We start from the raw sequence: 138,357 nt of genomic DNA, 5'->3' as shown, positions 1-138,357 counted from the left end.
CCATTTCTGAATTACCTGAGTGGGCCCAGTTTTCTATTGGTGTATTGATCTTTTACTTACTGGGTTCTAAGATTTCCTTGTATATCTTTGTTTTTCAGATATAATGTTTTCCTCTACTTGTTTTGCTTGTGGCATTTTTTGGCTGCATAGATTTTTTTTTTGTGGTCAAATATGTAATATATTCATCTCTATTTTTATAGACTGTTGATTATTTCATTTTGAGCAATTAAAAATTTAATCTTTAATTTTTGGCATTTATTTGAGAGTATAAAAGAAATCCAAGTGTGGTCAGTTTGGTCCATACCACTATTGGCTAAATATCTCTTTACCCCTTGATTTGAAATAGCACCTTTACTGAGTACTAAATTTCTGTTTTTGCTTAGGTGTGTTTCTGGGCTTTCTGATTGATTCTGGTGAGCTGTCTATTTATATTGACATTATGGAACCATGATCTTTAGTTTCTGTAGCTCTTTTTTATATTTAACTATACGGTTAGGAATGTCTGCCCACCTCTTATTACTTGCCAATTTCAGAAGTATCTTAGATAGTTTTAAACATTTGTAGGTCTGGATTGGCTTCAGAATCCTTTTGATAAGTTCATCCCCCAAAAAGATCCTTTTGGGATCTTCATTAGAATGGTGTTTAAATGAAATCGAATTTGAGAAAATTAGTATCTTTAAAAATTGACTCTCTCCATCCAGGATGATGCTGTATCTCTATGTATACAAGTGCTTTTTTCATACATAGTTTTATGCAGTTTCAGGTTTCCCTGTTTCTTCAATATTTATTGAAAACTTATTATATCCTGGGCATTGTTCTAGGTTCTTGGGATAAAGCAGTGAACAAAGCAAAATCCCTCATCTTGGGAAGCCTACATTCCAGAAAGCGGAGAAAGACAATAAACAAATATGTTGGTAATATGTCAGGTGATGATGAGTACCATACCAATCAAAAACAAGGGAGGAAACAGTGAGTGGCGGCAGATGGGAGCTATGGTCTTTAAGGTGGCCAGTGAAGGCCTCTCTGATATGGTGATTTGAGTAGAGGCCCATGAAAGAAAGTGAGTGAGTAGGGCAGATAAATTGAGGAAGAACATTTCAGGCAGAGGAAATAAAAAGTGCAAAAGCCCTGAGACTGGAGACTATATACCATGCAGGAGGAACAGCAAAGAGGCTAAAGGATGTTAGTTTTTCTATAGCAGAGTCGTTTAAAAAAAAAAAAAAAAAAAAGAGTGGAAATATCGAGGCCAAAGAGGGGACAAGCAGGCAAATCTTACAGAGCCTTACAGGCAGTGAGGAGGACTTAAAATTTTTGCTCATAGTAAGGCGGGAGTCATTGGAGAACTTTGAGGAGAGGATTAACATGATCTAACCTATATTTTAGAAGGATTACTCTGCCTGCTGCATGGAGAATAGCTGGGGCACAAGAGTGGGAGATTTGATCTGCCTTTACGGTTTTGAGACCAGTTGAGATGCTATTGAAACAATCTGTGTAAGAGCGGATGGTGGCTTGGACCAAGGCAGTATCCATAGTGGCGGTAGTAAGGAATCATCAGAATCTGGATGTATTTTTAAGGTAGAGCCAATAAATATGCTGAGGAGATGGATAACTGATGTGAGAGAATGACTGGAGTCTAAGATGACTCAAGGGCAACTGATAGAATGGGGTGGTCATCAATTGAGATAAGGGAGGCCTTAGGAGAAATGGGTGTTCAGGAGGGGTGAATTTTGTTTGGGACATGTTTAGTTTGAGATGTCTACTAATCATTCAGGGGACATGCTAAGTAGGCCATTGGATATAAGAGTGTAAATTAAAAAGAAGAGGTGAAGTGTTTTCTATTTTAATAGCTATTGTGTCCAGTTATACTTTCTAACTGGTTACTACTGATGTATGGGTACAATGATTAGCTTCTGCTGTGTAACCAACTAGCAACTCCTCAATGGTATGCAACAATAATCAATAATTATTACCAATACAGAGTTTCCTGGCCTTTTTGCACTACCCAGAGAGGGGTCCATATGGCATTGTTCTAGGTTCCCGACGTAACTTAAAGGGAAACTTTTACGATGTCCAGTGCGCTCGATGTCTAGTTGATGAAAGAGGAGGATGTCCTCAAATTCCTTGCACCAAAAACGTACTTAGGTAGCACCAACTTTGATTTCCAAATGAAGCAGTACACCTACAAAAAGAAAAGTGATGGCATCTACATCAGAAATCTGGACAGAACTGGGAGAAGCTTCAGGGAGCTCGCGCCATTACTGCTGCTGAAAAACCAGCTGGTGTCAGCGTCATACCCTCCAGGAATACCAGCCAGAGGGCTGTGCTGAAGTTTGCTGCTGCCACTGGAGCCACTGCTATTGCTGGCGGCTTCACTCCTGGAACCTTCACTAACCAGGTACAGGAAGCCTTCCGGGAGCTGCGAAGTCTGGTGTTTCCTGATCTCAGCTGACCACTGGCCTCGCACAGAGGCATCTTGTGTTAACATGCCTCCCATTGCTCTGTGTAACACACTCTCTGTGCCACGTGGACATTACCATCCTATGCAACGTGGGAGCTCAGTCCAATGTGTTGGATGCCGGCGCAGGCAGCTCCGCGCATGCGTGGCACTTTCTCTCGTGAGCACCTGTGGGAGATCAGGCCTGATCTCTGCTTCCACAGAGACCCTGAAGACATGGAAAAGGAAGAGCAGGCCGCTGCAGAAAAGGCATTGACCCACGAGGAATTTCAGAGTGGATGGACAGCTTCAAGCCCCCTCATTTTTTTTATTTTTTATCAATGACTATTTTAATTTTAATTTACTGCTACTCAGCCTGAGGTCGCCAGCCGGTCTGAAGGCATGAATGCCGCGTGCAGCTCTTCTGTGGTTTCCCCCACTGAAGACTCAATAACTCAGCCAACACTGAGGACTGGTCCACAGTTGAAGGGTAGGAACAACCACTGAGTGGTCTTAAGCTGTTCTTCCACAGACCCTTAAACAGAAAATGGAAATTGGGCTGAAGGAAAATAAGCAGTTTCTTTTAAAAAAAAAATATATATTTTTTTGCTGAGTGAACTAAGTTCTGATAGAACTTGTTCGTAGAATCTGGGTCTGATGACTATTGGAGGTTAATTCTTGGGCATTTTCTGTTTAAGAGAAACAGGCTTCATAAGAAGTCTTTGTAGCATAGTGGTTATGAGTGTAGACTCGGGGTAGAGTTGCTGCTACTTACAGCTCTGTGACCTTGTGCAAGTGACTTCTCTGTGCTTCCGTTTCCTTATCTGTAAAGCAGGATAATCACATAATCTATATTACAGGGCTGTTGTGGGGAATAAATAAATTAGTACATAGTAAGCCCCTAGAACAGTGTCTGGCAAAATGAGTACCATGGTAGTAGTTGATATTAATATTTAAAGATGAGAAACTGAAGCTTTAAAAGTTAAATAACTTGCCCAGGATCATACAGCCATTACATAAGGAGCTGTTTTCTTTTGAACACAGCCTCATAGATTTTGATATGTAGTTTGCTCATTTTTATGTCTGTAACTTCAGTCTTAGTTTCTTCTTTGATGAAGTTCCTGTTGTTTTTTCTCTGTAGAAAACCTTTTTGTTTCTTACTATCTGCATGACCTTCATCCTTGAAACTCAGGAATTTCATTAAAATTTGTCTAATTGTGGCCAGTTTTTTTATTCCTGACCAGCCGATAGCCCTTTTCATTTTAAGATTATAATCTTTCCCCAGTAAAAATCTTTGGTACTAGTTCTTTGATTCCAATATTCTTTATTCTCCTTCTATAATTCCTATTGTACATATTTTGAAATCTCTTGAACCTATTTTTTTTGCCTTTGCTTTTCCCTTAAATTTCTTGTTGTTTTTATTTCTGATTTCCAGGGGGACTTTTAATTTTCAATTCAATTATTTGCAAAATCCAATCTGTTGTTTAACTGCATCTACTAAAGTTTTTTTTTTTATCAAAAACTATTTTAATTTTGTTGTTTAAAGTTCAATATGTATTCCAAAATGTATTAACAAGCTCATAAAGCCCACCTTGCACCATTTTTATAAAAATGAGGGGGAAAGATGCTAAACAAATGACAAAGCCACATAAAATGCCTTTTAAATTTTCTACTTAAATTAAATTAATTAGAAATTCCACTAAAACTTTCATTTTCACAAAAGTTCTCCCCTAGATACAGCTATTCAGCTTTACTTTCTCCAAAATCTGACACCCATTGTTAGGCCCCAAAACCAGATTATGGTTTTGGCCTACTCTTCCCAAACTTTACCTCAGCATCTTTCCATTTTCTTTCTTTATCTTTAATAAAGTTTTATTTAGAACAGTTTAAGATTTATAAAATGATTGTGAGTAGTACAGAAACTTCTCATATACCTCACATCTAGCTTCCCCTATTATTAAGATCTTATGTTTGTTACAACATATATATAGTACATTTGTTACAATTAATAAACCAGTCTTGGTACCTTATTAATTAAAGTCCTGAGCTTATTCAGATTTCCTTAGTTTTTATTTATTGTCCTTATTCTGTCCCAAGATCCCATTCAGGACACTCTGTTACATTTAGTCATTATGTCTCTTTAGGCTCCTCTTGACTGTGATAATTTCCGAGACTTTCCTTGTTTTTGGTGACCTTGACACTTTTGAGGAGTACTGGTCAGGTATTTTGCAGAATGTTTCTCAACTGGGATTTGCCTGATGTTTTTCTCGTGATTAGATTGATATTATGTGTTATGGGAGAAAGATCACAGAAGTGAAGTACTGTTTTCATCATGAAATATCAAAGGTACATATAGCACCATGACTTATCCCTGTTGTTATTGACCTTGATCATCTGGCTGAGGTTGTATTTGTCAGGTGTCTCCATGTTAATGTTCCTCTTTCCACCCCCTTCCCATATTGTGCTCTTTGGCTGGAAGTCACCATGCCCACACATAAGGAGTGGAGAGTTGTGTTCCACTTCCTTGAGTGCTGAGTGTCTACGTAAATTATTTGAGATTCGTCTGCATGGGGATTTCTCTCCTCATTTATTTATTCAATTATTTATAACAATATAAACTCACGGATATTTATTTTACACTTCGAGTTACAATCCAATATGGCTTTATTTATTCTGTTGCTCAAATTGTTCCAGCTTTGGCTATTTGGGAGTTGTTTCAATCATCTCCTGTGTCCCTCTTAACCCCATCTTTGTGGCTTGTTTTTGTTTCTAGTTTTGTTTGTTTGTTCGTTTGTTTGTTTTTGAGCGTTGTATTACTTTCTGGCATTCTAAGATGCTACAGTCTCATCTTGTCTATTTCCTATGCCAGTCCTAAAATCAGCCTTTCTCCAAAGTGTGCAGATTCCTTTTAATGGAGAATGGCATTGGAAGGCAAGATGAAAGCTAGCCGTGCTTATTGCTACTGGAGTTCTTTCTTTCTTTTTTTTTTTTTTTTTCCAATTGTGCAATTATATTTTTTATCTTCGGGAATTGCTCCCTTCCATAACAGCCTGCTCTTACTTTATCAATGCAATGTAAGAATAAAAATTATAAAAATATATATACATGGGAAACAGGGGAGAGAGAAGCTCTTTTATTAAGTGCTTTTTCACTCAAGGTTATTAGCTCTGAATGTTCCGTTTAAACTGCTGAGTATTTTTATATACCTGGTAATTTTTTGCTCTGTTGATGCATATGAATAGTTGTTCAGAAAGATAATCAGGATGGTAGCTAAGATGGGTCCCAACGGGAACTGCATAAGTCAATCTAATTTCCTTCTGTTCTTAACCAAAGCAGAAGACAAATTTAGATGTAAACTTTTTCAGTAGTTTCTTCAGCACGGGGATGTTGAGAGCTACTTGGGTGAATTTCACCTTAGCTCGGTTGTAGTCTCCATCTTAAAGGGAACAGGGCCCTACAAATCAGTGATTTAGAATTGTAGTAGTATCTACTTCTTATGCACCCACTTAGATATGCTAACTCTATCTACTTGGTCTTAAATTCAACTATTGGCCTCTGCCTCAGTTTCCATCTCTCTATCCTAGCCCCTTGCATGGAATGCATCAAAATGACTCTCTCCATAGTTCCTGACTCAGGTTTTCTTCCTACAATCATGACAAACCCCACTCTTCCTCCATGGCTAGTGATAGGTCCTAGGAACCTAGCCCAGCTTAGAGGCCAGGTTTCTCACTGCCTCCTCTCCAGCACACTAGATTATTTAAACATCCAAAGTCACCCAGCTAGTGAGAGGCAGAGCCAGGATTCAAATTATTCTTTTTATTATTTTATTCTACCTCCCAGGTTGACCATTAAAGTAAACCGATAATTCAAACTCTGAACTCAAACACTGTTCACGGATTATTATTTTTATAGTCTAGATAATATGAATTGGATTAAATAGATAAAATGGAATAGAGATAATAATGTGCATAGTGTAAAGCTCAGGGTAGCAGGGTAGACACCAGGAACTCAGAGCGATTGTGGAGAGAGGCAGCGGGACACAGATACCTGGCACATCCCGAGGGATTAGTTCACTGTTTCTTTTGGTGGAAAAGGAGGCCCCACCACTGGTTAGAACACCTGGGACACGAAGCGTAGGACCCAGCAGAGGTCTCACCCACAAAACCATGTGCTTTCATTACTATCTGCCTAAAAGAATGAAAGACTAATGTGTTTTCCAAGTTGATTTTAGAAAAAGATAAGCAAAGAAAGCAACAGTCATGATGCTTCATAAGAGGCAGCCTGGAGGATCCTGTGGAGTACCTCTCACAGTTCTCAGTAACAGTGGGGATCTCCACATGGCCAGGGTTCATCACTGCCATCATCCCGGCAGGGTTTCAGTTTGGCTCAAAGAGCGCAGCATTTGCCGAGTAGAGCATCATCCTAATTAAAAATGGTGACGTGGTTTTATGAAGTTTTGTTACCAATGGTCCTTTTATGTAAGGTATTGTTTTATTCATTTCAGCGTGTCCTCACATCCTTCCAAGGAAGAACTCAGGGTCTGAGTCGGGGTCAGGGTCAGCATCAGAATCAGAATCAGAATGTGGGCGAGGATCCTTTCACAGGCTTGCCATCATGGGAACATTTGATTCCATCGAGCGTTCCCTTCCTCTGGAAAGTGTATTTAAATATTTGCTCCTCTTGTGGTCCCAGTGATACCACCTATGCCCTTAACTTTATTCCGATCACAGGCACTACCTCTCAGTGTGCCTTGCTGGCTCTGTCCACCCCGTCCAGCCTCTCCATTACTGGATTGCCCCAGTACCCATTCTGAGCACTCAGCTTTGTCTATCATGAATTAGATGTTCTTATTCAGTGCTGGCTTTTCCCCATCCACATGCTGATGACTCCCAAATCGTATCTCTAGAACTGACAACTTGACCGAGCTGTGAACTCATAAGTGTATTTAAATATTGAAATATGTCCGGATTTTGTTTCCCTTATGAATAATCATAATGAATAATAATCATTATAAATAATCACCATTTCCCACACTCCCTTGGCCATTAAGGTGTAGCAATGAGATTGGAAGGAATTTTATATCTTCAATATACTAAGATTCAATATATAAAGAGAAGATTGCCCCTTTGATGCTGTTGGCTGGGCTGTGATAGTTGCTGCCCCAGGCCAGGAGAAGAATAAACCAGAAAGAATGAAAGTTGGAAGCCCATCTCTTTTGGTACCAGGAGATTCTAGGGGAAAGAAGGTGGGGCAGAAGAACCAGAGGGAGACATGTGGTGCTCTCTATCTCCTCTGAACTTCTGCCCAGGCACGGGAAGTGTGGTATAGCTCTTGAGGGCAACGCTGAGAGATTTTGCCCAATTTACTTTGGAGCATCTGAGAGGAGATCATCACCCAGCTGGCTCTTATGCCAACCTAGGTGATGGAGGGTAGATGGTGGACATATCAGAGTGAAATTAGTGGTGAAGATGGGACTCAGAAATTCCCACATCTTCTCAAAGTGTCTGTGGACCAAGGCTGGTTAGAGAGCTAATAAACATCCACAGGACCAAGGTGGGTCTTTGGGCCAGGAGCTTGATGAAGAATATGGTAGATACCCCCAGGGGTACAAGGCCAGCTGAAATGAGGCTAAGTTTGCCAGGGAGTCCCAGAACCTGCACTGAACTCTCACGAAGCCACATTGGCTACTAGCTTTAGTGGTGAACACCAACAGGGAAAGCAGTGACCAGGGACATGTGATTGGGTGCATTGCTCTAGAGTGCCCAGGCATTAGCTGACACTAAAAGGTATGTGGACTCTCCCAGGCATTGCTGGGGGTACACCTTGGGCTCCCACCATTTTGGGGGAGAGATGAATAGTGAGTGGGATTTTCTGAGCAATTGAACATGTTTAAATTCTTCCTTTAGATGCAGAAAAGCAGACTGGACTGACTTTAGTTCCCTCCATCCACCTGCCCGCATAACCCAGTGGGTCAGGAATCACAAGGAAGATCCAAGAAGAGGCTATAATTTCTTTGCACTTATACTTAATGGCATTGTAAATTTCCTCAACATATAAATCTGACTGTTTGACATTTAACACATATCTTAGACTAAACCTAGACAAACTGAATTTTTGACTCTTCTTCTTAAAAAAAAAAAAACAAAACAAAACCTGGTCAGCTCCCAACTTTCTCTGCCTCAGTCAGCTACAGCACCATAACCCATGGGTTTAAGGGTCATCATTGATTTCTCTTTTCCCCTCATCCCTTATTCACATCTAATCCATCAGTAAGTCCTGTCAGCTCTACCTCCAGATATATCCTGAACCCACTTCTCTTTCTCTCCACCATAACTATTATCCTTGCAAAGGTTGTTGCAATATCCTCCCCATCTCTTCACACTCCTGAGACTGCTTCCTGCCCATATGATGCATTGTATATGATAGAAAAATATACCCCTTTTTAGGCAAATGCAGCCCCATGCTGGACAAAGGGCTCTGTGAATAGCGCAAAGGCTGAATTTCAACCCGCACTCACCCATTCCACCTGGCACCCGTGCATAGGATCCTACCCACAAAAACATAGCCTTCCTCACTCTATGCTTCTATGATTCATTGTCCACCAGTAGCCAGAGTGACATTTTTAAAACATGAATCACATCTCACTGCCCTGCCTGATGACCCTCGATGTCTTGCCCAAACCCTTGGAACAAAGATTCAGCTTCCCAGCAGGGCCTGTGGTGCCCTGTGTGCTAGGACCTCTGCTTCCTTTTCCAGCCTCAGCATGCTCCCGCACAGGCGCCTTCTTTTCCTCCCACACGCCAGTCCATTCTTTCTGCTCTTGCTATTCTCTGACACTGGAAAATGCAGGCTGGCTCCTTCTTGCCGTCCAGCCAGCTTTGGGCTCAAATGTCACCTCAGTAAGGATTTTCCTGAATGACCTTATTCATATTGCCTTCCTCCCACATCCTCTATCATATTACCTTTTTGTTTTCTTGATAGCATCTTTCAACCTTTAAAATCATCTTTTTTCATTTGTTTGTTCCTTGTCTCCTCTCTCTCACACAAGAATGACGGTTCCAAAAGCAGGGACCATTTCTGTCCTCCGTTTCCAGAGTCTCGAACAGTGAATGGCACATATTTGTTGAATGAACACTTGAATTAAAGAATCAATGGTGAAAATTGCATGTGGTGCTATTGTAGGCATTTCATAAAAAGATTGCAAATTGCCGACCGGAAAAGCCAAGACTTTATTATTCCTCCAAGAGATGGTGACGTGGTCCTAGAGCCATACAGATGAAAGAATAAACACACACACACACACACACACACACACACACACACACACACAAATTAACAATATTTTAGATGGTGAACCATGCACTCGTTATAAATTTTTCAGTAATAAGTGACATGGTGAGTTGATGGCAGTGCCATCAGTGAATCTTAACATTTTTTAAATGTTTCAAAAGTTCAAAAATAGTTACTATGATGTACACTGCTTGAAATATAAAACTGTTGATGGAAACCATCTATAACTAAAAGTATGAGTTAGGCTGAAGATTTCTTACCTAAAGAAAACTTTATTTAATAAGTAATTTGCATAGTATAGTCTGTTTTGCTAATTTGATAAGGGCGATTGTGAAACATCTCCCCCTTTTCTTTTAATAATGTCTAAATTTTAACTAAATGTCGCATGGTAAAAGATGCCCTTTGATTGTGTGATTATGATACTAAGGAATCTTATGGGGTGTTGCCTTTCGTTACTGAATTTAAAACTAGAAAAGAACAAGTTGTAAAGTGGTTGAGTACCTTTACATACCAAGGCAAAGCAAATTCTCTTGATGACCATCTTATTTTCTGACTCTGAAATTTTTTTTTACTCCGTTTGTGGTTTAAAGATTCTGATCACAAAGAATGATATAACATACACAAAACAATAATTCAAATAGAATAATCTTAACATCTATTCATCATCAAGTGTTCAGGTTTTCTAAAACATCATTCATTGTGTTACCAAATCCAGGAACTGCCCACTTTCACACAGTTTGCTCTAATAGTCAGCCCTTGTAAATGAATATTACTGATCATGACTGAGCCCTGTTGTAAACAGTTCACGGAACCAGAACAGTTATCAAGTGTCATTATCTTCGGTTACCTCATTTGCTCCTAATGTTCAGTCTTCCTAAGAGAGGCTTGTGGTCTGAGGCTCTGAGTTGAGGTTTCTGTTCTCATAGTTTCTTCTGTTCGATTTAAGGAAAGCGGTAGCATAGTAGACTAGGTTTCATGGACATATTTTCAGATCACTATAAAACACTAGTTATTAATAGAAACTCTATTGAACAGTAGAAAAACAATTAATTTTTACTTGAAACCTACTGTTCTTTCCTTCCTTCCTTCCTTCCTTCCTTCCTTCTTTCCTTCCTTCCTTTCTTCCTTCCTTCCATGTCTATTGAGTTTCAACTATTAATGAAGCAACTTCATATAAACACATTTCTGAAAGACCCCATTGCTGTACCTAGAACGCATTGCTGTACCTGGTAGATGCTCTGTTGGGAAAGAGAGGGAGAGAGAGAGACAGAGAGACAGACAGACAGACAGACAGAAAGAGAGAGAGACAGAAAGAGAGAGAGAAGGAGGAGGAGGAGGAGGATTAGATACACAGTTTCTACTTTTTATCATGACATGATTAAATCTTTTATTTGGACTTTCCTATACACATATCAATTAGTATAAACTTTCATTATAATGCAGAATCCTTAATAAATAGTCATCCTTATGCTTAAATGAATGAATTTTGCCATGATACAAGATGGTATGTAAAAAGCCCTGTACCAGCATTTAGAAAATGTTGAATAATTCACAAGGTAGGGTATATAAAGCTCGGTGTAGCAGAAAATGCATTGGAATGGAAATCAGTAGATCTAATTTGAAGTCCAAATTTTGTCCCCAAGTGTTACATAATCTTGAGTCAGTCATTCCTTCCATATGAGCCTCACTTTCTTCATTTGAAAAATTAAGGGATGTATTTTTCAAGATTGTTTTAATCAAAAATAATAAATCTAGCTAAAGCTAGTTTAGGCAAATAAGGAAAATTTTTGATTCAAACATCTTCAGTCATGCCTAGATCCAAGAGTCAGACAGCATCACAGGAACACTGTCTTTCTCTCAGCTCTGGTTATCTCCATGCCAGCCTTCCCTCTCCTAAAGATGAGCTTCCACTGTGGGCCCAAAGGAAGTAGCCTCTGTAACTTCAAGCTTGCATCATCTTAGCTTATTACCTCCAGAGCAAAGAACTTCTGTTTCCCAAAATCTGTATACCAATCCGAGGGAATAACTTAGATTGGGTCTGCTTTGGTCACATGGGTATCCCGCGGACCTATTTCTGTTGCTTGGGGAGTAGGTACTTATCATTGGTCAAGTACAGATCACATGTCTAACACTGAAACTGGTTTTGGGAAGAGATCATCTTGGTTCCTGCCCTGGTGTCCATTGTCTGGCTACAGAAAGGAGCTAGAAAGACTTGGGATAACACAAGTGTGCTCTCAGCCTTTCCTCGTGATCTGTTTCTCCCAGCCTCTGCTGGATAAGGGGACACTGAACCAGAGAGGCATTTTAACTTAAAGCAAAATGATTGCCTATTTGCTGTGCTCATCTATCTGCCCTGTCCAAGCGGATGATAGTAAGTTTGGTTTCTTACTAGGGGAGTTCCTCTGTCCCAAAGAGATGAAGTGTTTGCCCAAAGCGAAATGGCTAAATTGTGACAACAGCTGTCCCCAACCCGTGTCCTCTCCACACCGTTGTGCTTTTTCTTTGGTCAAGCTGATGATACTGATTTACCACTTGGTGCCTGTGGTCATAAGGCTACTCTAGTTTAGAGGCTGATAACAAGTCAGCTCCTCCTGGGCTCAACTTAAAAATCTCATTAGTTTATATGATTTGTATTCCTAGAACATGGGCAGTTTTAGAGCATCCTGGTTGACAAGCTCAGTCAGATATCACTGCTTCGGACTAAGAGGATGTGCAGAATGACTATGCTGAGTGACAGGACCTTTTGCAGGAGATGAGGCCCAGTCATTTCCAAGCACACACAAAGAAGGAAGACATGGAATGTGCACTGAGGAGCTCACAGGACAGCCTGTAACTTCTGAGAAACTCAATTTCCTCACCTATAAAATGAGAGAGTTAGACTAAATGACTTCTGAGGTACTCTAGAAGTCTGTGAATATACAATTGAAGACCTGTCACAGTTTCTTTTAGGCCCATGGGGCAGAGTTTATTTTAATGAGTGCAGCACTTACGTGCTAGAGATGCTTGAGATGTAGGGGTTGTGAGAGTCTGTCTTACTCAACTTTATCTCCAGAGTGCTAGCAGTCAGAGTCCTGCCCCCTAGAACACAGAGGCTGGACTGGCTTATTGATTCCTGAAACTTAACTACTTTTACTTCATTTGTTATGCTTCTGGCTTTGATCTCTTCTAAAGGACATGTAACAATCATGGAAGAGGCGGCTTGTTTAAGCTGTAATTAGAGGCTTTCCCATGTTGATGGGAAAAAGAAGGAGGGTTCTGGGCATTTGAAAAAGGAATTTAAGGTGCTAAGGCACATGCCATTTGGAGACGAGGGCACCAAAGCCACGCTCTACATATTTGATAACTTTGTAGGAGCTCAGTCTCAGAAGAAACACTTATCTTTACATTATAAGTGTGGTCAACACAGAGCACACATGTCACACTTTGACCTCAGGAAAACACTTTTGGTTAACCGCCAAAAGTGAGCCCCACTTGCTCAGAGCCTTCCCTGAGTAATCTATTCAACCATGACATGCCGAGCAGACAGGAAGAACCAAGTGAAGTTAACTGAGGTAACTGACTGGCCCAAGGTCACCAGGACACTCTGTTGACAGTCTTCAAGTCATTTCACTTTTTTATGCTAATAAGCCAGGCAATAATAACTTTCTAAGGTTTAAATGGCATATCGTAAATGTCAAACTGCTACTTGGGCTTGTCTTGCATTTTCTGTTTCAATACATAGGTGTCAAAAACCATTGAGATCTTGAATCCATTAAACCTTCTACTGCTAACTGATGTATAATAATGATGTATAACTACATATAATTATTGTACTCATTTTTTAAAACGTATTTTAAGATGTTCAAATGAAAGATATTATTTAACACTTAATTTCTGAGAAATATAAAATGTATAATGATTATATGCTGTCTTTAGCCTAAAACAAGAGAATTCTATCTGTAATTCTGTATTGGTACTTGTGCTGCTTTTCCTGGAGTAGGGGTGGGAGAGTGGTAGTGACAAGTTGTACCAACCTATCTATAGTCTTGTTCTAGCATTCTATGTCTGTCTGTCTGTCTGTCTGTCTGTCTATCTGTCTATCTATCTATCTATCTATCTATCTATCTATCTATCTATCATCTATCTGTTGTTCTATGTATCTTTTGTCTATTGGCACCATTTTATGACGTGACAAGATGTTCATTGACTCATTCCCTCTACAATTATGCATTGAGTATTCACTCTTTGCTGGGCACTAAGTAATGAGGATATAACTGAACAAAACAGACTAATATTCCTGTCTGTCTGGAGCTTAAGTTCTAGAGGGAGCAATAGATAAGCAAAACATATAGTATATTATATAGTGGTTAGTACTAAGGAGAAAATAAAGAAAGTAGTATTTGAGTAAAGCCCTGAGGGAGAATAGGGAGTAAGCCTTGTAGACAGCTATAGAAAATGCATTATAGGTAGAGGGGAAAGTGAATACAAAGGCTCTAAAGCAGAGGTGTACCCAGAGGGTTTGAGGAACAGGGAGGAGGATGTCCTTGTGATGAGAGTAGAGGGAGGGAGTAGGAAATGAAGTCAAAGAAATGATGTGGGGAAAAGAAAGATTCCGCGGCGGGGGTGGGAGGGGCAGTTTCATAGGTCCTTCTAAGGACTGGCTTTTACTCTGAGTGCAAGGACACCTTTGGAGGGTTTCAAGCAAAGGAATGACATAAACTGTACTTCTAACAGAACTATTTTGGCTACTGCATTAAGGACATATTGTAGCCATGGCAATAGGTGGTTAATGGACATCATAGTGATCACATCATAAGGTTTATAAATGTCGAGTCAATGTGTTATATACCTGGAACAAATACAATATTGTATGCCAACTATAATTTAAAAAATTAAAGCAAATATTGTAGGAACAAGAGTAGAGGCAGGGAGGCCACTTAGGAGGCCACTGTACACTCCAGGTAAGAGATAATGGTGGCTTGAACCAGGATGGTAGTAGTCACAGTACCAAGAAGTATTCAAATTCTGCACATATTTTGAAAGTAGAGCTGATAGGATTTGTTGACTGAGTATGCAGACTGTGATACAATATGGATGAGTCAAAGATGATTCCAACATTTTGGATCTGAACAACTGAAAATGTGGTATTGCTATCTACTGAGAGGTAAACAGCAAGAGAATCAGGTTTTAAGGGAAAAGATCTGGAAGGTACTTTGGCTATAAGTTTGAGATGACTGTTGGAAGTCCAAGGGAAGTCAAATAGAAAAATGGATATAAAAGTCTGGAGTTCAAGGGAGAGGTAAAGGTTGGAAATAAAGATTTGGGAGTCAATAACATACAGATTGAGCTTAAAGCCATTAGAAAGAATAACATCACCAAGAGAATCAGCATAGAGAGAAAGGAGAAGTGCTCCTAGAACTGAGCCCTGGACATTCTAATGTTGAGAGACTGAGTAGATGAGGGGGACCCAGCCACGGAGAGGAGTATCCAGAATAATTGTAGAAAAACTAGAGATTGCATTCATCATCTCTCACCATTAAGTAGGATATAATTAGTGCGTTCATAAAATCATTTTACATTATTGTCCTATGTCTAGAAAAATGTCTGTGAACTGGGCTGGGAGTCAGACAAACTAAAGCTAAAAAAACAGAATAACATGAGGTCATGCAGTCAGAGAAATCTAACTGGGGATGCCTTCTGTTCTTTTTTCCTACTTTACAAGAGGCTGCACACCAAAGTTTAAAATTTGAAGCATTTGATTTTAAAACTATTTGAGGATATTTTTCTGCATAATTTAGTATAGTCATTATAATTCTCAACATATTTCTACGAAATAATGGCAAAAATAAATCTAAATTAAATTAAGGCTATTTGAAAAATAGGTCTTACATAACTTTCAGAACATAGGGGAATCTTGAGTTTGTGAAAAGAAGTTTTTTGCTCAACTCCATTACCTTTTATGATTGGACAATGTTCAAATTCTATACTAAGAACAATTAGGAAAAGTGCTAGGGATGCTAGGGATGAATGTGGTATAAGATAAGCTGTGATTTATTAATTAATGTTTTTAGCATCATTTTCTATGTAGTTAATTCAAGGAAAGGCAGCTAAATTATACTCAGGAGGTTACGAAGCAGTTGCCCATGACCAACATCACTTGTTAAAGGCAACCTGCATATGTCATCCGACAAGTTTATTATTAGTGAATTTTTCTGGATTGAAAGTTAAAACTCTGTTCCACAGGGAAATATACCAATATAATAAGAGTTTGACTGGATTCTCTTCTGAAGCACCCGTATAATTATCTTGCTAAGAGTAACGACTCATTTTCAGGATATGACTCAACAGCACTTTCCTCTTAATGAAACACATTTCATTCAGTAGTGGATGGTGTCGTGATTTCCTTTCAAAGATCTGAAAAGTTCCCTAAAGGTAAGAAGGTGTCATCGATGTTGATAAAGGAAAGTGAGTAACAAAATTTTCTCTGAAGAGAAAACTTTTTTTTTTCCTTAAACATAAGGGGGAAATGCTGAGCACGGATTTGGGGATCTAAAACATACTCTTTTACTATGTTTAAACCCAAACTGAATTCCTATGCTGCAAATCATCATTGTGGGAAAGAAATAGCTCCAACTCTCATACGTGAGATCTGCTCCCTCCTTCTGTAGGAAAACCATTCCCGTGAAACCCAGAGCTTTGTGCATTCTCAAAAGACTGAACTTTTCTTCAAAGTCCATGTTAGAGTCCACACCAATCCCGGTGCTGGGTATGCACATGGTCAGGAAAGTGGTTTCACTTATATTTTTATTTGTGTATGTTCTGCATACCTCACCCCATTTTTTGGTAAGGCTCAATTAAGAATACTCATGGGAAAGATCCAAAGATATAATTCTCTCTGGAGTAAATGTTGAGCTTTATAATTTTATTCAATGCAGGGAGTCCATACAGAGGAATATAAAAACCAGACATGCTGTGTTCTATGTTAATTTCTGCTGTCGTCATAACTTTAATTAACACCACCATCTAGGAGCCTCATGGCAAGTGTATGTATGTTCAGCAGCAGTGTGAACAGTAGTGAATGTTATTGTTTTGAGCATCTAGCTGTGTTGCACAGATGACTGTGTGGCTCACAGTTTTCCCTTTTGCATTGTTCTCTGTCCTGTATTGGTTACCATTATTCTTGATTGGTAAGCCGTGCTAATATCTGTGAGCCTGCTTTTCCAGTGTCTCCTTAATAACTTGTGACAAAAAGGTGGCTTATTTCTGTTTGAATACTTGACTGGTGTGTTTGCTGACAGTCTATGCTATTCTGTGGTATTTTAAGTATTACTTCCATTAAGTATTCTAGCATTTTTCCTTTTTCCTCTGATAATTGTTCTACTTTATCATCTCAATGTAATTCACTGGTAATACAGTATATCCCTTATGTTGATGAATAATAATCATTAAAAAAAATCTATCTTGGATTTCTAAAACCAGTAAGTTAAGTTAAACTACTGTGTACTTAATTTTCAATCTTAAAATATGTCTTTTTCAAAGATTTGGAATTAACATCGGAAAACTTGCCATAAACAAGGAAATTTAAAATTTAGCACCTTGAAAGAGTTTACTATTCTTTATAAGAAAAATATTTTAGTGTTAAATTTTTCCTTTTTGTTCCAAAAAATAAGAATTTTTCATTTTGGCTAATGACTACTTTTAGAAATGCCCTTAAAATGGCCGATGACCAGGACAGCTTTAAAACATGACCTACTAAGCTGCTTTTATTAAATGATACAGAATGACTGACCCTGTTTCTCTCAATGATCCCAGATTTGTGCTGACAATCAAAGTAGTAAAACAGCGTTTTGCCTTTCATAAATAAAATGGCTGCAGAAAATTATCTCTAGATTAACAAAGTATTTCTATGAAATGTTTAGTTAAAATGGCAATAAATTCATTTGTTTCTTTTTAAAATAAAGTATATTTGCAGAATTACTTCATTTGAGTTAAAGCTTTTAAACCAGGGAATTTAGAAAGTTGGAAAACATAACTCGATGTTACATTTTATTTTAATGACTGCACTGTAAAGGCTTGACTAGAAAAGTATTAGTGGAAGGCAATAGATTAAAAATCATTTTTCTTCTCTCTTTTAAGAAATGATAGGTTCAGATCTATGAGGCTATGCTAGACGAGACTGACTACCTTACACCAGAAAGAACATGGTGTAAATGAAATCTTGAGCTCTACGCAATCCCCTTGACTTTATTCACTCTTCAAAACAGGGCAACGGCTTTGAATCAATGTTGTCAGTGATGACTAACCATGACCCATTTAGAAATGCTTATGTTATAATCCTCCTGTTTACTGGGGCTTCATACTGTGTTTGAATATGGTGCAAACAGCAGTAAGTTCTTCCACATTTAGAGATACATTAGTTGGCATTTGTGATTTAAAAATGAATAGGTTTAATTTTTCACTAAAGTTAAATAGTTCTTTTACTAATTTCTTTTGGGGAAAGCTTAATCTAAAGGAATACAGAGTGAAGGCTGAATCTCAAAAAGCTTGATGTTCTTTTTTTTTTTTCTTTTGAGCAGGCAAAAGGAAAAAATCTTTAACCTATTTAGGAAATAGATCATATACCTTTTTAAATATTAAAAACCAAACTTTTAAAAGGAAAACAGGATAGATCTTCAGAGCACAATTAAACTCATTTTAGGGTTCCCATGGAACAAAAACTATAACAAAGCAGTACTTAAGGGGAAACATGCAAGCTAATTAGAAATGACGTGGGGAAAGCAGATGGGAGAGGAGTAAAAGGAGGAGTTTCAAAAACGCATAAGGAAACTTATGGGACATATGAATATATTCATTATTCTGATTGCAGCGATGGTTTCAAGGGTGTCAAAACATTAAATTGCACCCTTTACGTATGCGCACTTTGGGAATTATACCTAAGTAAGCCTGAAAAAAAAAAAAAACAGTATGAGGGGGTATCTACATATGTCAATTTGGAGCCATGTACATAATGTAATAAGCAAAAGGGGAAGTTGGCGAACATAATGTATAATTTGATCTCAGATTGAAAGAAAAAAAAAACTAGTAAAAAAAAAAGTCATACATCGTTACCGCGCACTATACTTTTTTGTGTATGTATCGTAGGTCTCGTAGTTTACACAATGAACAGTGGTTAACAAAGGAAATGAGCTGTGGCCCAGGACAGAGAGGGTCTACACACACATTACTGTTATCACTTCTGATATTTTAAAAGTTTCAAGTATTTGTATTTAATAAAGTGGTGTACTTTCGGGAGAGGTTAAGTTCCAGAAACCGGACTGTTAATTCACGGCCATTTGGAGAATTTGGCTGGCTGTTTCACGCAGCAGTTTGTCACGGTGCATTAGAGGAAGACTGCGGGCAGAAAACCGTCCACTCACCACCTCCGGGGCGGCCCCCGGGACTCCTGAGCAGGTGTGAGTCGGCGCGCACAGGCCTCCCGCGAAAAGTGTAGCTACGCGCATGCGTGCGTCCTGGGGGCGGGGCTGATGAGGGCGGGTCTGGGGGCGGGGCCGGGGCGGGCCCGGGGCGGGGCCGGAGGGACTCGGGGGACGGTCGCGGACTCTGGGGTCTTTGCGATAGGCGCTGCACGACCTGCTGCAGGGCAGCTGCCCGCTTCACGGACCTGGCGGGCGGGTTCCCGCCGCTGCGAACGCTGGGGCACGAGCGAAAGTACAGACTGTTTTATGTTTAAAGGTAGCATTTCCTTCTGGGAGTCGCGGTGGTCTTCAAAGAGTGCGCTTCAGCTGCGCTCGAAGGAACGCGGTCCTGTCTTGGGCGGGTGATGATTTGGGGACGGGAGGTGCTTGCGGTAAGGCGAATTCTCTAGGACCGAGGAGGCGTGACCTGGCATCCTTAGCCGCGGTGTCGCCCGAGGCTGAGGTGTGGGGGACCCCTGAAGAGCGACCCCACCCCCAACTCGAGGCCAGGGCCGCCTTGCAACGCCACTCTTCCTCCCTCACACACACACCTTCGGCATTTGATTTGCTACAAGGTCGGGTGGTTCGTGAGATTTTACAGCAGCAATTAGTTTCTTGTTTCTTACGTGGCGGTTTTTCTGCAGGGCGAGCACAGGACCGGGGTCTGTGGATTCGGTCATCTTGCTCATCTTTGGAAGGTAAGCTCTGAAAGGATTGTCTGCTTCCGACCTTCTCTCTCAGAAGTGCGTTGGGGTAATGTTTGGAGTATGTGTAGTTGCTGGACGTGTTAAGTGATTACAGAGACTTGTGGTCGCCTTAGTTCGGCCCCCTTGAAGTGCTCTAGTTTACAGAGAATAGTGTAAGAAAGTCTAAGAAATGTGTAAGAGAAAAATAAACGCTGGCTTTGCTTGTTGGAACAATTTGCACTTTTTAAGGTGTGTTGGGTTTTTTTTTTTTTTTTGTCATGTGTGCCCAGAACCTTCCCCGCCCCCAAATATTAGGTGGAATAAATTATTATTTTCTTTCAGAAAAAATGTTGCAAAATGATTTCTTGAACCCTTCGTATTATTAGATCCCTTAGTCTACTCTTCACTAAGATGGGACTGTCCTCATTTCGTCAGGCTTCTCTGCAGAGGACCTGGCTTGGTGTCCTCACTCCTTTTTCTCTTCCAGAGTCCTGGAGGAAAGATGGGGAGGTGGAGGAGAGGGAAAGACAGCCATTCAGGGATTTCAAAACGTTTCCCAATTCTAATTCTATGGGACTCTCCCTTGCATCTCAAAAGGTGTTTTGAATCTACATGTATTTTGAAAACTTCAGTTTTTCATATGAGTCATTTAAAAGCAGACATACCTATTCTAAGATTAAAAGATTATTTTAAAAAGTATATCTTAATATCACAGAGAGTTGAGAGAGTATAAAAGATTACTGAATCACTGATTAAAATGTGAGAAAACCAAAAAGCTGGCAATCACTGCTTTGGGAAAGACTTAATATTTGACATAAATGACATAAGTATTTTATCTCTTGTTGAAACCTTGATGACATCATTTGACTTTCACATTTTTAAAAAAAATTGTAGATTTAGATTTAGAAGGAAACTTAGAGGTCATGTGGGCTGCAAAGAACATAAATATTTTTGACAGCGTTTCTAAAAAAAAGTGTTTTGTCCTCTGCTTGTATTAGTTATATTTAGTAGGAGGAGGTATATTAGAAAGCTGTGTGTTTAAAAGCTATGTTTTGGAACAGATCTTCAGCCTTCCTATCCAGGCCATGCCTCCCTTGTCATTTCACCAATGACTGGGATTTCAGACCTCATAACAGTGATCCCCAACTTTTTTGGCACCAGGGACTGGTGCTTCTGTGAGAATCTAATGCCTAATGATCTGAGGTGAAGCTGAGGCAGTGATGCTAGCGCTGGGGAGCGGCTGTAAATACAGATGAAGCTTCTCTCCCTCTCTTGCTGCTCACCTGTAACAGGCTACTTACTATACCAGTGGTCTGGGGGTTGAGGACCCCTGCCATAGCAGAAACCATCGACCTGTGGTGGCAGTAATCAGATTCTCAGTGTGCCGGTTCAGAAAGTAGCTTAAATAAAGGACATTTACAATTACTTCCTGTTCATATTCATCTTACTGCTTCCAACAAATTTGTCTAGCCTTTCGGGTAGTTTTGAATCTTTATTCTGTTATCTGTAGTATTTACACAATATTTTAGTGTGGCGACAATGGAAAACTTGAAAATTTTAAAAAGTACTTTTAAAAATACTTTCTGTGTATTTATTTAACCAATCCGTTATCTGTATTATTTACACAATATTTTAGTGTTGTGACAATTGAAAATTTGAAATTGTAAAAAGTACTTTCTGTATATGCATTTAACCAATCTGGAAGAACCTCGTGATGGTGCAAAAGATAGTTACTTCCATTGCTGCCATCAGGTTGGCTTTGGATGTTTTTAGTCTTTCATCTAATCTGTCTTTGATTACCTTTCCCTCAAGAATACCATGGCGGATTTCTTACTTTTAAAGGCTCAAAAAAGGAAATTCGGTTAGGGTGGTTAGTGAAGCCACTAAGTGAACTTCGAGTCGTCATTACAGTCTTTCGCAAATTTTAATAAACTTGTTTTGTACCCTAGAATTGTGCTAAAGATCACTGTCAAGCTTGCTCATCTCTCCCTCTTTGGAAATATGGCTTATTACTTGATGGAATCCTGTATTCTGGTTTTGTCTTCTACCAGCCCTTACAATTACAGATAGTGACTCTGAAATAGCAATCAAGTTCTTTCAGCAACCAGGTTAGTAATTCATTTGATCCTGAAGACTCTAGTGAACTGATCTGAGATAGGTACTTGCATACAATCTTCTTGTGGGTCTTAGGTAGTGAATCCCTATCTATATACCCTTACCAGATTACTTCATTGTTTTTTTAGCATAAAGAATGGCCTGTAAACATAAAATTAGCCAGCTTGATAACTCAGTAGAAAAGTTTCTGCAGTAAATAAAATTGTGTGCCATCTGATTAGGGGAATACAAGTCACTCAACTTGTCTTTCTCTTATTTGTTGTATTCCTCTAAAAGTATGCTGATAGCTCCTTTCTTCTGCCTACTTCTGGGGAAGAATGTAAAGGAGAGCCAACGTGGCTATCGTTTGGAAAATAGATGGCAGTACAGGAAATCAGTTTGTGGATACTGGTCTCTAATACCTTCTCCATGTCTATCCTCCAAAGCTCTATTTTAGGAGTAGGATTCGGAGAGAGGTTGAGAGCTGACAGTTGGCAGACAGTAGAAATTTAAGAGAAGTTTCTACTTGATTAATTGCTTGCCTCCTTCACCTCCTCTGTGTAGTTTAGTTTGGCTTACAAAGGTAGTAGAATGCATTTATTTATTTTTTACTTTATGACTTTATTTATGATTCCAAGGCAGTGAGTTTTATCCTGGTGTAGATCCGTTATTATTTTCTTTCACGTCCATAAACTGCTCCAAACTCTCACAAGTCGCTGTGCCTAAAATTGGCCAAACTTCAAAGAGAATATCAATGAATCAATTGAGTATGAATGAACCAGTTGTATCTATCAGTATAAGTGAAAAATTGAAAAGCCACAGAAACATATGTTCTGTTAACAGCAAACTAGTCAAACAAACTGTATTCATATGGTAACGATAAATAATAAAAGTTACGTTTGCTTATTTAATTTTTCCAACTGTAGTAGTGTGTGCTGCCAAAAACTGAAACTGAATGAGTTACATAGCCTGTAAACAAATAAATGCAATCATGGACTACCTTAAATTTTTTGTATATCTTTTCATACGTGTTCGCTAAAGTGTGAATTTTCAGAGCCCTTTGACTGATCTACTGTCATTTATTTTAGTAGAGCTTCAAGTATAATTCCTGGCAAGTGTTGCAATATTTCTACTAACCAGGCTAGTTTTTTTTTTTTTTTTTGGACAGATTTCCCTCTGAGTGGAGAAAAATAGTTTTTGGGCATTAATAATTTCCTAACAAAAACTTTCAACATATGCCAATATATATATAAATATTATAAGCATATTTACAAATACAATATATTTATATACAAATATAAATAAATATCCTAAGCATAAAAATTATTGGATTTCTACTTATACATTCTGATGAATGTGTTTTTGTGGTATTTTGCCAAGCTAGGAAGTGAAATCAAATGGATGTTGGTGAGTACCCCATGGCAGCAGTTACTTCATTTCGTTCATTCAGAGTGAACTGTAACTTGGAAGCCTTCGTTAGGTAAGAAAGTTGGTAGTTTGAAAAAGAAATGATCAGTTTTTAAGAGTGATCATATATGTTTAGGCTGTAATTTTTATATCATTATTTTCAAGCTAAGAAAGATCAGTTAGTCTTGCATTCTTAAATATAGTTTACCGATATGCTCACTGCTGTACAATTATTTTTACATAAATTTATGATTTGTAGATGAGTTTTATGCTCTGAAAACTAGTATACATATGGAAAAATTTAAATGTTAATTTTAATAGAATTATTGAGACATGATATCCTTCAGTTACTTGTGATTCTATTGGTGAATTAGAGATTTAATGATTTTACTAAATAAATGATTTTAACAATCCACATTATACAGTCAGATTTAATATACAGCACAATTGGTTTGTAGACTTATAAGGCAGTTTTCTAACTTAGCATTTGGATAAAGTCTGTTTTATTTTTGGTTTCACTGCTTTTCTTGAGAGATTATATTTGGGATAAGTTTTTTTTGTAATACCTTAGCGAAATTTTAACTATCCATTCTATAAGCTACCAGATAAGACAATTACAAGCAAAATGTCAATAAATGTGCTTTACATCAGAGTTTAGAATCCAGTGTCCATTCCTTTACCTTCCCCGAGCCATTATATTTCATTTTAGGGAATTCACATTGGAGAATCGATTAGCCCTTTCAAAATAGCATGTGCTTTGAATTATTCATGTCAGCAGCTTCATATATTCTACCTTGTATGGCTGGACTGGTTTTCAGCCATGCACGTAATTTTAGTCAGATTAAAAATGTATGTAGTAGCACTTTTGCCCGATTCTTGAGATAGAGCTTCGTAGCTATTTTTGCTTTCCGTTTCAGTTTTCCAAACCCTAAAGATGACCTTTCATTTTGTTCAGTGACTAGGTCAGTCTTACTTCTGGGATCCAACTCTGTGTTGTGGTTAAGAAATGTTTTACATCAGAAAGAGTGACTCACAAGACAGAGATATTTACATATTAAATAAATATTTCATTAGATTTAAAGGTGTGTTTCAATTATGACACTGAATCTTCCACATATACACTCCTCGTAAGGGTGAAAAGATTAAACAGTCAATTAAAGTTAAATAAAGTTCAGAACTATTCTTACCATTATTTTTTACCTCTCAAATAATTATATACTCATAATATTTTGGTTTCTTATGCAATACACACACACACACATATTTGTGTGTGTGTATATGTACATATACGTGTGTATATATGTATATGTATGTGTATATATATGTATGTATACACACACACACACATATACACACACACAAGATAATCCTATATACTTGGGTATATCTGGACCTGAAATTTTTTGGAACTTAGTTGTAGCTCAGGCTGACTAATACCTGGAGACTCATTATTTCTTTTTGTTGGGGAAGAATGCTCTTTCCTTTGCTATTGTACATTGGCTAGTGAGGGTCAAGTTTGCTGTTTAAATAGACTTTGTCCCTGCCATATCCAGTTTTTCTAGAGCTCCTGTGTCTTGGGTATCATCTGAAAATTGTAGCAGATCATTCGACTTTTTGTTAGAATTGTGACTCAACTTAATGAAGTTTGTTCAGAAAAATGCACTGGACAATTTAAAGTAAAACAACTGTAACATTTATTGAGCAGTTATTATATGCTGGTACTTAAGGTACTTTAACCGCCACACAACCTTACAAGAAGGTACTGCTGTTCTCCCTGCTTTTCAGATGAGGAAACCGAGACTTAAATTAATTTTCTCAGACAAGACCACATGGTTAGTAAATGGCAGAGCTGGGACTTATTCAGAATCCCCAGGAGTTCTGAGCATAATTGAAATGTGATGCTTCCTTCTGTGTAGAAGATAGTAAGAATACAGTTAATTGGCCAGGAGTAAAGCTGGGACATCCACAGTTTTCTTGGACACTTCCTCTTTGAAGCCTCCTCAACCACCCTCCCCCACATACAAACTCAATTAAATACCATTGCCTTATTTTTCCATTGCAGTTTGTCCCAATTTCAGTAATGGCATTTATCACTGTCTTTTACCATTTGACCACAGCTTTGTGGACAGATTTCCTCTTACTTATTTCTGTATACCCAGCACATAAGAGTACCTATCAATGCATAAAAGTGGTAGGTTACTTTTTAAATTGTCTTAAACTGTTTTTCATTTCCTGATGTTGTTATTTATGTAATTAGAGCACAAATATATGATGGAAATGTGGAAAAAATTGTCACTTAACATTTTTTAATGTTTGCAGAATGAAGAGGAATAATTTATCTGTTGTGAATAAAATTGGCCAGTCTTCACCAGCAGTGAAACAGCCAAAACTTGGGTTCTACTCTTCTCTCAATCAGACTCATATGTACCCTGTTCTTCTAGACTGGGGGAGTTTGCCTCACCATGTAGTATTACGCGTTTTTCAGTATCTTCCTTTAATAGATCGGGCCCGAGCATCTTCTGTATGTAGGAGATGGAATGAAGTTTTTCATATTCCTGACCTTTGGAGAAAGTTTGAATTTGAGCTGAACCAGCCAGCTACTTCATATTTTAAGTCCACTCATCCTGATCTCATTCAGCAGATCATTAAAAAGCATGCTGCCCATCTCCAGTATGTCAGCTTCAAGGTAAGGAAAATAAGCATTAAATAGAAACCATGACTTATATTTTAACAATATTGTTGTATATCTAGATCCCCATATTGACTCAGTCAATTAATTTCGCAGAATTTTTATCCTAGGCTATTTCTTGTTTTTCTGTAGTTATTTGCATAGATTGAGATGTAGAACTTGAGCTATATTGAATAACTTAAACTTTAATTTCCTTCACCTAGGTGCTATTTTTAAAATTCAGGTAATTGTAGAAGATTTGAAAGTGTAAAGTGCTTAGAAATTTAATTCGTCATCATCTCTATTTTTCATTTTTTTTTTATTTGAGACATTTTGTATAAAGAAAAAATGCTAATTTATTTTATTTATAACCTGAAGGGGTAAATACAGTTTTGCAATTGAAGCCTAATTAAATAATTATATCATCAGTAAATTTCTTCTAAGTTAACCTTCATGAAATTAAGATTTAGAATTGTCTTTCTAGGTTGATAGTAGTACCGAATCAGCAGAAGCTGCCTGTGATATACTTTCTCAGCTGGTAAATTGTTCTATCCAGACCTTGGGCTTAATTTCAACAGCCAAGCCAAGTTTTATGAATATGTCACAGGTAAAGATGCTGTACATTTTTTTTGTGAGGTATACTAAAAATTCTTAAGTATTGTCAAGCCAACAGAAAAGACCTCCTAAAAACAGAGCATATTCTACTTGTATTCAAATAATTATTTAAAGCAGTTGTCTGTTGACTAGTACTTATTTTTTGCAGAAATAGCTTATGCATGTTTTCTTTCTTTAGATATATTTTGTAATTTTAGTAATTATTTCCCAATTAAGTGTCATTAATATAAAATTTAAATGTTATACAATTTTCAAGTGCCAGTTTACTTACTTTGAGTGTAGGGTATGTAGGGTCACTGATAGATGTCTTTCCTGTAATTCTGTAGTCTCTCCAATTGGAGATGAAATAACATAATATTTAACTAAATGAACTCTATTAATTAGGATGATGCTTGACTCTGTGTAGTAGAAATTCCAAAACAATGGTGGCTTAAGAAAACATGGCCAAAGTTTATTTCTCTTACATTAAAAAAATCCCTAGATGAGACAGTCTATAGCTGGTATGAAGATGTTTGGAACTCAGGTTTTCTCCAGGCATTTCAGTCTCTCCAAGGTGTTTTCTTCATTTTCTGTGTCCAAATGGTGTTCTGAGCTCCAGCCATCATGTACTTATTCTAGGCAGCTGGATGGAAGAAATGGGGGAGGAAGGGTGTGCCCTTTCCTTTTCAAGGAGACTAACCATAAGTACCACATGATGCTTCCATTTTTTTCATTGGCCAGCACTTAACCCTATGGCCACACCAGATTTCTGGGAAACTAGGAGAGTCTTTTAGCCAGGTAGCAATGCACCCAGCTAAATATTGGGACTAGGTTACCAAAGAAGAAAAGATGAATGGTTTTAGGTAGCAACCAGCAGTCTCTGCCACAGAAACTAACTGTCCTCTTTTCAGTCAGGCTTCAGCTTGAATGCCATCTCCTCAGAGAGGCCTTCCTTGACCACTTTTGCTAAAATCGTACCCACTCCTCCAGATACTCTCTCCTATATTATAATATTTTAGTTTCTTTATATCGTTCATCAGTACTCAAAATTACTGTATTTATTTAACACGTTTATTCTCTTCTCCCCAGACCAAAACATAAACTCCTTGAAGACAGGGATTCTATTTAGTTTTTTTTTACCATTATAAAACCAGAATTAGAATTCTGATAAATTGTAATAAACTCTAAATTATGGTTATCAGTAAAACTGGCTAATGGAAACTTTCCTATAGGAGAGGATAGAGGAATAGTAGCATCTTTTTCTCATAGACTGGGTTATGGCTCTTTTAGCAAGCATTTCTGCTAGCCTTTTTATCTTTTTAAGAGATATGTTAAAAAGAAATGGATTATTTGGGGATTAGAGTAATATAAGTAATATCAGAAAACTTACTACTTCTGAATAGTTATATCTTTGTGAACTATGGGATCAGATTAGCCTGAAATGCTTAGATTCTAAGCTGCCGTTGATGTTGCACATCGGCATCCAGGGCCAGCTTCTGGGCTAGCTGATGCAGTCACCAGCGTGAGAGCAGCGATTGCCTGCAGGCTTCCTTTCAAGCTCTGTCTCCACAGTAAAATGATCTCTGTGGCTCCTGGCAAAGTTGTGGATCTCTCTGAACCTCAGGCTTTTCATTTGTAAACTGAGGAAACATCAGATAAAAGTACAGTATTTTACAAGGCATCAAAAGTGCTAGATGGATATATTGTTACTGTAAGAAAATAGGTACAGGTTTCCCTGCTATCTTGAAAGTAGAGAGATGCTTTGAAACTCTTTGTAAGCTGAGATGGTGTAAAGGGAAGAAGCAGTTATCTTAGTACACATCTTGCTAAAGGGTGCACAAAATGAATCAAGATGAAGCACAGATACTTACAGACAGAGTTCAAAGCTACGTCAGCTTGGCACTGGAGATGCTCAGTGTAGTTCCCTCAGAGGAGAATCTTGATGAGGCCACTCTGCTGCTCGGTTTGTGCACTGCCTCTGTAATGGCTCACTGCAAAACAAACCATGAATGTTAGTTTTCCTTTTTTGCCTTTTTCGCAAAAGTGAAAATCCTCTTCAGATTTTTTTTTGGTTAGCAAAAACAGGTACTAACAGGTAGATCTTTTGTAAAAGTGAAGTGGTGTGAAACGAACTTTCAAAAAGCAAGAAATCCTTATACTCTAATGCTTAACCATATTTTCAGGCCTAAAAGTCCATTGAGAGTTGATTAAAAAGAAAACAAACCTTATATTTTTTAAGAAAAAAGTGATGTATTTATATTACTCTAATAAGTTTTGGCACCGTAAAATTTAGTAAAAAGTCTAGCTATCCACCATTTAAAAATTTGTGTAAATAAGTTAACACTTAGTATAAAACAATAAGTTTTCTTGTAAATGAATTAAGATTTGTAATCAATTTGATCATTCTGATAGAGACAGTAGAACCTTTAGTAGAATTCAAATTGATTTTGAAAATGGAAAAATAATCGTGCATGGATTTGGTTTCCAGACTTTCTATTGTCCAAAAATACTGGATCTGAAAACCTGTGAAATTCCACCTATTTTGAGTTCAAACTATAACTAAGCTTTAGTTTGTCAATCTTCAAAACAGAAAGTTTTCAAGACATATCTTTAATTTGTTAACAAAAAACATGCCACTAAAGAATATGACATCATTTATTCATCAACATATTTATTGACTTACTATGCGCCAGATACTATTTTAGGTGCTGGGAAAACAGGAATGAATAATCAAGCGAAAAATTCTGTTTCTTCTAGGACAGCAGTTGGAAAGGTGCAGAGAGCGTTTTAGGCTTTGCATCTCAGACAGTTTCGCTGCAGCTCTGCTGCCGCCATGCTATTCACCTCCAGCACGACAGTGTGAAAGCAGACATAGACAGCTGCTAATCGAAGCAGCACGGCTGTGTTACATGCAGTCGCTTTAATTATGGACACTGAAAGAATTTCATGTAATTTTCACATGTCACAAAATATTCTTTAAAACATTCTTTTCAATTATTTAAAAATTTAAAAACCAGGATGGCTCCATAGTGTAGTGGTTAGCACATCTGCTTTGCATGCAGAAGGTCCTAGGTTTGCGCCCCAGGTAGAACCATGGACCAGGCCCCAGGTGCTGGGTGCGCCAGGCCCCAGGGTTGCCAGGCCTCACGTACACCCCGAGCATGTGGGAGGGGACGCCTTGACTTCAGGGATCCAGTTCTTAAGGGGAAACAGCAACATCCATGGGTCAGGGGTGGAAGTGGTGGTGGACGGGAATTAAAGAGGGGAAAAAAAATTTTTAAAACCATTCATAACTCATGAGCCATACAGTAAAAGACCATGGACTAGATTTGGCTGGCAGACTATAATATAGCTTGCCAACCCCTGTTCTAGGAGATAAATATAATTATATCTTTTAAATACTGAAAACTAAAGCCTTAAGATTCAAAATAATTGGAAGACATGTTTATGAAATCTTTGTAACTTTCTTACTATTCCATGTATGAGTTATGAAAGTATAAAAAATCTATTATAAAAATGTCCTCTAGCTAATGGTACTATGGGGAACAGTAACATGTTGATTGCTTTTCCTATGTTATTGTAAGCATATGTTGATATAGTTTTAATAAATTGCTTCATTGAAGCTGTAGATCTTTAAATAATGTTTCTATAATTTTTTTTCTTATTGCCGTGCAAGTCTCATTTTGTGTCAGCACTTACAGTTGTTTTTGTCAACTCAAAATCGTTGTCATCGATTAAAATTGAAGACACACCAGTGGATGATCCTTCACTGAAGATTCTTGTAGCCAATAATAGTGATACTTTAAGACTCCTAAAAATGAGTAGCTGTCCTCATGTTTCATCTGATGGTAGGTTATATATTTTTTAAGCTTGCATGATATTTATTGCACTCATACTAACGATGCAATTTCTTATTGAAAACTGCATGCTTAAGAAACATAATTCATTAATCTTTTTTCAAAAGAAGTCTCAATCTGCAAGCTAGATACAGTTTAAATTGGTTCTCCTAAAACTACTTTAGTTATATATACATATGCATATCTTGGTATCCATCTCTTCAGAACATTAGATGTCTGTTTTAGCAAAAAATAACTAATATCAAATTTAAATGTATAAAATGTTTTATTAGTATGATTCTTTGTTTTTAAGAATTTTCCTCAATTTCTCACAGGAATCCTTTGTGTAGCTGATCATTGTCAAGGCCTTAGAGAATTGGCATTGAATTATTACATGCTAAGTGATGAACTTCTCCTGGCACTTTCAAGTGAGACTCATGTTAACCTTGAACATCTCCGAATTGATGTTGTGAGTGAAAATCCTGGACAAATTGAATTTCATTCTATTAAGAAACAAAGTTGGGATGCACTTACTAAACACTCCCCTGGGGTTAATGTTGTTATGTACTTCTTTTTATATGAAGAGGAATTTGAGACATTCTTCAAAGAAGAAACCCCTGTTACTCACCTTTATTTTGGTCGTTCAGTAAGCAAAACAGTTCTAGGACGGATAGGTCTTAACTGTTCACGACTAATTGAGTTAGTGGTATGTGCCAATGGTCTTCAGACTCTTGATGATGAACTTATTTGTATTGCTAAACACTGTAAAAACTTAACAGCCTTGGGCCTCAGTGAATGTGAGGTTAGCTGTAGTGCATTCATTGAGTTCGTAAGACTATGTGGAAGAAGGCTAACCCAGCTCTCTATAATGGAGGAAGTTTTGATCCCTGACGATGATTATAGCCTGGATGAAATTCACATTGAAGTCTCCAAACACCTGGGAAGAATATGGTTCCCTGATGTCATGCCTATCTGGTAATCGCCTACCAAAGTTAGCCTTTTTTTTAAATCAATAAGATTAGCTTCTTTCAGTCTATGCAAATGTAAATATTAAGATGCATTGCTGAAATATTTTAGGTAAAATATTTTCTCCTTTGCAAACTGTCCTAATAGGTTACAGCAGAAACATAGGAAAAAAATACAAGAAATTCAAAAAGCCAGACATTTTTATGAATAGGAAAAGGGACTATGTCACAGTTTGATAGTTGATATGCTAAAACTACAGGTGGTTTCTAGATAAGTTTCTTAGGCTTTCCTGAAGGCATATTTTATCTTGCTAAATAAATTTATAATATTAAGCTTTGGATCTCTTAAATTATGCCATTTATAACTTTATACTGTTTTAATTGTTTTTGTTTCATCTTAGTATTAATATATTTTACAAAATACTTAGTATTAAAAACTAAGAATAAAGTCAAGATATAGATACGTAGGCTAACTTAATCGTACTTTATTTTAAGCACTACATAAAATCATATTATGATTTAATAAACAACTTTTATTTCTACTATACTTGGAATTCTGCTTTAATATATTGGGAGAAAATTGACATTAAATTAAAATTAAATAATGCCAATTAATTTTATGAAGATACTGTGATTGTTAATTGATTAAATACACTACTGAGTAAAGTAAATTTTGCAGAGTGTGTTTGAGAGGGAATCAGTGTTTACTGACCTACTACTATGTATCTGAAACCTGCCGAATCCTTTGCAGAAGTGATGTTATAACTTAATCAGAACAACTAAAATTCCTTAATGGCTCTTTATTGACTTTAGGGTGAAAATATATCTTTAAAATGACCCACAAAATCCTACAAGATCTGGCTCATCCCTACTTTGCCCTCATTTCCTTCCCACCGAGCTGCCCTTTGCTCTTCTGCTCCCATCTCTTTCAGGTCCTTAGTTAAGACTGCCGAGCACCATAGTCAGAAGGCATGTGTCCGTATTATCTTTCCACTTTGATTACTGTCTTTGCTCCCTCAGATCTTTCCTTTAGATGTTTTTAACTCAGCACTCTCTGACTTCTCCGTGTGGCGTTTATCACTACGGTAATTTGCCATTTACTTGTATGATTGATTATCTGCTTATTCCGTTGGACTGTAAGCTCCATCAGTGGAAGAGCATCATTAAGTTTTATTCGCTGTTGTATTCTCAGCATCTAGTATAATATTTAGCACCCTAGTAGGCACTAGATACATTTTACTTAAGTAATTTCTTTTTCAAACTTGTTACCCTAAATTTTTTCTGCAGTATCTTAAATTTCTTTCCAAAAAATCAATTAAACTTAAATTGGAAATATGTTTATTATTTTCTAGTTTTGAATAGTTTTAGATTAGGAATAAATTTTTAAATATTCTCACCTATTGGGAAATTAGAATACATTGTGATTTGTAAGTAGTGACTTTAAAAAATAGCACATTTTATATCCCTTTATTTAGAGACTGTATTTGTGCCTACATTCTCACCACTGTACCACATTCTTTGTCACTGTGAGCTCTGTAAGAGCGGACATCTCATTTCATTCACTTTAGAATTCAAAACTCAAAACAGTGTGTAGTACATTAGTACACACTAAATAAATGCTAATGGACCTGACGTTGCTAGTTAAAAAATAAAACCAATTTTTTTAAGACAGTTATTACTATTAAAGATTATATCATCTCTACCTTAAGATTGCAGGATAATGCAGAAGCAGCATACAATAGGGAACTTAAAGTCTGGTTAGGGTAACAGGACAAACAGGCATCTAGGAAATGGCATATCTGGTATGGAGGGGTCAGGCTGGCTGGAGATCAGAGTATTGGAAACACTGAAGAGATAAACCTTCAATCTCACCTGCTTTAAAGTATATAATACCTGAATGGTAAGGTGATGGAATGCCAGTAGTGTTTGCAGTAGAGGATAATGAAACAAAACAGAGAAGGACTGGAGAAGGGGAGGTCAAGGGGAAGTTTATTCCCACAGTCCACCAGCATAGAGAGATAATGAGTACCAGTGGCTTCTTATTCATCAAAGGAGAAGTTGCTGCTCTGCGTGGTGCTCTTAAGTGGCCCAGTAGACAGACCTAGTGAACTGAGCACTAAAATGACTCTTGAAGCGAAACTCAGAGTAAAACTGATCAGCTCAATTAAATGACCCTTGTTGAGCTCACATTTACTAGGTAGATAAAATGAAGACCACTTTTAGGACCGCCAAAAATGAGATGAGGAAATATATAGTATTTTTAATGCTTCATCTAATGAAAATGTCTTCATTTACTTTGGAAGTCCATGAAAAGTACTGCTTATCTAAAATTAGAGAATTCTAGATAAATGAGAGTTTGACGTTAGATGAATTTTGAGCTTCAGGCTTTTAGAAATATTTTAGTCCATAAACAAACTCGTTTATATTTAAAATGTGTCTTCGCATGTGTTAACAGGTTCTGGAAAAGTTAGGATAGCTTGGTGGGCAAAATGTAAATGGAGAGAAGGAGAGAAAAGGTTTTATTGTAGCCTGTACTAAAGGAGCACAGAAATAGGAACCCCAAATTTTTGCTTTTCCTTCTTTATAGCCTTGTTGACCTCATTTGTAGTGTACTAAATATTGGGGAGATGGGAAGATTTTAAAGTCATGCATGTTGTTGTCAATATGCCGCTAAGTGTGATAAATGTTGGCACAAGGACGTGAGAATTCTTCCCTCTCTGGGCCTGGCCACTTAAATTGGCCCTTATCTTGTGCTTCTATTAAATTACCTTCCTGCAATAAACTCAGAACATTTTGTGAAGAAGCACTGATTTTGTTCACATTATTTGCAGTCAGCGAACCCAATACCTGACACCCAAAATTATAAGTTTATATTTTAATCACTTTCACTAAGGAAAAGTTAATCAATACTATTACTTCTCTGTCATTTAAACCTTTATGATACTTTGAGTGGAACATTTTGATACTCAAACCTAAAAGAACAGGAAATAGAGGGAAAAAACAACCACCTCTCTGATATAATGCACCAGAGGGCGCTGTATTCTATTTCTTCCTAAGAAGGAAATCCTTTAGTCTAAAGTTTGCATTTCCATTCAACAGATACAAGAGTGCTTGTGGAAGGCTAGGCAGAAGGCAACATTCTTGCTCTACCTTGTGGAAGCTCTCCATTCCAGGTAATGAGTCTGGTGTTGAAACAATCGCGTCAGTAGGTTGATTATTTAGAAGGCTAAGCATATATTTCATTGTTCAAACATTGTAGAGCTCTTTAAAAATTGCCTTTAAAGTTTGCTATTTCCTTTTTTGTGTACTCAGTCAGAGTGCAGCCTTTATCCTTTGAAATCGAATGTAATTTCTGGAAGCAACCTAAAGTTATTTGATACTGAGATAAATAAGGTAGATGATCAAACCAGACAGTGCTTGTTATTGTTTTCTTTTTTTAACCAAAAATTAAATTCTTTATTTGCTAGCCTTGTATAAAATGTTATGACACAATAGAGGATAGTATCTAACTAGGTATAAGAAATTACTAATTGTGTCATATGGATGCTAAACTGTCTGAGAACCATCAACTCTTTTTCCTGGCCACCCACCTGCAAGTCCTGTTACCTCTATAACATATTCATAATAATAAGTACTCATAAAATCACCTCCCAACTGTAAAACTATAGCATTAGTAGTAACTTAAATTTGGCTGAATGGTCCTTCCCTATCCAATGCCAACTTAGGTAACCAGTGCTTATTGTTTGATTTCCTTTTTATTTTTTTTGTCATGTATTTGTGTGTTCCTAAAAATTATATTTTAGTTTTTATTGTTTTGACTTTGTAAAAATAGTGTCATACTGTACTTGATATTTTGGATTATTTTTTTTTTACTCAAAACTATGTTGCTATGATTCATACATTTTGTTATGTTTACTCAAAATTATATTGCTGTGATTCATCCAGTTTTGTTAGGTGAGGTCCATTTATTATGATTACTGTATAATATTCCATTCTATAATTAACCACAATTTATTTGTCCATTTCACTGTTGATGAACATTTGAGTTGTTCCAGGTTTTGCTATGACAAATAGTGATGTCAGGAACATTCTTATATATGTGTCCTATATATGTGAGAACTGTAGCCACTTCTCACCAGTAGTAAAGTTCAATTAATTACATTTTCCTCTGACATATCGACAGTGAGAGAACAGAGTCATTCTGCTGGAGTTTTCTGCATTCCAAAATGATTTAAGCAAAAATTTTGAAGGAAGTTTCCAGAATGATGGATTCAACTTGTTCATTTCTTACTGACTAACTGAAATCTAGGGAATTATTTCTGGTCCTTTGAACAGTAAAATGGTCTTATTTTCCCTTAGTACCTGTTGTCAGCATAACTAGAAAAGAATAATATAGGTATACAGTGATGTACAGAGAAGTAAGTAACTATGATATTCATATGGCCAGATGAGGCTGACTGACTTGGTTCAATGAGATACTTCAGGTTAGGATCAACCTCTTTCTCTTTATAGTACTCCCTGTAATGCAACTGTACTGAAATCTAGAATATTATGTATTTTCTTAGACCACCATCATTCATTACCTAGAAGTTCTACCACTTGTATAAGAGAGTAGGTAATGTGTGGCTATAGAGACCAGCAACTTCTCTCTTACCCATGCAAGCATCTCACAATCCAACTATTTTGACAAACCTAAGGATATTGCTGAAATCCCCCACAACCTTAACTCAAAAGAAACTTCCAACTTATTTAGTTAATATTTATTATGTGTGTATGTGTGTCTACCCATTGTATAATACACCATTCTTGTACTGTAAAAACAGCTGGAGGCTTTTTTTTTAAAGCAGAAATCTAGTTTTAGAAGCATTAAAAATACAGTCTGGACCAGATTAAATTTATGTTTATTTATCCTATGTATTTAGGACTAAGAAATGTTTAAAACAACAACAGAAAACACCACCCCAGATCTCACAGGTTACGGAAATATCAGAGAGCCCTGAGAAATTAGTTGACACGCAAAAATATCAAAGTGGCAATGAGTTGAAATCAAAATACCATTTTCTTCTTTGCATGCATCATGTTTCTAGTTGAACACAAATTTCTTGAAAAGCAGCATATGCATTCAGATTTTAAGAAGATGGCATTCTAGAAGATCTGTTCATTTGTCTTCCATTTATAGGTACACAGTGGGATCGCTCAGGTCACAGTTTTCAATATGTATGTGGGATTGTATGCCAGGATAAACTTTTTGCAAGGGCAGTAGAGTTCCCAGTTTTTCTCCCTTCTTGATAGAACCTTTATATTTAATTGGCTTGATGTAGAACATTTTAATACAGAAACCTAAAAGAAAAGAAGTAAAATTATTATCTGGATTTCAGTAACCTTGATTAAGAAATTCAAAAAAAAAAAAAAAAAAACAAGAACAAAAATGGAAATAAAGACAAAAAGAAGGGAGGGTTGATTGAACTCAGTGAAAGAATAGAAGAAAATGGCAAAATTGCATCAGAAACAAAACCTTGCAAGATGCCCAAGGAAGAATAGATTCTAATGAACATTTAATAAAGGCATTGAAGAATAACAGAAATATACTCAGTAGCTGAAGAAAATTGATCCAGAACAATAGCAACTCTAAGACTTATTCTAATTAAACTGTTAGACTTTAAAGACAAGGAAAATGGAAATAACTGGTACAAGAATACAAATCTTCCTAAATACCAAAAGAAAAATATTTTTTAAATAATGAAGACCCACCAGATGGAGAAATGGAGAGTTAATATAATACCATAATTATAACAAAATAAATACAACAATGTTGAGACTAAATATATGCTTATCTCTAAATGTTAACCTGTCTATTAAATAGATTGTCCTATTGGCTTTAAAAGGAAAACCCAGTTCTGTGCTACATACAGTAAAATACAGTAATTGAAAAAGGCTAAAAAGTTAAGAGCCAGACAAAAATTTGCCAAGAAATATGGATGCAAAAAGGAAAGCAGGTGTTATGATTCTGTTACCAGAGAGTGGCATTCAGGCCAAAAACCACTGAAAGAAGACAAAGAAGGATAATTTATAATGCTAAATCCAATGAGGATGCAACAGTTAGAACTATCCATGTGCTAAATAACACAGACCATCTGTATAAATCAGAGACTACAGGAAATAAAAGGAAAAACAGAAACCCATTAGTAATAGGAGACTTAAACATATATTAGTGAAAATAGGCCAAGTGGACAAAACATGAGAAAGTCGATAGAATCGTGCTGTTTAACATAGTAGCTGCTAGCCACATGTGGCTAGTTAGCACTTAAAGTGTAGCTAACCTGAATTCGATGTACTTAAGATACACATTGGATTTTGAAGACAATACAAAAAAAGGTAAAATAATTTTTATATTACATTTTGAAATGAAAATATTCTGGAGATATCGGGTTAAATAAAATATATTATTAAAATTAATTTCACCTGTTTTTACTTCATGCGACTACTAGAAAGTTTAAAATATACGTATGTGTCTTTTATTATATTCCTATTGGATAGTACTGGTATAGAAGATCTAAGCAAAATCACTAAAGTATGTTGTATGTACAAATATTAAACAGAATATGTACAAGACCTCTACACTAACAACTAATACAAGAATGTAACATGTTCATTGATTGGAAGACTTGTTGCTTTTAAGATATCAGTTCTCAATTTGATATATGTAATTAGTGCAAATCCAATCAAAGTCCCAGCAGGAATTTTGGTGGAAACTGACAAACTGATTCTATAATTTGGAAATGGCAAATGACCAAGAATTGCCAAGGCAGTCTGGAAGAACAAAGTTGGAAGATTTATACTACCAGATATCAAGATACATTTTAAAGCTATAGTAATTAAGATGGTGTGGTATTTGTGGATATCGACAAATGGCTGATGAAACACATTAGCAACACCAGAAACAGACCCATATGTATTCAGACTCTGATTTATGACAAAAGATACTCAAGTGCAGTAGGGGAAAAACGATCTCTTCAAGTTAATAATACTGAGTCACTGAGTCAATTAGATATCAATATGGGGAACAAATCTTGATCCTTATCTCATTCCTTACACAGTTCCAGATGGATTATAAATCTCAGTATAAAAGATGAAGCAATAAAGCTTTTCGATGGAAACAGAATATCTTTATGACTTCAGGGTGGGCCAATGTGTCTTAAACAGATAAAAAAAAATGTTAACAAAAGAAAATACCACTAAATTTGAGTGCATTAAAAACAAGAATTTTTGTTTATTAAAAGGAACACTAAGAAAGTGAAAAGACAACTCACAAAATAGAAGATATTTACAATACATATATCTGACAAAGGACCTGTATCTAGAATATGCAAAAAGCTCTTGTATACTAATAAGAAAAGGATAGGCAAAAAAAGACAAGGCAAAATACTTGAATAGGTACTTCACGAAAGGCAATATCCATGTTATCAGTAAATATGCAAAGGTGCTCAATTTTACTAGCCGTCAGGTAGATGCAAATTAAAGCCAAATGAGAGATCACTACAGACTCACCAGAATGGCTGTAATGAGAAAGGTAGATGGATAACACCAAGTATTGTGTCTGGAGCAGCTGGAACTCTCATACAGTCCTGGTAGGAGTGTAGGTTGGCACTATTACTTTGGGAAACTGGCAGTATCTGCTAAAGCTGAGGATACACATATACCATGTGATCCAGCACTTCCTGTCTCACAGCATTCTGCCAGTTGTTGAGTATATTGATTCCCATTATGCAACTGGGGAAATTACTTCAGAATGGATTTGTGGATACACTGGGCCTACTACAGATGGACTCGAGTGAAACACTTCATTGATTACCTGAACCTAGAAGCCCCTAGTGTGACAGGTGGACCCCAGTGGCCTTTTGAATCTCCAGGATTTGGTGTCCCTTTTGAGTGAGTGTTCAATAATCTCTGAAAAGCTCGATTATTTCTTCCTCAGTGTATAGTCATTTTGCTAAAAGGCTGCAGGTCCTTTTGAGGGTAGCTAGAAGAAAGGTTAACGATATAAATTTTTGGCTGTGTGTCAGAGCCCTTCCTCAAATAGACTCAGCATCCTTTTTATTCAGGGAGCTCTGGTACTATGAACTGGCTCAAGTATGGGAACTGGGATGGGATGGGGAGTGACCTACTATTGTGATGATTGAAGTCAGACGTTTGTTCATCAGACCTAGAGTGTTTCCATTTATACAGATCGGATAAGGCTTTAGTAGGCTGCCTATCTATTTGGTTTTAGGTCACCATGATTAACTAGACAATACAACAGATCTCTGTGCTTCAGATGAATCTGATTACTACTTAAGCTCCACTGCCTGTTAGGTAACCATGCCAACCTTGGCCTTGGTTACTAAGTGGACTTCATTCAATGGCAGCTGTTTCTCTTGTCATTTCAGGCCTAAGCCATTTTGTAGCTCCTCAAGGACATGGGCTCCCTCACAAGTGTTTCTTATAGTTTGATTAGGGGAGTGTCCGCTGGACCCACTCCCAAAAAGAATGCATATTTATGCCAACTAAAAGACATGTACAAGAAAATTTGTAGCAACATTTTCATAATCACCTGATAATGCTGGATCCTACCCAAATGTCTGTCTAGAGAAGAATGATGAAATAGATGAAGATACATGCGTATAATGGAATACTCTATAAAGTAATAAGAATGAAAGAACTAGAACTATATGCAAAAAACGTGGACGAATCTCGCAAACGTGATCTGGAGTGAAAAAAGCCTCATAAAAAAGACTGCATGCTGTTTAAGTCCAAATCATTTCCAAAAATAGGCAAAACTAATATGTGGTGGGAAAGTGATTACCCTTGCTGGGAATAATAAAAAGTAGCACATAGCATCTCTAGGTTACTGCCGATATTCTTTTTCTTAATCTGGGTGCTGGTTATATGAGTGTTTTCACTTTGTGAAAATCCATGGATCTGTACACTTATGCTTTGTGTACTTTTCTGTGTGTACCTTATACCTTAATAGAATTTAAACAAACAACAAACCTAATACCTGGAGTACCAGGAGGCCCAGCTTTACCTGGAATACAGAGGCCATTCTAAATATTTTACAGTCAACTCTTGCAGAAATGTCAACATTTTCAAATTGTGAGATTTTGGTAGATGAAAGTATCTATTCATGATAGTTAATATTGTTGAAAGTGATTTCATTTATAGATCGGTAAGCAAAACTACATAGGCCACAGAAAGAAAGTTGTCAGTCAGCTGCAGAGATAGGTGGAGTGTGTGCATAATGAAGATGATTTTAGGGAAATTTGAAAATGCATTAGCTGTTTTGATTTGGTACCCTATGTCCTTCATGTTCTAGGTTTATCATTTTGAAGGAAGCGTGACACGTCTATGTGTGGAATATGTGTTCAGTAAATAAACATCAAACATCTCCATATGTGTCCTAGGCATATACACCACCTCTTACCTCTTCCAGATATCCGAACACCATTGTTGATGGCATTTTTGTTTTTATAAGGCTTCTCCTGGCCCAAAATCATTCCAGTGAAAGGAGCATACACAGTAGATCCATCAGAGCACAAGACATCCACGCCCTGGTGAGGCCTCTGATTCCTAGGATGTAGATAAGAATGAACAGACTGAGGAACTGCCCTGGGAGCTTTATTGCCCAGGAATGTGACATTATTTTTGTGTTGCCAGACTAGGGTATCAAAACTCAAAGCTGCTGAAACATATAGAGATATCTCAGGTTTCCTCACTCTGTTTTGCCCAATTTTAACTTCCGTCCCTGAAGAAAGTAATAACTATGTTGTAAAGATTAAAGCATTTAAGATAGTAGTTGATACTTGGGAAGCCTTTAAAAAGCATTAGCCATTATTCTATAGCATTTTGGAGAAATGAGGCCAATTCGTATGTTAATTTTTTAGAGATCTGAATCTTGATCCCCTTCAAAGACCACTGAGGAAAGAGTTGTCTTTTTATGAGAACCTATCATGAAATAATCATATGGTACCCTAATCTTATTTTTCCCTCAGAGGTCCATCAATTTTATAAACATCTTATGTTGTATATGCTATTTTAATTCAGTGAATGATACCTCCTGGGTTTGTTAAGGTATATGGAGCACAAACACAAAATGGTCCCAGATTATGAGATTTCTTGAGATTGTCTCTAGCAATCCTCACTGCTGTCACTATGTCCTTTCTTACTAGCCTCTTCTCCTTCCTAACAGGCTGCTACCTGAAAAATCAGATTCACCAGGATTGTTAGAATTATCTATAAAGTAATGTCAAGCAGGTTCCAGTGAAGCGCCAATAATAACTTATTGTATAGGTCAAGTGCATAAACTTTAGGGTATGAACCAATTCAGTCTTAATTTTGGCAATTTTGAGGCCATTTTTTCATATTTCCTGTCTCTTAGGTGTATCTCCAGGTATTTGAGGTTGCTTTATAAGTAATATCTACATAAGTGAGCATTCCACTAAATTATTGATGATGATCAGTAATGCATTTGGCCAATGGCTATTTCATCAAAGAGTGGTACCCCCAAGGTGGTACTGTGCATTTTCGAAAATGCACAAGTGTGTCGTGTCCCTCATTGTCTGGAAGAAATTTCCGGCTTAGGGCCAGCCTCTGGTGGTCAGCTCCCACAGCTTAGGTCAGTAAAATATGGTTGGTTTAATGGGAAAAGTATCCAAAAGCCTGAATCCTAGTCCGGCCTTCACCATCTCCAACTGTGTTTGGTATGTCCCTTAACCCGTTGATACCTTAGTTCAAGTTCCTCATCTATAAAATGGGGGAGTAATGTTTGATTTTCACCTGGGGAAAAAACCAGGTGAGATAAGTCAATGTGTGAAAACATCGAGAGGGAAAACACAGTGTTTGCTCCACTTTCTCTTTTCCTAGTCTATACGTTGTTCCCAATTCAGAGCCCATACTTGAAGCAGAGTTGCTCCAAAGTCAGTAATGCTGCTGGTTCCTCTCTGAGTTTTTCTGCTGTCAGAGGGAGATGATTATGAGGAAGCGCAGGGCAAGTAGACAAAACAAAGAAGCTAAGAGCCCAACGGGTCTATGGTTATTTGTGAAGCCCCATACCTTTGAACAGTGTACTGGCCACAGCCGTGGCCGTCACACGTCCTGATCTCATTGGAAGACTTGCCAGCACATATACTAGCCCATGGTCCGGCCAGCACTGAAAAATAGAAACATGAGAAGCAGATTTCCTGACCTCATGTTTCCAATCTCCATTTGCTTTATAAGTCTCCCAGTGGATTCTGAAAATCCTATTTTTACTATAGTTTTTCCCGCTCTGCAGCTTATGGGAAGGTCTTCCTTTAACTCCTGATTCAGATGTAAAATTGACTTTTTCCTTGGCTACAGAGTCTGTTTTACGACTCATAGAGTATTTATAAATGTGTCTATTTATTAGGATTAACCTCCCTCTCTATAGTTTCATATTATCCACTAATAAATGGCATAAATTGTGCTTTTCAAATTTTCTTTGTTCATCGCTTAACATTGGGATCACTAAATTTAGGTTAAAGAAAATAATCAAACAGCATGGCTCAAAGAAAGAATCCTAGAAATTAGAAAGTAACTTTGAAATGTTCGCTTATTATTAGTCCCAATAATCAAATCCAAGAACATGTTTGAATTAAAGGAGAAACACATGCTGACTAGCAGAGTTTATTTAACACCAAATAAATCTCTCATGTTTGCAATCATGGAAGAGGGAGACTCTTAGAAATAAGAACATGGCAAATCAATTTAGTCTAGAATGGAGTGAGAAGAGAAGGTGGGGAACGGAGTAGAAACAATTATAAAATTATGAAGCAGTAAAACATGAAGGAGGGGGCAGTGCTCTCGTATTTTGTGCAAACTTTGTTTTAAGTGCAACTTCTCCTTTAATAGAATAAGTACTTGATGAAAGTTCAATTGAATTCAATTTCCCAGATTTCCAGTGTTAACATTCACAGAGAGGCACAGTCAACAAACTCATCCTTTCACTTCAAAACAAACTAACAAAAATGGAAGCAAAACCAAGTGCCTGCTAATTTGATTGTTGATTTTACTTAATAATCTTTTACTATTTGTTACTGTACGTGCCATGAAGAGAAGCATAAGGCATATGGCATGTGGCTATTAAGCATATTCTATACTGAACAATTTATTAATTCCATTTTCTCTCCCACTGTGACTTTTAAGGGAGTGTTCCTCTGTCCTAATTCACACGTCGGTCTCTGTATCAAGAATTTTCTAAATCAAATTCTTACAAACTTCTTACTTTCTAATTATGTTCCAAGTAAGTCCTAGACTGAGATTGAAAGACTTCATTCTTAAAGCGCACCCGTCCCATCTTTGTGTTTTCCTCGTTAAGGAACCACGACGTTCACACGGAAACTACTGAGCGCCTTCCTCGCCTCTTGTCTCCCTCCTATTCCATTTTTAGAAACCGAATGCACAAGTTTCTGTTGTGATTGTGTTAATAGCAACTTTGAAATATATCCTTGAAGTACGTTTTTAAAAGTTAGCCAAGATTCTAAAATTGTGTTTTTGACTTACCAGTCGAAGTCAAAACAGCCAAAAGGAGGACTCCTGTGGAAAACATCTGGCTTTTGTTTCCTTATGACGTGTCTTCCTCTGATAATTATAATTGCTCCGTGCTCTCTTTGAAGAATATTCAAGTTTGAATAAATATGTTCTAGCTATTTAGCCTTAGAATTCTGCATCTCTCATTTCTTTAATATGAGACAAAACAAAACAAAAAGAAGAGATGAGAACGGAGCAAGTCAAATTCTAATACTCCCTGGATAGCTGTTTGATTCACATGTAGGACCTAATTTTATTGGAAAGGCTGACTAAATATTAACAGAAAGTGATAAGGCTAAGAGAAGAGTGCGGCTTCATGAATAACTGCATAGATAGTAAAAATACAAAAATGTGCACAGATTAACTTGAGGATAATAGTTATCTCTGAGAATAGAGGGAAATAGAATTATAGAGGGGTATACAGAGGGCTTAAACTCTAATATACTTTATAAAAAAGAAAAAGATCTGAATATAAAAAATTATTAATCATTGAAGGTAGTAATAGGTACTTGTTATAGTACTCTATACTTTTCTGTATATGTCAAACATATACCAGCATCTCTTTTATGCTTAATAGCAGATGAGGCCCTGGGATTTTCTGTGGAAATATCCTCATTTAAGTAATTTGTCAGTAGTTGTAGGAGACTGAGATTATGCCCCAATTCTTCACCTCTCCCTGTACCCACACCCTTGCCATGTCTCAGGGGGCCTCCCCAGCTAAAGCCAGCCTTGTACATCCCTTAATTTATATAGAAAATCCCCAGCTCTCAGAATTAATAAACACAATAAACTCCATTATGTTTAAGGAAATATCAAAGGAATTAAAGCAAATATGAGCTAGTTAGCTGAACATTTGTTCTGAATGAGGCTGGCCTGTCCATTATGAAGTGGTATCCCAGGGCCGGGGGGGGCAGTGTCATTGTTCTTTGTGTACGATCAGCGATTGTGGGGACCGTTCATTCATATGATTGTGACATGTTAGAGACCTTTTGATCAGAAACACTGATCTGTTAATAGACGTCTTTGAAGGAGACCTTTATCCAATCTGAACTATACTTCTTCATAAATATATGTGGAAGTACAGTTAGTCATTAGGCTACAACTACTGAAGGGCATTTAATTGTGCAAGATGTTGTTAACTATCAGCATTATAAATTGACCTCTCATTTCTCCCCCATGCCTTGTGCCTTGACCCTTTCATTTTTCTTAGCACTTTCACCAACGGTAAGGAGGGCTGTGAGCAAGGGGAGAAATTCAAATGGGCTGTCATTCACGTTTGATGGTAGTGGTGATAAGCACTATTTTTCCTATATCAAGATTAACTAAAAGTTACTTGCCTCTTTCAGCATATCATTCTGATCTCTTTTTAGAAAAACTTGAGTTAAAATAGTATAGGAGAGCCCACTCAATTGCAAAGCTCATTTGTTTCCTTCTGTCTCATCTCTGCTTCTCTGTAACTCTGTCTTCTGCTTCTGACAAGGTAAGTAATGACCTTATGCTGAAATATCAAAGGGAGAAGGCTGGCCATGCTCCAGGAGTTCATAAACATTGTTTCTGATATGTTAATATTTTGTGTTTGTCTAGTCCATTTAGACTGCTATAACAAAATATCATTGACTGGGTGGCTTATAAACAAAATAAATTTATTTATCACAGTTCTAGAGGCTGGAAGTCCAAGATCAGGGTGCCAGCATGGTTAGGTTCTGGTGAGGGCCCTCTGCCAGGTTACAGACTGCCAACTTCTCACTATGTCCACATAGATGATGGAGCTCTGTGGGTCTCTTAAGGTCACTAATCCCATTCACAAGGGCTTCACCCTCATGATGTAAGTATCTCCCAAAGGCTCCTCCTCCTGATACCATCCTATTGAGCATTAGGATTTCAACATACGATTTTGAGGGAACACAGGCATTCAGATCATAGCAGTATTGCTTAATATTAAATCGTAACTAGAAAACAATGCAGAGAAACTATTTACTAGTGATGGAAAAATTATAAATTTGAAGGGGACCTCCCAGCATTGAGTCCTTCTCTCCTCCAGATTAAAAATATAAAATTCATGGGAAGAAAGTTTTAGAGATGTAACAAATTTTGAATAAATTAGAAGAAAAGTGTGGGAACCCTGCCCATGTACATGGCTATAATACATATTGTATGAAATGCAGTATATTGTTTTGAGGGTCAGTGAATTTGTATAGCTAACTAGTTTCAACTTTTATCAAGTCTAGAAACAGGACCATTACCACCTATATGCTAATTCAATGGATGTCTTCAGTGTAAGGAATGTAGAATAAAGAAAAATTAGGCTCACTACTAGGACGATGAGAAATCTGCTGCTGCCAAAGCCCAACACGAAGCCTCGATAAATATTCACAGAATTGATTTGAACCAAACTATATCCCCATCAATGCAGAAATAGCCACTCTGCTTTCTATTTTAAGAGAGATTGACAGGTTCTAAAAATTTAGTGTGTGTTAGAATGAGAAAAACTTGGGAATTCGTATAGACTTTTGGAGGCATTAGTTTCTCCTGTGTGTAAATACAACATGTCCTGAAAGTTAGTCATTGGCAGTGTTTTTTAGTTGAAATCAGAGCTGATGTTTGTTTTGTCTGACTGTCTCTTTCATTAGATGAGGACAGTGAGCTAATGAGGTCAGTGTCATAAAGGTGATGCCTGTGTGGGTCAGTTACCTCTTCCTCTCCTAGGACACCAGGCAGAGCCTCGAACCCTGGCCTGCTGTCTCACAGATGGGAGGTGCTTGTCCACTGAGGGGCTGAACTAGAGCACATAAAAGAATCAACAAATGTATTCTTACTCATGGACTGATAATTTACCTTCTCATCTACTAGAAAGTGGAATTAGTTATAAGCCTTCATCTGTTTCCTGTGTCCTGTGGCTGAAGCCCTGAGAAGCTCTCATGGAAATGACCTTATTTATGAGCAAATTCTGGCAGCCCATATATCATGTTTATGGAATGTGTACTTCAAAGAGACTCTGAGGGCCATGTTCTGATTCTGAGACCTTAGCTCTGTTGTAGATAAATGTAAAATGTTTATACCCCTAGTACGGGGTAGGCAGAAATCTTTTCTTGCCAATTGTCTGTCTTACTTTCTTCTCGCTGATAAGCTATAAGTGAAAGAAAACACTGATTTTCTTCTCCTAAGGCTAATTATGTTCTTTTTGTTGATAATTTCTTTATTGATTTTTAAGAAGTAGGTATGTTTTGTTCTGACTATGCAAATAATTCTTTTTTTTTTTTGCATTCTTACTGCAAAAATTGCCCCTCCCCCAAATTCAAAAAGTATAAAACATTAATTTCCCACAAACATTTGAATGTATGTCTTTCTCTTTTTTATTTAGTCTCTCTTGTCAGGAAAATATCAGTTTTCATTAAATAGGAACTTATCTTCAACTAAGCATAGCATTAAAAGTTAAATGCAAGAAAAGACTAAGGATTTTAATAGATGACTAAAAACAGAAGAGGTAAAGTGTAGGGTATGTCCGAGTATTTCCATTTGGGTAGAATCTACATGAAAACTTTTTGTTTTTCCTTAGCTATGGGAATAATGAATGAAAGGCCATAGAAATCATTTTTTCGATATCTTCGATCTTTGATTTGATCTACAGTTTGGAGACCTTTGTACAAGGGATGCGGCCAGTGTGCTTTGCAAAGGGTTGTTGGCCTGCGTGACCTGACTAACCACACCCAGCTCCCTCCCTCTCTCCTGTGTTTCACTGGAATGAACCTACCTAGAAACAGCAGGCTATCTTAAGCTACTGAGTTATTAAACAAATGCATTCAGAAACCTGAACTATATCCAGAACCACTCTACTGATGTCAGCAGTCATGATGAGAGTAATGAAGATGCTAAATATACATGCTTTGGCTGGTGGAAGCTATAGTTTTGCGATGAGTCTTCACTTGGTATCTTCCATGATTTGAAAATGCTAAGTAAACATTTTAATCGTACATTCTACCTGGTCTAACCCTCCCTCCCACTAAATCCTCTGTGCTGACAGAGAATGGAAATAACTACAAGTACGAGTCATTAGTCACCGCTGCTTTGGGAAATGAAATAAGCAAGGGAATGGGATTTGAACATAAAGATAATTTTAATTTGGAACGTTATGTCTAAGTTTTCTAATATATGAGATGATCAACTTATCCTAGAAGACAGGAACCTAAAGAAGCATTTTCTAATAAGCCATTTCCTTTGTCATTGATGGAATAATGGAGAGAACAGATTGTGATCCTTACAGTGGAGATTGGGTTGTGAACTACTGAAGGTGAAAGCTCTCTTTATAAAATGTGGACATACAGTACAACTTTGTATCATGTCTAATGCAGCACTTCAAGGCTAGAGGGATGTGGCCAGGAGGTTGTCTAGCTAGAGGCCCCTGAGAGTGCATTATCTGAGTCAGGGTGGTAAACACAGTACACACACGACTTTCCTGCCTAAGTTCAAGAGAGACATTATTCATCAAGCAGGCTGTTCTGTCAAACTGTACTCAAATACGTCCTCATGATCTTGCTCATCACAGAATCTTTCCCAATTGTTAATGTATTGAATTTAGCATATAGATTAAGATCTACTTGTCATTCTTAATTGAGGTGAATTCACCTTAATCCAGAGTCTTAGTTTTTTCAGTGTCCTGGACTCAGAACTCAGGGAGCATGATTCAAGTTTGTCAGGTTACTGAAAGCCAAATAAATGACCACAGAGATAGACAGATAGATGATGATGATGATGATGATGATGATGAGAGAGAGAGAGTGAGAGAGAAAGAGAGAGAGATATGATAGGTAGAGATAGGTAGATGATAGATAGGGATGGATGGATGGATAGATAGATAGATAGATAGATAGATAGATAGATAGATAGATGATGGATGGATGAGAGGTAGAGACATGATAGAGATAGATGATTTTCACTGGACATGACGGTTCCTCTACACTGGGAAGATGTACTCACTTCTTGTTAGAACCTTTGGAAAAGTGGTTTGATGAATGTGGAATGAGCAAAAAGAGATGAAGAATTTTAAGGGCATTTCCAGCCAACTATGCGATCCAGCCAAAAGTCTCTTCCCTTTTCCATGATGAAATAGAAAATGTTTCCCCCTTGGTGACACCAAATGGGCCCATGAACCTCTGACTCTTTGCTTTCCTTTTTAGCTCCCTAGCCCCATGTTTTTCAACTGGGAGTACCTGGAGGTAGGCCAGGTAACATAAAAGGCCATGGGGTAAACATGATGGCATAGGCATCAATAATTCTTTAGGACTTGGAAATGGGGGAAGAGGAATAACCATAATATGTATTAAATGTATGTGTTTTTTACATCTGCTAACATAATTAATCTTTTTTAAAAAATTAAGATTTAATTCACATATCATAAAATTCACCCTTTTAAAGTGTACAATTCAGTGGATTTTAGTATTTTAAAAATTCATGCAATTATTATCACTATCTAGTTCTAGAATTTTCATCACCCTAAAATGAAAAACCATACACATTAACAGTCACTCACCATTCCCTACTTTCCCCAGCTCCTGGCAACTGTTAATCTACTTTTTCTATGAATTTGCTTATTCTGGACATTTCATATAAATGAAATCACACAACATGTGGCCTTTTCTGTCTGGCTTCTTTCACTTTGCATAATGTTTTCGAGGTTCATCCGTGTGGTAACATACATGAGTGTTCCTTTTTATGACTGGATGATACTTCCTTGAGTGAATGTACTACATTTTGTTTATCCATTCCTCAATTGATGGACAGTTGGATTATTTCCACTTTTAGCTATTGTGAATAATGCTGTGAACATTCCTATACAATTTTTGTATGGATATATGTTTTCAGTTCTCTTGGGTATATACCTAGGGGTGGAATTGTTGGGTCACATGGTAACTCTGTGTTTTACTTTTTGAGGAACTGTTAAACTGTTTTCTAAAGTGGCTGCATCAGTTTACATCTCCACCAGCAATATATGTGATTTTCAATTTCTCCATGTTCTCACCAACACTTATTATCTGTCTTTTTAATTATAGCTATCCTCGTGGATGTAAAATGGTATCTCAGTGCGATTTTGATTTGAATTTCAATATCTTTTCCTGTGCCTATTGCCCATTTGTATATTTCTCTTGGACAAATGCCTATTTAAATCCTTTGCCCAGTTTTTAATTGGATTATCTGTTTATTGTTGAGTTGTAAGAGTTTATATATTTAGGATACAAGATCTTCGTCAGGTATATGATTTGCAGTATTTTGTCCCATTATGTGGGTTGCCTTTTCACTTCCTTGATAGTGTCCTTTGAAGCACAGAAGTTTTTAATTTTAATGAAGTTCAATTATAAATTATTTTTTCCTTTGGCTGCCTGTGTTAAGTGTCACGTGTATGAAACCATTGTCTAATCTAAAGTTATAAAGATGTAAACCTATGTTTTAGTCTAAGAGTGTTATAATTTCATCTCTTACATTTAGGTCTGATTCATTTTGAGTTAGTTTTAGCATCATTTGTTTATAAGAGTATTATTTCCCTATTTAATTTCTTGGCACCCTCGTTGAATTGAATTGGCCATTGTACTTCAATTCTAGACTCCAAGTTTCACTGATGTCTATTCTATGCCAATGGCATCCAGACTTGATTACTGTAACTTTGTAGTAAATTCTGAAATCAGGAAGTGTGACTTTTCCAATTTTTTCTTCTTTTTCAAAATTATTTCGGTTATTCTGGATCCCTTGCATTTCCATATGAATTTAAGAATCAGTCGCCATTTTCTGAAAAAAGTTGAAAGGCAGCTGAAATTTTTAAAGATAGTAGGTTGGATCTCTAAATCAATTTGAGGAGTATTGCCATCTTAACAATATTACGTCTTCCAATCTTTGAACATTGGATGTCTTTCCATTTATTTAGGTCCTCTTTAATTTCTTTCAATAAGTCTTGTAGTTTGGGAGATACAAATCTTACATTTTATTTATTAAGTGTATTACTAAGTAATTTATTCTTTTTGATGATATTATAAATAGATTGTTTTCTTAATTTTATTGTTGGCAGTGAAAAGTATTAGCTCTAATAGTTTTTATTTTTTGATCACTTAGAATTTTTCGTATACAAGGATGTGTCATCTGCAAATAGTTTTTTTAATTCCTCTCTTACTGCCTTCTTTTGTGTTCAAGAGATTATTCAAAAGTGTTTATTTCTAGTATACTTTTAATTTCCTTGTAATTTCTTTTACTTTATAGTTTGTATTTATTTTCTTAATGCTTGCCCTGGTATTTATAACTTATAACAATCTTATTCAGATTAATACTAACCTAATGGCAATAGTATACAAAAACTTTGCCCATTTGTAGCTCCATTTTCTCCTCCTCTTTTATGCTTTATCAGACAAATTATACCTTTATATATTGTGTGCTCATTAACACAGTGATTTATAATTATTTATTTACCTATGTAGTTACCTTTACTAGTACTCTTTATTTTTCATGTGTATTTAAGTTACTATCTAATGTCCTTTCATTTCAGCCTTAAGGACATCCTTGGCATTTCCTGTAGAGCAGATCTACTAGTAAAAAATTATCTCAGTTTTTGCTTCTCTGTGAATGTCTTAATTAATCTTTTATGTTTGAAAAATAATTTTTCCAGATATAGAATTCTTGATTGGTAGTTTTTTTTCTTTCCGTACTTCCAGTTCTTTCAATACTATGCGATCCCACTGCATTTGGTCTCCACAATTTCTGATAACTCAGTTGTTAACCTCACTGAGAATTCCACATATGTGAAAGGTTCCATCTCTCTTTTTACTTTCAAGATTCTATATTTTATCTTTTCTTTTTGATAGTTTGGTTATAATATGTCTCACCTTTGAGTTACTGAGTTCATCTTAATTGGATTTTTTTGAGCTTCTTAGTTGTGTAGTTTAATATTTCTCATTAAATTTGAGAAGTTTTCAACCATTATTTATTTAAATGTTTTTATGTTCATTTCTGTCTCTCTTGTCTTTCTGGGACTCTCATTATAAATATATTGCTATGTTTTAGGATACCCCACAGGTCTCTGGGCCTTTATTTTTCGTCGTTCTTTTTTTCTTTATGTTCCTTAGACTGGATGATCTCAATTGACATATTTTCAAATTTGTTGATTCTTTCCTCTGCCTGTGTAAATCTGTTTTTGAACCCATCTAGAGTTTTTTTTAAAATAAAATAATTTTTTTTTAATTTTTATTTTAAACATCTAGAGTGTTTTCCAACTCTAGAATCCTTATTTGGCTTCATATATAATTTCTGTCTCTTTATTAAAATTCTCTATTTGTTGAGATATTTTTCTCATACTTACCTGTGGTTCTTTATGCATCATTTCCTTTACTTCTTCGAACATATTTAAAGCAGCCGATTTAAGTCTTTAGTCTGTGCAATGTTTGTTTTTCTTGAGAGACGGTGTCTCTGGGCTGCTTGCTGTCTGTGCTCAGTCCTTACATGAAGCTGTGTGGCTGTAGCTGGCCATCAGAGCCATGATCCCATGGGGAATGCTTGTACTTACATAGAAAGTAATGTCCTTCTTCTTTCTATCCACTGTGTTCTAAGGGCAGAGCTGGTCAAAACTGAGAAGGCTGTTTCTCACAACTCATTAAATCACGATGACCACCTCCACAGTTTACAGCCACTGATGTTTTACCTAAGGTTGCTCTCAGAACTTGTGTGAACTGATTGACTCTCTGTCTGTGGCATACTTTTGTGGCTAAAAGACATTGGTGGCCACCTACACAAAATAAAATAAGATCGCTCTAGCCCATGGGGTTTAAATCAGACATAAACTTTCCCTTACAGGTTTTCTTCATTTTGTTAGGTACAAATATGCAGTCAAGGAAGTTGATATCTATTCTTTATTTAAATCTTTTTTTTTTCAAATGAGAGTTTTTTGGTTTTAAAACCCTGCCTGAGAATTTTTTTGTGAGAAATGACCGTTGGAGTCTTAAGATTCCAGAATGTACCAAGTCCCAGTCAAGACGCAACCCTCACTGTCGAATGCTTACAGACTCGCAGTGGGCATATTTTCTCACCCAGTTTCACCATCTGCTAGTACTTTGACCAACAGAAAGCAAACAGCTCAGGGCCACCTAGGGAAACACAGATTACCCCAAACCATGATAAACAGATGCGACTGGCCCACTGAGCTTTGAACCCTGAAGTTACACCACACACAGACATGATCAGAGCATTGCCAAAGGTTACAACACACACATTCTTGGCACCACTGTTCTGATTGACTCAGACCAGCTGAACGTCTTAAACCGAGTGATAAATGAACTATGAGCATGGAAGAAATGATGCTCTCCTGTTCAGGGATTAAAATGTCTCTCTAGCTATTGATATCTCCTAAAAAAGAAACTGTCAACATGAATGATTTTCAAAGTTACAACACTACTTTACTGCTCAACAACACATGCTATGACACATTCAGTGGGCAGTGTGTACATGCCACTTAACTAAGTGCTATGAGAAAGGGAAGATGAGGAAGGAGGCAAGCAAGCCAGGAAATACTGAGAACCTGGGAGGAGTCAACGCTGGGCATGAGAATGAGGGTGAATGTGGGCCCAACAGGAGTGAAACAGGTGGAGGGAAAGTCGGTTGCCCTGAAGCTGGCTGAGTCGAAGAAGCATTTCAGAGGCCTTGTAAATCAAGCCTAATCCTACCATTTGCTTCTTTCCAACCATGAAGATGGAATTTTTGAATTTCATTTGACTCTAGGGAGATCTGGAACTGCTCCAAGAATATTTGGGTTAGATGCTCTGAGAGAGGATAGGGGAGTCATTATTGGATGTTTAAATATGTTTTTTTGCAGGACTAGATACATTTGTGTTTTCATCTGTTTTCAAAGTTTACTTTAAAATTGTTTTATGAGAAAGTATATCAGAGATATAAAACAGTGTTTTCTGTTATTGTTACGTAAGAACTGTCAAGAAAAGGAACTTGGTTGGACCTGTTGGATGTAAAAAATAGAGAATGTGACCTTCAGAATAGATTACCTTATCCAAACTGTACCTTAACCAGACAACAGAGTAAACAGACATTTTCAGGGAAAATGTAATAGTCCTAACGTGGAAGTACCTTTCGCAATTCTAAATTCAGGTAAGTTCTTTATGCTGGAGATGTTTTCTCTCTGCAGTTAACAAGAGTATCCATTTGAATCAGGCAAGGTTCTCCAGAGAAACAGAACCAATTGTGTATGTGTCTTTATGTATACACAAAATAACAGTATGTATTTCATATATACAACATAAATACAAAATAACCCTCTATATACTACAAAGTATGATATATACATATATAAAGAAGATAATGAGGATATATTATTTTAAGGAACTTGCTCATGCAGTTGTGGAGGCTGACAAGTCCAAAATCTGCAGGGCAGGCGGGCAGGATGCAAGACCAGGGAAAAGCTGATGTTAGAGCTTGGAGTCTGCAGGCAGACTGGAGGCAGATTTCCCTCTTCCTTAGGAGACCTTCATCTTTTTTCTCTTAAGACCTTCAACTGATTGAATGAGTCCCAACCACATTATAGAGAGTAATGTGCTTTTCTTGAAGTCCACTGATTTAAATGTTAATTTAAAAAATACCTTCATGGAGACATTTAACTAGTGTTTGACCAAATACCTGGGTACATACCGTGGGACCTAATCAAATTGATACATAAAACTAACTACCTCATCATCCTAGCACCTTTGCTTCAGGAATAAGAATTTAACTATGTGTGTTTTGACTTTAAGAGTTGAACTAGAACAGAAATAAAGCTTGGCATCCTGTGGAGCCTGCGGCTGGGGAGCCTTCACAGGATTTCAGGAAATTTCATTTTGTTAGTTTAATTTATGGAAGCTTTATATACCTAATTACAGTCTCACTGAAAATGTTCCTCATGGTCTGTCCAATTTAAAACTTTTAATGAGGAGTTAGAAGAGAAATAAGATGTAATGAAAATGATTGAGCCAGAGAAATATTCCTGAATCTCTTGTTTCATTAGCATGTTTTGCATTTCGTGAGCTCTCTGCACATCTTTTTGTATTTACCACCAAAGCATACAGAAACAGAAGGACTGGCAGCAAAGAGCGAAGTGGCGTGTTGAGCAAACAGAGATTAAAGCAATGCTAGCTGGAAGAGGGCTTTCTGGCTCATGGTTTCTGAAACAAAAATCACTTATTAAATGACTTAGTGTTTTGTTGATTATCATCAAATAGTTTGAAATAACTTTCTTTATCAAAAGTTAGTTTGTCCCTTTGTTCCCAAAACCCGTTTTAAAAAAAAATAATGAAAATGTTGCTTTGCTGGAATTATAGAAGGATTACACATAAATCCCCTGTTTAACTATTTAGGGGACTTCGTTCTTTGAAGTGTTCCTTTTAAAGAGAACAAAGTTCCTTTTTGTTGTGCATTTACTACTTCAGTTGTTCCTGCTTCTTATTCTTGCCAAAACTGAAGCTCAGACACGTTAAGCGCTGTCTGTCTGACCTTGGCTCTCAGGGAGCTCTCTTCTACATCCATTGTCCTGTCTCCAAGGACAGTCTCCCTGGGACTACTATGAATTCCCAGTCTCTCAGAACCATGGGAGCTCAGGTCTGAATATGTAGGATAGAGATTTTCCCTCGTATGTCTCACATTCACCTAAGTACAGAATGCCCAAAGCAAATATAGTGCTCTCTTCTGGAAGAGACTGTAAATGTGAGAGTCAGGGGACCTAATTATAGCATCTTAACTGAGGAGTTGATGTGTGAAGGTGAGGGGTTGATCTAGAGAATAAGCGATGATGATGAAACATTTTCGAGTGGGGACAGGGTATATTGGGGAGCTCATGTAGCATAGTGTCAATCTTCTAGATGGGATAAGTAGAAGATATGAAGGTAGAGAGGAAATGACCATGAACCCAATGTTAAGCATTGTTTGGACCAGCCACTGCAGCTGAGAAACGGGAAATGGATAAAAGGATTGCCAAGCAGCTGGGGCCCAGGAAACCAGGCTCTGCGACTCTGCAGCAGTGTCTGGCTGCCCCCGGAGTGGTAGCAGAGGACATGGCCAGCAGAGGGAGACAGCAAGTAGCTAAACCCAGGGCTGACAAGCTCAATTGGAAGGGCTGACTGAGTTCTAAGCTAAGGGGAGAGGCAAGAAAGAATCCAGCTGAGAAAGTGGGAGGGGTATGAGAAGCTAAAGTCATGATGCAGTGAGCTATGGCAGGGCCACTCTGCCTATTCTCTCTCTCCGTGGAGCTCCTTCCTGCGTCAGCCACCACCATGCTTCCCTGTGAGTCGGCCTTTCCTGACCGCTGTTTCCTTCCTTTGCTTCTGCCTAAATGCCTTTCTCATCCCTAAGGTTCAGGTCAAGCCCTACCTGCTCCATGAAGTCCTAGCTGTTTCCAGATTTGTCAGTGCCTCTTCTTGAAACTCTCTCAGAACTTTTTTCTGGGACACTTAAATTATTTCAGAAGTATAGTCACACCGTACCGATCATATAGGTCTCATTTCTTTATGAAGATGTGAAGCCTCTTGAGGGATAAGAACTAGTAAATGGCATTACCACCATACACTTATTTCGAGACAATTTGGTGGGTTTTGTTAGATTTTTCTCTTTGAGAATTTGAAATATGCTGCCCTGGTCACTCATGAGAAGTTCAAAATACATGTCTAATAACCTATTTCCAATGTTATTTATCTCTATGAACTATTTGACTCCAATAAAATCTTCATGTGAGAGGGGATCCCAAGCATTTATTTGCAGTTATTCGATTATGAAAGAACCAAAGGAACTGACTGCAGACATTTATATTTCCCTGGATTAAGTATAGAGCAAATTTGCACTTTCTTTTGATATGATGACCAGCATCTAGCAACAAGTAAATAGTAAATAATAGGTTATGATAGAGAACAATTAGCATATTATACAGAAGATGACTTCTCTGCATGGAACAAAATGGCTGCCAGCAAGTCAACTCTGCCTCTAACAGCTGGTCGCCTTGGAAAAGGCACTTCCTCTTTCTCCTTCATTTTGCCCACGCACAAGATGCATGAGTGGACTTATGGCCTAAACAGTGTAGAGCTAGCTGTTGGAACTCATGTGACTAGCAAGTTTGCATGGCCACATAGTGGCATTCCACTAGTGGGCGCCCTTGAGCAGACTTTAGAGCCTCAGCTTTGCCCTCCTGCGCAGCCTGCCTGCATTTCCCACCCTGACTGACGCATTTGGGTCTGAAGTGGATTATGAAAGTTGTTGGCATAATTCGATTCCATCAGCTATTCTAAAGGTCTTTCCTGATTCTCTGGTCTTGAGTCATGCTCACATTGGAAGCTTGCAATTTTGCTACCACAGCCAGTTGCCATCGAAATAGAGTTCATCTTTTGCGGAAAATGCTGATCCTAAGAGTGTGTTGCTCTCTTTTTTAATAAGACAGTTAATCTCTTTCTACATACCGAAGGCAAGTATCAACCCCTCTAAACTCCTGGACTAATTTTCACAGGCTAAATCTTAGGAGATGACTTAAGTTGCAGAAGTTCAGAGCAGCAGGAAAGCTTAGGCATCGTCTTCTTGTTTTACAGAAGAAAGTTGGGTCCAAAGAAGAGTGGTAGGGCCAAAGCCACCCTGCCACTCAGGGAGTGAGTGAGGCAGGGCTGGAACCCAGGGCTAATTGTGAGGCAGAGGTAGAACCAAAAAGGGATCTTCAACCACACAGCTGCTATTACCTGTCATAACAGTCCTCCTCTCCGACACCTTTTGTGATGTGAATGGTATGTGAGTTGGAACTTGCATTAGCCTGTTTTGGGGTAAATGCCCTTCGTTTTGCATTTACTAGTAATTATGTGCCAAGCACTGGGCTAAACTCTGATAATGCGTTATGTCTCACTGCATTCCAGACTGTGCGGTCCAGGCTTACATGGACAGGCAATGGGACCAGCGACCTGGGCTTAAGTCCCAGCTCCACTTTTTAAGAGCCTTGTGGGTTGGGATAAGTGATATAATCCTCCCTGCACCTCACCTTCCTCTGATGAATCTGAGGATAATAGATCTTCATTCTTACCAATGAGATAAAGCATACAAGCCACTTAGCAGAGGACCAGGCCCATAGGAAGCACCCCAGAAATGTTAGTTATTGTTTTTATCGGTCTTAAGCATTAATTTTCTTCATATCGATATTCAACATAAGAACCATCTAAATATTCTACTTCACATTTATAATGTGAATGAACTATTAAAAGTGTAGATAACTATCAATGTGTTAGTGACTACTGTTTTTGCTTCATCATAAAAATGTTTTTATTGTGAAATGAATGCATAAAACCAAAATGATATCATTATCCTTAAAAAAATCTAAGCTATTACAGTTTATTTTCTCATGATGCCTCTTTATCCTGACACTCAAAAAAATCAAAACAAAAACAAGAATATACTCCAGATAAAAAGAATCATCATACTTCTTTCTGATAGTCTCTCTCTGTTTTTTTTTTTTTTTTTCTTTTAAGGATTGGCACTCCGTTTATGGCTCTGACTGAAAGAGTCACAATTTGAAATTATATATTTTTTTTAATTTGTAGGAGGTAATTAATTGCAGTTAACTTTTTGCTTCATGGAAGGGGACAGTGAACGCTTTGATTCCCCACATTTGCTAATGTGGAAGTGCTGTCTGAACCATGCGTTAGAGCCCTATAACAATATAGCCACATGTTAACAAATTACATAAATGCCTGCCTTGACAGCTATTGAAGTTAACACACTAAGGATTCTGCTTGAATTCTCTGTGACAGGCTCAGCATGCAAAGTAATAGCTTTTTGCAGTTCGGTGCATTTTAAACCTGAAAGCCAGGGTTCTAGATATAAATAGTATGTGCAGTTGGACAACGGCATTACCATCAGGGTGAGATCACTTCCAGGAAAACACTGAAATGGAGCAATGGGAATAACATCTGGCCTTTCGACAGTTGCATTTGATTTAGACTTGGACATCCTATGTGAAATAGAGGCTGTATTTATTAATAACTTCAGTTTCCATGCAATTCAGTCATTTGAACTTGAAAGGCAAGACCTTCATAGCCTATTCATTAAACCTACTCTGTTTAGGGTGTGGATGGATGCAAAGCTCACTTAATGATTGCTTTTTTGCCTGTTCCTCTCTGGCCTATCCATTCCTACATCATACTACACCACAGAAATATAGGCAAAGAGAACCCTAGGGAGCAAAATTTATTTGTTTTTTACTTTTTACTTTTTTTTTTTTTTTTGGTGGGGCTGGAGAAAAGGTCTATTAAATAAGATCAAAATATGAATATGAATCTTTTTCTTTCTCTCTATTTCAGTATCTAGCTATCATTTTAGTTTTCTCTATATAGCAACGAAACCTTCCATTTTTTTCTTTTTTTTTCTTTTCCCCGCCGGGTACATGGCCAACCAAAATAAAGACTCTATTCTCAGCCTTCCGTGGAGCTAGATGTGAAAGTAACTAATTTCTGGCAAATAGTATACAAGCAGAAATAGTACCTACAAATTCTAGAAAGAGTTTTTAAAGGAAGTTGTGAAGTCCCTCTTGTCTTCTCCTTCCTAGGTTTGAAATGCAGTTCTAATGACTGGCGTTTCAGCAGACATTTTGGAACAGGGCGGCCTTAAAAATGGAAGATATAAACAGTGAGGTAGAAGGAGCCTCACTCTCTGACATCATGATAATTTTAGAAGGAGAACTTCCAATTTACTGTGGAAATATAGTACAAAAACAGTAATGTAAATAAAATAAAAACATGCAGCTCAACAATTTGTCACAAAGGGAAGCTTTGTGTAACTACCCTTGGTCAATTTTTATAAATATTCCACGTACATTTGAGAAAAAGTACATCTTTTGCAGCTTGAAATGCAAAAGGTAAGTCCACTCTGTCACTTTGCTAATCGTGTTTATATTTTCTGTATTTCTACTGGCTTTTTGTCTGCTTGTTCTTTCAGTTATTGAAATGGGACCGAAACAGTCTATGAATGCACATTTCTGTTTCTCTTAGTGTTTGAAATTTGACTCATGCATTAATATCTTGAGGTTCTTTAAGTAGATACATATAATTTTAGAATAGTTACCTCATCCTCTGAGTTGAACTATTTATTTTTAAGAAGTGTTTATTTCCGGTAATGCACTTTACCTTAAAATCTACTTTATCTTTTCATATTAATATAGCAAAACGAAATATATGTAGTGATTTCCATATTATCTTTTTCAGTCCTTTACTTTCAACTTTTCTGTAACCTTGTATTTTAAATATATCTCTTATAAATGGTGTATGGTTAGGTTTTGCAGTTTTTAATCAGGTGTCATAACCTCAGTCTTCTAAATAGAACGTGTAAACGGTTTTAGTCTAAAGAAGCAAGACAGACCCCTACCCAAAATTTGATTTCGATGTTGAGACGGATGACATCGTATATGCACGCCAAGAGGATGTGAGTTTCTTACTTACATCATTGAGGCTGGCTAAACATGTCGGGCTGCCCACACGGACCTGAAATGGCTTGGGAGAGCAAGAACAGAGACTATGGTTAAGGGATTGGGTCGGGGTGAGGAGTCCCTCACACAAAAAAGGACACATGTAGTTTGAATCTCCTGCTAGAGCCACAGGAGGGAGCACCCAGCTTTCCCAGATGTGGGCACAGGGCCAGGGGGGAGAGGTGAGACTTAAGAACTATCAGTAGTCAAATATCTAAAAATGGAATCAGACTCTTTATTACCTAAATCAATTCATTAAATTGTAAAAACTAATACATTTCCATTTAAAATTTACTGTCTTACTCAGTGCTTCCTATTTTTCTTGATGTTCTATATTCCCTTTCCTACCCATTTTTGCCTTCCTTTTGACTAATTATTTTTATATTTACATTTATCCCTCTATTAACTTCAGAGTTTTATGTGTTTTTTAATTATTCTCTTGATATTTATTCTGGAGATTATATCATGCATTTTGACTTTTGAAAATCTAATATTAATTAGTGTTTCTTTCTGGACAATGCAAGGTTCTATTTAATATTTTAACTTCTTGCTATTATTTGTATTTTAATTTTTATATCTTTTAAACCCACAATACGTTATTGTTATTTTATGCAATTGAAAGTCATTTAGGTTTACCCACATATTTTCCATTTCCATTGTTCTTTGTTTCTTTCTGCATCTCCAAACTTCCATCTGGAATCATTTTCCTTCTAGCTGAAAGATACTTTTTAATTTTTTTTTTTTTTTTTAGTATAAGCCTGCTGGAGAATAATTCTTTCATTTTCTGTTTGTCCGAATTTCATCATGTCATTATCTCTGAAGAATATTTTTTTCGTGGGTCCAGAATTTTAGGTTAGCAGTTATGCATTTTCAGCACTGCAGAGGGATCATTCCAATATCTATTTGGCTCCCACTGTTTCTGTTTAGAAGTCAGCTGAGAGTCTAATAGTTACCCCTTCGAAGGTAATCTCTTTTTGTTTTGTGCTGCACTTACAGTTGTTTTTGTTCGTTTTTGCCTTTGGTTTTTAACAATTTTACTGTGACGTGCCTGGATGTGGATTTCCTTTTGTTCCTAATTAGGTTTCCTAGAGCTTCTAGAATATCTTTTATTGGTTTGGAAAGCTCACAGCCGTTGTCTCTTAAAATATTGCTTCTGATTCATTCTCTCCGTAATCTCCTTTGGAGACTGCAATGATACTTATGTAAGGCCTCTTCACCCCACCTCTTACATTCTCTTTTATATTTTTTATTGTTTTTTTTCTCCTCATGCTTCATGCCAAAAAATTTCCTTTTTCTAACACTTCTCAAACTTGCATATCTCTAGAGTCATTTGGAGATCTTATTAAAATATAGGTTCTGTTTCACTAGGTCTGTAGTAAGACCTAAGATTCTGCATTTCTAAAAAGCTCCCAGATGTAAAAAGGACATGAAGTAAAAACTAAGGAAGCATGAATAAACTGTGAGCTTTAGTTGATAATAATGTATCAATACTGGTTCATTAGTTGTGACAAATATACCATATTACTGTACGACATTAATAATAGGAGAAATTGGGTGTGAGTTGTAAGAGAGCTCTCTGTATTATTTTCGAAACTTTTCTGTGAATCTTAAACTATTTTAAAATAAAAAGAATTTATTTAAAAGACTACTCCCAGGTTATGTCAATGCATCTGGTCTACAAATCACAATAAAAGTACAATATTCTAATCTGTCTTACCAATTTTCTATTTAGTTATATCTAACCTACTGTTAAACCCATCCATTGATTTCTTAATTTCAGTTATTGTAGTTTTAATTTCCAAAACTTATGTTTTATTCTTTTTTTTATAACTGTTAGTTTCTCCGACAAAAATTCTCAAGCTTATCTTTTAGCTCTTTAAATACAAATAACATAGTTACTTTAAAGTCTATATGGTGACTCTGACATCCAAAGAAGCCCTCGTGTGCCTGTTTCTTCTTTCTGTTTTTCTTACCTTACTTTCATGTTGTCTTATCTTTGAGTGGTTCTGGTTACTTTTAATCTTTTGTTGGACATTGCATTAAAAAAATTTTTTTTATAGAGATAGAGAACTAAGATGATGTTATAATCCTAGAGAGGAATTGTGTTTGAGTTTGCCAGATCCCTACACATCCCAACAAGCCAGGATGAGCTCAGAGGAACTTCCAAAACTGAGATGAGCTATAGTCCCTGCAAAGACCGACCTACTACTGTTTTCCCCTAAACCTCCTTCCAGTCTCCAGTGTCGTGACTCAAAGCAAGGGGGATCACTTCTATCTTTCTGCAGGCCCTGGATTTCACTGTTTAACTCTCTGGACTGTAAAAAGCCCCATTCAGACTCTAAGTCTAAGCAGTGGGTTGAATCAGTTCCACCAGAGGCCACTGAAGAGGAATGCCCTCCCCTCATTCAAAATGATTTATCTAATTTTAACAATGCATTTCTTCTCTCCAAAGTTCTCATAATGCAGAAGGCCCTTTATTCAGCCCAAGTACCAGTGACTTCAAATGGGAGAGTCAAGAAGAGCATGGACTTTATTCTACATCCTTCTTTCTCTTTATCCTAAAAAAAGGTACAAATTTTGTTGAGAGAATAAAACTAGAAAATATGTGAGCTTTCAAGGCAGAAATTAAAATCCAGCTGTGCAGTTCTCAAATGTTAGCACACATCAGAATCCTTGGTAAAGTTGTGAATGTGCCTATGTCTAGGTCACCACAAGAGGTTTTTGCATCAGTGTTTCCCACAAAGTCTCTGGAGTGGTTTTGATGCCAGGGGTCCCTGGACCCCACCTTGTAAAACTCTTTTATAATTGTGGACTAAACAAAAGAACCCTGAGTTGGCTGTAATCAGAGCAAGTTCTTTGTCTTGGTTCTGCCACTGACTTGCTCTGGGAACTTGGGCAGTTAGTAGTTCACTGTGTGTCTCTGAGTTTCCAAATTAATTTAACCAAAAGATGGGTTCCTGACTCACCCCCACCTCCCCAAATGCTCTGTGAATGAACACATTAAGTCAACAGCACTCACTATAACCAGTCCTAGCACAGAAATGCCTGCTCTTTTCAGTGCGTTTATGTGCTAAGCTGTGATCCTCTGGGATTCTTTCTTGTGCATTATTGACTCACACAGTTTACAGTAATATTCTTTGTGGCCATGAATGGCTTTAATCCTTTTGGTCTGTCACCATGATTAAGAGGTTCTGAGTTGTCCCAGTGCCACAGCTCCTGAGAAGCGGCTTGCTAAGGAGCAGCCAGTGGGGCCCAGTTGCCCGTACTCATTTGGGGTCATGCGAACACTGCTGGCTGTCCAGGCAGAGAGGAGAGTCAGCTCTGGGTGGCTTTATCAGAAGAGAGAGCTCAGTTAACTAGGTTCCGGTTCCTGGACCCTCTTTGATTTTTCTGTGATGCAGTATAGCCAAGGAGTCTCAGCCTGTCAACCTAACAGTTCCAGGTTGCCCAGATAGTGTTAATTCAAGATGGCAAATAGAAATAAATAAAGAAAACAATGTTACTTCTTCCTATTCTATGTTCTAAGCATGATTTATCATTAAAGAGAGTCATCTCTTAAAAAAATAAAGCATTTATCTTGATTTTGACGAAGTCAGCTCTTCAGAGGTAAAGTATAAAAGGAAGAAGAAAAGGATAACAAAAGTAAACGTCATCTGCTCATCACAGTTGGTTGTGGGAGTTGGGAAGTTGGTGCATGACTAGGTTAGTGAGTGTAAGTGGTGAGAATACAAATATTCACCAATTACCTACTGAGTAGGCCCTGTCTTAGGAGCTAAGGATAAAGTGGTGACTCAGAAGCAGTTCCTGCATTCATGAAGTTTATATTCCAGAGGAAGCGCCCCTGGCAGCGTGATTATTTGCTTAATGTCTCAGTTCTAACTGTAGAAAGTACCATGAAGGAAAAGAACATGGGTCTGTGATGGTGAGTGACAAGGGAGTCTGGCCTAGGCTGAGGGTCAGGGAAGGCTTCTCTGAGGAACTAATGCCTGAGCCAAGATCTGAAAGAGGGGAGGGGGACGGGAGGGCCTGGCAGGGGCAGAGGAGAGGGGGCATCCGGGCGCAGGGCATAGCACATGCCGTGGCCCAGCGTGAAGATGACCATTATGTCCTGAAGGAGGAGAAGAGAAGGAAATGTGGTGTGAGAGGAGCCTGGAAGCAGGAGGGGTTGGGGAGAAGAGGAGAAGCCCACTACGTGGACTTCATAGGCCACATGAGGGACTTTGGATTCTGTCTTAGAATAAAATGGGAAACCACCAAAGGTGTTTAAGCAGAGGAAAGCCATGATTACATCTGTGTTTTGAGAGGAGGAGTTTGGCTGCATTGAGGAGAATTGATTGGAGATGGTGAGCAAGGCCAAGGAAGTGCAGTGAGGAGGACATTGCAGTGTTAGTGGCCGTAGAGGTGGAGAGAAGTGGACAGATTTCAGAGACCTTTAGGAGAGAACACAGGCAGCAAAATGACAGTGACACTTGTCTTTACTGTGCTGTGCTCACTTGCAATCTCTTTGTCACAGCCCACCAGAAAATAAGTAGATATCAATTATCCTGTTGTGCTCTCTGATTAGCCCAATACGTAATTCAGAATGGCCAGTTTCCAGACAGGCCTTCCAAAGTGATTTTAGGAAAGACATTTCCATTCGACACAGCTCAGATTCTGAAAGCTGAAAGCTGAGCACAGGTTCTCTGTGTGTGGCCCCTTGGGGTCACAGCGGGTTGGCTCTTAACTCCCAAGTTAGTGAGTGGGGAGAAAGCAGTCTGCTCCCTTCTCTGTGCGCCACAGCTCTCTTGCCTCTTCCCTCTGTCCCCTGCTGCCAGCTCTCTCAGTTGAATGTATCACTTTACCTGTTCCATCCCTTCACACAGGAAGCGATTTTGATTAGCTGAAGCATGAAGGCTCCGTGAGCTAGGAGAGGGTTAAGTCGCCCAAGTACATTTTCTCAGTCCAGTTGTGGGTCTCCACCCCTCTCATTTTCCTCTATTTTCTGTTTCCTCTCTTTTCATATTTTTATGCGGCTTTTTCTCTGAATTTCCCATCCATGCTAAGAACAAATGACACGCTAATGTGTTCAATTGGTATCATATGTGGTAGCTTTGAGAGAAAATGCCGGGATGTGTAAGGGAGGTTATAGGGCAGTGGGAAGTATCCATGGCAATGCTACCCTGTTTAGCAAACATGTGTAGAAAATTTATGCTGAGATAATCTAAGTATAATTTAGAGGTGCACATTGTCAGGTCCAAATACAAAACTGGTATTTTCCACTGGTGGAGTGCAAAGCAAAAATAATATTCAGACACTTTGTGCCTTGAATGTTATAACAATAGTAAGGCAGCATTCTCAGACTACAGATAATTATCAATGTCATGTCCCTTTGGCTGTATGCATGACTCACAACATCATCAAATTTCATTTAGGACAAGTCTACACACCTTTTCCCTGCAGGAAGACAACCTTTGGTCATCCCTAATTCACAAACTATTTCACTTATTGTTGCTTTTCTTGCAAATTCTGCAAACGTGTTAAGACAGAAACATTTACACAAAACCGCAAAATGCTTACTCGACGCAATCAGCATTTATAAGGTTAAGTCCATGGTCATCACTCACCAGAGAGGTGTCCCCATCGCTACTCACTGAAGTCCTCAGTGTTCCAGTAGCAGGTGTCTCTCCTTACCTCAGCACATTTGGAATTACCTAGAGTTTACATTTCTTGTCTAAACTTGACCCAAGACAAAAGATTAAAAGCAATAGTGTAATGAAGTTTTCTGGTGGAAAATGGAAGGTCTGCTTTTCGTGTTGGCTTTGAAAGTTCCAATGTAATTTTGACATAAATTCCATTTTCTTACACATAAAGTATGTGCAAACAAATAGGTGTTGACATATGGGTTCTCTGGGACTTGAACTAAACTTGTCCACCTATGAACTATGCATTGCAAAGCTACGAAGGAATCTAAGAGAATCTAAGTGCAGGGGCTTCCTAAGTAGAAATCTAGATCAACCAGCTTTCCATAGCAAATGTGGTAAGTGACTAGTGGGTAAAGATTTGTGTGGTTATGGCAACAAATAACATGCTGCCCTTGCTAATTGTAGATGATTCATTGCTGGGGGATATTGCCGGGTAGCCTGAGTTAGACATATCCTGCGTAGTGGTGTACATGTTTGTATGTATGTGTATATATGTGCATGTGTGTATGTATATATATTTATTAATATATATTTAAAATGCTATATAAATAAAAAAATTTCCCATTATTTAATTACCCAAAGAGCCATGCCTAATATTTTATTGTATGTTCTTACAGTCTGTTTGTTTTTGTGATTCAAACCACTTTTTTTTTTTATTTAATCTATTATGAATAATACATTGTGCTGATGAAAACAACATAGAAATCTGCTTGGTTGTGATGTCACGTGATCACTGGGCTTAGCATAGTGCTTAGTACATAATAAATATTTAATAAATAGTTGAAGCCATAAAATGTCAAGGGCAGCATAGTCCAGCTTTCGCACTGAATCTTAATAGGCATGCACAAGTCTCTAAACAGATTGATAACATCTACTCTCTTTTCAGTGATCCTTGTAATTACCTCGACCAGAAAAGTGATTTTTATACTCATGACATTCTTGTCATTCTTCTTTGTCTGTCATTCACTTTGCCAGACTGAACCCAGGCTATTCTGAGATAGCACAAGTCAGGTGCTCGGACTTTGGCTGCTTTTCCAACCCCAGGGATTTCCTGCAGGAAAACATGAATAGAGGGACCTTCTGCACCCAGGTGCTCAGTGCAGAGAAAGAAGCAAGCTCAGCATCCCCCATCCTCAAACTCCAGCATGCATTCAGGGGGCATTTGGTACAGTCCCCCTTCTTCTGCTCAGCTCTCCCCTGAAATCACAAATAGTTACCCAGCTGAGGGTGCTACATCAGTTATTCAGAACACCTAACCTAATTTGAGATCAGCAGAGTGAAACAACCTTATTCTATGTCAGAAAATCTAATTGAGTCATTGTTTGGATTAAGTCATTTTTAATCCATTTATCCACCAGACCTCCCACGTTGAACACTGTAGCTTTACTTTTTCATTTTCTAAATTACAAAGAAGAAAAAGGAAATCCAGACTCTGGCTCAGTGATTCTCCACTTGGTAACGTGAGCAGAAGGAGGGGAGCCAGAGGCCAAGTGAGCAGAACGTCACCTACTTTATCTCCAACACAGGCGTTTGCCTTCAGAGAGACACTCTGCTCCCTAGGAAATTGTGTCTGGAAAGTCATTCCAAACAAGGTTCGAAACAAAGACTTCAAATGAAACGGACTCAAAGGAGTAAACACACCAAAACAGAGGATTTCAAAAATCTTTGAAATGTACACAGCCAAAGATTTGTTTCCTATAATTGGTGAGGTTTAAAGTTTAGGTCACATTGACCACTTCCCTTTCCAATACACATTTCTGAGGCTGCAAACCCATGGTGGGCTACTGCGAAAGGCCCTGGGAGAGATCTCCATTAGCTGGCAAGAAGAGAGAGAGCACAAGACCACGCCGACAGACAAAGAAGGTACTGTAAAAGCCTTCTCCCTGGTGGTCCACCCACCTCTGCCCGGAAATGCCTACGCACTCCTCTTTCTGACTCACTGAAGACAAGACAATAAGCAAGCACATTTGTTGACTTAAAATCAGCCTTTCTAGAATAGAAATATTCCTTTCAAGTAGCTATATTACTCTATCTGTGAAGCATGTAGGAAGTCTGCTCAATGTCTTTTTTTTTTTTAGTAAAATATAATCCTCACAGAATTCCAGCTACCCAATAACATCTGCTCCAAATTTGCACATGATTTATCTGACCATGTGGCCAACTCCATGTATAAATATAGATAGATTCTGAGAAGGATCTTGTTCTAAATACAAGGAAAAGTGGAAAGATAGGTACTTAATTACATCGTCAAATTTGTTTTAGATCTTACAACATCATATCGTCGACCAGATGTACGTATATATATATGTCCACATTTATTATTCCATGTCAGCAAAACATAAGAATGCTTTAGATGTATATATTCCTTGTAATTCTGAATAGTTTACATAAGTTATTTTCATAACAACTGAGCGCAAGAAGAGAAGGAGCAGATTCTATTAACTTTGTTCTATGGCTGGTGAAACTTGGTGATCACTCAACAAATCAAGTAACCAGAACCCCATTCTTTTGATTCTCAGATTGCTTTTTGGTTGGTAGTCTCATCTCAAGGATAGAAAAGGTTTTTTTGTTTGTTCGTTTGTTTTAAATGAAAGCAGCGAGGAAATACATGGCCGTATTTGATTGAAGGCAGAGCGGAGTGACAGTGCCATTCAAAGGTCAGGAAGTTTCTCTGTCACAGTGGCTCCCTCCTTTGGTTGGGAACTTTGTGTTCGCTCACTCTGGCTACTGCGTGGAGAATGGCCTAAACTTTTGGCATGCAAGGTTGGATGTGGGGAGGCTGTGCTGTTATTCCTGGTTAAAAAAAAAAAAAAACTATAATAGATTCAGGTGCTTGGGTGTTGACAGTGCAGATGAATAGCATGAGACTAGTTCAAGAGAGATGTAGAAGGTAAATCAGATGGACTTTCTGATATATTTGTTGTGGAAGATGAGGGAGAAGGCAGTAAGGGTGACTCTCAGATTCCTGAAGGATGGTCCAACCATTCGTTAAGACAAAAATTCAGCCAGAGGCTTGGGGTCAGACCAAGATTCAGCCTCATACAAACCAACGTGATTTTGAAACATCAAGTAGAAATGTCAACTGCGAAAGCAGGCAGGAGCTGGGCCCCACCTCCACTCACACTGAGTCTCCTCTGCTGGTGTCTGTGTGGTGGGTTAGTGTCCTATGCAAATTCTGTGCAAATAGTTTTTGGAGAAAATAGGCCGTAACCACAAAAACAGACTATATATTGAAAAATACTGGTGTCAGCAATGGGGATTCACTGAAGGATTTTAATCATGGAAATAAGTTGAATGGATTTGTATTTAAGTCCACGTGGGAGCAGTAGAGAAGAGATGAAAGGATATTTGGATCCGGGCTGGCCCCTCACTGGCTGTTTGGATTGGACAAATAAACTAAACCCGGGTTCTTTATCAACAAAACGGAGATAGGACTACCTTCCTGGGGTTGTCACAAGAACTGTAATTAAAAAGCCAAGGATAATAAATGCCTAATACACGTTGGTTCCTTCTTCGTGACTGAGTGCCTGCCAATGTGTTTCAGCAAGTAGGAAGGCAGGCGGCTACTTAAGAGGTTCCAGCAATCTCCCCAAAGGGATGGGCAAGCCCTGACCTACAGGGAGAAGAGAGCGGAGTTGGACTGCTAGGCTCTGGGGCAGGTGGGTCGGGCGGTGCTGGGGGCTCCAATAGAAGATGGTGCTGTTGGGCATGTTCAGGAATTCAGAGGGACGGAGGAGCGCTTGGGTTCGGTCAGCTGGAGGGGCCGCCTGGCAGCCACTTGCCTCTCCTCTTTGGGACCCTTAAACCTCTACTGCTGCTGCTCGTGGCCACAGCTGAGCTCATGGCCTCTTCCTCCTCCTGCCTCATTGCTCACTAGCTCCCAAGACACTCAAGTTTTCGCACAGCACTGGCCTTTGGGCACACTCTTTTTCTTCCTACCTCAGAACTTGGTTTCTGCCTCTTTATTGTTAGTGGCACTAGCTGCTCAGTTATGATTTCTTTCCTACAAAAGAAGGGTAACGTTTTCCTTTTATCTGGCTCTCTTCAAGTCTGGAGCCCTGCTGGTTTCTCCTTGCGTTCCAGCTGCTGCCATTGCTGGGCCTCTTTTCGGGCAATGTTCTGAGTGACGGCAGGAAGAAGGGGTTGTGGCTGGCTACCCTAAAGCCACACAAAGCAGTGTGACCCAGGTAGTGGCCCTCTGACACTTAATCCAGATGAGGATACCTTTCACTAGTGGGAAGCCCCATTCCCCCTTCTAGGATCCAGCTCTCTTAGAAGCCAGACTGTAACCAGGTTTGTGGTTGGAACATGTGGGTTCAGAGCAAGGTGGGGTGGCTGGTCCCAAAAGCTTTTTCTTGGCCTCTGTAAGAGCTTTACCTCACCAGATGGCATGGAGAGAGCTCGTGGGTGGCCAGGCAGTCTTTGAACCTCCAAAAATAAGCCTCTCTTCCTGAATTCATCGTTCTTTTTGCCCCCTGTCCCTCCTTTTTCTGGGCTTCTGCTGCCTGGCAATCCTCTTTAAGTCAGTGAACTCACCTTTTAAGCCTTGTCTTTACTTCTGGCCTCGGAGCTCATCTGTCTGGGAGATTGGTTCCCCCACTTTCCTGGGGCTGGCTGCCCGAACACAAGTCTGTTGACACTTTCCTGTGCCTGCCCTTCACGCATCCTGCTCTGATCTCCATTTCAGAAAGGTGTGTCCTGTGGCATTTCCAACAAAGTCTTAGTTGAGACAGAATCTACAAAGGTTTCTTTTCTTCTTAAGTCCACTTTATTGAGGTATAATTTAGATATAATAGAATGCAAACATCTTAAGTATTTTGACAGATGTACTCATCCATGTAGCCACTACCACAATCAAGATAAGAACATTTTCGTCACCCCAAAAGGTTCCCTTGTGCCCCTTTTCAGACATACCCCTGACCCCCAGCCTCAGGCAACCACTTAACTGCTTTCTGTTGCTATAGATTAGTTTTGCTTTTTCCAGATTCTTATATAAATGAATCATATGGTATGTACACTTTTGTGGCTTATGCTCAGTGTAATGCTTTCAAGAGTCATCTGTGAGGAGCATGTTATTAATAACTGATTTTTTAGCTGAGCTAAGTATTTCATTGTATGGATATAACGCAATCTGTTGATCTCTTAACCCGATGATAGACATAATGGTATTGTGAACACATATGCCTTTACTGATTCTGGGTGTAGCACCTAGGGTAACAATGGTTGTTGCCCTTAGAGAGCTTGCAACCTTGTCAGGAAGTGAAGATTTAAATGATGTGATACTTGTGGACGTTTATTATTGGATATAATCAACTGCAGGGATGCTTCATACTTGTGCCAGGTACAGTGGAACAGAAAATGAGCGAGTACAGTGGGCAGGAGTCACTCACTGCAGGGGATTTAATGCCATTGGGGGATGGCATGTTAAAGCCCCTATCAGATAACCAGGGACCAGGGGATGGGAGGCAGTGCCCTTGGGAGCACTCTGGGGAAGGGCACAGAAAGGAACAATCCTGGCAGGTGAGAGGGGCCACGCAGATATCATCAGACCTGGATTAGTCTGTGTTCCATAGAAGGGAGAGAAAGGCTAGAAATCCTTGAACATGCAGGTCAGAAGCCCAGAATTGATATCCTAGGCTCTAGAGGGAATTGCAGGTTTCTGAGCAGGGAAAGGGCGTGGGTGAAAGCACAAATATACCTCATTTTATTGCATTTCGCTTTATTGAACTTAATAAGTGTTGCAAGACCCTCTACCAGCAAAAAGATTACGACTTGCTTTATTGTGATATTTGCTTTATGGCAGTGGTCCCGAACGGAAACCGCAATGTCTCCGAGGTGTGCCTTAGTGTTTTTGAAAGATGGTTGTACAAGATGGTTTAAATGGAGTGAAGAATGCAAGAGGAGAGAGCGTGGCAGGTGTTTCTTTGAGCTTGCTTTCCTGATAGCTTTGAGGGTGAAGTCTGGCTGGCTTCCCCAGCTGGAAAAGCATGCCCGGTGCTGGAGTTTAACTCGAAGTCCACTGTCATGGCATATTCATTTTCTATTGCTGTATAACAAATTACCACAACATTAGTAGCTAAAACATAATCCCTCTTTTTTTAAAAATCTTGGAGTTTCTGTAAGCCAGGAGTCAAGGCATAAATCAGTTGCGTTCTCAGCTCGGAGTCTCACCAGGCTGTGTTTTTATTTTGAGCTCAGGGTCCTCTTCCAAGCTTCAGAGTTTGGTAGAATTCAGGTCTGCAGTTGCAGGGCTGAGGGCCCTGCTCCTTGCTGACCTAGAGGCTGTCCTCCCATCCTAGCCATGTGGCCTGCCCCAGAGGCCATTCACGGCATGGCTGTTTGCTTTCATCCAGGCCCACGGGAGAGTGCCTGCTCCTGCTTCTCATCTCTTTTGAGGGCTCATCCGATTGCCAGGCCCACCCAGGATAATCTCCCTTTTGATTAACACAAGGGATTACATCTGTAGTTAATGCAAATAATTACATCAGCAAAATCCTTTTTGCCATAAAAAATAACATAATCATTGGAGTGGTGTTCCATCCTAGTTCGAGGTCCCAGTTGCACTCACAGGGAGGAGATTGTGCAGGAATTTCGGGGGCCTTCTTGCAATTCTGCCTACAGTTCTCCTTTGACCCCCTGTTTCTCTACCTGTAAGTGGGAGAGCAGGCAAGATCTTCTCAGAGGTTCTGCTCTGTGTCATCTTTTCCCTCGTATTATGATTATAGAGTCAGGTCGGAAGCACTGTTACCAATCATCTATCTCATCCACAATGTGACTTGAAGATAGTGGTGAGCACATGGGCAGAGATGGCTGAGAATCACTGAGAGGGGTGGGACAGCCAAGTGACAAGCAGGTGAGTAGGTTATGGAGTAGATGGTTGGTGTAGCCAGTAGAGCTGTTCACACATATCTGTTTCTTCTCCTGAGCAGCACATGGTAGGATTGAACTCAGCCCCTCTGTGATTCGGCACCGCCATGTGACTTACTTTGGTCAATGGAATTTGAGCAGGTGTGATACGTATCATTCTGAGCACAGGTTTTAAGAGCCAGTGGGTGTATTTTGCCTTACTCTTTCCCTCTGCCACAGTGATTAGCAAGATTTGAGATGGTGACCGAGTCCCTGAGTGAGGGGGATGCGGAGCAAAGCCTCAGCCACTCACTATGGACATGTGGTGTGCATGAGAAATAAACTTTTGTTGTTTAAAGCCCCAAGATTTGGGGTTGTTTGTTCTTGCAGCATGACCTAGCCTATCCTGCTGACACAAAGGACAGTGTCACTGTCAATCTTTCTCTGTGAACCGTCATCCTAGCCAGGCCCCTGATCCAGTTCCTTCTGTGAGATATAGCTGTAGGACCCAGTTCAAAAATCATGAAAAATGTGTTGCTACATAGTCACATATTTTCTGTCATTCAAACAGAAATGCTCACTGAAAGAATATGTTCTCTCACACCCTCGCACCTCAGCTATCATGATAAATAAGCTATTTTTGTTTGAGAACAAATAAGTGTAATTAGCACGCTCAGGAAAAACTGCCAGTAAAAACCTCACCCGATTGGGACACCTCTTGACGCAGTTTACCTGTCATCTCTTTCTGAAAGTCTCAATTACCATGCAATCTGCACAGAATCCTCTTTTCTTTCCCTACATCTGTAATCTGGCCACTATGTCGGCATCTTTATGATTCCTGTTTTTCTAGACTTTCATGTTGATGATATCTCTCTCTCAGGGGCTTTCTTTTCTGCCACTACCTCCATAAGGCCAGTGAGCATTTCTCCTTCCTGAGGATTTTGAAATTCCGTACCTTCTCTGATGCCTTTCCAAACTGCAGCCACCTCCATACCTGTTTGGATGCTCCCTGTCTGCTCCCCTTCCTCCGGGAACCATGCCACTCCTTTTACTTCATAGGCCTTACTTTGCTACCCTCTGCTCTGGGCTTTCTTCTCTTTCTACCCTCCCTTACCTTAAAGCTTCAGAGTGGCACTTCTCTACTGGGACTGTCTACAAGCCATTCTCTGGCACTCAAGACTATTGTCCCTGCCACACAACAGCCTGATGGGTGAAAATGCTGGGCTTTGTTGGGGTGTGACACAGTGACCACAAACGATGATCTGGACCCATCCCAAAGATAACGTAAATCATGTGTGACTGCAGATAGAGACCTATACGTGGTACACAGGCAGAGACAACCCATAAGCAAAGACTGGAAACAGTTCCTGCTATGAGAAGAAATTCCAAGTGCACGCCACTGGGCTAGTATAAAGATAAGGGACATGAGACCCAGAGAGAATCTGGCAATTACAGTAACGGTAAAGCCAACAGTTAATGAGCACTTATTTTGTGCCAAGCACTGTGTAGACTTCCTATGGATTATCTCCTGCAGTCGACACATTTCCTGTTAGGCAACACGAGTCTCATGCCCATCTGTCTATGAGACAGAAGCTCTGGGAGTTAAGGTAGCTCATCTGAGGTAAGCAGCAAAGAAGCAGAGACCTAGGGTAAGAATCCTGGACACAACAGCCACTGCAGAGCCCAACCTCCTACCCAGGAAAGGATAGTGCCTCCAGGCAAGGGGAGGGAGGGGCCCCACAGGCCAGATGGCTATCCGCAGGTTCCAGTGTTTATAGTGATTCCCTTGGCTGCGGGCCCTGAGGCCTGCGGCTCTGACCCCTCCGCTTTTCTCCTGGAGCTCCTCTTTACAATGCAAACTGAAGAAGCCCCTGTTTGAACTCTTTCCCTGCTGGTTCTAGGAGCCTGAAGCCTCAGGGTCCAGGCCTCACTTCCAGGGCTGGCTTGCATCCACCCGAGGTAGTTTGAGGTGAGTTTGAGTTTACAAGCCAGCATCCTGCAGGGTTGGACTGCCTTGCCTTTCAGAGTAGAGGAGAATTGAATTATTCTTGCATCAACTCCCCCGACACCCTGAAAACTATGGCTTCCCGCCCTCCTTCCTCTGTGGCTTTTCTCTGCCTATAAAATGAAAAACAGATTGCCTCGCTGGCAGCTCGAAGCAGGCCCTGCCTCTGAGGTGTGTGAGGGGAAGCGCAGTGTGCACGGGGTATCATGGCCATCTGCTTCTCATTGCATTGGGCCATGGACAGACAATGGGCCAGTGTGCAGTCTGCACCCACGGCAGTCACATTGGTGACGCTGAGCCTGCTGCCTGGCAGACTGGGGAGCAGCTCAGAGTCTGGGAGTTTGTTTGCTAGAGTGTGGGGGTGGTTCCCCCTCATTTGGCTGTTTCGTCTTTCTTTTCTTCCTAGAAAGATGGGTTTCATCTGGTTCTCTAAACCTCCTGGTGACCTCTTTGTAAAGCAATATTTTTATGTGTGTGTTTTAACATAGATGTAATCTAGATTCTATGCAAAAAAACCTAGACTAGTAAAAAGAAGCAAAAACTAGTGATGACCACCCCAGTGCCAAGGGTTTTAGTGTGTGTTCTGCTGCTCTTTTTTTCATGAATATTTCCAGCATTATTTTTAAAAACAATGACCTAATGTGCAGTTCTGAGTTAGGCAGTGTACTGAATACTTTGCCTGGATGATCTCAGGCTGCATATAGTACAACCCTATAAGGTAAGTACTTTTATTAACACCATTTTTACAAATAAAGACATTGCAGTTTATAAAAGGCAAGAAATCTGCCCAGAATTACCCAAGGAGGCGGGTGAGACCAGGATTCAGTTTCAGGCTTGTACTACAGAATCCACAGTTCAAAACTACCTTCCAAAACACATCTCTGTGGAATGCAAGCTAGATTGTTCCCCGTTTTTCATCAAACAATAGAGTAGGACTACTTTCTCATTCAGTCTCTAATCCTCCACACATGTTTACAGCTGCATATACTGCATTGTGTAGACTTATCTTAACCTATTTAGCCAATTCCCTGATTTTAGATTGTTCCAGATTTTGCCATTATAGTCCTGACCTGAGCACTCAGTACAGATATCTTTAAACCCAACTCCCATGGCTAGATAGTAGTAGAATTTCGGTGTAGACAGGCATTCATAGAAGAGTTTTGAAAGATGCGAGAAATTGTCTTTAAGAAAAGTTATGCTTGTAACACAGGGTGTTGTAGTCTCAAATTGGCAAGGATGTTTTTAAACTTTTAACTCATTTTTTAGTGTTCAATTAACTATCATTCATTCATTCATCAATTTTAATTTATTCTTTTGTAAATCTATTGCTCATTCTCTTTACCCAGTTGTCTAGTGTGTGATTTATTTTTAAATTGATTTGCAAAAGCTTGTTATATTAAGGATATTGATCCTTTGATGCCAGTATTATAAATATGTATCTCAGTCATTTGCCTTTTTGTCTGTGTTTTTGTATTTTTGTCAGAAAGGTTTAAAAATATTATGCAGCTGATCTATCATTTCTTCTCTCTGTACTTTCTTCCTTTACTGTTTTATTTTTCAGACTTCCCTCTATCCAACAATATTATATAAACGTTAGCATTGCAGGTAGAACTTGTCGTGATATGAACTGAAGAGCCAAGATGGTGAAATGGATATCTCCGTGGTTGAAGAGGATGAAATGAAGAAACCATATCAGCTGATTGCCCAGGAAAACAAAACTGAGAAACCCATCAACAGTGAAACCAAGATATAGACTAACATAATTATTTTACTTTATAACACAAGTGTAAGAGAAAGAAATTTATTTACATAATTTTTTGGTCAGATTTTTCAAGCATGTAAGGAAGATCTCCCCATTTCTTATCTAATTAATGGAATTTATCAATGTTTTCTTTAAATATCAGAAAATATTGCTTTATTTTCCTCATAATTATTACAAAGCTAACATTTTATCACTTTAAACATGTTTAGCATAGAACTGTATCCATTCTCCACATTTCCAAAGTTAAGATATAATCTATATTCTGCCACAGAATTCCAATTCCAGGGTACCATCCTGATCTCAGCCTCCAAGCCTCAGTCCAGACCCCTCTCTGCCTTCTCAATTTCTTCCTCAGGGAAAGGAATAGAAATCCTATAGGTGAACAAGTTTTGGGTAGCATATGATTTGTGTAACCTTTAGAGATGATGTAACTTACATACATGAGGAAGAATATCTAAAAGCAGGAAGGAGAGGAGCAACATGCGTACATGAGAAATAGCAGTATAAGATACTGCCAGTGTTATTCACGTTCTGTTTCTCTGGCCTTTCCTTCTTTCTTCTGATCTCTTCCAGATACCCCCATCGGCCAAACTCAACCAGAAGCCGGAGGGCAAGAGAGCTGGGCAATGTGGCCTATAGGAGTTACAGATCCTGGGTCATAGAGCAAGGTAGAGAAAACTGGAAAATGAATCTGACAGCCATGCAAACCAAGAATGGCCAGGATAAAGAACAGAAAGAAGTTAAATATCACTCAAAACTCCATCATCCAGAGGTAACCTTGATTAACACTTTTAGTAGAGTCTCTTGATGACTTTTTAATATACATTACTTTTATTATTTTTTAATTAAATTTATTGGGTTTACATTGGCTAATAACATAAATTTCAGGTGTACAACTTTATAATACAACATCTGTATACTCTGTTGTGTGCTCACCACCTGAAGCCTAGTCTCCTTCTGTCACCTTATACTCGACCCCCTTTACCCTCTTCGTCCTCACACCCCCCTTTCCCTTCTGGTAAACCACCGTTCTGTTGTCTTAATATGCGTTACTTTTGTACAGTTGAGATAATACTACATAATTGCTTTTTAAAGTATAGTTAACCAAGGGGCTAAATCAAAAACTATTTTGGTACTATTGATAACTAGAAATTGCATTTGAGTGGTTTATTGATTTTCCCATTACAGTCTCTCTCTCTCTCTCTCTCTCTCACACACACACACACACACACACACACACACACACACACACGCACGCACACTGCCTAAGTCATGCAATGGGAGTAATTTTTTTTTTCCCAGTGTGAATTTTTTAAATGCAGAAAATTATTACTCAGGCTTCTTGAACTGTAAGTGACCTTTTCTCTTACACTATGCAGCTATTGTTTTGTAGAAAATAAGCGACATATGTACTGCTATGTTCATTTTTTTCCTCAGGCCAGGCATCACTCATTGACCCACTCATTCCTTCCCATGGAGCTCTGAAGTGGCTCAGAATCCTACTCAACACGTCAATACAATGACTTACAAATTGAAATTTATTGCTATCCTTTATGTTTAGCAATCATTAACAATAGAACTACACTGCCTAATAGTTTAAGTGGCCATCAGCTGTGGCAAAAGATTCTTCCTAAATCGTGGGGTCAAAGATATGGCACAAGAAATTCATTTCTTGTTCTCAGGAAAACTGTAAAAGCAGAAAAAACAGCTGAATGAAATAGTGAAGGATTAAGCCTAAAGTCACAGGATTCTCCAATAAAGCAATCCATCTGGATTTTGAGTTTGGGATCTCTATAAAAGAACTGGATATCCAGAAGTCCCTATTCTCACATTTTTAAAGTCATTAGTGTATGATTATTATTATTTTTTTGAGTCCTTGCATATCTAAGAATGTCTGTCTGCTGCCTTTACTCTGAAGGCTACAAAATTAGTGGGTCCCAACTTTCTCCTTTCAAAACCCTCTAAAGGCTACTCCATTTAGAGTAACAAAGGAAAAGTCCGAAACCAATCAATTTTTATATTCTTAGTAAGTAGTTGTTTTTTCTTCCCTCATTCTTATAAAAGTAAATTATTCTTGTAGTTCAAGTATTTTGCTAGAATGTGCTTTAAGTGAAGCCTTTGTATCAAGGGTCCTCAAGGCCATTGCTATTTTTGGAAATTCACCAAAATGACTCACAAAACTCCGCATTAAGTGTACTCATGCTTAAGATTTATTACAGCAATGTAGTGTGGACATACAACTGCCTTAGAAGGGAAAAAGTCACAGGCAGGGTCTAGAGGAATATGAGCGCAGCTTCTCTATGCCCTCTTCCTCCTTAGGGGCCACACAGCTCACTCTTTGCCCAGCAAGGAAAATGGGACAGCTCAGTAGGGTAATGTGTTTTGAATCAGAATCCATCTATTTTAAAGATCTTTATCAACCTTTTTACATAAGCGTTTCAGCAGCCATGATGACCCTTGCGTTGGGTCATCTGTTATTTTATTAGACATTCTTTCTGCATTTGTTAGCTGAAATTCTTCCATAAAAAACTATTTCTTCAACTATTTGATTGCCCTGAAATACAGTTTTTATAGGCCAGAAAAGAAAAGTACTTGATTCCTTCCCTTTAGAAGTTTAGAATAGTGATTGGTGCCCTGTCAATCTCCATTTTGCAAATGAAGCCATTATAAATTTATATCATTTGGCCATCAAAATAAATATTATTTAGTGCATGTAAATAATATATGTGAAATATATATGAATAAATATACTTTGTTAATATATAGATTTTTTTAATGCTCAAATTGTGTTACCTTTAGCCAGAGGATTCTTTGGCAAATTTTGTAAATTTCTTACTCTAGACATGGAAATAGTCATTTCTCTAAAAACCCCAGCTTCTTTTAGCAGGAAATGATACTCCAAACATGGAATTAGTCATTTTTCTAAAAACCTCTGCTTCCTTTAGCGGGAAATGATAACTCATTATTACTGGGTTATCATGGCTTTTAGAGCTTTTATGTAGACAGAGCTAGGAAAATGCATTGTGTAGGATTGTTACCTAAAAAAAAAAAGAAAGAAAGAAACAAGGAAAATGGGATGGCATGTGCAATGTGTCTGCCCAGGGAAGCCCATTAAAAACTCAGAACTCAAGTTTTTTACTAGGGTCTGATCTTAGAAGCATTTCTGCGTAACGTGTACCAAAATTTCAGATTCCCAGCAGGAAAGCAGGTGTTCGGCATAAACCACAGTGTTAATAAAAGAAGTTTAGGCACAGTGAGCCACTCTTACCATTGAGGCAAAGTTTTATAACAGTATAGGGAACTATTTACCAGCCAAGTTCCCAGACACCAGCAAGCAAACTTTTCTAAGAATAGTAATTTCAGGCCTTCTTTGTTAACTCTCTTCTGTGCAGCCCCCTTTAAATTCGTTTTTACTTAGAATAATACTATGAGCCCTTTCATTCTGCATACTAAATAAAGTTTTCTTCAATTATATCTTTTATTTTTATTTAATTTTTTATTTTTTAGGTGAGGTAACCCTTGTTTGACCTCACAGATTGCAAGGACCTTGTCAGTTTACAAGCCCTTACTTATTTACTTATCTTTTTTTACACTTACAGCACCTGGTCTTCCTAGGTGGTCTCCCATCCAAGTACTAACCAGACCCGACCCTGCTTAGCTTCCAAGATCATTTGGGATCGGGCTTGTTCAGGGTAGCATGGCCGTAGACTAATTATATCTTTAATTATTGTTTTTGTTCCAAACGTATAAGTGCAGCTCTTGGATTTGGTAGAAGACAGAATGAGGGTGCAACCCGCCCTTTTCTTCCTCGTCATTTTCATCACTTTGTCCTTCTCTTCTGCATTCTCTTTGAGTCTCAGGCTTGTCCTCTGCATTTTTTCTAAGTCACTGTTCTATGGTGTAGGCTCTGCTCCTTCTGGACCTAATGCCAATTTTTTTTTCTGGTATTGCATTAAAAACTTTTAAATCGCAAACCTGAGTGCTTTTTCTCCAGATGTTCCATGATTGTTTTCCTGTTGTATTCTGCCTCTCTACTCATCCTCAGATGGAGGAAAATCTATCTAGAGACATTAATCTTCAGTAGAGAGGTGATGGCTTATGCTCATTGCTGCCTCTCTCATCAGGGGTAACTGTCAAAAGCCGTGTTCGATAGTTGAGTCATAGATTGTGGTGCAATTTTCTGGCCTTGTTCCTAGTGAACAGCGGGTTTTTATTTACTTAACATCTGTTAATAGAAATCCTTCTACACCGCTGTAGAGCTCTCTGGTGCATTAAAGAAATGGAGTGCAGGGAAAGAACAGTGCCCGGCATGCCTGCCTCCAGGCTCTGCTGTCCACGGACGTGGCCGTAGTGCCATGTCTGTGAAGACTTCCCTCCCAGGCTCCTATGGAGCCCTGTGCCCCTACACCCACACTTCCTTGGACTTAAGGGGAGAGGTGCCTGTGCAGGCAGAGAGCACTCTGGACAGCTCAGCCCTTCCTGTGTCTGGTTTTAGGGGCTGGCTCTCTGGCACACAGAGCGAGTGGTCCTGAAATGGCATTTTTTAACCCAGTTTCTTGCCTGACGTTTGGTTGAATATTGATCCTACTTCACAGGATGAGGTTTTCACTTTTGTCTGTGTTGTCTTAGGTATTTTCAGGAGAAATTGGGAGCAACTCCACTGGCAGCTATTAACCAAGTACCATGTTAAAACTAAAGTCAAGAAACCTTCTAATTAAGGGATTACCAAGGATCACAAAGAATAAAGCACCGTAAGTAACGAGCAGAGATCAGAATCTCGTTAGAGCTCTGGGACAGGCACACGTGGAAAGTACCTCACAACTGCAGGCAGTATGCTATCACGGGTGCCCCTGGAGTGCAATGGGCTGGCGCCCAGGAACTCTGGCTTTTCATTCCTGACTCCAGCATGGACTTGCTGTGTGACCTCAGACAAGGCAGGGCTTCCTTCTGGGACTCTCTCGCCTTGTTTACAAATGAAGAGATTGGTCTAGAGAGTTTCCAATATGCCTCGAGCTCCAACATTCATCATCTTTTGGGGCAGCTGTGATTCAGTGGGAATACCATAGAAAGAAGAGATAGGCTGACCTTGGGCTGATCGATCACTTCTAGGGGGTCAAAGAAATAGAGCCTTAACCTCCCAGTATCCTAACCTCCCAGTATTCAGCCTCGGTGCCAGGGGGTGCCCTGTGTCCCACTAGGGGTGCCTAACTCCAACCTCTCCAGTTCATCTCTTTGTCTGCTAGATTTCCTTAGACAAGGTAGCCTATAAATTGTATGAGTTTGTAGTTTACAAAGGTCCCATCTTGAATCATCCCGCCTATGTGCATGTGTGTGTTTAATGTAGCAGAAAATGAATTTTAGACTTCCCTTTAAAAGTGAGAAATCCATTCTCTGTGTTATGACTGACTCATAGTTTAACCATAAGGAGTTATAATATATATTGCTTCATTCTGACAGTGAGCCATGATCCTTTTGTGTGGCCAAGTTTATGTAATGGGTCTAAAGCACAGTGAGTAACTTCTGATACATAGGGTATGCAAAGACCTCATGACCTGGCCTGGAGCCTCCTGCGCTGCAGCTGGGCTTTCTTGTATTCTGAATTCCACAGTCTGTGTGTGACAGGTGGAGGTAAGTCAGCACCTGTGCTGAAGGGCAGGGCGGCATACTGCTGTCTAATGAAGCTGGTCTTAGGTGTGAACCTCCTTGGGGCGGTGGGATGGAAGCCTGGAACTCTGGGAGCCCTGTGGGGACGCTGATGGCTGGCCGTCCTCCCAAGCACTAAGTGGGCAGGAGGCCCTGCTACCTGTTACTTGGTCTCATTTGACATCTCTTTATCCCAAGCCAGGATAGGAGGGGCTGTTAGCTAATTTAGCAGATTATAAAACACTGGCAAAACCAGATATTCAGGTTAATACAAAACCCACTTGAGGGAAATAAATAATTTAATTGGCTGTTGACATGCACACAGAATATATAATCACAGAGTGTCCCAAGTAACTGGTGTTTAGTTTTCCCTTTTTTCAGGATAGACTGCTCATAGTTGTGCCTCCTACATACACCCATGCTTTCTGGAGAGAGAAGAGTGGGGAGACCTGCTTTTATAATTCATCTGTTTGAGGCCTTGTAAGAGGGAAACTACATATTCCAAAGGCTCTTTCTCTGTGGCCTCCCACTGATTTCACTGCCTCAATGTCTGTGTGTAACAGAAGGATCGTGCTCTCCTATTTGTTTCCCCAGCTGGATCACAGCACTTTCCACATTGTCTTGATTTGTTGTGTCTGTCTCTCCCATCAGTCTGCACTCCTGGAGGTTAAGAACCATGTCCAGTTATCACCTCAGACAGAGCCTATGCAGAGCACATGCCCCCCAGTGATTCGTTAAGCCAAATAACTCACTCTAGCCTTAGCTAAAGAGCCGAGAGGATGACATTCCCCAGAAGACAAGCTGTATCTGTCAATCAAAAGAGCCCGTGTGCATCCAGTTTATATAATTGATACATATTAATTGGACACCTACTATATGCCAGATATTCTTTTAAATACTGAGAATATGGTTATGAACAAGACAACTTCCTACTCACAAGGAATTTAAATATAATGGGAGACAGATAATATACAACCAACAAAAGAAATCAAATAGCAGCACTTGTTGTTAAAGGAATGGAAAACAGGATGATAGAGAGTGATTGGGGTCAGGGAAGACCTGTCTCCTTTAAGGTGAGATCTGAGCAGAAAGAAGTGAGACAGAGCAAAGAGCATGCCAGACGGCAGAGACAGCTAGTGCAAAGGCCCTGAGGCAGAATTAAACTTGTAAAGAAACAAGAAATCCAGAATGGCTGAAAAGCACAGAGTGGGAGTGGGGACTAGATGGCATGAGATTGAAGAAGCAGGTACCCTGGGGTCAGATCGCGCAGTATTCTAGATGCATTGCAAAGCCACTCAGGTGCTTTTAGCTGGGTGAAAGACGGTGGGGCAGATTTCTTCATGGAGGCATTCTGAGACAAACTCATGCTAAAGCCAGGATCTCATCCTTCTATGGGATGACCCTTCACAAGCTTATGGTTGTTTTTTTTTTTCCCCCCCAAGAGGGGTATGACTTTTGTTGTATTGTTGCTACAGCCTTGCTTGCTCAGCACCTCTGGTGCATGTTCAGACCTGTAGAGGAGGAGAATGTCCTTGGCCTTAGGACGGGGAGGGAGGAAATGGCTCCTGTGAGGATGGAAACCATGATGTTGGTCTTGAAAGCACTGAGTTATTTGGAATTGTCCAGGGCTCTTTTAGGTGCAAGTAGCAGAGACACCATCAAACTAACTGATGTCACAAAAACAATTTCTTAGCTGCCAAAACTGATAATTGCATGGGTTGCACAGTCCTCAAGGACTGTGTCAGCAGGACTGTCTCTGTTACTTGGTTTCCCTTACTATTTCTCTCTTCCTATCGACTCTATTGTCACTCTAGCAGAGCTTCCTCCCAAATTCCCTTAGATCTGCAAAATAGGATCACACGCTTTAGAGTAACTTCTTTGAAATTTTCCCTTTTGATGCCTGGGACCCCTGGAGCCATCGGTTCCATTTGTGTGAACTCCGATTACTATTTCTTCCATTTAGGGCATGCTCCGATGCTCTTTCCCTTCTTTGGGGTGGACCAGATGCTCTAAGGAACTTCAAGACCCATATTCATGAGATGGATGGACAGAACCCATTTCCATGAAGATGGTCTGGTGAGTAGATCACTCTTGCAGGGCACCATGGTATTTCTTTCACAAGATCTCATAAGATTGGGCACCAGAATAGTGCTGGCAGGCTGATTTGAGATGACGTTTACTCCCATCTGACGTAGGATGTGTTCACAGCTCTGGGCTACCTTGATTCTTGGGCACAAGCTGCATATGAAGTCCTGAGTGTCAGTCTCTCCTGTTTGTGTTCTGATTGTGGTGCACCTTTAGTCCACAGCACCTGTAGGCTACAGGATGGTGGCAGGCATCCTTTATCCTGTTCTGCAATGTTGTACCCAGGGGAACCACCCCCCACTACACTGCATGTCAGGATCTGTGTCAAGTGGTCACTGCCACAAACACAAATGAGCCATTCCAGTTGATATCCTCTCTTGTATCTGATTAATGTACTGACTTTGTGCCCTCTTGGATTGGTTGTGACCCATGCCAGACAAGTGTCAGGCATTCCTTGTGCAGATATAAATAGGAATAAAGCTCTGGCCTCTGCCCACAACCACCAGTGTCTTTATTCTTTACATTTTTGCCTACTTCTTCTCCATCCATGTTGCATGTATAACCCTTATATTAACTTACTAATATAATTTCAAAATAACTCAAATATTTTATTTTTACTCTTTGAAAATTCTGAAAGGGATCTAAGTACCTGCTGCACAGCAATTCTATATATTTACCCGACAGCTCACAGCTGTTCCAGCACGTCTCTCTACAAAATCTCTTCATAACTCCCAAACCCACAGCCCACATGGTTTTTCTTTTTCATTTCTACTCCCCTATCTCGGTAATTTATTATCCAGATTTGTGCTGCCCGTTCCATAGCCGCTAGCCACATGTGACTATTAAGCACTTGAAATGTGGCTAGTGAATTAAGATGTGCTTTAAGTGTAAAATAAACTGGATTGTAAAGACTTGATATTAAAAAAAAAAGAAATGTAAACTATCTGGCTACTAATTTTTATATGGATTACACTGTGAAATGATAATGTTTGAAATATATTGGGTTCATTAAAATATATGTTTAGGATTAAGTTAACCTATTTCTTTTTACCTTTTTAATATGGCTACTAGAAAATTTTAAACGACATATGTAGCTCATGGTATGTTTGCGTTGGACAGCACTGAGTCACATCGGCGAAGACTTCCCAGCTGTCTCCTTTCCTCCTGTTTCTCTGGTTCTTTTTTCCTCAGTCTGATTATCTTGATTCAAAACCACAAAAATTGGTCTGGCAGAAATGAAACTCTCCTCAGATGAGGATGTCAAGAGGGCGAAGGATCTAGGTACAAATACATTAATCATTTTTGTTTTATCACATGTATGTTAAATAGCATTTGGATGAAAATCAACATTTCAGGAAATAACTGACTTCACTGTCTATTGAAATTGCCGTTATGAAACTTTAGCACACAGAAAATAACATTGGATGGAGGAAAATAGTAATTTTTTTCCCACAAAACTCTTAGAAGTCCACATTTTTTCGAGAGTTTAAATTATTTCATTCATGAGGGAGCTTGCCTCTAACATTCGTTCTTTTCAGGCTCCGCCACGATCCCATACTTCTTAGTTGACACAACTCATATAAGACAATCAGCTCTTTTTATTTAAAGTTGGCAGGCAACATTTTCCTATTTTATTTTTCTTCACTTGGATAAATGTCTAGTTCCCAATCCATCATCACCAATAATTTAAGACTGCCATTTATTCTTTACTCCAACGAGACTGTCCCAAACCCTGAAAGCAATGCCGACATGACTCACACTTCGTATAAAATATGTCTGGGTGTTTGGGAAAACAGCCAAAAGTATTGCTTAATCTAACCTTGTGATAAGAGATATAAAGTAGTTGAGAAGACAATAAGAGGATTTGTTCTAAGCTTTGAATATTTTTTATTTGATAATCTTTTAAATCTTTTTTTTTTTTTAAATTCGAAAAGCAATACACAGTGACAGCTAACAGGAAACTTATTCCAATGTCTAAGTGTTTGCATATGTGAAAAAATTGAATGTGACCTGAATAGATGCATTCACAGCAAATCATGGCTGAGGAGCAAGAGAGGATCTTTCACTTGATAATTATTCTCTCTAGGTAAATAAGGGAGCAATTTACTCTGGGTGGTTGTGGCCAAAGATTTAAAAGCTATTTATTGTTATCGGTCTATGCTTTCGAAAATCAGAAATAAACTTGAAAAATGGTTTCCTAGAATCCCCAAGGAACTTGGCAAGGGAGAAGACTCTTTCCTTTATTTAGTCTTTTCTTTCTATAATGCCGTCAGCTTTTCTTTGTACATAAAGAGCACACATACACAATTTTAGGATTTGCTAGTATTTGCTGTGGTTTTGTATATTTAATATTTCAGACAATTGCTTGTTCATGTTAATTGAGGAAGAGGAAGTAGAGTATTATGTAATTAAACGGAATCTCGAGAATTAACGCTGATAGTTAGTAAGCCATTTCCTCTTCTTACTATAAGTGTCTAATTCATGCTTTTCTTGAAAAATGGCAAAATTGCAGTTCTCATCAGAAATTTTGAACTCAAAGTATAAATCTCTGAGTGGCTTTGAGGTGGCATTTTTCTTCAAGAATTTTTGGAAACAAGCAGCAGTTCAGAATTTTGATCTTCGACAGTTGCGTTATCTATGGAGAGATGAATGTACAGACCTGTGCAAACAAAAGTTTCTTGTTGTCTGGCCCAGAAAGCTCATTTTTTTCTTCCGCTGAGGTGAAGTTTCTATGTGAGAGGGAAGCCTCACAGTACAGTGGAAGTTGTTCAGCTAGAAACATTTGTTGAGATGCAGGCACGTCAGTGAAAGTTGGAGGACAGCAGGTTCGTCTGGCTCTGGCCAGAGGCGGACTGTACACATGGCAAAATCCCAGGGTAGGAACAGCCTTCAAAGGTCCCTTTCCCCAGCCGTCTCCGCAGCGCTCATCTTCAGCCAAGTGTACTGGGTGGTTGTATGGTCCTAAAGATCTCCTCAGACACCAGCTTTTGCAACCCATTCCCATTCTGTTAAAGGTGTACCATAAATTTGCCCTGCTCTAACCAGGGTTCCTGAGGGGGTACCGCCTTAATATCACTAGTCTAGGTGACACACAGAAAGACTGACTTGTTTCTATCTCCGTGAAATACCCCTCCTCTTAAGTGTACATAAGAAGGAAGCAACACTTTCTGAAATTTCACTTGAGAGCTATGGTTTGGTACTAAGATGATAATGCACAAAATTGCTCACTCTTTCATAAATCTTGCCGTATACCTGTAACCTCCTTGTCAGTACAAATTCTATCTCAGAGAGGAAAAAAATGAACTTTGAATGTGACCCACACTAATACTTATCAGAACCCTGTCTAAAATGTGGGCTGGCAGAGACTTAGGAAGAATGGGTACCAGATCACTAACTCAAAAAGGTATCTGCACCCCCATGTTCACTGCAGCATTATTTACCATAGCCAAGACACGAAAACAACCTAAGCGTCCATCAGTGGATGAATAAAGAAAAAATATATATACATACACGCAAGGAAATATTATTCAGAAAAAAAGGGGATTCTGTCGTTTCCAACAACATAAATGGTCCTTGAGGGCATCATGTTAAGTAAAATAAGTTAGAGAAGGATACTGTATGATCTTACTTGTATGTGGAATCCGAAAAAACAAAAACCGAGGTTGTTGACACAGAACAGATTGGTGGTTGCCGTGAGAGTAGAAGATGAAAGCCGAAATGGTTGAAAAGAGTCAAAAGATACAGGTGCTCAGTTATAAAAGAAGTAAGTCCTGGGGATGTAATGTACAGCATGATGACTATAGTTGATGATGCTGTGTTGAATATTTGAAAGTTGCTACCATAGTAGATCTTAAAAGTTCTCATCACAAAAAAGAAAGATTCGTAACTATATGGTGAAGGATGTTTACCAAATTTATTATGGTAATCATTTTGCTCTCTATAGCAAATCATTATGTTGTACGCCTAAGACTAATACAATGTTATGTATCAGTTAGAGCCCAATTAAAATGAAAGTGGGTGCCTGGCAGGGGCACAAAGCGAAAATGAAGAAGACCACCAGCAATAAAGGAGCAGCAGCTGGGAGTTCAGATCCCTGGGGAGGAAGGCATATGGGTGGCAGTGATGGATGGTGGGGTGAACCCCTCCTTCCTATGTCCTGTTTCTAGTTGTAAATATGTCTGAGTTTTATAAAAGCAAATTAGTAAATGATTTTCATAGCATGAAGGGGAAACAGAGGAGTCCAAGCTCAAATGCTTATGCAAGTCTCTGCATTAAAAGAACCTTTATCATGGGTTTGAACTGAGGTCAGGTTCAGGCTGCCAAAGTGAGCTGGAGAGGAGAGTTTGGAGAATGTTCCCTTTGAAGTGGTCAGGGTTCTGCTGGTTGTGGTAATCAACCTATCTTGTGCCACCAAAGAGTAAGGCTATTATTTAGAAGGGAGGGAACCCACATTTGAAGTTCTGTATTAACACTGCTACACATGATAGAAAACGTTTTATTTCCAGGCAAATTTTATGTTGCAGAAACCAAAGCTAATTGCCTAATGTGGGTTTTGCCCACTCCCCTTAGGGTAGTAATTTTAAATAGCTTTAATTTAATGGACCAGATTGGTGTGCCAAGTGACCCCCAGCAGTGGCGGAGATGGTTTGCAGCATAGCAAGAGCTCTCAGGCTTTGGCGGAATTTTCCAGGCTCTTGTCCTGGGCCTATCCTGTCCCTGGGGAAGGAGCGAGGTGGGGCGTGCAGTTGTTTGTGAATAGCTCTTGTGTGCCAAGCCAACGGCCAGGGTGAACAAGGGTAACTGGGACCCCAGTCTGCCCTCACAGTGGAATGGGGAAAGAAGACCCCCGATATGAATCCAAAGTAGAAACTGCGGTGGGCCGTGAAAAGGTCATATAAAACCACCACGCAGAGAAGATCAGATGAAGGAAGTGTATTTAAGATGTGCCTCAAAAGATGGGCAGGATTTAGGCCAGAAACGGAGCAGAAGACAGATCGAAGGTGAACATGTGGGAAGCTTTGAGACATATTTGGAGAGGAGCAAGTCCTCCAGTTTGGTTACGGGAGCATTTGGAGAAAAGGCTGGGAAGATTAGTCGGGTCAGGTTGTGGAGGGTCTGGCCTAGGGTGACACAGGGCCGGGGCTCCCCAGTAGCCCTGATGAGAGGAGATGAGCATGCTGCTATGAACTGGGGTGGGGTCGGGGCTGGCCTGCTACTGCAGATGAGTCTGCATCCCTGGGCCTCAGCATTGCCCACATAGGGAAATCACTGAGAACTTAAAAACTCCTACTTGGACCACAGGACCAGGGCTCTGGTTTCTTGGTCTGAGGTGTGGCCCCAGGCATTAGGATTTGTGAAAAGCTCCCTGTGATCAGTGATTGTAAGATGCTGCAAGGTACAGAATCACTGGTTTGTAGTAGATTCTGATTCAGTGGGGTGGGGCTTATTCTTGAGGCGATGCCAGTGGTTCTGGTCCATGGTCCATTCTTTGAGTAACAAGGACAAAAGGGGACTTTAAACTGAGGCACACATACCACTAGGGCTACAGGAAGACCATCCGGGGCTGTAGCCACATGTAATTTTTACCACTGTCCACGTTCTCAGCTTCCACATGTATGCTCTGCTACAGTGGACCTGCCCGAGAGCACTCCTCCTCAATGCCGACTCTCCATTCCCACCTCCCCTTTCCCAGTCTCCTCTCTCACGCTTGACAAAAGCAAGATTTCCCTCTCATCTGGCTTATCATAGGGCACTGTGCCAGAACACAGAAGGTCCCGGGATACCTAACTGAGAACAATGAGAAAATGCAGGCTCCCAAGATCAAAGCAAGAAGTCACGGTGGAATTGCACTTGGTTTCATAAGGCACAGACCCTTATCTGTCTCTACTAGAAAGTTGTCAGGAGAGCAGGTAGTAACGTGTCTACTTGAATTAAAAAATGAAATCACACTTTTCTGACGTACATTTGCTTTGGCTAATGTTGGCCATGAGGACTGGCTTCACAATCAGACCAAATAATAATAATTATTATTATATATTATAAGTATATATTATACAATACTAATAATAGCAAACATTTATTTAGCAGTATGGACTAGTCCCTATTCTAAACACTTTATGCGAATTATCTCATCTAATCCTCCTGACAGCACCTATAATAGGTACTATTATTCCTCATTTATAGAGAACATTAACGTATAGGAGATTAAGTAACTTGCCCCAGGTCACATGGCCAGTAAGAAGTAGAGCTGATGTATAGCAGACATTTTCTACAAATTGTATGAACCAAATCTACAGTTTTACTATTTTAATGAAAATATAATGAACATACTCAAAACAAAGTGCTCTGATTTCTTTGGCAGTTATGTAAACATGATAAAGATCTTTAAATATCGACTTTAAAATTTGGCTCGGTGACTGTGTGGTCTCGGCCCTTTCTGAGGTTCAGTCCCTCCTCTGTATAAAACAGGGACAACCATCTCGGCAGGGTTGTCGAAAGATCCAGTGGGAGAGCCCAAGAAGTGGCCTGGCCGGCTGCCAGCTCGCGGTGAATGGCAGATATTATTAACATGGTCGGCATCTGGAAAGCTGTCTTGGCCTGTGGTAGGAGCTCCTTGAATGCACACACCCTTCCCACTTATTAATGGTTCCCAGGTTTTATTTCCACGGAAGCCCAGACATCTCCTGGGCGTGGAGGGTGGTAGCACGACACAGCTAGGTTCTGGGCCTACTGACTTCCCTTTTCAAACTTTCTCAAAGAAGACCTCACAGCGCACCTCCTCCAGCATGCCTACCCCCGTCATAAAGCCTCACGATGACCTTTCTCTTTCTTGATCATCCGACTGGCCCACGCTATGTACTCCATCGAGAAACTAATGAATCAGTGAATGGATGCTGAGAATAGGGGAGTGAATGAGACAGGCATTTCCCCTGCCCTCACGAGACTTGCAGTCTAGCTGTCACCAGACAATTACAACCTGATAGATGCCTCAGTAGTAGAAAAATAGGGGCCGGCGCAAGCCCAGAGAAAGGGCAACGAGGAAGGGAAGGCCTCTTGGAGAAAGTATTGTCGAAACTCAAATTAAATAGACAAGTGGAAGCCAGCCAGCAGGGACAGTGCGTTCGTAGGCCTGGAGATGAGAAAGAGCTCGCTGGGTCCTGAGAGCAGAAAAGACCTTAGTAAACTTGGCCTTCGAGACAAATGTTTCCAACTCAACTTAATTTCTCCCCTTTTGTTCGTCCTCCCAGATGATGGTATGCTTCTGGAAAACAACAAATAATCTTCTACATCTTTTGTGTTTACCCTCATATTTGTTCAACTATGCAACACGCCCTCATCTAACACCTCAATAAGTACTTCCTCGTTGAGTGTTGAACTTACTAGAAAAGAAAGCCACCTAGAACTTCTCCAGAGCTCATCTCATACATCCCAGGATCTGAGCATGGAACCTGTCTAGCCAGGAAAGAGGCTAACAGAACCCCATCTATTGGGCCCTCAGACAGGAAATCCCAGGAAGACATGTTCTGAAATATCTTTTCATACATTTTTCCAAAAGCAGGATTATACTGGAGCATTTTACCCACAAGGGATATATGCACTCAGTGGCCCTGAGGCTGGGCGTGGACCTGTGGGATGGATGAAACACATGGCTTGTCTCGGCCTGCCTTTCCTGTCCGACACCAGGTAAGGGCACGGTCAGTAGCAGAGATGAGAGAGCAGGATTGTCCGTTTAGACCCTCACTCTATCCCTGGCAGATCAGACCCTGTTACTAGCAAACAGACTCAGCCTTTCCTCCTTCCCCAAAGTGGCCCTGGGCAACCACGAGCTCTCCCTCTCTCCCTCACACTATTCAGGGCTCTCTGTTCAAGTCTGCAAAATTAACTCCTGCAAATGACTCAGGGAAGTAAGTTCTGGCCACTGACAAATCAAAACCAATTGAGATCAGATATATCTTTTGAGACACGAAAGCAAATATTTTCTTGGACCTTTCAGAGCATTCCCAGTTGCGGGATTTTCCTGGAAATCCACAAGTAAGTGCTGCTTGCGTTCTAGGAAGCAGTGGAATTCATTCTTAAGTTGGCTCTGCCACACAGGCAAACTTCTTCCCTGTCTGTTGCAGAAGGCCACATTTATGTCAAACTAATTTATATGCTTCCCAATTTAAAAATTCAGAGTTGATTTTCCCTGTGTTCGTAATGAGCAGGTTGGATGACAAGTAAAAATCTTCAGAAGAAGGAGACTTTTTCAAAAGTCAGAAGGGAACTGAAGCAGAATGTGAGAAGCCTGGGCCACACTGGCCTTGCCTCCGGCTGTGGGCCACTTACAGCCTGACTGGTACATCGACAGAGGTCCGAGCTCCAGAGCGAAGTTCTCTGCACACGGAGCCTGGCCACTTGACCTACGCTAGACCCTGCCATTTTCTAAGAGCACCTCTTTTTGCTACTCAAAAAAGGCTCCCCTGTCCTGTGTGAGTCCTTCGATGTGCATATTTTCCAGGATGTCATCCTTGACAAATGTCATCTGGGTTTAGTCACTCCTCTGAGCTTACTTCAAGTCTGTGCACCCCGTCTCAGATTGTAAGTATGCTGAAGTCAGGAAAAACACATTTCTCACTTTCCCTCTCAGGAACCACAAAGGAAACATTTCATCCATGGTAAGGACGGGGTCCCGGTCTAATGACCACACATGCGCCTTTGCCTTAGCAATGGGATGTTTGACCCTACATCCAGCCCTCATCTTTCTCCATCGTTTGGGACTGCTCTTGAAAGTGCAGATTCCACAGTCTTTTTCAGGAGACACCTTGCACTGAGGTTCTTGTGTTTGGCTGTCATCAACTCCATGGCCTATGCCAGGTAAACACTCAACAAGGGCCATGCTTCCAGCCAAGTGAGTTCTCTGAAATCAAAACACAAACAGGCTGTTCTTCCGGGACCGGTAGCTGCCTGCTGTTAGCTGGGGACGAAGGACTTTCATTAGTTATTGTCACTGAGCTGACACCGTGCCAACTCCCACATCTGGAAATAGTTATAAAGAAAGAAGAGGCATGAAAGCACAGGCCTCATGACCCTGCATTATTTATTTATTAATTTACTGGTTTGGAGCAATTGCCTCGGATCCCCAGTGTAAATTACAAGAGCCAAAAATAAAAAGGGCCATGACTGTCACAATACTCTACAAAAACAGACCAAGGTCTTATGTATGGGGTCTTGGATGAACTTTGCATCTAAACAAACATAATTTTGATGTTGCATATTGTGTTGGACTTAAATCACCAAGCAAAGCCTTTCTGAGCTCTGCCCTGAGCTTCGTGCCCCTCCCGACTTGGCAGCACTCTGCCACATCCGTCTCAAAGGCTCCGTACGGTTTGCAGTTATTGGGTTGAGGCACGCAGATGAGTCTGCTGTTTGCCCATCACACGGATGCACACACACAAATACACGCTTGTTACCGCTTTTATCCTCCTTTAAACGAGAAAGTTTAAAAGGAACCGGAACTGTGTTCTTGTGGCACCAACACAATGTGCCTTGATGTGCTGATGAAATAGAGTCCACAGGGCCCAGGGTCCCGCTCGGGGGCTTATTGCTATCGGAGTTTGGAAAATGCCCACATAGAAGGCTTGGGTCTATTTTTGAGAAGGATGAAAAAATCAAGCCATAGGATCTTTAGTAGATTTCTACACAATGCAAGGTGTTGGGAGAGGAAGGCGGCAGTGGGGGAAAGGGGGAGAAATGATCTTAAATAGAATAATCAGTATGGCATCGTTCTTGGCCACTAAGAATGGATGCAAAGAAGAGCAATTCTTTCAGGATTTTGTATCTCTGGACTACATAAAGCATTAACAAGAACCAGAAACCCAGACCAGCAGTCTGTCCCTGGTACTAACCCTGTCTCCGGTTTCTGTTTGATGAGTTGCAGTCTACCTTGCTGACTTGGCTTGCCTCTCAACCAGATGATGAATCACCTCTTCTGGGAAGAATCCTGACCCCCGCTGCTCCTCCCTCCCTTTGCTACCCCGCCCCCCGCCGTGTGGTCGGGTACTTCCCTTTGGTGTTCTGTCTCGCAGAGCCCTGTATCCGGCACTTCTTTTATTGTATATTCTCCTGGCTCCCCCACCAGCCTGTCTCAGAGCCAGAGAATGACTGACTCATCTCTAGAACCACTGCCTGCAGCCCACTGCCAGGCATTTAGCGTGAGTTTAGTAAGTGTCTGTACAATTAGTCTGGAACCACTCTCTGGGGCAAGCTGGCTGTGCATACATTTTCAGTAGTGTTTTCTTTAAATGAGGTAGAGCAATAGTACTAACTCGAATTGACTTCAGAGTGTGCTCATTAACGAAGGCAAATTGGACCCCAGGCGTTGTTTTAATTCTTTGGTTGTCGTGGGATTTTATTGTCTTAAATGTTAAGTAAAATGACCATGCCATTAGTTTGAAGAATTCTCAAGCACAGATAATTAATGTTCGATCAGTAATTAAGCAAGGAATAAAAGTTTTTTTTTTTTTTAAGTGCCTTGCCAAAGTGTTGTCACATGTGGGGTTGTGCCAAGGACCCAAAAAATTATCTTCCATATTTTACATGCGGTAGTTCCCCCCTTCTTCGCAGTTCCTTTTTCCTCAGTTTCTATACCCCGTGGTGAACCACGGTCTGAAAACATTAAATGAGAAATTCCAGAAATAAATAATTCTTAAGCTTTAAATTGCGTGCCGTTCTGAGTGGTGTGATGAGATGCGCCATCCTGCTTCGTCTCACCTGGGAGGTGCATCACGCCTTCGTCCAGAGCATCCACGGTGTGTGTACTTCCTGCCTGTTCGTCACTTAGTAGCCGTCTCTGTTATCAGGTCGACAGTCACAGGATCGCAGTGCTTGCGTTCAAGTCACCCTTCTTTAACTTAATAATGGCCCCAAAGTGTGACAGTGGTGATGTGATGTTGGTAATTGGGATATGCTTCCTCGAAGTGAAAAGGTGCAAGTTTTCAACTTAATAAGGCGTTTTACCATCTCACATTATGAGAAAGGTGAGTACAGTGCAATAAGGCATTTTGACGGAAAGAAAGACCGCATTCACATAACTAGTATAGTATATTGTTATAATTGTTTTATTTTATTAATTATTGTTCATCTCTTACTGTGCCTAATTTATAAATTAAACTTTATTGTAGGTATGTATGTATAGGAAAAACATTGTATATATAGATTCTGTACTATCTGTGGTTGTAGGCATCCGCAGGGGGTCTTGGAACATATCCCACGTGGATAAGGAGGGTGTGGCTGTACATTTATGGCGTTTTAAGAGAAATAGTGACCGCTTAGTATATGTTAGTCCATCTCTAATATGAAACACGTTAGGAAAGTAAATGGTTCACCTAGCCAACCAGAGCCACGCAGTAGTCATTACTGAAGCACAGAAGTCTGCCAAAGAGACTGGACAGTCGAGGCAGAGTGGTGGGACTTCGCTGGCTTCTGCCTCAGTGTGCTGATGAATCTCACAGGAATTGAGACCCTAAATTAGCACCTGGAGCCTGGAGGCTACGTGATGGTAAATTGGGGTGCGGCTGGGGAATGCACAGTCCCAGGGCCCAGAGCCCAAGAGCCCCAGTGTCAGTGCTGCAGACCCCCTCAGGTGCCTTCCCAGATGCTGGGAAAAGACAGAGAGGCACTGCACGCGGATTCAGAAGAGCAATTCCCCTCTTGCCCATAACCAGCTGAGTGGCATTTCTTTTCATTTAACTGAAATTCCAGAGACTTTATCAGACGCAGATGCTGCAATAGGATGATTCGGAGGAGGCCAAAGTCAGGGCTGCAGGAGCAGCCATAGCACTTAGCTGGTAACTGGTCCCCTGTGCCTGGGAATGAAGCACGGCTCACTGAATTCACTATGCAATCCATATGGAGCTCTCTCTGTTGTAGGCCAGGAGTGGCCTCAGCAAAGTTGTTGAGGATTAGTCAATAATCCTGGCCAATCCACTCAAAGGGACACTGATTTCATGGTGAAAATAAATAGTGGTCCAGCCGCTCAATTCCCTGCCTGTGTGGGGTCAGAGGGAGTGGCCTTTTGCAAGCACTTTCCTCACCAGGGCTGCCTCATTCACCAGAGTGGCTGCTGGCGACTTGCAGGGGTTTGCTCCATGAACATTTCTGTAAAGGATAGAAGGTTCCAAGGCTTTCAAAAAATGTGCAACTACCCTATCTGGAGAGGGGCATAGTGCAGTGGCATAGGGAGGGCAGGTAGTGGGAGCGAGGCCGCCTCCGTGCAGACGCAAGTCCATTAATGAATCCCTAAATGTTAACTAGGTTCTGCATTGACTGCTTACTAGCTTTGTCACTACTCTGGCAAGTTCCTTCGCCTCCCAGGGCCTTGACTTCTTCATCTGTAAAACAAACAAACAAAAAATAACAATACTCAACCCATAGGATTATTTTAAGGATAAAATGATTTGAGGCATGGAAAGTATTTAGAATAGTCCCTGAGCTGTGATTATTCTTCAATAGGCTAGTATTCTGCATGTGCACATGCATGCACATATCTGTTTTCTTCCTTTAACTGTTTCCTTGCGTCACTTTCAAGCTCACAGCCTTTCCCAAACACAGCGTCGTCTGGAAGGACCTTGGAGGCTAATCCCTGCTTTTGCAGTCTTGAGAAGCAGCAATCCAAGCCCCTTCCCACACCTCCCTTTATCACAGCATTTACCCCATTCATGTCCAGCTAAAATATCAGGAGCTCTGTGAATGAAAGATGGGATCAAGGAAGAAAATGCTGGGGAGGGGGCATTGCAGTTAGCTGGTGCCCTTGGGCCCTGTCCTCTGGGATGGGCCTAGTCCTCTTGCATAGGCCCAGAGCCTGACTTCTGGTGGGGAGAGGGGGAGAAGAGAGTGGAAGGTCCAGGAGAGTCAACATGAGTATCATGGAATACTCACATGGGGGTTAATTTTGTCCTTTCATTCCAGGGAAAAAAGGTTATGGTCTGGAGAATGAACACATCCCAAATGTTAAAACCGGCAGACAGACTTCTGCAGCTCTCATCTCACAAGCTTTCCAGCCTGCACAAATTACCTTCTACACTATGGATTCGAACGTCCAGGGCAATTTGAGGTAAGGCAGGGTGGTGTCAGCATAAGAGCACTTTCTTAGGCACATTTAACATGGCTCTTATAATGGCTGCTGTAGCTCAGAAGGTAGCTTCAGGCGCCCTTCTCTGATACCAGCACAGGCCCTTAGCTGAGGGAGTGGGGGCTTTCTCTTCACCTAGCAAAGGAGGACAGACAGATTGGGATGTGGTATTGGGAGCACTGAGCTCCAGAGGCTTTTTCCTGCTCTTTCTGAACACCCAGCCAGGGAAGCTGGGGAGGGAAGCCAGGAACAATGTTCTTTAAGGTCCTCCAGAGCCTCTGCCTGCTCTGGTGGGCCACACTGGTCAGGCTGGTCCGAAGTGTGTGGTGGAGCAGCCGCCCAAAGCAGTGCTCATCTCCTTCTGGTCCCGACCAACCCACCAGGGTAGGTGCGATTTGCACCAGAAGAGATTTAGGCCAGACCTTTTGAAACACAGAAAGCCAAGTCCATTAATGAATCCCTAAATGTTAACTAGGTTCTGTGCAGAGTTATTAAAGGATTATAAAAGAAGCATAGGTACAAACTGTGATGACAGACCCAGGGGCTAAAGGTTAGAAGTCTTAGACATCAGAAAGGAGAGCCTTTCATGGAAGGCCATGGAAGGGAGACCAACTGAGACCAGCAGCAGCCCAGAATGGTTAAGGAATTTGCCTGAGGACACACAGCTTCTCTGTGCAAAGCTGGTCTTGAAGGGAGAGTATTATAGATATAAGTGGAGACAAAGAGGAGCCCAGTGCTCTGCACAGGGGAGGCAGAGGCGGGGCTGTGTGAGCTGCGCACCAGCAAGGTGGAGAAGGCAGAGCCAGGCCTGACACGGGGACACATGGGCAGGCAGCTGAGTGATGAAAAGGAGGAATTCTATAGGGGACTTAGAGGCCAGGTATAATAGAAGGAGGACAATACATTGGGTATCTTTTGATGTAGGGATTATGGATGGATAATTTTTATCCTCTTATCTAGCCTTTTCAGTGTTTTCCAAGCTTTGTATAATGTGCGTGTGTAGCCTTTTTTAACTAGGAAAAAAAAAAAAAGACGTTTACTTAAAAAAAAAAAACCGGCAGAGAGAGCAGTCTGGATTTTCTTTGATAAACAGTAGAAGCCATTGGGAATGTCCAAGGTGAACAGTGTTTTGCTAGGAGTGGTATTTGGGGAAGATAAGACAGACAGTGTCGGGAAACATGAATGGCTGGGGGCTGAGAGGGGATCTGAGTAACCGAGTGCTGGATGGGGGAATAGAAACATGCAGGAGAGATTTGGAAAGACTACCTGTAGGGTCTTGGTGACGGCTGGCATGTGGGCAGACCAGGAGGGGAGAGAGACAAAATTGGCTACACACTGCTTTCCAAGCTTGGGCAGTGCCATCGATGAGAATAAAGAAGCCGAAGACAAAGGAGCCATGGGGATTATTGGATTTCGGAATGCACTGTGGCTGGGTGGTATCTGTTCCTCAGAGGCCTTTGCCCTCCGTGCAAGAAAACTTGAGGGAAGCAGAGGAAAGGCGTGGGTAAGCTTTGCTTCTCAAGCCAACAATTATCTGGTAAGTTGCCTACTGTGGGCATCACTCCACAGAAGTATTTGAGGCCAGACAATTGAAGCAACCTCAAAGGGCCTCTAGATTCTTCTAAGATATTTTATCTGAGCCAAATCAATGGAACTCTCCTATGAAAAAATCAGCTTCCCTGGAAAATAAATTTGGGTTCTAACCAGCAAGTAGTAGCATTTGGCAACATCTGATTAAGAAAGCCAGTGTTTGGAGAAGTTGTGAAAATTGCAAGTCATATAGGAAGGTAAACACTGGCGACTTAATTCCATTTTAGGGCTGTGACAGCTGTTCAGTCCTCTGAGGTTCAGGAGCTGCAGGTTTCAGTTCTTGCTGTTACAAACCTGAGGATCACCCTGCCCCGCTTTGCAGGCTTTGAAAGGGGGAAAAGAATTGAAGGCGACCCAGACTAAACAATTTTCTTTTTCTCCTCAGTGCGCGGAGGACACTAAAGGAATTCCCAATGACTGGGTGGGGAAGCAGAGGTTTCCGGTGTGGTCATTTCACTGGTACACATTTTCAGGTGTATTTCTTTTTTGTCACTGGCTACAGTTCTTGTAAAGTCTTACATAAATTGAATCCTAGTTGAAACTCAGCTATAGCTATTTAACATAATCCTGTAGGCCTGTGTTTCTCAAACTTTGACATGCACACAAATGACCTGGTGATCTTATTAAAATATAGAATCTGATTCAGTATGAGGGTAGGGATGGTGGGGGTTGGGGTTTTTGCAGATCACATTTTGAGTGGCAAGATTATGGCAAATCCTTGAAAAACCAAATTCAAATTTCCTAAATGGCAGTATAGTCACCTCTTAATCTTAGTAAACAGGGTGTTTCTTGCATTTTTCGTTAGGTGGATAGATAATTGCTGTATGTAAAGTATTGTTCTAAGTGCTGTGTGTTGTATAAAGAGCGGAACTTTCCCCCAAAATTTGATTCATGTACTCTTTTAAATTGGCTGTCTCATGCCAAAACCAACCCTTCTTTCTCCCTAGCAAGTCTTAGGGAACAAATTTTAAGAGCTCTCTAATTCACTCCATGGTGGCGGGTTAGAAAGGCCAAGTGCCCTCTGGAAATTATTTTGACTGTGTCATCTGTCTTCACTGATGGGACTTTGGAGAAGATGGCAAGAGGGGGACATGCAGTTGGCCAGGCTGCAAATGCCAGCCTTCCCGCCGACAGACCCAGACCGATTTCTTTCTGAGTTTCCTTTGTGGGGAACTTGTTGGAACTACTAATTCATCTTGATGTTTGAGGCCTGTTGTCAAGCTCAACAGAGCTATTTTCAAAAACTAAACTGTTTTTTTGGCGATTGCATAGGAACTGCAGAATGTGAAAGTAGTCATTTTTATAAAGTGCCTGAAAAAGTCTAGCAATTATTGTTCCAAAAAAGCCTCCCTTTCTCTTCAGTTTATCTAACATGGAAAGAAAAAAAATCCTTCCCAAATGAAAGGTCCTGTAGTGAGTGAGTAGCACTAGGCCTGCTTGGCCCCGGGGTCACTCGAGGATGGAGGATCCTACTCCTTCCTCCAGCTGCATCTCGTCCTGTGGTACAACCACCCCTCCCCCAGCCCACCCCCAGCAGCAGTCTCTGGTGGGAGAAAGTATTTTCATCACGGGGTTCTGCATTTCTGGTTTTGGAGAGGGGGCAATGGTAGGGCTTAGATGTGGAATTTTTTTTCTTTTTTTCTTTTTTTAACATCTAAACAGTAAATGAAGTATTACTGTAATCACTTTTCTGAGCTCATGGAAAAACTCAAGTCATTGAATGTTCATTTTACAGATGAGGGAAGTTTTATAGCGAGATTACCTTACTTGGCCCAAAGCCTGTGAATCTTGCTGGAGGGGAAGCTGGGCTGGGAAGGGCTCCTAGGCTCTTACACACAGGGGGCATCGTCCCCAAAGGTGCCCCTAAAGTTGCGATGCAGCCAGCGCTCCAGCCCCAAGAGAAACTTCAAGCCCTAGCTTGCAATTCTTTGAGCCTTCCCAATGTCCCGTGCCAAGGGATCATGTTGAAACAGAAAAATGTTTTGCTTTCAATCATTTAAATAATTATTTTCAGATGATTACTTCTATAGTTGCCGAACTACCATGTCTTTTCAGTGACTTCTATTATACAGAACAAATACTGGGGAGAGGTAAGCCACTCATATTCACTGGCCACTTTACTTGAATTATATCTTGTACTCTACCCGAGAGTTCTTTGAGGTAGGTTTTATTATCGTCTCTAGGAGATAAGTGGCAGTTGAGGCTCCGAGAAGTTAAAACGATTTGTTCGAGGCCACACAGTTTGTAAGTGGCAGGTCAGGGATTTGAACTTAGGATACCTGCCTCCAGAGCCTTCATCAGAAGCTTTGCTAAACCAATGCCGTTGTTTAGGCAAGGCCAGCAATCTACCTTGATCCTGGCTGAGGGACCCACAAAACTAAACCAACAAGCAAAGTTTCCAAAGCCTACTTTGTCCCCTCTCGGTGCATATTCTTTTCTGAAACTTATTATTATTTCTTACTCTGCCCTTCTGGCCAGGACGACCCCAACCGATTACTGATTACAAGGGGCCATTTTATAGCAGCTCAGACTCGGATGCCAATCCACGGAAGCTGCCGCGTCCTCAGACCTCAGCCCAAGCCAGTGCGGCCTTCCCAGCTCCTGACCTTAGTGGACATACCTATGGCCTCACTGAGTAGGGTCGCTTTGCATGATCACTGGCTGAGCAGAATAGGATTCTGTAGAAAGGATTTTTTTGATGTGGAAATCATCAGAATAGTTGTTTCTATCCTGTGCTCTGGATTTTCTCCCTGAGACTCCAGAAAAAGAAAAAAGGGTGGGGGAGAAAGAAAGAAAGAGGAGGAAGGAAGGAAGGGAAAAGAAAGGAAGGAAGGAAGGAAGGAAAAGAAGAAGGAAGGGAGGGAGGGAGGGAGGGGAAGGAAGGAGGCTTTCGAGAGGTAGGAGAGGAGAGAGTATCCCCCATTCTTCCTTCTTCCTTATAGCAGGAGAGGAAGGAGTCTTCCTCCGTCCCTTCCTTATAACCACCACAATGAGGAACAGGATGCATAGATAAAGTGCAGCTAAATCCCAGGACCCCAAACTTAGAACCTAGTGCAGCAAGAGAAGCATTCTCCTCTCTCAGAGTTGCTTTCAGGAAAGTCCCATAATTCCAGACCGAAGTGTGCATTTGACGGTCCTCACCAGTGAACAGAATGAGCCCCACCTGGACAGAGGGACAGGCAAAGGGAACATTTTCCTCAAAGTGGCAGAGGTCCCCAGCACTGGGACTGGCCCCCACAGGAAGCTGGGGAGTGACTGTCCCACCTCATCTTTCTGAGGAGATGGGGAAGGGAGGAGACAAGGGAGTACATCGGGGGAGGACCTGGCTCTCTCCAAGGTCAAAGTCACCCCAGAACATCCCCTAGTCGTCAATGCAGAAGATATGGCCTGGAATCAGAAAGTTCCAGAAAACTTTCTGTAGCCTTTCGGTCTTGGTTTTCTGAGCATCAGCCATAGTCCAGGATCCGCTCAGTGACAGGGTCAGCTTGAACTCTCTGGCAGCAATGGCGGCTCTGAAATTTTCTTCTCCTTTGGCCTCTTTGGATCTCCCCGGACCTCTGTCCTTCAGGGTTCCTTCTCTGCTTCCCCTCACTCTCTCTAAATGGTGCTTTCAGGACACCAGCCGGCCATCTCCTCCTCTTCGCTCTTTCTTTTCCAACACCTGCTTCTGAGGGAGTTCGCCCAGCCCATGGCTTCGGCCACCACCTGCTAGCGCAGTAACTCAAATCTGCATCTCCAGTCCTCACACCTCCCCTGAAATCCAGACCTTTGTGGGTAGCTTCCTCTTGCATTTCTCCACCTGGAAAGGCAGGGGGCCACCAGGCGTGATGTGAACACACCAGAAGCAGGCCTCCCTCCCCACAGGCACCCACTGTGCACCCTCACCAGTGTGTCCGACATGCACCCAGTCTTCCCAGCTGTAGGTCGTCTCTGACTCCCTCCTCTCCCTTGCCCTCCAAGTCCACTGGGTTTCCGGGGTTTCTGAGTCTAGTCACTACTACCGGTGAACTCCCCTGAAACCTGCCCCCTCCTCTCCACTCCCTCCACCGTTCCCCCAAGGCAGGCCCTCAGTGGCTTTCACTCCCTGGGTACCTTGTCCTTCCTCTAGCCCCACCCCAAAACATTGCTCTGCCCACTCCTCTCCTGTTTCCCCTCCCCCCACCCCTTCCTAACTCTCTCGCCCATGGCATTGATCACTTCCTTTCTATCAGCATCCTAACATGTCCCGGCCTCTCCTGACTGTCTCCTCCCACCACCCCAACTCTCCCCTTCCCTTCTCAGACAAGTTTCTTGAAAGAGTCACCTATACTCTACACTCGCTGTCTCTCCATCAGACCCTCCATGATCTGGCTTCAGCCTGCCCACTCTCCACAGCCACATCCCCCATGCCTCTCTGAGGCACAGCAGAAGCTCTTTGGATCTATCTCGCATGCAGCATTGCTGCTAACCGCTCACTCCTTCTGGGGCTCACACTCCCCATTTCCTCCTGCTCTCCTGTCAGCACTTCTGTCATCTGTCATCACCCACCTCTTGCTACACATGCCCCCCCCCCCCAAGAGAATTCATCCGCTCCCACAGCTTTGGCTTTTTACAGGCTGAGGATGACTCCACATCTAAATCTCTACCCCGGATCTCTCACCTGGGCTCCAGGTCCTTATATCCTGCTGCCCACAGTACCCGAAAGAATCACAAGCACCTCCAACTCAGTATGTCCAAAACCGCTTGCCCTTCCCTGGCAAATGGGCACCTGCCTCCGTGTCCCTCACTCTAAAAATGGTACCAGCGGCGACCAAGGTGCCCATGCTGATCACAACTTAGTCATTTCCGACTCCTCCTCCTTTTCTCCCACACCCTCTGGGTAGCCTCCAAGTTCTGCCGAGTCCGTTATCCCAGACACCCCTAAGGTTTGCCACCTCTCTTTGTGTCCACCTCCACTACCGTGGTCCCCTCTTGGTCACCTGAACTTCCTGCCTCAAGTCTTGCCACATTTTATTTTATCTAATCCTCTCATAGGCTGTTCCTGACATTAATGGTGTTCTTTGCCTGCTTCTCCATCACCCGCTGGACTCTGAGTTTGGGTCTAGGCCCTGTGACATGCCTTCCCTTCTCCTCTACCCATGACTCCACCTCCCTGTGATCAATGCCATGGTCCAGCCAACAGGACAACCTGAATTCCCCGAATGTACACCTCATTTTGCCTGGCTAACTCCTTGTCACCTTTCAGGCCGAAGAGCAGGTGTCGCCTTGTCAGAGCCTGATGCCTCCTCAGGGATCCAGAGCTGCCCCTCTCCATGGCACATTGTAGCATGGCCCCAAAATTTCCAGACTGTGAGCTTTTTCAGAAAGAGCCTGCGTCTTATCCACTCATCCATCTGTGTCTCCCCACCCACCTTTCTGACTAGCAGTGCCAGCTAGCTGATAGGTATTTGGGTGAATCCCTCCCTCCCATGTGACTATTTGTTTACTTGATTTGAGCTCCTCCAGGGCAAAAATCTTGCCATTTCCATCTTTTCACAGTATCCATCTGGCTGCAGTGCTGCACAGATACTTACTGAGGGAGAAGGAGAGTGTGCCATGGACCCCACCCTTCTCTACAGTTTCCAGGAGTAGCTTAGAGTCTAACAAAACCTGTCCCACATTTTTCGGGCCCTAGTAATCATAACATTTACTAGTTCTCTTTCACTGAGCAGGCCCAGGGGAGAGTGGGGTACTTGTGGAATGCAGAGGCAAGTCTCCTGAGAGAGTCTAGTGGAGAGCAGTATTGCTTCTCCCCACTTGGGGCTGTGTTTTGTAGCCTCAAGGCCAGTGAGGAGGGATCTTTGGGCTCAGGGTCCTGCAAGCTCCTGGAGGGAGCCCGTGGCTTGCGGAGAGCCTCGGGCACAGCCGCCCCTAATTGCTTACCTATCCTTCCCTTGGGGCCCAGGAGCAGGTTGGGGAGCCCAAGGAAGAGGACTGGGCAGAGAGGACAGTGAGCGGAGCCGCTCAGCCTGGAGCCTGCGGGCAGGGGGCGGGGGCGGCCGGGCGCCGGGCCCCCGCCCTCCACCCGCCCGCCGGGCCTCCCCGCCCCTCGCTGCGCTTATTAGCCCGGCCCGCGGCTGAGGCGCTCTCACTGCCCCTGCCTTCACTCAGCGCGTCCTCTGGCTCCATGGCGTTCCTCGTGCGGCTGGTGCCCCTCGCCCTGGCGCTGGCGCTGGGCCCCACCACCACCCTGGCGGGCCCCGCCAAGTCGCCCTACCAGCTGGTGCTGCAGCACAGCCGGCTCCGGGGCCGGCAGCACGGGTAAGCCGGCCGCCCACTGGGGTGGCGGAGGGACTGGCTCGGGCGCCGAGGACAAAGCCCAAAGGAAATGCAGGCAGCCGTGGGGCGCTCACTTGAAGGGACCAGCCCTGCACGAGGCAGAGGGAGAGAGGCGGGGAACGATGGAGGGAAAGCCGGCAGCGGCGGATGCTTTGTAGAGGAAGCGGGTGGGAGAGCTGACCAGTGCCCCCAGACTCAGGCTTTCAGCATCTCCTTACAACGGACAGGAGGAGGGAGGAGTTGGCAGCCCTACCCAGAATCACTCTGGAAAGTTGGCCAGGGCAGAGAGGAAGCCCACCTAGCAGTGCACATATACCAGTCCAGCCAGGTCCTCATCCGCTGGGGCCACACAAGTGGGGCCACTCAAGGCCCCCAGAATCCTGTTCACCTGGCCAGGCTCTGCACCCACCACCTAGCACAAGACAACGTTCTTTCTCCAGGCACAGCCAAGCCGGTAAAGGCAGTGTGGAGTCTCCTCCCCTGCCAGGTGAAGAACAGGAGAATTCTGTGGCCTCACACGCATTGTACAGATGGAGAAACTGAGTCCACAGGGGACATACCACTTTTCCAAGGTTCTGCAGTAGACACTGGAGCTAGGATTGGAACCTCTCGTAAAACAATAGCTAGGTTTATAAATTTGGGACAGTATCATTGCAGATATTCCTTTGAGACACTGAAGATGTGTTGGCTTTAGGAGACAAACCCAGGCAGAGGGTGTGACCTGGTAAAGACCTTGGCAAACCGAGGCAGAGATGGGCAGTGTTCCTACCTCCCCAATTAAGTCATCCTGCTCACACATAGCTAGGCTTTGCGGTAACTTTCCAGCCTACCTGGTAATACCAATTCCTTCACAACTAGGTAAAACCGTGTGTGGATAGAGTCGTTGTGTCGCAGGCCAAATGTCACTGGGTCTGGCATTCAAAGCCAGGTAGTGCCCAGACCTCTACATGACTGGGAAGATCTCAGATCAAAAAAGTACTCAGATCAAAACTCACTGTTGGGGGTGATGACAGAATTGACTCCATAGGACTTTAGAAAGCCTCGGTTCCCGCCCCAGCAGTTCTCTGCAGTTGGCTGGTTATCCTGGTTCCGTCCGTCCACCTCTAGCCTTGTGCACTTACTTGTCCTCTTAGGTTCCCGGGGCTGCGGGGAGTGAGTCAGGCCTCTCCATGGAGTGAAATCAAGCCAGGTCATGCCACAAACTCAGTATTCTCCTGGAAAGAGGAGAACACCCGGGATGTCCTGGGGTCTTTAGGGAAGTGGAAGTATCACCTCTGACTTAGGCTGGTACAAAAGAGTGAGGGGGCAGGTCGGAAAGACAAGGGGCATATGAAGCATGAAAGTCAAAATGTGAGCAGCTGGCATTTTCGTTGTCTGCCCAGCTCGCCTTTGTCCCGCGCCTTTCTTGCAAATGAAACATGTTATTTTATGTATCTTCTGGGAGGTTTCTGTTCCCTCTGTGTCTTAGCCATTATGTCAGAAGATATTACGCCCCGCAGTACTGTCGCCCAGGATGGTGTCTGTGCACACGACGGCGGAGCTTCGCCGCAGGTGTTGGGCGGGCTCCACCAAGAACCATCTCTGTAGCAAACCTCTTTCTCTTCAGAACACAGAAGAGACATTAACCAGCCAGAAAACAGGATTTTTTAAAAATGTAAATTCTGAATTTCAGGTACTAGATCAACTTCTTCTTTACCCTACACACACACACACACACACACACACACACACACACACACATCAATACTCCTGCAGGCTAATCCTCTTGATTAGCTTCTTGCAGTGCAATTGGAAAGCTCATTATGACCTCCGATGGGCAGAGTGGTCTAAGAAGACACGTGTGCATGCCCTCACCCTGTAAAGTCTGGCTGCACAGACAGGCGAACCGTGACAGCGTGACAGTATGGTTGCAGGTGTAATTGCATTTACTCTGATCTTACTGTCCCTGAAAATACTACAGGGCTGCCTGGCCTTGCACGTGGGTGTGGCACCCTACGCAAAATGGATATCCTTGTTCAAGCTCCAGCCCTTCAAAGTGCGTACTGAAGAAAAGGGAAGGAAAATCTGTTCACTATTTTAAGGAACTGCAGTGTGCTCCAAGATGCGAAGGAAGAAATAAGAGGTTGCCGTGCTTGTGGGGAGCCCTTTACTGCACATCACCTTTTTTTGCATCTATTGTTCATGTTCCCATTTTACAGATGGAGAAACTACAGCTTAGTGAGATGGAGTGACTTAATCCAAACACAGAAAGCTGTCAGGAGAGTCGTGACTATGATGTGGTCTCTTGACTCCCAGTTGTTATCTGTGTTGCTATAGGGAAGGAAAAAATAATCCTGAAAGAGAACTAAAAATGCAATCCCCTTCTGAATATCAACAACCAAAACTGGACTGAATGTCCCGATGCACTTGATTTTCAAATCCAAGTTGAACAGCAGAGCTGCTGTGCTTCTGTCGGGAGTTCCAGAAATGGGATGCTCATTTTGATTAAACTTTGGCACAAATTTCCTATATTTGCAGCCCACTCCCTCTCGCACTGCTGTGAGATGGAGCGGGCCACAGTGACCCCCAGCTTCTGCTCCTGTCTCAAAAGGCAGCAGCAGTGGAAACGCACTCCACAGAGGAATGTTGGAGCCACATTCATGAGAGACTCGCTGAAGATTCGCCAGACGCCTACGGAAAGTTGCAGAGAATGCGACAATAATTGTTTCCTATTTGGTCAGAGAGAAGAATTTCTGAAGTTATACACCTAGGACTGGAGTGTCGCCAGCAGGAGCTCTCCAGGGGTTACTTGGGGACTCCTGTAACCCGTGAATCCTAGACAGCAAACAGATAAGCAAGGTGGATCTGCTAGAATCCTCTGGTTGCTGTGGGCACTTGGCCAGACCCAGCTAGGACTAAGGAGATGGGCTCTTCTCCCTGCCAGCCCGTGGTTTCATCCCAGCCTTAACTCCTCTGGCCTTACACCGACTCACTAGTATTTACTCTGCTCCTTGGCCCATTCGCCTTTGCTTAGCAAACCAAAAACTGTACAAGAGGCGACAGCCACAAAGTAGAAGAGATAGAGCTAAGGAATAAAAGATCAGCCTGCTCTGTCACCCAATAACCTGGTTCTGAGTATTTGAGAATTGGCAAAGGTCTTATAGCCGATGCGATGGGAATGGCAGGTGAAGCTCTCACTTCAGTGTCTTCCTGAAAAATACTGTGCACATCAAATGATGGCTATTGATTGCATTTTAAAGTTATAGAAGAATTGATATGGAAGAATGACAACAACTGAAGTTCTCTCTGCACAGAGGTTGTGTGAAAGCCCTCCGTCTCTTCGCTTTGCTGTCTTCTGACTTGTGGTTCAGTCGGATGAACTGCCTGCTGCCTGCTCAGGAGGACCCTGTCACTGCACATCCACAGCTGCCTTCTTTTCCCAGGGTCAACTGTTGAAGGTCCTGCTACCACATGGCCTGGGCACAGTTTGGATCAGGACTGGGTACACTAGAATAAAATACACAAAAGCAGAACCCCCTGGCTTGGGGAAGAAGGCTTCTCATCAGAACCCGAGCATTTGCACTCAGCTTTTCCATAAGTTCCCGAGGATCCTTCTGAACTGGGAGCAGTATTTTCATTTAAGTTCATTCCAAGCTGCTCTCACACCTTTACCCGGTGCTAGTCCCCTGGCCTCATCTAGAATATATAAAACAAGAATGAGACAGAACACCTGCTCTCAAGGTTCTTTGGAAGGTAGTTGAAGAGAGAAGAAATATGCACCCTGGTCAGTTTTAGGATTCTTTATGGGACCCTTGGTCGAACAAGGGCTGTCTCCCAGGTCAGAGGCGGATAGACGAGTGTCACTCGGGGCACTGGGAGAAGGCTTTCTGAGGGAAGTGGACTTGAGCTGAGGCCTAAGTATGAATGACTGAGAGTTCAGTGGGAGAGCGTTTCCTACCCAGGTCTTGATGGCAGCTGGCCATGCCCTCTGGTTTCCAGCGGGGCACTCTGGTCGGTTGTGTTTGGTAGCCAGGCAGCTGGCCTAGGGACACAGAGTATGTCTGCATGTGGAGCTGCCTGGGAGGTGCAGGGGCTGGGACATTGGCCGCCCCTCATGACACCTGTGCACTGGGATGACAGCTTAGAGCCCGTAGACATTCTGGCTCAGTTTGAGGTGGAGATGCAGAGACAGGCTGGGGACTTCTTACAAAGCTTCTTTGCTTAGTAAACGTGCCACTTTTATTTAGCTAGTTTTCTCAATCTGTAACACACAATCTAAAACTTTTAAGATGCTTTTAGTTCCACTTACCAAATATTAGTGTCCAAGAAGGATATTTACATGAAGAAGTTAGGTCTGTACGTGTGATATACTCTGACAGTTTTCAGTTTGGGGGGGAATTTGCCAGGGGCTGATGGAAATCTAGGCCAGGAGGGCCAGCGTCTACCCCCTGGTACCAAGGCTGAGGTGACAGTATCTTCTCCATATCTACGAATTTCTAATGACCCAGGAGGGCCCACAGGATGTGCCGACCATCTTGCTCACACTGCTGCTTCTGTTTTCAGTCCCAACGTGTGTGCTGTGCAGAAGCTCATCGGCACCAACAAGAAGTACTTCACCAACTGCAAGCAGTGGTACCAGAGGAAAATCTGTGGCAAATCCACGTGAGTATCTGTAACCGCTGAAGCCCTCCAGCCTCTGAGGAGTCTGGGCTCCATGTGTGGTGGCTGCAGCTACCTCCAGGCCTGGGCCAGCCTTCTGAAAGGTCAGGCTGCCTGGGAGCCATGAAGACGCATGTGCAAACATGTCAGGGAACCGTGTGCTTGGGAGTGGCCGTTTTAGTAAGCTGGCCAGTTTTACATTTTTAAGGCTCCTGACAAGACTTGGATACAGTTTTAAGGGCTGATTTGAGATTATAAGAAGCGTGAAACGTGTGTGTGTGTGTGTGTGCCTGCTTCTTAATCCTCACTAAATGACACAAATATTATCATTATGGAGAAGCCACCAGCATGTGACTCTGGGAAAGGAAACCCACTGGTGAACTTATACACCACTCCTGCTCTGCACTCCTAAGCTGAACACCCCAGAAGACTGAGAATACCAAGAAGTACACACATAACAAGGCAGCATAGCATATTAGGAACATAGGCTCAGACTTCCTGATTCATACCCTGGCTCTGCCACTTACCTGGGCCAGGTGCTTCTCCTTGGAACCCTCGATTATTATCTCGTCTGTAAAATGCGAGTAACAATAAGACAACATTTACATTTTGGGATTGTCTTAAGGATTGAATGAAAGACTCATATGAGAGGCTAAGGTGTCTGGCACATAGTAAGTGCTCAGTAAATGCTACCTGCCATTACTATTATCCCTAGAACCTGTAAATCTAGGCCACACAAACAGAAACGAGTGTGCCAGTGGGGTGTGGACCAGTGTGGTTACAGTGGGGCTTGTTGGTGCCTCTGTCAGCCTGCAGGGAGGTGGCATTCACCCCAACCTCCGGCAGCCTGATGGAAACAGGGTGTCATGCATGTTCTAACAGAATTCACTGGAAACCTAATCTGTTTTGGCGCCAATCGGCAACAAATCTCAAAGCTGGCTGTCTCCTACAGATAGGAAGATGTGCTATGCAAAACCTCCTGAGCCACTTGTGAGGGTCTGCCCTTCCTCTTGTCTGCTAATAGGATTAGGAGACTCTAAGCTACTATCCTGAACACTTTCCCATGTTAGGAGTTTTTAAATGTATTGCTCACGACATCGCTTTTGAGCAGACAGCTTCTCCAACTTCATAACCAACTGAAGGAAGAGAAAATGTTCTTTTCTTTACAGTGTACATGGAAAAAAATATCCCAACTTGTGCCCCTGAGTGTGTTCGGCAGTTGTCAATCCTAGTATGACTCAAGGGAAATTAGAGATCATGGCAGAGCTGGGGAGAGACCAACAGCTCCCCAGGAGCCTGTCAAGGGCAGGTTCATGATGGCTGGTTCCCTACTTGACCAAACCCAGCTTCAAAGCTGAGGGTTGAGTGAGCTAGAAGGACATATACCTCCAGCTTCAGTGAACGAATACCCAGTGAGAATTCTTGCTGCTGTGAACAACAAGAGATTGCACAAATTCTGAACCACATATCCTTGTATGGTGCTCGTTAAAAAAAAAAAAAAAAAAAAAAAAACACTTTTAGTACTCTGATTTTTCCCATGTGCCTATATTGTCTACTCAAATAAACAGTTAACTACTTAAACACCGAGCCAGGCCCCACGTAATTGCTTTTTGGAAGGTGACCAAAAGCACTCGTAACAAGCAAACGTCTCTTCCACATCTCAAAGCTCTGGGTTTCAAAGGGCTCTACCTTTTTGTTAGTTTCAGTTTCCCTAAAAATAGGACCTGCTTGTGATGTCAAGCTGGCCATGGGGTGACACTGGCCATGGTATTTCAGGTGGCCCTATGTTGAGGCATTTGCCGGATGAGTTCACAGATTGATAACGTCCTGGCAGTTCCCAGGCCGACACTGCTGCCGATGACGAGGCGCCGTGGCTTATTGGCTCTTGCGCCCGCATCCTTCTCCATCTAGGTGCCAGGACAAGGCACAGGCAGCACAGTGGTGTGTTGGCACAATGTCCTGAGGACCCCGTCTTCCCCTCCGGGCAGGCTGGGCTCTGAGAGCGTGAGGATGGTGATGCTGCGGCCCCTCCCACCGGTGAGCGCAGGGCGTCCCAGGCACTGGGTAAAGGAATTGATTGTGGGGTGGGGTGGGGGTAGAGTGGAGTCAGGCAGAGCCCAGTGCCAGGTCCCAGCCATCAGCCTAGCTTGACAAAGCCAGAGGGGTTGATATGCATACACGACTTCTTAATGGGGCCGTGGCTTCGGGCAGCTTCAAAAAGAGGAAATGAAGATAGAAAAACACGAGTTGATATAAAACTTCATGATCTAGGACGAGAGGGTCCCTTCCTGGAACATCACGTGCCTGTCAGGAAGGTGGAGCTGACTTGGAAGAGGGCCATGGAACTCAGGGAGGGAAAGGGGAAGCAGTGGAGCTCCTCTCCGTTGTCCCCAAGAAAGCTGAGAATGAGCAGCCTTGCAGTTCACTTGCGTACCCAGGTCCAAGACGCATGTCAGAGCTGCCACTGACCCCCAGGAATTAAGTGCCATGGGTGCTCAGGAAGGGAAGGAGAGAGAGCTGTGCTGGCTGGAATTGACGTCATCCTGGTAAAAATGGGTCCCTAGGTGCCCTTATTTGGGTGAGGACCAGACTGAGCAATGGGGAGCTTGGTGGTCGGAGCAACGAGGACTGTCTCAGTGTGGGGCCAACTTGGGCATTGGGAACTTTCTCAGCAAGACTCCAGGGGAAAGGCTGGAGCATAAGTATACATTGGGATGAAAGGGAGCAAAGTGTCAAGGGAAAGGGGGCAGCACAGGTCACCAAGGGACCCAGGACCAAGGCGAATTTAAACTTGAAAGCAAACAAGTGAGACTTGGCAGTGTCTGGTCGCACGGAGACCCAGAAGCTGGAGCCACCTCTAACTAGGGGGAGGGTACTGGCCATACTTAGCACTCCCCTCAGGGGACACTACATTGTCCTCTGACAATAGCTTTTCTGTATTTCCAAAAAGAGAAGAAATGGAATCTTTGGTACTATTTGTCAATCCCGACATATGGATTTTATTACAGAAAGTGATTACTAGTGGGCCTCTATTTAGTGACTTGAGTGAATTTTATTACTTGGAAATGCAAGTTAGCTTTTATTTCAGATCCTAAAAAGCACCAGAGTAATACAATAGCTAATCAAACAGTGAGTTGTGAGGGAGACAGCATCCCACTCTGATTTCGGGTAACAGTCTGATCAGTAACCATAAAATTTTTACATGCAGCAGCTTGAGCAATGGTGCAGGAAATTGTGGTCAGGAAGCCTTGCTGCCTCTCGACAGTCCTCCTTTGTGCAAACCCCTGCAAGAGGGAGGCCTAGTTAACAGCCAAGTTGGAGCTGACATCTTGGGGCTGTAATAGCCTTTGCAGGAGCTCAGACATCATAAACGTGGCACCGGGAGACCAGCAGGAGCTGGCAGGTTGGGGTGGCAGCTGTCCATTCCAAAAGTCTTGACGTTGTTTCACAAGCAAACACATTTCATAAACGCAATAGCCCTTCTCTGGAACCAAGATGAGCTGGCAGGGTATTCCCCTTTCTCTAGTAGCAAGCATTGCTTTGCCCAGGGGCTGAAATAATACTTCTTCAGCACTGTATTAAAGCTTAGAAACTTGACTTACCAAAGCCAGCTGGTGCATGCTTGAGCTTTTCCATCAGCCAACAGAGCTCTTTCCAGTAGATCTCATTCTGGGAGGGCAGCCAGGGACATGGCAGTGACGCTGAAGAAGAGCCCTCTCTGTCCTCCCTTTCCTGTATCCTGCGACCTTGATGCCAAGAGGAGGAAAAAAAGAGGATGTTGAGAGGACATCTAGGGAAGCCAGGCTGTCCCCAGACTCACACCAGCACCTCGTTCCCTGTTTCGTATTCCCTGTGCACCAGCAAAGAGGTAGGACCTGGGGATAATCTCCAAAATAGCTGAGATTTTACGTCCACCCAACACCAGGGGTTTACCAAACCAAACACCTCTGTTAGGCAGGGCTTCCTGAAGGTTCTGTCTCATTCTGCAAACTCCTAGGAGGCAGCTTAGCTGACATGGAATTTTGTTCTATTGAGTATTTCCATGAATCCATGTACCACCTCAGGTAAGGCCCTGTGGGAGGCAAAATAATGACCCCTTGAAGATGTCCACATCCTAATCCCTGAACCTGTGAACATGTTCTCTTACAAGGAAAAAGAGATCTTGCAGTCATGATTAAGTTAAGGGTCTTGAGAAAGGGAGATTATCCTGGATTTTCAGGATAATGAGACCTTGCAGACATGATTAAATTAAGGGTTTTGAGAAAGGGAGATTATCCTAGATTATCGGGTGAGTCCCGTTTAATCATAAGGGTCCTTATAAGAAGGAGGCAGGAGGGTCATGGTCGGAGAGGAGATGTAACAATGAAAACAAACTAGAGTGATGCCTCCACAAGCCAAGAAATTCAGGCAGCGTCTAGAAACTAGAAAAGATAGGTGATGAATTCTTCCCTAGGGCCTCTAGAAGGGCCTTTGGTTACAGCCTTTGATTTTAGCTCTGTAAGGCCAATTTCTGACTCTAACATCCAGAGTTGTAACATAATAAATTTGCATTGTTTTACCCTACTAAATTTGTGATAATTTGTTATAGTGACAATGAGAAACGAATACAGGCCCTATCTATTGAGTTATATAGATGTGTTATGAGGGATTTATTTATTACAAAGTTATTTCATCAGTGGCCTCATGTAGGACTTGCTTTCAATGAAGTTAACCTAATTTCAATTTTAAAGTTTATACCCAGAGTTTTTAAAGAATAAGCTCAACAACTGAGCCCTTGGTAAATACCAAGCATCTGTTAAGTGCTTTTCTTATGTAAGCTCATTCAATTCTTACACTCACCCTATTAGATCAGTTTGATTATTAGCCAAGAAGGCCTCAGGGTTGGCAGAGGCCATTTGTTCCAGAGTCACCAAACTACTCCTGGTTGCTCCTCCACAGTCTGGTGTCATTTCGATCTGCTACAGGAGGACTCGCCAACACCTCTAGTGAGATGGCGAAGGGCACGGGAACTGAGGAGACACAGTCAGCATCCAGAAACCCCTCAGATGCCCTCACACATTGCTCAGAAACAGAATGCCACAGAATAACATAACTATATTTTCTAAAGACTCAGTCTCACTACTAACCAAGCTGTGCCCGGTGAATGGGGTAGTAGTGCGATCTGTGTGGGTAGACGCTAGGTTAAAACAAGCCTTTTTTCACCAGGGGCTCAAGATTTTTATTTTCTACCGGGAAGCTCAAGAAAGCCCAGCTGAATTTCCAAGGCCAGGAGTGCAGAAAATGCACCACTCCAGGCAGGCAGTCTGTGGGTCATGTTGAATGTCTAGACAGTATCGGTCTTTGTTTGTTCTGTGACTCCACTTGGAAATCATGATACACTGAATGGTTTACCTTCCATCACAGGAAACCGGCTCTCAGGCTCCATTCCTTGCTCCACCTATGTCCAGGGCCTCTCTAGAGCATTTACAGCTACAAAAGCCAGCCGAAAGCATGAAGGATACTTGGGAGACAGTGATTGTTTAAATGTCCTATGCCGACTTCTTAGAAGATGCTTAAGGGAGAGAAACACCAATACTTCTACCTTTATCCCATCATCAGTAAACATTTTGGAGGGGACTGGAGGAGGGCTTCCCAAACATCTCTGTTCTTACACCTCGCATTGGCACTGTCTTTTTACTCTCCTCCCCTCCCCCCAGTTAAATGCCCTTCTAATTTGGGTGGCTTCCCTCACTTTTTCCCTCAAATTGTTCTTCTGACCAGGGAAGCTAGAATTAAAGTATTGTTGACTCTTAACCCTAGAAGATATGCTTTTTCTGACCTGAGGGGTCTGCTTATTGGACTGTGTCAGCGCAAGGAGAGCCAGGAGCCTTTAACTGGAACAGCTTTTGCTAATGAGATTCGATTCAGAGACCAACAGATCAGTCTACTCTGCTCAGGGAGGCCCGGGAACTGTGGAGACACAGATGGGCGCGCCCTGTGGTCTCCACCTTTTGCTGCGTTCATCCGAGAGAGATGGCATCATGACTGCCCCAGCCCCGTGCCCCAGCAGGATGTGTGTTCTGTCCCAGGCCAGAGCCCAGGGAGGGTGGCACACGAGGCTGAGAACAGAGACTGCTCATCCGGAAAGGTTTGGTTAAGAGGTGTCTCAATGGGCTGTCTTCCCAGTCTGCAGTTTCCAGATTCCCTCTGCTTTTGGGGGACCGTGCAGACTGGTTCTGAGTAGAACTGGTATTGTTGGGACAGGGAACCCACCAGCTGTGGAAGCATCTCAACCTTTAGGGCTGCCAGGCTCAAGCTGAGAGGCATGGCTTACACCTGTGCTCCTAGAGAGTACCAGGGATGTCCCACTGTGGGCAGAGGGAGGGCAGGAGAGCGAGCAGCCAGCAGGGTGAGAGGTTTAGGAGAAGGCTTCCTGGCAGAGAACCAGGAAAAAGTCTTCAGCTAGGGAACTGAGCCCTGCCAGGGGTAGTGTGCCACCCACTGGGAGATAGGGGTGCAGAGAGCCCACCAGAGAGGCACAGTGAATGCTGACAAGGGTTAGCTCTCATCACATTGGAGAGAACACTTGTGTCCTCTCACTGTTAGACTTTCCAAAACAGTCTGCTTTCCCCCCAATATGTGCATTGCCAAGAGCAATGGGAATCGGATTGGACTCAATGAAATTCGAGGAACATCCTAGATCTGCCCTTACCTGCCTGTGGTCTTAAGAAGCCGCTTGGCCCTTCAGAGCCCTTGCAGCTTTCTGATTCCATCCTAAGTCTCATTCTCCACATTGAGATTTTCTGCTTAGCTTGTCCTTTCTCCCCAGCCCCTTGGCCCTCTCATTTCTCCTGTGTCATTCCAGCCCTTCCCCCTGGCCACCCTCTTTCTCTACACACATGCTTGGTTACAGGAACCAGTTCACACTTGGGGAGTTGGTTTTCTTTTGTCCTCAATGAAATCCTAGTGAGGCCAGCTGAGCTTTTCAGCTCTCATGTGGGTTTTTTGGGGGTGGAACTCAGGTGCCAACACCCTGGAAAAAGAGTCTTCCTCAGGTGAATCACATGACTCAACACAGCCATCATGGCTTTGGGCTCCAAGGCATGGAGTGTATAGCATCCACGTATATGGAGGTCCCCAGAAATAAGGAAGGCTTTTAGAAGACCCATCCTCTAATTGTGCTTCTCCAATGCTATGGAATCTCACTCAGGCACTTTCGGAAAGAACCTAAGCTTTGGAGGAGTTGACCTGATCCTACTTCCCCTACCCCAGCCACAGAACTCTGGTATTTATCAGAGAAGGCCTGGGATCCCATGCATGGGCATCCCCTGGTACTGTGGGCTCAAGGCTTGGATCTCTCCCCCAGAATTAGCTGGGAGAAGCTGCCAAAATACTTCTTTGAAAGAAATAATCCAGAAATAATCCCATTGACCAGATTGCAAATGTGAGATTGGAAGGAAATTTAGAGAGAGAATGGGCTTTCAGGGTCACCCTGCTAGTTACTAATAGATCACATGTCTAGTCTCCTAATTCTGGTACAGTTTCTATTACACCATGCTGCCTGCGAAAGGTTGTATATCAATCAAATCTTATTTTAGTTTCCAAAGATAAAATTGTAGGTTGGTCAAGTTGAGACCTAAAACCACCAGCCCATTAACCTTTCTAAATATAGGGATGAAAGGTTAAACAGGAAGGATGTGGGGAAGGCTGGAGCAAAGGGAGACAAGGAAGGCAGGACTGAGAGAGCAGGGTGAAGAAGAATGTGCATGTCATGTCACTCAGCCATTTCCTAGGGGAACCTTTCTGGCCACGTGACACAGGTGGGGCTCCCTGGCAGCCTGGGAATCCTAGCCTGGCCATCTCTGAAACACCACTTTGGATAACATGAACCAGGCTTCATCTTCTCATGACTCACCATAGCTTCCCCAGGCGACTCCAGTGGAATTAATAAGAGCAGAATGTCCAGCCTCATTGCGAGCACCCTTCCCCTCCCCAAAGCCCGATTTCTTCTGGATCTGCCTCCCTGTCTTCTGGCAATGTCCCCCAACAGTCTGTGAGAGCCCTGGAGTGAGCAGTTCAGTGGTGAAACCCACTGCAGTCAAAGTCTGAATTCTGTCCAGTCCCAAAAGGCATATCCCTGTATAAGAAAGGAAGGGGCAGGGCATGGCTGTTTGCATCTGGCTGCAGAGAAGGGCTGCGCTCACACTGCGGGTGCACGGTGGCCTGAGGCAGATCTGGAGTCTTAGGTGTAGGCGTTGAGAACACTTACTTCCTTGCAATGATATTTGAAATTCTCAGCCTTGGGGCTTCTCCAGAATATTGGGTTAGTTGAAGCTGTGTTTCAGACCTCCAGAAGGGGGTAAATGTTCCTCGCTGGACTGGTCTGAGTAAGAACAGGAGAGTTTTGTTCCTCTGTCAAATGATTTCAAAGTTTAAAGCACTATACTGCCAGTCTCGTCCCTCCAAATGCAAAGAATCTTGCAAACAGGTGATATTGGTTGCCTCCTGGAGGGAGGATGGAGCGGTTGAGGGACGGGGTGGATGGTGAGCGCTTCACTCTGTAATCCTCCGTTTATTTTCTATTCAAACCCCTATAAATGTTTTCATTGATTAAACCTCTGTTCTAATTTAAAGAAGCGAAAAACTTCTTTGTTTTTACTTTAATTTTAAAAGTTTTAAAGTTTGATTATAAAGACTGGGAAAACCTTGATGACCCTATACACACTACCCTTCTTGGTTAATAAATTAGAGAGCTAGAAGGCCATGAGAGATTTAATCCCATGACTATCCCACGATGTGTTCATCCGTTTTACAGATGAGGAAACTGAGACCCAGAGAGGAGGTGGGACCGGCTGGAGAGGTCCCTTAGGGAGCGGCAGCCTCAGAGCTACAACAGGCCCAGGGCTCTTTCTGCTCCTTCCTGCTGCCTCTCAGGAGTGCCGACCACTGGGTCCCCATGAATTACGCTGCAGATAAATTCCCACTATGTTTTCGAATCTCACTGTTTTACATGCTGCCCCAGTCATCTGACTGTTTCCCAGTTGGATTGCTGTAGGTGATGGCAAGCATTGGGAACATTCTACAAAGCTGAGGAGGAGTGACAAGCTCTTTGCCAACGAAAGGCACAAATATGACTTAGCGAATAATCTCCCCTGCAAGCAGGATGTTTTACCCGCCATTTCCTTTTCTTGTCAATAGAGGCCATTCTTCCTGCAGAAGACTAATGGCATGTGAGGGGGGAAGCCTCACCTAACACTACATTTGCATGTGCCTTATTGCAGAGTCATCAGCTACGAGTGCTGTCCTGGATATGAAAAGGTCCCGGGAGAGAAGGGCTGTCCCGCAGGTGAGTAGCCAGGCCTTGCCTGTTGGTGTGGGAGGAGGGCAGAGGTAGGAGAGAGGCACACCCAGGTGAAAGGCAGCAGAGTCTGAACGGAGGTCCAAAGGATAAGCCGTGTGGACTTTCTCCCCATGTACTCTGTGGCCTTTGGACCCCATATGAGGCCCAGAGGATGGAAGTTGCAAACTGAGTGTCCTGCACTGCTCCTTCCTGTGCAAGCCGACCTCCTTGAGGCGTAGGGGAACAGACTCCAGTTCTCACCAGGCATAGGCTCCTGGCCCTGCTGGCTCTGGCTGGGAGTGCTTCTAAACACAACCAGCATTTCTGATCACCCTGCTAGGGAGCGGATGGGAAAGGCTTGGTCTCCAGCTGGGCTGGGAACACTAAACCACGCCTACCTCCTAACTCGCTCTGTCAAAACTTGGCCTATTCGAGTTCCACAGAAAATAGCAGCAGGAGAGCAGCAGGCTGGCAGCTCACTCGTGGTCAACAAAGGGTGCCACGGATGGCCGTGTGGGACCAAGGACTAAGTGGCACCTGTGAATTTAATTGGTCCCCTTACTTTAGTTCCATACACCACCAGGAACTGCGCAGAGGAGGGTTTTTTTCAAACTTTGAAATATTTGCAATTTTATTAGATAAAATATGAGACCAAGACTTAAAGGGAAGTGGGTAATTTGCTAGGTGCCAAGGTCACGAGGGGGGTGCAGTCGGCATGGGCTGGGCCATGGCGTTCCTCACTTCAGTGGAAGGACAGGTGGGAAATACAGAATGAGAAAGGAGAACCACTTCAGAAGGGGTGCTCAACCTCTGAGCCTCAGTTTCACGCCCTGTACTATGAATGTGAAGCTCCCTGTGCGAGGGAAAGGCCCACCTAAGCTTCGGGCTCCTTTGAGGAGATATTTTGTTACTTGTAAATACAAAGGTTTGTTAAGTTCTTTTTTCCTAGGGAATTGATTTCAATAAATACATAGATCTGTAAGACTAGTTTGTAATTAAGATTCCTATTTCAGGTGCACATTGCCTGTATAATCTAAATGTCTATGAACTAAAGCATTGCCCTGCTGTGGTTAAAATGATTAAAAATTACCAATTGATTGAGTTCAGGTAGGGAAGCATTTGACCGAGTTGTTCTAAGAAGCATGTGACAGGCCTGAGGTTCCCCAATGGTAGGCCATCCGTGGGCCTTCCCACGCACTTCTCCTGCAGGTGTGCCATCCTCTCTGCAGACCAGGGAGGGTGTGGTCTGGTGGGGGTAGGTCCCAAAGGCCCATGCCTCCTGTGTCCTCTGCCCCTGCAGCCCTACCGCTCTCAAACCTTTACGAGACACTGGGAGTCGTTGGATCGACCACCACTCAGCTGTACACGGACCGAACAGAGAAGCTGAGGCCCGAGATGGAAGGGCCTGGAAGCTTTACCATCTTCGCCCCCAGCAATGAGGCCTGGGCTTCCTTGTCAGCTGTGAGATGACCTCCTTATATCTAGGGGACTCTTACTGGGGACTGCTTTACTCCCCAGAGAGAAGGGCTGGTGGGCATGAGGATGAGACTATGGTGATTTCCCACTGTTTTACAAAACTTTTTCCCTTAACCCTCAGGTGAAGCCAGGGAACTTGAGCTAAAATATACCTCACCAGGTTGCTTCTAATGCGCCATCTGTCCAATTGGACATACAGGCCTTAGTGCTTCCTGAGGAGGTATCCTTGGCAGGATGGGGGCCTGGGGTCACGGGGGCCTCAGAAGCATCTCTGCCAGGGGAACAAGGACCCATGTCTTGAACGCGGCATCCTCAGGCCCTAACTGCCACACCGGCCTCCCTTCCAGGAAGTGCTGGACTCCCTGGTAAGCAACGTCAACATCGAGCTGCTCAACGCCCTTCGCTACCACATGGTGAACAGACGGGTCCTGACAGACGAGCTGAAGCACGGCATGGCCCTCACCTCCATGTACCAGAACTCCGACATCCAGATCCATCATTATCCCAATGGGGTAGGGAATCGCTCATTCCGTGGCGCTGCCCCTTACCCACCCTGAGCCCACTTCCGGCCCACGCTTGGGGCTGCTCCCTGGGGTTTGGTCCCACAAGTAAGATGTGCTGTAGGTAATCCTCTGGCCGCTGGACCTGCTTCTCCTCGGGCCCTCGGGTCTCACAGCTGTGGAACCCACATTCTGTGCTGTGTCTTCCCTGCCTGGGGCTTCGAGATGGTGCCTCTGAATGTGTTAACTGCTCATCCCTGCTTCTTCTCCGGGCAGATCGTGACCGTCAACTGTGCCCGGCTGCTGAAAGCCGACCACCACGCGACCAACGGTGTGGTGCACCTCATCGACAAGGTCATCTCCACCATCACCAACAACATCCAGCAGATCATCGAGATCGAGGACACCTTCGAGACCCTTCGGGTGAGGGATTGCCCTGGGGGGAGGCCCAGCTTACACGGCCTCCCAACAGGGGCTCCTTTTGCTGAGGAGCAGAGGAGGTCTCCATATTCATGGGCATTTAGGGGGCATGGAGCAAGTTCCTCTAAATGCACATAAACCTGGAGAATCCGCTGATCACACCCTCAGCCTGACCACAGGAGACATCATAATCCTGGCTGCGGAATTCCCTCCGCCTGTCTTCTTCCATGCAAAGCTTTCCTTACCTTGGCCCCCCTGGAAAGTTTGGTGGTCTGTGGCCGCAGCAGGACAGGGTCCTTTGAGCCTGTGTGGCGGGTTCCGGAGGTGGGAGGGCCCTTCCTCCCAGGCATGGTTCCCTTGTGTGGGGCTAGTATAAATGGCCTGTCAGGCTGCATGATCTTCTTGACCACATGTTCCCACCATGGGACCCCTGCTTCAGGCATCCGCATGTTTCCTTAGAGCCCAGGCCAGCAGAGAAGCCACCAATGTGGACATGGGAGCTGAAGTTTGACTTCTGTCCTGGCTTCTGACTGCCCTGGGCCCACAGAACACTCCTCCCCCACTGCCCAGCAGACATTTGCCTTATAGCTAGAGTAGCGAGCGGGCGTTCCTCTTAGCAACGGATCCTCAGAGGAAGTGAACACAAGCTGCCCTGTCAGGGGTTTTGCCTTGATTCATGGAGGACTTCCTGACCACAAAGGACACTAAGTAGGAGTGGGGTAGCTCCTCCCCTGGAGATCTCCAACACAGAGACAAACACCCCCGGGCCAGGCGGACACTGAGGTGGCCTCAGGAAGTGGCTCTAGACGGCCCTGGGGACCTTGCTGTCTAAGCTTTTCCCCTGCTTTCCTCCTGGGTCCACTCACAAGTCGGGGTCTGCAAGGGCATGATGTTCCCACAGAGTTGGTGGCACATCTTTCGATCCCCACCAAGTAACCTCCTCTTACTGTTCAGGTTTCGCCAGTGCTCCCTCCTTACTTCTTCCCCTTTGGCTCTCCCTAATGCCCACCTTTCCTTCCACAAACACATACTTGCCAAGCACCTGCTACTTCCCAGATGTTGTTCTGTGTGCCAGGATTAGAATGGTGAGCACGACAGACACATTCTGTCCTCAGTGGCACATATATTCTTTCTGAGGAGAAACAAGGTAGCCACAGATTGTGCTAAGCGTCGTGAAGTCAGAAAATAAGTGGTGAGCAGAGGAGGCCATTGGGCACTGGATGGTCAGGGACGGTCTCTCTGCAAGAGGTGACTTTTGAGTTGAACCTGAAGGATGAGAACAGTCAGTTGTATAAAACACGGGTTCAGGAGCACGGTGGGCAGAGGGGAGAGTGGGAGTAAACAAGAGTAAAGGCTCAGAGGCAGGAACAGCAAGCCAGGAGGCCAGCGGGGCCAGAGCGAAGACAACCAGGCAGCCAGAAGGAGAGGTGGGAGCGGCCAGGCTGTGCGGGCTCAGCTCCTGCAGGGTCGTGCAGACTTGGCAAAGGAGTATGTCTTCATCCTGAGAGCAGTAGGAAGCCCTTTATGCTTTTAGATCATTCTGGCTGCTCCGTAGAGAATGGATTGTATGATCCTTACACTCTCAGGGTTCATACAAGTAATTATTACAAGTAACTAACTACAACATGATAAGGATAGCAAGCCGTCGCGAGTATGTGTAAAAGACAACTCGTGTTCACTGGGGGGCAGTGGCGGGGGTGGGATGAGGGTGGGAGGCAAGGCCACATTGACTACCTAGAGACACAACATCTTCATCAAGACCCAAAGGAGAAATAGGAGTCAGAGAAGCAAAGAGAGAGGAAGGCAGAGGGAAGGGCAGAGGGAACGGCGGGAGCACAGGCCTGGAGGAGCAGAGGAGGAAGGCACACGAGGTAACTGAGAGGTGGTGGCCAGAGTGCCTGGGGCTCAGGCTGGGCAAGGCCTCCGGAGGCGATGGTAAGAGGTGAGCTTGGGTTCAGCTCGTCTTTTCATCTTGGGCTTCTACAAGAGCCTGAGCCCCCTGAGGGAGGACGGGCGAGGCCGTGTGCCCCTTGTCTGCGGAGAATCCCAGAGCCTTCAGGGAGCACTCCATCCTCTCCCTTCCCCACAGGCTGCCGTGGCTGCGTCCGGGCTCAACAGCCTCCTCGAAGGTGATGGCCAGTTCACGCTCTTGGCCCCCACCAATGAGGCCTTCGAGAAGATCCCTGCTGAGACCTTGAACCGCATCCTGGGTGACCCAGATGCCCTGAAAGGTGAGCACCCCTCTGCTCCTGCTGCTACCTCACTGGAGCCGCCATCCTGAGCCCAAGGCCTGCTCCCATCCAGGATAGACATGCCACCTGCGATCCTGTGTCAGGATAGACATGCTGCCTGCCATCCTGTCCCACTGCTCCCAGTCAGCCCTACTTTTGCAGAGGCCAGAGCAGAGCCCTGGTCAGAATCCAGCAGGCTTCATCTGGATGCAGTCGGGCTGAGGCAGGAAGCAGAGCTTGAGGTCCGAAGCAGGCCCTGGCCAGACTCAGAGCGGGTTAAAGGCCTGAATGATCAAAGCCAGAGCAAGGCAGTGCGGGAAAGGATAGCAGGTCCCGGCATCCTTGAAATGGAATCATCATGCTGAATCTTGAACATTTTCTATGTCTGATTTGGGCCCTCATGGATAATCCAGAATAATAGTTAAAAATCGGTAGTAGTCAACTCTTGACTCTTCACTGCTGGGTCCTCCCACATGTCCTCAGTGAGCTGCTGAGTTAGGGGGTGCATTAATTATTGCTGTAGGAGAGGGAAGGATGAATAGTTTGAGGAGATCAGGTGGGGGGTTGGGCTCTGTGTTCCCCCCACCCTTCCCCCTTTAGCTCCAGGGCCACTGGGCAGCTAGCAGGTGATCTCGAGTCCCCTGAAAAGGTGAGTAGGCCCCAGGTCTCCTGCATACCCTAACCACACTTATTCTTCCCAAATACGATCCAGGGGTAACTTCATTTCTTTTGAATCCATTTAAGCCCACCTTTGAAAGGTACTATATAAAACACCCGATGCGTTTCTGATACCCTGTGAATGTTAAAGGCTCTCCTCGCAGCCACGCAGGGACAGGAAGGAGCACCCTTCTGAAAGCACTGATGCAGACACTGCCATGCGCAGGTGTCGTGGCGCCTCTATGTGCCTGGCCTATGCCGGGGGCCAGGCCACAGGAGTGAACACGCTACCTACAGCCTTTGCCTTCAAGGACATTTAAGGCTCAAAGACTTAAAAACAGATAACAGACCTAAAAACAGGTCCTTGAGACCTGATTTGGTGAGCACAATGACAGAGATACTCCCAGGATTGTGGGGTGAGGCCACTGGTGGGGCACCTGAGGGGTCCAGAAGGCTTCTGGGAAGGCTTCTGTATTTAGCTTTCCATTTAGAACTATGCCCCACCCCCAAACATATTTTGTACAGAGTACATTTTGGTCTTGTAGATAGCAGAACTCCTTATTACAAAGTAAAAGAAAAAACCACCCCTAATTTATCCCTTTTGTGCATCTGCCTTTTCCTGCTCAGAAACCCATTTGCCCAAAGCAAGAGTCCTCTGTGTGGGGCTTGGCTGGTGTCTGGAAAGCAGAGGGCCACAAGTCCTCCCAACAGTCTCCTGGTTGGTACCAGCAGGTCGACAGGCAGGCAAGAAGCAGCCCCAGGCTGGTGTCCTCCCGTGTGAAGACGGCCTGCCAGCCCTGGCGCTGCTCACCCTGCAAGTGACCCTGACAGGTCACGCCTACCCCACCCAAGCCTTGAGTTTCTGTCCCTGAGAAGCTAAAGACCCAAGCTCCATGCCCATAGCGGCCTCGCTGTCCTCTCTCCTCCCACTGGTTGAGTCAGGTCAGCCCTGGCTTTCAATGCCCGTGACACGTCTGCAGGAGCCCGATGACTCTGCAAGGCCTCAAAGCTTCCTCCTGTGACAGCTCTGCAAGGCCTCAGCTTCCCCCTGTCAGTGACAGTGGGGTTTTGGTTCCCACAGTCAGGACAAACTGAAACTTGCCTCTGTAGTGAGAATGTGAAATAAAGGGCCTTGGTGGCCTTGGTGACCTTGGTGAACAGCAGTGCTGGACCCTGCTTTGTCTGGTGGGGGCCAGAGCATGTTCCCTTCATCTGCTCCAGCCCCTGTCTGATCCCTAAAGTCAGACAAGTAAATAAATGATTATATTTATGATTTATGGGAGGGGAGAATGGGATGGCAAAGACCGTATCTCACTCATCAGCCTGGAGACTAGTAGCCTTTGGGTAAAATGAACAAAAACAAAATGTACAAGTAATTCAAAGCCTTATTTATTACAGTCTGTAGCTTTTCCAACCACATTTTACAATTTTATAAAGGTCAATAGATAAAATGACCCAGGGTAAACTCATCTGAGTTTTTCCCCTACCCCTGAAGTTCAGGCCTTGGTAAGAGAAGACCCGCTGAAGTTAGAAAGCTAACCACTGACCTTCCTCAGGCATTTACTGTGTTGTCTGGCACTGTGCTGGGTGCTTCACCTTCACAGTTGCATGTCATCCTTATGCTGGCCCTAGGGGATAACTGCTGTGCTTACTTCCTCTTGACTGATGAGGAAGTAGAGACTCTAAGAGGGTAAATGACTTGCCCAGGGTCTCACAGCTGATAAATGGCCGGGCTGGGATTCAAACTCAGGCAGTCCGTCCACAGAGCCCCGGCTAGGTTCAGATGGACTGCAGACAGGAGGAGAGGAGGGTCTGGGCCACCGGGTACCCCAGTCTGAAGGTCAGCATTGGCGAGAACAGAATCCTCACAGCCTCGGGCAGGGTGCACGCCACCCGCCCCGGTCAGCCTGGAGCGGCACTGACTTGCCTGTGTTCTGTTTGGTCCCCAGACCTGCTGAAGAACCACATCCTGAAATCGGCCATGTGTGCCGAAGCCATTGTCGCGGGGCTGTCCGTGGAGACCCTGCAGGGCACTACGCTGGAGGTGGGCTGCAGCGGGGACATGCTCACCATCAACGGGAAGGCCATCATCTCCAATAAAGACACCCTGGCCACCAATGGTGTGATCCACCACATCGACGAGCTGCTCATCCCAGACTCAGGTAAGCCAGGCCTCAGGGGGCTTTGGTCCTGCCAGGCCCACTGTCCCCTCTGCCACCCACGGTGGCAGGGCCAGGGGTACTCAGCGATATTTGAGGCCACTTCTCTGCCTAAACTCAGCTCCCAGCGTCTCAGGAGAAAAGGCCTGGGCACCGGGTGGGTTGCGGCCGGATTGTGAAGCATCTTGAGCTACAGGCACGAGACTCCAGACATTATCTTGGAGACAGTAGAGAGCTGTTGACGTTGTCTGGGGGAGGCAACGGCTCAATCGCAGAAGCCTTTCAGAAGATCTGCCTGCTCTGGTTGGGCACTGAGGGCCATTTGCAAACCTTGGAGCAATCGTTTTCTCAATAGCCTCCAAGTATCCCAGGGTCATAGACCCTAGAAGAAATGACCAAATGGACATTGGCTGGGTTTCATTCAGCATCCTGGCCCCATTCTGGGATTTCAGGGAGGTCTACTGCCCATGAGTGAAGAAATTTCATGGGAAAAGCAAACCAGAAAATAATACTTTCTGTGGGTGTGGTCACTGGCATTTTCTGCGGTTCCGAAGCCATGACAGACAATGCTGCCTTCCTCCCCAGCATCAGGCAGTGTCCTGACCGCGCGGTGGGTCAGAGGCTGACCTCTGCCCAACTGAACCTCACCTCACTTCCCCAACCAGTGAGATTTCTGAGCAACCATCCCCTGATGACACGAACCCACAGTGCCCCCGCAGTGTTTAGAGGGGTTGTTGACTCACGAGGTGACATTCCTGCTGATGTATGTCATGCTCTGGGATGGACAAACGATAAATGGAAACAGCACATTTAACTTTTGAACCTACTTTCTCCTTCCTTGTAGCCAAGACGTTATTTGAGTTGGCTGCAGAGTCCGATGTTTCCACCACCATTGACCTTTTCAAACAAGCAGGCCTGAGCACTCATCTCTCTGGAAATGAGCAGTTGACTCTCCTGGCCCCCCTGAATTCTGTCTTCAAAGGTAACGTGGGGACGGCATCCCTGTGAGTGCGTCCCAGGGGGCGGCTGCCCCACCACTGTCACCCCCGCAGCACCCTCCCTGATTGATAGCACCCTGCGGAACAGCAGCACTCCCACCCAGCTCAGCCGGAAGCAGATGTGGCTTCACCAGGAGCTTAAGAGGTGCTGCCATTTCGTTTGGCAAAGCAGAGAATGCATTTGGGGCCCTGGTCCTCAGCATTCAAGCGTTGGCTGCTGTCGGGAGAACAGGGCACTCCCCTGCCTTTTTATTGGCTGGGCCAGTTGCCAGTGTGATGGTCAGGCGGCCAGAGCAAAGACACAGCTGCATTCTGGCCAAGGGAAGGCAGAGAAGGGGGCCACGTCGTGTCTCTGCCTTCCCCTCCCTCGTAGGGCAAAACTCCAAACCTTCTCGGTTATCTGGACCTTTTTGCATTTTTTTTTTTTAACTCATAGAAGAAGATGCCAGATGTTAAGGAATATTGCAGCTTCATTTAATTTCTCAATCTCCATTTCCAAAGTCCAGGAGGGCCGGGCTTTTCTCCACGTTTGTCTTTCCTTCTCTTCATCTCCGGAGCGTGCCTCTGGGCCTTACGGCACCTTCCCTTGCAGATGGAACCCCTCGCATTGATGCCCGGATGAAGAATTTGCTTATGAATCACATGATCAAAGATCAGCTGGCCTCCAAATATCTGTACCACGGACAGACCCTGGAAACTCTGGGCGGCAAAAAACTGAGAGTTTTTGTTTATCGTAATGTAAGTTTTGGGTCCTAAATCCTGCTCCTCCTTTGTCTCAGCTCTAAAACTAGAGGCTGTATTAGTGTTAAAAAAAAAAAAAAAAAGTGGTCAATAATCAGGAGCTTGCCTGAGAAATGGTTTCTAATAAGGAAGAGAGGAATTTCTGGAAAGTATATCTGAAATCAAAATGGGGTCCTGCAGAAGGCTTAGAAGCTCCTTTTCTGGAGGCCTTTGGGAGTGGACCTGTCTGACCTGGCTGAATAGGCAACAGTCCACCTGGAACTCAGAGTGGTAAACAAGGGTGGAGGGATGGAGGGAGGGGATCCCTTAGCTTATGTGAAGAGAAACCCCCTGAACTGAGGCACAGCCTTCCTTGGCCCAAAGATTCTCTTCGCTCTTCTCCTGTCTCCTCTCTCTCTTCGAACCCCGTGGTTATTCGGGAATATCAGGCAGAAAGTGCAGCACGGCAGAGCCCTTGCTGGAGACCAGTCGGCAACATTTGACTAAAGATGGTTGTCATCTGTTAAATAGATAAATCAAAAGACTCCCTCTATTTATTTTATCGGTATCGATAGACCTCACATGTAACATGATATTCTCATTATGGGGCCTCTGGGTAACTTTACTAGGGCCTCTGGAGCCCTTCTTTCCTTAAGGAACACCATGTTTATGTTTTTCTTTCCTGGAGAAAATACGTCATTTTATCCTGGTCTTGAAAACCCACCCCTTCTGCTTGGGGGGATAACCTGCCCTCTCTCTGCCCTCCCCCCTTTGTGCAGAACCTGTGCATCGAGAACAGCTGTATCGCTGCCCACGACAAGAGGGGGAGGTACGGGGCCCTGTTCACCATGGACCGGATGCTGACGCCCCCAATGGGGACTGTCATGGATGTCCTGAAGGGGGACAATCGCTTCAGGTAACTAGCCCCATCCCCAGGCGGGCCTTCTGCCAGGTGGTCATGCTGGGGAGGATGCTGGGCCTCAGCTTCCTGTCAAGTCGCCCCCTCCCTCGAGGGGTCAGTGAGCACTAGTGGCACCCTGACGTGACCTTCCAGGCTGGGGATGTGGGAAGGATGAGGGTTACCTTGAAAGCGGAAGTTGAAAAGAAGGGTTACTTCTGGAAATGTTATCCTCACATCCATGGGGAGCAGGGAAGGACTGCATCTTTACTACTGAATTGCAAGGAAAACACCATGCTCTCATTTTAAAGTCCCACATGAGCCGAGAGCACCTGCTTTTGAGTGTCTGTGACTCTCGCTATGCACAGAATCTACTCATTAAATTGCACCTGAAGATTCCTTACTGCTCCTTCTCAGGCTCCCTGCCTTACTTTTCTCCATTTCTGACTTCCTTGCTCACCACTGGGTGCTGTGACATTGAGTGTTTCCTGTCACTTGAGTTCGGCCACCTGCACGAGAGTCTGGGAGACTGTGCACCCCCTGCCCTGCCTAGAATCACATCCCCAGGGCCCAGTGGCTCAGCCAATCTCTGGGTCCATGCCGCTTGCCTCTGCCTTCCTCCTTCCCCCTCTTCCTCATTTAACTGAGCTTAGAATTTAGGAGAGAAAATCCAGACCGGAGTGGTCCCCTTTTGTGCCTGGTGGGGCGGTGAATCCCAGTGCTCTGGGCTCCACCTGCCCTCAGTGGTGAGGTATATGACAGCCCCCACGGGCAGGTGACATTTTCTGTGTGTGTACCCACAGCATGCTGGTCGCCGCCATCCAGTCTGCAGGGCTGACGGAGACACTCAACCGGGAAGGGGTCTACACTGTCTTCGCTCCCACGGACGAGGCCTTCCAAGCCATGCCGCCAGAAGAACTGAACAAACTCTTGGGTAAAGGCCAACTTAAGTACATGTTTTAGCTTTTCCAAAGTAACTGCATTGGTCAGGGTCCCAGCGGGAAACAGCTGGCACATTACACAGGGTTTGACTGAAAGACATTTAACGACGAGACTGCTGGCTTCTAGAAGGAAGGAACGAGCAAACGGTGATGGCACCCAGGGACCAACAACCATAGGAAACCTTTATCACCCCAGGCCTGGGGAGCTGGACGGGGGACACGGGACAGGGCCAGAGCCACATATAGCTGCTGTCGAAACCGTGGCCACTACGTGCCTCAGCCTCACGCTCTTCCCTCTGCCTGTCAGGCCTCCTTCAGCTGGTTACAGGAGGGTGGGGGAGGGAGCCTAAAAGAAACCTTTCACAGGTGTCAGCCTTCCCGGGTACCAAACAAGATGGAGAAGAGCAGAAAGAAATTCAGGATGGATAATAACAAGCCCAGTCACTGAGACATGGCTTCCACTCAGGACCTCTGAGAACGGTGATAATGAAGCCGTTTACCTGCACCAGCTGTCCCTCAGGATAAAAGCTTTACCGAGAAGCTAGTCATGGCCCTGAAAAATGTAGCTGAGGATGTTTGAGAGGAAATCTAGTAGTCAAGAGCTTGGGCTCCCAGGTTACCTTAAAGCAGATTCAAATCCTGGCTCTGGCATTTAGCAGCTGAGTGACATTGAGCAAGTTGCTTAACCTCTCTGAGCCCCGTTTTCCCATTAGAAAAACGAGAATAGTAGGAGTACGTTGCTCAGTGTGTTGCGAGGATTAAATTAGGTGCTCCCCATGGTGCTGGATGCACGTCCTTCATCAGTAATGGCTGTGCTGGTGGGGAGGTGTCACGGGATTGTGATGTTGAGTTTTAATTTCATGCTCATGAGAGATGCTTCCACCCGTCACAGAAAGGTGAGCCTGAGGAGGAGGAGGAAGAAGAAGGAAGGAAGGACCTTGGCCAAACCTTGGGGCCCACATAGTCTGTACCTCCCTCTTCTCTCTGGAACAGAATAGAAAGTTCAGGTCGCAGGCAGCTGTGAGCTGGATTGGTGTCCTGTTTAATTTCTTTATTGCTGAATGAATGCCTGTGCCTATGATACTGACGTATGTTCCTGAGAAGAGGGGAGAAGTTCATACTGAACATAAACTTTCCACCCTCTTCTGTCCAGCAGGAACGGAATATTCCCCAGGTGGCCTGAGCCTGCTCGACTTCTGTTTCATTTTCGGCTCTGTGGGAACAGAGGAGGGGAGTGGGCACAGCTTGCCAAACATGCCCTTCCTCAGGCCTGTGGGCACGATTAGACCCCAGCACTCCTGGGAAATGGAGGGCTGGCCAGGTGTTAGCAGTCACTCCAGGTGTTAGAGATCTCGGAAGAGGGAGGCCCCTGGCACCTCGGGGTCAGCGTGGCTTAGCACCTCCAGGCAGTGTTTCTGTGGAAAGGGAACTCTTGCCAGCTCCAGGCTGTGGATGTTGGAAATCACTTGGTACCTGGTGGCTGCATCGCATGGATTTGTCAGTAACCAAGTGAATGCTCTAAAATGCTTTAAAACTTCCTCCATTCTCAGTTTCAAGTTGCTGGAAATAGCCATCCATAAGCCCTAGGGAGATCCAGCCATTTGGCCGGTAATGTGAGGATCAGGGGCAGCCTTGATGGAGATGAAAGAGCAGCTGGCAACTTGAAGACTTGCCTCCCACACTTAATTTGGGAAATGCCTGTGCACCTTTATGAGCAATCAGATGCTTTCCCCAGTTGGTGGAGAAGCTGATGTGGCCTGGAAGGAATGCTGAGACGTGAGGAGGAGGGACGCAGCGGCGGGAATCCCCCCTCGGCCTGACCTCATCGGCTCCATAGCTCCTCCAGACTGCAGCTGTTGACTCTTTTAAGTTCTCTCTTCAGGAAATAGCCGTCTCAGAATATGCATTTGAGAGTAGAATGTGTAAATATTTCACTACTGTGTTATAACCATCAGGAGCCACGCTGATGATGAAATGTCCCAGATGCCAGTGCTGGAAATGTCCCTGGCTTTCCAAGCAAATATTTAGCTCATGGAAACATGAGTCATACTCACAGAGGAGTATGGATTAACTCCTTCTGAGCATCACAGAGAGCAACCCACCAGCTATAGGAGAGAGTCACGGCCTCGTTTTCCTGGTCATTATGCAGATGATGGGATCGAGGGCTGAGCACACAGAGAGTACTCAAAGAGTATGTATTAGTGAGGCAGAGAGTTCTCCATCTCAGGGGTGACCACTTGCATCTTCTCCTCTGGGCCCTTCTTGACCATGACAATTACCGACCTTAGGATTAACTCTGCTTTCTTTCCCACAAACCTGCAGGCAATGCCAAGGAACTTGCCAACATCCTGAAATACCACATTGGTGACGAAATCCTGGTTAGCGGAGGCATTGGGCCCCTGGTGCGGCTGAAGTCTCTCCAAGGCGACAAACTAGAAGTCAGCTCGGTGAGTGTCTGAAAATTTAAAGCCTGGCTGTACTCTGCTACCAAGGTTCCAGGGGCACATCTCACCCCTGGGATGGCATTAGACACAGGCACAGTCTTTAAGACACCTCTTGAATCTCTGAGTGCATGTTGTCTATAGAAAGAAAGAAAGAAAGAAAATAGAAAAGGATTTTTAGGAAAATCAAATGAGATTGTGCTTCAACGTGAATAAGAACTTCCAGATTTGCAGTGGAATAAAGCATCCGATTGACATCTGGGTGAGGCTGTTAGATCTTCCTTCCCTTAAGGAGATGATAGGCGATTACTTGTGTGCTTTAAGAAATCAGTCCCCAGTTCCCTTCTCATACTCTCCCCCCACCACAAATTCAGGGCTTACTGAGCTGCACCATGAACCAGACCATCCCAAGAGGCTTTTCTTCTGATACTTGGTCTGCACGTTGATGATACACATTCCACTTTGGAGCTGCCTCAGAGGACCCCAGCTCCAAGGCAGCCCAGCTTTGTGAAGCTGCCTGTGGCCTCCTCGGCTGCACCAGCAAGGCCACTGACCCCCTTGTGGGGGGACCACTCTTCCGATGTGTGGCTGCCTCAGCTTCTGCTTTCTGCTCTCTCCTGACCTCAGCCATCCCTTTGCTCATCAGTTTCTCTCCAGAACATAGGAAGGCATGCAGAGAGGCAGGATACAATGACTTATATGACTTATGCAGGTTCTCTGAGAGTCTCCTAGCTTTTAGATTTAGGGTGTCGGGTCCTGTCTGCCATAGGCTTCAGTTCCCCCTTCCTCTTTGGGTTTGATACATGGGTCATTCAGGAAGGCCTGAGATAGATTTACCCTGGGTGTGATTCCTGTGGGAAAATCCTAAGTAGGAGAAGTGGAAAGAGCCTTTACCCAGCGCTAGAGGCTCGGCTTCTGTCCCCATCCTTCCCACCTACTTAGTTTAAAGGAGGCACTTGGCCTCTATTGAGTTTCAGTTTCCTCTTCTGCTAAGTGGAACATTAATATCTGCCTTCTCAATATCCATTGCTGTGAAGACAAAGTGAATAACATAAGCATTTTGTCAGTTACAAGATTGAGTCCACACAAGGGATTAGAATGAATCCACCAGGGACCGTTCCTTTCATCAGAGTATCCCCATCACTTAGCAAAGGATCTGGCATCTAGACGCTCTCAGTAAACATTTGCTGAATGAATGAACTAAATATACTCTACATTCAACAATTGTTGTCTCTTTCTCCCAGAAAAACAATGCAGTGTGTGTCAATAAGGAACCCGTTACTGAATCTGACATCATGGCCACGAATGGCGTGGTCTATGCCATCTCCAGTGTCCTGCAGCCTCCAGGTAAGGCCCTGACGTATCCCATTCCCACTCACTCTGCAGCTGGCCCTCTCTGCACATAGCAGCTGGTGTTTGATGGAAAAACTCTTCTGAGCAAAAGTAAGAATAAAGTGTGACATGTAAACTGAGCCGCCGTGGATGGCGTCACTGTGGCTGATTGAAAGTGAATTAGGAACTGTTGTTTCAAAGGTGCTGTACCAAGGAACACAAGGACGGATCTCTCTTTGCTGAATTTCCTGGCTGTCTTAGCCCCACTCAGACACAGCCCAGTTGTTTGTCACATGTGGAGGCATTGAACGTGGTTCAAAGCACCCCTCTTACAGCATTGCGCCTTGTGGGAGCTCTGTTTACCTCCAGGAAAGTTGACGTTGAGGCCAGGCTCTACCCTCGCTTGTGCATTCACCTTTCTTTGCACTCTCTTTCCATGGGCCAAATTCTGCCCTGAGTTAGGAAAGTTATAAAGGAAAACTTCATTGGAAAACATGAGCCAGAAAGCCCAACAATGCCCCTCACTCATAGCTGTTATGAATGACATGCTAATAGTTTCTCTCTCTCTGAAGCTGCCTTTTCCTTCTTTTCCAGCCAACAGACCTCAGGAACGAGGGGACGAACTTGCAGACTCTGCACGTGAAATCTTCAGACAGGCATCAGCATTTTCCAGGGTAAGATGCCCGCTAGGCTCGTCCTTGGTCTGAGCAGCCCTAGGTCCTCTTTTTGGGCCCATGCAGAAGGCTCTGTGGACCCCTGTCTTTCTTGGTGGCTCACCCAGGGTAGTCTCCAAACTTCTTCCTACTCCCATTGAGGCATCCTTAGCCCTGGCCTGTGTGAGGCTCAGGGCAAAGATCCCAAGCATCCCCTGCTCCTTCTGTGGGCAGCACCCAAGCCTTTAAACTGGGGCCCCTGAGCACCAGTCCATGGGGAAGCCACTGCTGTGAGAACAGACACAGCTCCAGAATCTATCTGTCCGAGGAGGGCAACCCATCCTGAATTCGCCTTATGGTGGCTTGGCCTGCCCTAAGCCTGGATCCCCAAGTCGCTCTTCTGTTTCCCATGACATGGTCCCTCTTGGATGATGCTGGGGCTTCCCGGGCAGTAGTGTGAGTTCTGGATACAGAACAGTCTGTGTGTGGAGCCTCCCTTCCTTGCCTCAGCTCCACCTCCCTCTCAGACCCTCTGACTCTTTCCGTGTTTCTCTTCCTGCTCCCTACCTTGCCCAGGGCCCAGGAGCCCCCACTCAGGCTCCTTTGCTGCTTCCTGTTAGGTAGAGCCCCTTGGGAATATGAGGCACCTGACAGATTTGCATTTCAAGAGAAAAGGCTACCGGAGTTGGTCCTTAACCCAGAGACCTGCAGCTGGAACATGTCACTTTACTTCTGAACAGAGGTGTCTCCTTAGCGCCCCTCAGCAAAGGTTCTTGTCCCTGAGCTCCTACTCCCAAGAGCTACCCCCTGTGCAATCTCAGCTCCCCAAGCTCCAGGCTGGTGTCTCAGTGGAAGCCAGGCCTTGGGGTCTCACAGGAGTATCCACCTCAGACTCTACTTGCTAGTTTGCACATCACTCAGGGCTGCCGAGGCCAACAGAGGGGCTCCCCAGGGCCCAGCAGTTCCATGTCCCCCTTCCTCTTTCTCATCCCTAACATTCGTTCTGACTAGAGGTGGCAGTGGGCGAAGCCATTGCCATGAGCAGGTGCAGGTGTAACTTTCACTAGAAAACCTGACACCTTATGTTTTCTTTCAGGCAACCCAGAGCTCTGTGAAACTAGGTAAGTCTGGTCTGGGTCCGAATTCCCTGTAGACTCATTTGGGCCTTACCCTCAAGCGGGCCATGCCTACCATCTGCCGTATGTAGGTAAAAAACATCACGGTACAATAAAGCAGGCCAGGCCTTTGGGGTCGAGTGCAGAACACCTGATTTACTTCTCTCTAGGATGGAGAAAATAAGAGTACCAACCTTTTAGGGCTGATGTGAGTGTTTGGCTTTGGGAGTCTGGGAATATTGCACAGGGGCTTGGCAGGAGCCCATTGTGAGGACACAGTTCTAAGCTGGTAGACGTGCTATGGCCACGCCACCCTGAACATGCCCAATCTCATCTGATCTCGGAAGCTAAGCAGGGCCTGGCCTGGTTAGTGCTTGGATGGGAGACCACTTTGGAATACCAGGTGCTGTAGGAGTTCTTTTTTTTAAACAAACAAACAAACAAAAAAACAAGCTGATAGATACAGAAAATCCCAGTTAACAACCTTACTGAGTAAGAGAGGAAGTTTCACAAACCACGAAGCACCTGCCGGTGCAGGAGAGTGTGGCGGTAGGAGTCCGCTTGGCCCCCGTGCTCACGAACCTGATGAAGTCCTACACAGACATGGGGAAGCCCGCATCATTTTCACCTTTCGAACTTCTCTCTTTCAGCCCCTGTCTATCAGCGGTTATTAGAGAGGATGAAGCATTAGTACGAAGAACCGCAGAGGGAATGCACTACTGCAGCTCCTCGCCAGTTTCTCTGTTTGCCAAAGAGACTGTTCTTGAAACCAAATATCTCACTTCAATGTACATGGGCCGCACCGTAATGAGATCTGAGCCTTGGGTGGGTTGGGGGAGGAGGGAGAAGGATGTACTTTTAGGTGTTGTTCCCCCTGAACATGGCCGTTCACCCACTGCATGGAGAGACCTGGATGTCACTGCCTGGCATTTATTTCCAGAAAGGACCTCTCCCAAATGTGGAATTCCTGCCTATGCCAAGTGCTCTGGAAAAGAGAGCCGAAGTTTGTGGAGCTCCCAAAACATGAATCAAGCAATCCAGCGTCATGTGGGAGCCCTGGCACGGTTTTTGCAAAGCTCTTTCACAGCTGGAGAAATGGCGTCATTATAAGCTATGAATTGAACTGCTCTGTCAAACATGTCTCAAGCCTACACATGGCTTGGACACGTCTGTGTGGCCCAGTCCAGGTAGAGGAGAGAGGGTAGGTAGAGCATGCAGAGCCCAGGATTCCCCAGGTGTGGCAGAGCCATGGTGTGTTTGTAATAAAACCAAAGAAACATGCCTGTGTGGACAGGGACTGTGTGCTGGCCGGGGCATTCTCCAGGGACGGGTTTCTGTTCCTGTGATGCTGCTTCGTGTTGAGACCGCACCCGAGAGCAGCTCAGCAGGGAGCCCGGAGGTGGGTCTGGTCCTCACATATCCCGACAGCACATGGGGTTCGAACCTGTCTTTGTGGAACTCGTGTCCCTTTCAGTTTCCAGCAGCCCTGGGGCCTCGAGTCCTCAGTGCTCACTTCACCAGCACTTTACTTCTCTTACCGGCCCAAAGCGTGTGTCTTTCCTTCCAGCTGTGTGACCCTGTGAAGTAGTTGCCCGTAGTCCCATTATGCAGATGAAGAGACTGAGGCTCAGGAAAGGGAGAGCCACTGGTAACACAGAAAATGGCCGAGCTGGGCCCGCAACCCAAACCTCTTGACTCCCAGGGACCATTTGACAAGCAAGCAAGTCCCAGTGTTCCCAGGACATACCCTCTATTCGAACCCACATTCAAACCCCTTCCCCTGCTCCTTTGTGTTCTCCGTCTTAAAACATCCTTGGCATTGAGAGGCTAGCGTGGCCATGGCACCATTGCTCCCTCCTTTGTGGCCTTGGGTATGGCACTTAACCTCTCAGTGCCCCTGTTTCCTCATCTGTAATGGGAATGACCATTACACCTCCTTCAGAGGTCCATGGTGAAGATGAAGCAAAATGATGCTTATAAAACGCTTGGCACAGGATGAGGTATTTTGGGTGGTATTCTCATGCTATCTAAGACAGCTCAGGATCAGTGCAGCTGAGAATCTTTGTGTGTGTGTCTTTTCCAGAGGCAGTAAGCACACTTGTCTGGAAAATGGGACAGCCCTGCCCTCCCACACCTCATTCTGCCAAGGCTGACTCACTCCAGCAGGCGGAGCTCATTACACTTAATGGACCCAATGACCCAAGGGTGGTGATGCCTGCAGCGCCACCGCTGGCCTGCCCACTGCTGGGAACAGAGCAATGGCTTAGCAGATGGCCCCTCCCTTCCACAGCCTCCAGTCTGGGGGAAAACACATTACACGTCACCCAATAAAGTCATTCATTCATTTATTATACAGATAGAAA

The 138,357-nt window shown here is 42.6% G+C and overlaps 3 protein-coding genes, 1 long non-coding RNA gene and 3 pseudogenes across 8 annotated transcripts; 5 read left to right on the top strand and 2 right to left on the bottom strand.

The window, feature by feature from the left end:
* The first annotated feature begins 2,066 nt into the window (after nt 1-2,066).
* LOC118605528 lies at nt 2,067-7,247 on the top strand (annotated as a pseudogene).
* Nucleotides 7,248-19,288: 12,041 nt separating this feature from the next.
* Nucleotides 19,289-31,894, top strand: LOC107506822 (F-box/LRR-repeat protein 21). 4 transcript variants are annotated; one of them, XM_016137703.2, is made up of 8 exons: nt 19,289-19,435; nt 19,803-19,856; nt 21,794-21,952; nt 23,323-23,418; nt 25,665-26,031; nt 26,498-26,620; nt 30,284-30,455; nt 30,779-31,894. In XM_016137703.2, exons 4-8 carry the CDS (start codon nt 23,336-23,338, stop codon nt 31,420-31,422), a joined length of 1,389 nt encoding a protein of 462 aa, XP_015993189.1. In that variant the 5' UTR covers nt 19,289-19,435; nt 19,803-19,856; nt 21,794-21,952; nt 23,323-23,335; the 3' UTR covers nt 31,423-31,894. The 4 variants fall into 4 exon arrangements, with proteins under 4 accessions (XP_015993189.1, XP_036080877.1, XP_015993191.1 ...); XM_036224984.1 differs by having other exon boundaries at nt 23,319-23,418; XM_016137705.2 differs by lacking the exon at nt 23,323-23,418.
* A 4,372-nt stretch (nt 31,895-36,266) lies between these two features.
* On the bottom strand, nt 36,267-44,220 carry LECT2 (leukocyte cell derived chemotaxin 2). The gene is made up of 4 exons (XM_016137707.2): nt 43,964-44,220; nt 42,497-42,593; nt 40,869-41,014; nt 36,267-36,748 (listed from the first exon to the last, which is right to left on the bottom strand). Exons 1-4 carry the CDS (start codon nt 44,007-44,009, stop codon nt 36,582-36,584), a joined length of 456 nt encoding a protein of 151 aa, XP_015993193.1. The 5' UTR covers nt 44,010-44,220; the 3' UTR covers nt 36,267-36,581.
* A 33,072-nt stretch (nt 44,221-77,292) lies between these two features.
* On the top strand, nt 77,293-98,021 carry LOC107506825. The gene is made up of 4 exons (XR_001596019.2): nt 77,293-77,545; nt 81,403-81,524; nt 84,380-84,492; nt 97,447-98,021. It is a non-coding gene; the product is annotated as an uncharacterized LOC107506825 (long non-coding RNA).
* Nucleotides 80,364-80,482, bottom strand: LOC118605991 (annotated as a pseudogene).
* Nucleotides 98,022-105,278: 7,257 nt separating the features above from the next.
* TGFBI (transforming growth factor beta induced) lies at nt 105,279-137,275 on the top strand. Of its 2 annotated transcripts, XM_016137708.2 has the most exons (17): nt 105,279-105,478; nt 110,039-110,137; nt 119,395-119,459; nt 120,754-120,914; nt 121,277-121,441; nt 121,706-121,852; nt 123,939-124,080; nt 126,687-126,899; nt 127,741-127,878; nt 128,487-128,632; nt 129,394-129,530; nt 130,316-130,446; nt 132,776-132,900; nt 134,139-134,241; nt 134,821-134,900; nt 135,976-136,000; nt 136,645-137,275. In XM_016137708.2, the coding sequence occupies exons 1-17, from the start codon at nt 105,345-105,347 to the stop codon at nt 136,683-136,685; spliced, it is 2,052 nt and encodes a 683-aa protein (XP_015993194.1). In that variant the 5' UTR covers nt 105,279-105,344; the 3' UTR covers nt 136,686-137,275. The 2 variants fall into 2 exon arrangements, with proteins under 2 accessions (XP_015993194.1, XP_015993195.1); XM_016137709.2 differs by lacking the exon at nt 135,976-136,000 and having other exon boundaries at nt 105,307-105,478.
* LOC118606120 lies at nt 136,291-136,409 on the top strand (annotated as a pseudogene).
* Nucleotides 137,276-138,357: the final 1,082 nt, after the last annotated feature.

The sequence above is a fragment of the Rousettus aegyptiacus genome, unplaced genomic scaffold, assembly GCF_014176215.1.
Source record: "Rousettus aegyptiacus isolate mRouAeg1 unplaced genomic scaffold, mRouAeg1.p scaffold_m13_p_7, whole genome shotgun sequence".
Classification (NCBI taxonomy): domain Eukaryota; kingdom Metazoa; phylum Chordata; class Mammalia; order Chiroptera; family Pteropodidae; genus Rousettus; species Rousettus aegyptiacus.
The sequence above is the reverse complement of the archived record's forward strand: the minus strand, read 5'-3'. Positions and strand labels throughout refer to the sequence as shown.

Coding starts and splice junctions, on each gene's coding strand:
- LOC107506822 (XM_016137703.2), top strand. CDS start 23,336: ATGGATGTTGGTGAGTACCCCATGGCAGCAGTTACTTCATTTCGTTCA. Junction 26,621..30,283: donor GTTTTATGAATATGTCACAG/GTAAAGATGCTG, acceptor TTGCCGTGCAAG/TCTCATTTTGTGTCAGCACT. Junction 30,456..30,778: donor TCCTCATGTTTCATCTGATG/GTAGGTTATATA, acceptor AATTTCTCACAG/GAATCCTTTGTGTAGCTGAT.
- LECT2 (XM_016137707.2), bottom strand. CDS start 44,009: ATGTTTTCCACAGGAGTCCTCCTTTTGGCTGTTTTGACTTCGACTG. Junction 41,015..42,496: donor GGCCAGTACACTGTTCAAAG/GTATGGGGCTTC, acceptor TCTACATCCTAG/GAATCAGAGGCCTCACCAGG. Junction 36,749..40,868: donor TGTTCGGATATCTGGAAGAG/GTAAGAGGTGGT, acceptor CTTTTCTTTTAG/GTTTCTGTATTAAAATGTTC.
- TGFBI (XM_016137708.2), top strand. CDS start 105,345: ATGGCGTTCCTCGTGCGGCTGGTGCCCCTCGCCCTGGCGCTGGCGCTG. Junction 105,479..110,038: donor CTCCGGGGCCGGCAGCACGG/GTAAGCCGGCCG, acceptor TTCTGTTTTCAG/TCCCAACGTGTGTGCTGTGC. Junction 129,531..130,315: donor AAGGGGGACAATCGCTTCAG/GTAACTAGCCCC, acceptor GTGTACCCACAG/CATGCTGGTCGCCGCCATCC.